Source organism: Heterocephalus glaber, unplaced genomic scaffold, assembly GCF_053883595.1.
Source record: "Heterocephalus glaber isolate CG9 unplaced genomic scaffold, H.glaber_assembly_v1.0 deba00000331, whole genome shotgun sequence".
NCBI classification, from domain to species: Eukaryota; Metazoa; Chordata; class Mammalia; order Rodentia; family Bathyergidae; genus Heterocephalus; species Heterocephalus glaber.
In genome coordinates, this window is record NW_028258142.1 from 30,683,972 (window position 1) to 30,804,042 (window position 120,071).

A 120,071-nucleotide genomic window follows, 5' to 3' on the forward strand; every position below is an offset into this window, starting at 1 on the left:
TAACAAATACTAGAGAGGCTGCAGGGGAAAAGGGACCCTTCTGCAGTGTTGGTGGGAGTGTAATACTAGTACAATCACTATGAAAATCAGTATAGAGATACCTCAAAAACTAAAACTAGAAATTCTATTCAACCAAGCTACACCTCTCCTGAATATCTTCCCATGAGAGAAAGACATCATTCCTACAATGATGCATGCACACCATGTTTATAACAGCACAACTCATAATAGCTAAATCTTGGAAGAGGCCTATATGTCCATCAACAAATGAAGAAAATTGTTATTTATACACAAGGGAGTACTATTCTACAATAAGAAGGATAAATTTGAGTCAGATTTTGGAAAATGGATGCACCTTGAGACCATAATGTTAAATAAATGAAATAAATCAGACACACAAACTTAAATGCATAACTTCTTTTACATGAGAAATCCAAAGTATAAATAATTTAGGGAGCAAAGGAACCAGGGAGATAGATCTTTTATAAATGGGAAGGGGATCTAGAGATGGGGGAGGGGGGTAGGAGGATAAAAAGAATTAAGATGTGTACATGTAACTACTCTCCGCAACGAATGTAACCCTTAAGTACTACAAACATATATGAATAAAAAAAATGTTTAAAGATGGTGTCAGTTTAATTTAAATATTTATTATAGTGAAAGGCACACTGCTATTAATCCCCCCACAGAATACTCCCCTTTCTTGGCACACACTTATGCCATCATTCTTGCCACTTTCTGAAGCAGTTCTGGAAGTCCTGTTTTGTGAGTGTCTTTAGTTGCACTGTAGTGCCTCAATGTCCTGAATTGATTCAAAATATTTACCTTTCATGGTCATCTTGACTTTGGGGAAGAGCTGGAAGTTACATGGTGACTGGTGAGTAAGGTAGAGGAAGACACACCTTTTCCATTAATGATATTGGTACCAGCATTCACTGTATTTCTGGTTACACCTTGTGAAGACACTCAAAAAGACTTCCTGAACTGCTTCAGAAAGTAGCAAGAATGATGGAATGAGTGCGATTGAAGTAAGGGGAAATATTATGAGGGAGATTAATATCCATGTGTCTTACTGTCATAAACTTTTTTAAAGTTTATGTATTCACCATATTTTGTGATCTCCCCTTGTATGTCTCTACCAAAAGGATAGAAATCATATCTAACCTGAAAGAGCTTCACATTTCAAGGAAAAAAGTTTTTTTTATACTGAGCTGTTTCTCACATTGGCTGACCAGGCACCAACCAGTTTGTCATTCTGGTCTAATTTTTTTCTGCTGCACCCCATGACAAACAAGAAGGGAGGTTACCCATCAGAGGAAACTGAGGCGCTAAGAAGCAGCTATCCACTGAATACCAGAAGCAGGCTCAAGTGCCGTACCAGAGACTGAGGAGTCATGAGGTCTAGGTCTCTCTTCCAGTTCTCTAACATCCCAGGCCCAAGTCATCCAGATTTGTTGGGCCAGGCCTGCAGGTGCTTCTGCCTCCAGGACAGGTAATGGACCTCAAGAGAGACACTCACCCCAGGGCTCCTCCAAAGTGTCACCTCCAAAACAGAAAGCAAAAGGACACAATTCAAACTAAACTGAGGAGGAACAGGACACATCCCAGAGAGCAGTGGGCTCCGGTGAAAAACATTCTGCTAGGCATTTTGGTACTTTCCCCTACCAGCCACCTCTGTACTTGACCCTGTGATAGCCTGAGGCCCCTGAGGCCAGTCCTGTCTCCAGAGAGTGTAGGGGGCCACAGCCAACTGCTCCTAGCTCTCAGAACAGGCCTGTGCTGTCAAGTGGGTCCGACATCCAGAACCCAGAAGCCCCTAGAGCCAGGAGCACTCCTCTTCTCCTTCACTGAAGGGCCTGCAGGAACGATATATATTCTCTCTCTCTCTCTTCTCTCCCTCTCTCCCTCTCCCTCTCTCCCTCTCCCTCTCCCTCTCCCTCCTGTCTTTGTAGTCCTAGAGATTGAACCCAGGGCTTTTGACACTGAGCTATATTCTCCCACTCCCTTTTTGCTGAGACAGGGTCTCACTAAGATACTAAATTGCTTCAGCCTCCCAGAGTTCTGAGACTACAGTCCTGTGCCACCATCCCAGCCTGCAAGCTCTTAATTGTCGGGAGACCCAAGGATGATCGGTTCTTGCATCGAAACAAGCAGGCAGGGGGCAACCCACTTTCCAGTCCCCCTTCTGTCTCTCTTAGGCAGAAGCTTTCTTTCTCCCTGCTGTGCCTTTGCTGTTGCCGGCCAGATTCTGAGTACATGGGGGCTTGACTTAGTGACTGTGCAAGACCGAGGCTCCTGTGGAAGTAAAATGACAGTGGTCAGAGGTTCCGAAACATATCGGTAGCTGCGCCCTTTGTAGGATCTGGATATTGGGAGCCGACGCGTGGGCTTTGCTTGGCACAGGGCCGACCTTTAGGGCACCACCTTGGGAAACTCAAAGAAGAGACAGGCACATCTTCTGGGTGCGCTGGGCCGTGTCTATCTACAGAGGAGGGGACCAAGGAGGAGCCTCAAAGGACGGAGTCTCCCACGCCCTTGGCAGAGCAATGGCGACACCCAGTGGTGGCCGCAGGAAAGTGGAGGAGGGGCCTTTGGAGCCCTGAGCTGCACGCTGAGCCGCGCCCTCTCCCGGGTCGCCCCAGCAAGCAAGGCGTCTGGCTCTCAGGCTCTCCTTCCGCGAGGACGGCGCTCTGACGTCCTTTCCTAGGTTGCCCTCAGCGCTGCCACCTAACGGGCAAATCACGTCCACAGTGGGGCTACCTGGTTCCTTCCCGGGCTCCTGGGGTCGGGAGTGGCAGAGCCTTAGGTGGCCCTGAAGTCCAAGACCTGCCACGCATCTTTGTCTCCAGTCTCATTCTGGGATACCTGTCCTCTGGTTACCTGTTATATGGCTTTTGCAGTCCTTTCTTTGGGCTCCTGGGAAAAGGGGTGCCCTGGGGACTGAGGTCACTTCTGCCAGGTGGGCCCAGAGGAGCTCCAAAGCCAGGGCCACACCTGAGATTGCAGGAGACCAGCAGTCCCCAACAGGACACATAAATAGCCTCATTGTGGTGTATAATCCAGCTCATCCGTTCAAAAGCAAGGGACATCCCGACACATTCGGCACTAGGCCCATTGTTAAGAAAGTTTCACCAAACCTCAGACGGTTAAGTGTTCCTGTGTTTTGCTGACAAAGAAAATGAGTTTTTAAGATGTTAAGTTGTCAGAGGTCAACAATGAGTCACACGACTGCGATGTGACCCTGGGCTGACAAGCACTGGGACCCTCTAACCAGGATTATACACTGCCAGGAGTCTTGCCAGTTACTGACTTATGAAAGGGCAATAAGGTGGCTGTGGTAGCAGTGTTTTCATCCCGGGTAGGGTAGTTTGCAACTTTGTGACACCTCTTGTCTGAGCAGTACTTTGATCCTCAGTGTGTCAAAAAAGGGCACCTCCAGGAGCCAAAGAAGTGAAAGGCAAAGTCCTTGTGCCCCAACTCTGCCCCGGGGTGTTTCAAAGACTTGCTCCGATCCTGCCCCATGTCCTTGGCCTTCCAGCTTGAGGAAGCTCTGTTCTCAATGCTTCCCCCCAAGAACCTTGCAGCGTGGCCTTATGCTAACTTCTTAGATGCCAACCTGCCACACTAACCATGTTTATGTCCTCATGTGTAGCAGCATTTCACTCAGCAGTCGCCTGAAGCCACCAGCATGGAGCCTGGCACAGCAGGCATATGCTATGTCTGAAGAATGAATGTTATTATTTGGGGCTGCCATAACAAGCTACCACAAACTGAGGTGGTTAAACAACGGAAATTTATTCTCTCACGATTATAGAGGCCAGAAATCTCAAGTCAGATGCGGGCCACAGCAGAGGCAGCTCCTTCCTTGCTCTTCCCTAGTGGAGGGTGGGGGTGGGGGTCTTTGGTGTTCCTTGGCTCAGCATTCCCAGCTGGACTCTATGTGGTCGGCTGTCTTTCTCCTTTTCGTGTAAGTTCATCAGTCATATTGTACAGGGACCATCCCAATGTCCTCATCTTGACTTGATTACATCTACAATTGACTCTATTCCCACATCGTATCACAGGCACCAGAGGTTAGGATGTTAACATATCTTTTGTAGGGACACAATTCAACCCGTATCAACCATGAAGGGCAGTTTGTGGTCTGAGAAGAAAGCTCTCTGAGCTTGGTTCTTCACAGGAAGGTCAGTAGCATTTACGGGGTGGTGTTGCTTTACACACTGCAGAGGTGGACTTGTTTCTCCTGTTACTTTTTTCCTTTTTTAGTTGGCCTATCAGTGATGCTTTGTGGTCACCATGACTGTGTTTACTCTGGGCTTAAGTGCCAGTGTTTCTTTCCTATCAGGTATAAAATGGAATATTAACTTGGAATATAGCTTCTCCCTCTTAGGCCGTGGCAAGAACATTCTACTGTCAAAGTCAGTCAAGCTGACCTTACATTTTTACGGGAAGCTCATACTCCTCTGCCTGTTCCTTATGCCTCATCACAGTCCAGCCCCAACTCCCCTTCCTGGCTGCTCCTCCATTCTCAAACTCCAGGGGCTCCACACAGTGGCGGTTTGCCCTTCCCTGAAATGGTCCTTGTACTTCTAGCCTGTGCCTTTGCTGTATCCTTTCTGGAAGCCTCTTCCCATATCCAGTCACTCTTTTCAAATTCTCTCCAATCATTACACCCAAGTTCAAAGGCCATCTCCCCCAGGAAGCCTTCCCTGATCCTTCAGCTTCTCCCTCAGAAGTATGGTGGCCCTGGTTGACCTTTGGTAAAGCACTACCCACAGGCTACTTTGGTCAGAAAGACATTTGTCTTTCTCACCTCCTTCCCCTCACTAAGCAAGAATGAAGTCTGGAGGCCCTCATAAAGATATAGCTGAGCAGGCTGGGCCTGCTTCCTTGGAAGAGATGACAGGGAGCCACATGCCCCAAACTTCTTTCAACTGCTAAGACTGTCAGACTACAAGCTCCTTATGGAAAACTACTCCTGGCTTCCTTTGGCAGTCTTTTATACACACACACACACACACACACACACACACACACACACAATGTGCACGTCTGTGCCTGGCACAGCCATGCTCAAATTCAATCTCTTATCTGATGTAAATGTCATCTCTTTTACCGGCAGAATTCTAAGATGGCCCCAGGGTTTCCTGTATCCAGGTGCATTCGCCCAGAACAATCCCAGGACTGTGAAAGGATCTTACCTCAATGACTAAGCTATGTTGTATGGCATATTGACTTGAAAATAGGGAAATGACCTGAGTGAGCCTGATCTAAGCCCAAGAACCCTCCATAAGCAACTGGCCCAGGAAAGGAAACTTGAGAACTTCAAAGTGACAGATTTGACAGAAGGATGGCCCAGTAGCTGAGACGGAGGGAGCCACATGGTAAGGATCTGAGAGTGGCCTTTAGGAGCTAAGAGCCGTCAGACCCTACCTAAGGAGCTAAGGGCAGCCAGCAAGACACAGAACTATTTCACAACCCTAAGGAAATGAATTCTCCCAACAGTTCAAGTGGATCTCTACCTGGTCAAGCCATCAGATGCAGATGCAGCTAGCTAGACTCCTGACCATGGGAATGGTGAGCCAGTCAGTGGAGGTTATTTTAATTTGCTCTGTATGTGAAAAGTATCCTACTAGTAATGCAGAAATGCAAACTAAAACAGCAGCAAAATATCACTCTTAACGCACGACTGGCAGAAATTCCTAAACTTGTAATATCCAATGTGGGAAATAATAAGGGAATATATGACCATTGGCAATACACATGCAATAACACTTCAAAATAAGGCTTTCTCATGAGATAATTAAAAAGTTTAAAAGGCTGGGCAAGAGAATCACAAGTTTGAGTCTAGCCTGGGCAACATTTTTTTTTTTATTCTTTTATTGGTAAATTGTAGGTATACAACACAATTACACTTCTCATTGGGAATTGTACCTTTACATAATGTATCTTGGATCTTATTTTTTCCCCATTCCTAGCCCTCCCTTCACGCCCTCCACCCTTCCGAATTAACAAAGACTTTATTTCCACTTTTTCCATTTCTCAGCATTTTTCCTTTCCCTTCTTTCCTTTACCCTGCCCCTCCCACTACCCCTACCCCTTTGGACCTTTTCTTCCTATTTTGCATTATCGATTATTCATTCTAATCATTGGTACATTTTAGGTATACAATATAATGACATTCATCATTGGAAATTTGCACCATTACATAGTCTCTCTTGGTTATCTTTCACCCTTGCCCAGCCCTCCCTTCAACCCCTCCATTCCTCCCTATTTACAAAGATTTTGTTCCTATTTTTCCATTTTCTCTTATCAATCCCATTCCCTTCTATCCTTTCCCCTTTCTCTCCCACTTCCTTCCCCTTTGCCCCTTTTCTTCCTATTTCACATTACCTATTATACATTTTAGTCCTTATTTACACTGTTTCTCACACCAGAGAAACTATTCAGTATTTATACGTGTGTCCTATTTATTTCACTTAAGAGTATGATCTCAATGTGCATCCACTTAGCTATAAATCTCTAATTTCTCATTTTTTATGGCTGAGTAGTACTCCATTTTATTAAAAAACCACATTTTCTTTATCCAGTCTCCAGTTGATGGGCATTTGGGCTGTTTCCAAGTTTTAGCTATTACAAACTGTGCTGCTATTAACATGGGTGCACATATATCACTGTGGTATGATTCTTTTAGTTCTTTGGGGAAGATCCCCAGCAGTGGAATAGCGGGGTCAAATGGGACTTCCAGCCCTAGTTCTTTGAGGTATCTCCATACTGATTTCCACAGTGCTTGCACCAGTCTACACTCCCACCAGCAGTGGAGCAGCTTTCCTCTTTCTCCACAGCCCCGCCAGCATTTGTTATTGGTTGATTTCATGATAGCAGCCATTCTTTCTGGAGTGAAGTGGAATCTCAGCGTTGTTTTCATTTGCATCTCTCGAATGACCAGTGATGTTGAACCTTTTTTCATGTATTTATTTGCTATTTCTACTTCTTTGTCTGAGAAATGTCTGTTCATTTCAGATGCCCATTTTTGGATTGGGTCTTTCAATTTGGGAGGTCTGATCTTTTTAAGTGCTTTATAGATTCGAGATAGTAGACCTTTGTCTGAGGAAGAGCAGTTGAAGATTTTTTCCCACATTGTGGGTTGTCTCTTCACAGTGCTGGTGGTTTCTCTTGCTATGCACAAGTCTTTTAATAAGAAGAGATCCCACTTGTTGATTGTTTGTGCTAGTTCACGGGCAACTGAGGTTTTGTTCATAAAATCTTTCCCTACACCGACGTCTTCAAGGGTTCTACCTAACCTCTGTTCCAACTGGTTCAGAGTTTCAATTTTAATATTTAGATCTTTAATCCATTTTGATTTTAGTTTAGTGCATGGCAAGAGATACAGGTCTAGTTTTACTCTTTGGCAAGTTGAAGCCCAATTTTTCCAGCACCATTTATTAAAGGGGCTATCTTTCTTCCAGTGAGGGTGTTCGGCTCCTTTGTCGAAGATGAGATGGCTGAGTGTGTCTGGCATTGTTTCTGCATCTTCTAATCTGTTCCACTGGCCCTGAGGTCTGTTTCTTTGCCAGTACCATGCTGTTTTTTTTTATCACAGTAGCTTTGTAGTAGAGTTGCAGGTTGGGGATTGTGATACCCCCTGCCATGTCTCTGTTACCTAGAATTGCTTTTGCTATTCTGGGTCTCTTCTTGTTCCAAATCAATTTTTGGATTGTTTTCTCGAGGTCTATGAAGTATGCTGCTGGGATCTCAACTGGAATTGCATTAAATCTATATAGCAGTTTTGGAAGTATGGCCATTTTCACTATATGAATTCTTCCTAGCCAGGAGCAGGGGATGTCTGTCCATTTTCTGATACCATCTTCAATCTCTCTTTTCAGAGTGCCATAGTTTTCAGAGAAGAGGTCTTTGATTTCTTTCATTAGGATGATTCCTAGGTATGTCAGTTTTTTGGATGCTATTGTGAAAGGAATTATTTGCCCTATTTCTCTCTCAGTGAGTCTGTCATTGGTGTAAAGGAAAGCTATTGATTTTTGTGTGTTGACCTTGTAACCAGTTACTTGACTGAATTTTGTTATTAAGTCTAGAAGACTTTTGGTGGAGTTCTTGGGGTCTTCTATATAGAGTATCATGTCATCTGCAAATAATGACAATTTGACTGCTTCATTTCCTATCTTTATTCCTTTTATTCCTTTCTCTTGTCTAACTGCTGTGGCTAATGTTTCCAGAACTATATTGAACAAGAGTGGTGATAGTGGACATCCTTGTCTTGTTCCTGATTTGAGTGTGAAGGATTTCAGTTTTTGACCATTTAGTATGATATTGGCTGTTGGTTTTGCATAGATGGCTTCTATCAGTTTGAGGTAGAGACCATCTATTCCAATTTTTTGTATGGTTTTTATCATAAATGCATGTTGGATTTTGTCAAATGCTTTTTCTGCGTCTATGGAGATAATCATATGGTTTTTGTCCTTGGCTCTATTGATATAGTGTATTACATTGATTTTCGTATACTGAACCATCCCTGCATCCCTGGGATAAATCCCACTTGATCAGGGTGTATGATCTTCTTGATGATCTTCTGCATTCTGTTTGGCAGTATCTTATTAAGGATTTTTGCATCTATGTTCATTAGTGAGATTGGCCTATAGTTCTCTTTTTCGGTTGGGTCTTTCTCTGCTTTGGGGATGAAGGTGATGCTTGCTTCCAGGAATGAATTTGGGAGTATTGCTTCCCTTTCAATTTCATTGAAGAGTTTGAACAGTAGTGACAGCAGTTTCTCTCTAAATGTCTTGTAGAATTCAGCAGTGAAGCCATCAGGGCCCAAGCTTTTCTTAGTTGATAAGTTTTTAATTACATTTTCAATTTCATTGGTTGATACTGGGTTGTTCAGAATTTTTTGGTCTTAGCCTGGGCAACTTAACATGACCTTGTCTCAAAATTTTAAAAAAAAAAAAAAATCTTCTAAAAAGGGCTAAGGATTTAGCTCAGTGTAAAGGCACTTGGTTCAATCCCCAGGGGAAAAATGGGGATCTCCTTCGATATAAATTTTCATTTCTAAATATCTATCCTAGAAAAATACTCAATTAGACATGTGAAAGGGATTTATTATAGCATCTTTATAGTATTCAGAAACAAGGTTGAGATACATCAATAAAAAGGTGGTCATATAAATTGTGGTATAACTATTCTGGGAATACTGCAGCTTTTGTTTTAGAAAGAGGCAGGTCTATGTAGACTAACATGAAAAGATCTCTTGCACATATTAGGTAAGAAAAATTATGTTGCAGGAACAATACTTATAAACTAGTTTGACCTGAGACACACTTTGTTGCCTTTCAACCTCTCCGAAAATCAGAAGGCCCTTAATCATCTTTTAAGTACTATTAGTCAGTGCTGTCAAAATGTAGTTATCTTACAAACATACAAAGACTTCTTACAATTTCAGTTAACAAATCATTTTAAAGACAATTTGAGGAAGGAATAGGAGTCCTGTCTATTGTCTGAAAACTGTTAACACCTCATAAGATCAAGAAAGTGCCCACATCAAAAATTGCAGAACGTGTGTTAGCAACTTGGAAGAAAATCCCTGAGACAGCAATAAAGAAATCTTGGAAGAAATGCTGCATTCAATGCTTCTAGGGGTGTGAAGACAAACTGTATGAAAACAGGGATGTGGGTAATTCTGGTCAGAAGTCACTTAAAAGTCTGATTCTGATTTTTATTTATATTTTCCATTTAATGTATAGACACTCACTATATGAGACACACAAAGTTATATGCAAATAAGATTACATAAACCCTTTCAATAAATGTAAAATAAAAATTATATGTGAAAAGACAGCATTGTCATAGTTTACCAGGCAGTATATTCTCTTCTTGGTAGTATGTGGGGCATACTACTATTGATGTTATCTTGTGTCTGATAATCTGATGTATTATGATTTCATTAGTGCTAGCAGAAAAAATTAAGTTTATATGTGTACAAATGTACTGATACTAAATCCATTAAGACTCAATAGAAGCATATAAATCATCTGTGAAGAGTTAACTTTGGGTTGAGAGATGAGCAGTAAAGAGGGCTTTAACACTACTCTGTTACTGAGTCTTTACAACAAGGTACAGTACTCTGAAATTTAAAATATATAACATATTAATATACTACTATATATCACCATGTTAAATAGTGCATAAATAGTGCATAAAGCTGTGAGAATATTACCTCGGGCTGGGGATTTAGCTCAGTGCTTCTGCCGCCTGCCTCGCAAGTGCAAGGTCCCAAGTTCGATCCCCGGTACCCAAAAAATAAAAAAATAAAAATAAAAATAAAAGAATATTACGCTATTTGGCAGACAGATCAATGGAACTGAACAGAAAGCTCAGAAGTAGCCCAAATATTAAGTAAGAATTTTAGAATTTTATACTATTTTACTTGTGCTACTGGGGATTGAGCCCAGGTCCCTGAGCTTGCTAGGCAAGCTCTACCACAGCACTACATCGCCAGCCCGTAATTTTGAGACAGGGTCTCATTAAGTTGACCAGGTTGAGCTCAAAAAAATACCCAACATCTACAACTTAATGGCGAACAGGCTTACCTTGACTCACTGTTTCAGTCCATGACTGCCTGGCTCTAAGGCAGAAACAGGATGGGAGAGAGGTATGGTGAAGGGAAAAGTGCTCAGGCCATGGCAGCCAGGAAGGTACCATCCACCTTCCACACGCACAAGAATTTGGGGGACACATTATTTTTTAAACTTTATTAGCACATATTTGCCATACATATGCATCACATTCATCATAGAGAATTTGTACCTGTACATTTCTTTCTTTCCTTCTTTCTTTTTCTTTCTTTCCTTTCTCTCTCTCTTTCCTTTCCTTCCTTCCTTCCTTCCCTTTCTTTCTCTCTCTCTCTTTCTTGGTACCGGAGATCGAACTCGGGACCTTACGCTTGTGAGGCAGGCAGTGGAACCACTGAGCTAAATCCCCCGCCCAACCTGTATATATCTTTTTTTCCCATTCCCCTCCACTCCCTTGAACCCTTCTTCCACTCTCCATTTACACAAGCTTTGTTTCCGTTTCTTTCATTTCTATTCTCTTTTCATTTTCCCTTCCTCTCCCCCCCCCTTCCTTGTTTCCCTTCCCATTTGAACTTGTTCTTCCTACTTTAATTTGGGGGACATTTTAGATCTAAACCATAACGATCACCATTTGGTAAAGCTTTCCTCCATTAGATCGCTTTTGTGTCTTTGTCAAAAAAAAGTCTGCTATGTACATATGTGGGTTCTCTGTTCTGTTCCACTGATCTGTATCTCTCTCTGCCAATACCAAGCCTTGATTATAGTAGTTATGTAGTATCTTAAAACCAGGTAGACTGATAACCCTGACTTTAGTGTTTTTCAAAACTGTCTTCGCTATTCTGGTTTATCTTTACACATAAAATTTTAGTATAACCTTGCCTGTATTCAAAATTCCTGCAGAGGCTTTGGTATGCACTGCATTAGGCCCGTTAATTTTCATAAAATTTAGGGGAACTGACATCGGTACTGTGTTGTGCTCCCGTTCATGAACATGGTATATTTCTTCATTTATCTAGATCTTCAGTTTACCTGCATTGTGTAGTTTTCAGCATGTAATTTCAATAGATATATAAGTGATTATAAATGGGATTATATTTTTGTGCCTGTGCGTTCAGTGCTAATAAACTGCAGTTAATTGTTATATGAAGAGTTTGTACCTTATGACTTTGCTGGACTCTTACTAGTTTGAGGGCTTTTCTATATAGACCATCATGTCATCTGCAAACAGGGACCATTTTATTTCTTTAAAATTTACATGCTTTTATTTCTTTTACTACAGTGTAGCCTTGCTACACTGGCTAGAACTTTCAGCACTTGAACTACAAGCACTAAAGCTTTCAGACTGGTCGAGATAGCGACCACTTGGTTCTGGAGCTTGATCTTGACTTGTTCGGGATCTTACATGGAAAGCATTCAAGTTTGCACCATTAAGAATAATATTATCTATAGGGTTTTTTAATAGGTGTTTTTTAATGAAGTTTAGGCAATTTTTCTCTATTCCTACTTTCATGAGTTTTTATCAAGAATGGGTGAATTTTGTCACATGCTTTCCTGTATATCAACTGATACTAAGTTTTTTTTAAACTCAATACTGTGTTGGATTAGGCTATTCTCAAATATTGAACCCGTCCAGCATTCCTAGAATAATCCCCATTTGGTCCTGGTATATCATTCTTTTTTTATACAGTGGTGAATTAAATTTGAAAATATTTTGATAAAGATTTTTTTCAAGAATATACATGACAGATATGGTCTATAGTTTATTTTTTCTGAGTGGTGCTTTGTATCAGGGTAATGCTAGGATCCTAAAATGAATTGTGATGCATCTTCTATTTTTGGAAAATACTACAGGACCGGTATTAATTATTTGGTAAGAATTCTCCAGTGGAACCATCTGGGCCTGCAGTTGTTTTGCTTTGGTTTTAGATTTAAAAATTAATCTAATTTCCTTACTAGCTACAGGCCTACTCAAAAATACATTTCATATTGGGTTTTCTCTTTTTTCAAGAAACTGCTCTTTCATGTAGGCTGTCAAATTTGTGTGTGTAGCTGTTTACAGTATTCCCTTAACATCCTTGTAGTATCTGCAATTTGTAGTGCTATCCCATTTCATTCACAAATTGTATCTTCTCTTTTCCCTTGGTCAATCTTGTTAGAAATTTGTCATTAACTTTCCAAACAACCAGCTCTTTATTGAGCTGACCTTCTCTATTATTTTTGTTTCAATTTTGCTGGTTTCTGCTCATGTCTTTATTTGCTTCTTTCTGCTGCTTTGGTTTATTTTGCCATTCCTTTCCTAGCTGCTGAAAGTGGTAGCACAGAATACTGATTTGAAACCATGTGTAGTAGTGCAAGCCTGTAAACCAAGCACTCTGGGAAGAAGAGACAGGAGGAACACAAGTTTCAACCCAGCCTGGCCAATTCAGTGATTCATCTAGACCCTGTGTCAAAATAAAAAAGGGCTGGGGACATAATTCGGTGCTAAAGAATTCAACCCCTAATACTACAAAGCTGATTTGAGATTTTCTAAAGTCTGCATTTACCACTACAAATTTCTTTTGGCACTGTTTTAACCATATCCCACAAACATCAGTGTATTTTATTTCCATTTTCATTCAGCTTCGTGTTTTGTTGTTACAACTTCCCTTGACTTCTAGAAGTGTGTTGTTTATTTTCAAGTGTTAGGAAATGTTGTTACCTTTTTCTTCCTGCTAGTTTGACTACAGTGTGGCCAGACAACACTTTGTATGATACTAATTATTTTAAACTCGAATTTTATTACCCATGATAATTTGTAATGCTATATGTTGTGTCTGCACTTGAAATATATAGTTTTACATTTTTAAATGATAGTCACTACAAATTTAGGGAGTACAGTATGACATTTCAATTCATATATACAGAGTATAAGGATCAGGGTAACTGGCATATATAGCACCTCAGAATCTTCTTTTTGTTAGGAACATTCAAAATCTTCTCTATTAGCTATTTTGAAATATTAGTTACCTACTGTGGTAATAAACAGTGTAAGTTATTTCTTCTATCCAACTGTACCATGGACTTGTTAACTATCATCTCTCTGTCCCCCAGAAAAACCATGTTTTGTTGTTGCTTGACTTATCCGACAAATGCCAGTTAGATCTTGTCAGCTGAAGGTGGTACTGAGTTCTTATACGTCTTTGATGATTTTGTTTCATTTCCTATCAGTGTATTGAAAGAGGGTATTACAGTCCCCAGGTACAGTCGTATTTACAACTGTATTTCTATATTCAGTGTTTTGGTTTGTTGTTGCTTCACATTATTTTGCAACTCAGTTGTCAATATATGCCATTTAGGATTACTGTCTTTTTCATGAACTTTTAAGACAAGGTCTTGCTACATTGACCAGGATGGTCTTGAACTCCTGGGCTCAAGTAATTCTCCCACCTGAGCCTCCTCAGTAGTTAGAACTACAGGTATATTTTAACACACCTAATCAAACTTACCTTTATACTCCTGTATAATTTTGCTATCTCTGGTATTTTTCTTTGTCCTAAAGCCTACTAATATTAATACAGTCCACAACTGCTTTCCCATTTTTCCCCCAAATGCTGAGGGTTGAACCCAGAGTCTCATACATGTCAGACAAGCATTCTATCACTGCATTACATTTAACATTTACTTTGTATATCCTTTCCACAGTTTTTTCTTTTACTTTTTATATATTGTTTGAAGTGAGTTTCTGGTAGACAGCGTACTGTTGGGCCACATTTCTTAATCCATTCTACCAATTTTTTTTAAATTGTTGATGTTAGCACAGAAGTCTACCATTTAAAATTTTTTTTGTTTCAATTTTTGTTTCTATTTTCTTCCTGCTCAGATATTCTGCGTTACTTGAACAATTTTTAAAATTTCATTTTGATTTAGCTAGTGTTTTGGGGTGTATCTCTTTATATAGCTTTTTCAGTAGATATACTAGGTATTACTTTATAATTACTGCAGTCTACTGTAATTTTATCACTGAGTGAAATAAGGAAAACACACTCATATGTGACCCTTTTATTCTTCTGTTTTCAACTTTTAAATATTTCCTATATATACATTTAAAACCATCTTAGGAAGTGTTGTAATCTTTACTTCAACTATTGGACATAATTTAGAAAATTCACAGTGAGAGATCTACCCATATTGTTACTGACCATGTTTTTTCTTTCTTCCTAATGTTCCACATTCTTTATGACTTCCTGTTCACAGTACTTTCTTCAGTCATTCTTTTAGGGTGGCTATCCTAGCAACAATTCTCTGGTTCCTTTGAACCTATCCTATCCATATGTCTGTGACTAAGGTGGCCCAGCAGAACTCCATCAAAATATAGAACTGGATGCCACCCTAAAAGTAGGGCCAGAACTGATAGAATTACTTTTAGGACATAAAGAGGTGAAGAGAAAAAGCATAGCAATTTATTAGTGAAGCAATGAGGATGAGAAAGGTTTGGAAAGTTGGAAATATCCCAACTTTTGAGATTGCTATTTGTGGGAGCTGTGATGATTGGGGAAACTGAATAAAGCACAAAGAATCAAAAATCAAGAGTAAAGTATAGAGATGAATATATACAACTTCCCTTTCTCCTGAACTGCTCCATAAAGAAATGTTTTCTCTCAGAAAGAATTACTAAATGGCAATCTACTATCTCCTTCAAGTTCTAACTTAAAATATCATAAACTTTGTTAGCACAGACATCTCTGAAATTCATGCCAGCAAGTTCAGAAAGAAAATGCTGATGTGGTCAATGCTATTTACAAGCCATTGCTACTGAATCACTTACCTGATAACACACCCCACTCAGTGATGCCTATTTCATTAAGGAGGCAGCTGGGAGCTTTCCTTAATCTTTAAGTGGGCAATGGAGGATCTCCAACTTTTAGTTCTTTCTTTTAGATATCCTAGTTTTCACAATCTTCCAGTGCCCACATCTTCTCCAATCAATATCATTCTACCCCCTCCTTTAGAGAAATGAGAAAAGAATAAAGACTGTTATTTCAGGGTCATCTCTGGAATGCTGTATTTCCCATTTCAATGGCCACAAAGCAATGAAGGAAAATGTTGACCTCAAGTCTGAGAATTCTTTAAGTGATGAAGAACTCTTTCCATATAGATCCAAAACATCCACAACTTAAGAAAAAGAATGAGCACATAATTATTTAGTTGGCCTTCTTTTAATCAAAAACATACTTTGTTACAGAGTTCTCAAGAAAGGTTCAACTATTTTTATAGCCGTAGACTTCAACCAAGAAAAAGTATACAGAAAGCCACAAAGGAACTAACTGGGGCTTCAGCTACCAGTTTTCCCAAAAGTGGAAGCTAAGAGTGGTTCTTTGAGTTTTGGCATAGCTGCATCCCTTAGACTTCAGGGGAGGAGACAGAGTTGGGAAACACCGACACCAAATCTGTCCCCAACCCCCCATTCTTCCAAACTGGGCTCCACAGCCCAACAGGTTTTAATCATCTATAAGCATTCATATGTTTCCCATAAATCACATATCCAATGCATTGAAGAGAGCCACATATTTGAAAGAAGTTTGACAACTCCATGTTTAGCCTTTTAACCAATCCAAGCCCATGAGTCCTTCTACCAATGACAAGCAGCCTTAGCAATAGCAGCTGGTTTCATCCCTTCCTCTCCAGCTACCACAGAGCTGGCCTCTACCAGGACTCCCCAAGCCCCTCACCCTCAACCCACCCCAAAGGAAGACTCCTCAGTCCTTGAAAAAGGAAAGTTCATTAATGATACTCATCTAAAGGTAGGTTGGAAAGAATTCTAAAAGGAATGATCCAGACAAAAGTCATCTCATCAAAATGGACCTAAAAAGAGCCAAAAATAAAGTGAATTATCATTCACTGATCCTTTGAGTCATATAAACCATTTTACTTGATGCAGTTCAGAGGAATTTCCCTATTTTAAAGCATAGAAGGGTTAAGAAACCAAAGACCCAAATTAATGGCCTCTAACATCATTGGGCATTAACAACAGGTTTTCAATCCATTTTAGTTGAAAAAAACTATCAGCACACAGCACTTAGGAGGATGGTGTCACACATATACCCACTTGAAAGTCAGAAGATCATGACTCAGAAACTTTGATGACAAAAATAAAATGCAGACACCCCGCCTGGCCCTGCCCCCCCGTTTTTGTTTGTGAAGTACTTTTATTGCATCCCTAAGGTGGTGCTAGGCCTTTGGTTAAAATTAAGTCTTAAGGACATAGTATATAACTTCTTGTCCATAGGAAGAACAATAATAAAATATCAAGCCCAGTCTCACTTTAATAACATGGAAATAAGTAAAAAGCCCCCTCAAACAGCAGACCAAAGGTAAGGAAGAAATCCAAAACCACTGCAAGGTAGGCAAGGTCACTTAGAATTCAGAGGTGGAATAAATAATCTAGTCTAACTCTCATTTTACAGATGAGACAACTGAGGCCCAGAGAAGGTAAATGACTTGCCCAAGGTCACACATCAAATTACTGCCAAAGCACAAACTAGAGTGTGCAACTGTCTGGCCTAAGCCAGAGCCACTTGTTTAGGGTTGAAAAAGAATATCAACTCTGGACTTACTGAAAAAGCATTTTAAATAAACTGTGAAAAATATCCACCTCAACAGAAGAAATGATTGTCTTCACCAGTTTTCTCCTCAGTCCTTCCTACATTAAAAAAAGAAAAAGAACCTTCATTCATTCAAGTGTGATGTTAAAATCCCTGAAAGTATCAGCCATTACTTTAGCTATTCCTTGGGGCAGGATATACCCTCAATTTTCATAAAGGCACCAATAGGTCAAAAGTATCTATGGAGAAGGAAGGCCAGAAGGTAGCGCTAAAAGGACACACACAAACACACACACACACACACACACACACACACAAAGGCCTTCTTGTTTTCCAAGATTTGTATATGTGTGTTGTTTGCTGGTGTCCTCCAAGTAAAAGTAATGCCTCTGGCTGTTGATGCTAATTTAGCAACCCTGTAACCCCAGTTTTTCTATGAGCACCACTTAAGTGAAAGCAATGAAACCTTCTAAAACATTAGTCTGAAGGGGAAAATATGAGTATGACTCATTTCTCTCCACTCAACCACCTAAAACTCAGCAAGAATCAGGGACCATTTTATGCAGTCAAACCAGTATCAAATGCCAGTGCACTGAAGTCCTTTTCTACACTTGCCGGGAAAGCATCATGGGTTCTGCCACACGATTTTTCTTTTGTTTTAAAGAAAATTCTAATTTCAGTTGTCTTGGTTTCCTTGCTTAAGCAGTTAGAAATAATGAATCAGAAAGGGAAGACTAAAATACTAAGGGGAGGCACACTACTAACCACATAAGAAGTGGCAGTTGTTGGAAATGAAAACCAGAAGAGGAAGGAAGGTTAAAAATACTAAAATTTCAAAACTGTAGTAATTTATGACCATTTAATAATGGTAAAAATCCTCTGTCTTAGAAGCCCCTGAAGCCCACAAAGACAAGCACAAAAAGAAATGTTTTATCCAGTATATTTTCTGAAATACGTATTAAATAACTCCATCAAAAAACAAAAAGACAGTTTTCTTACTTAGGCAAGTTTGTAGAAAATTCATTTCGCAGTGACACAGGATAAACAACCTAGCAGCACTGAGGCAAGAAATAGAGATAAGAATGGGCCAAGAATGCTGCTATGAATAAAACCACTAACTTTTTACATCTCTCGATATAACAGAAAAAATAATCTGGTTATCAGAAGGAAAAAATGGAAAGACTCACACAAGATTCTCACAGCTATTCTCTATCATCTTGCAAAGGATTTAAGGGATTATTTACAGATCACTAGCAGCAACAAAATGGGTTCTGCCTTTAGGGGGGAAAAGTATTTCTTCAAGCTGAGTATTACCTGCCCCACTGACAAGGGTTATTAATTAACTTTACAGGTAATTGCTTTCATATACTTACTTCGGTAACCTAAATTCACCAGTTTACTAATCTGCTATCAATAAATTAATAAAATGACAACAAAGACAGCAACTATAGAAACTACCAAAAAAAGCTCTGCCTTACTCAGAATAAAACTGCTCCTTCCAAAAGGCTTTCAAAAAAGGGTCTGAATTAATCTGATTTTGCATAAAACAGCTAGTAAGTGACTATTAACCAGTTACCAAGAGACTTGGAGCAGAAATATTTTACCTCCAGATACTTAGGGAGCATTATGGGAAAATGTAAAATTTCTTTTTCCAGACAGCTGCAGTCAAAAAGATAGCTGCCAACTCACCTTCCTACCATTAACCAAAACCTTTTAAAATAAGGTATTTATAATCTGGAAGACAGAACATTTTATTTTGCATTCAAATTTTCTATTACAAATCACACCATTTCCCATAAAAATGGATTTTTAACTCTGAAATACAACACAGCTAATACTGTGCTGTTATTTGGATGTTCCAGGTATAGTTATCCTTAAGTCAGACCATCCAATCTGTAAACCTATAGAGTTTGTAGAAGGAATGGGTAGGTGCCCTAGTTAGGGGTAAAGGCAAAAGAAATGAGACAATGTTTCTGGAAAACCAAGGTTATATGGCAGTGATTTATTATCATTACCACTGTATACTAGCAGTAGGAAACTGTAAAAAACAAAACAGATTCTTGCAAAAGAATGTACTCCCTGACAAATAAAGGCAATACCATTAAGGACTCCCTTTGATAATGCAAAGAAAGGCACAAGACAAATCCTAACGAGTCTCACACTAGAAGTACCTCGTTCATCTTTCATTCAGCTTTTACTGAAATTCAACATTCTGAGAGTCTTTGAGATATGAATTAAAGAAAACCACTCTAAATCATATCCACATAATAATCAGACTCTACAAACTACAGAAACTATCCTAAAATAGACAAAATTTTAAACTAGTGAGATTCTTCAGTCTTACTCATCAAAGATGACCACCTCTAAGAAACGGAAATACAGTTTAATAACCAAGCTATCAGGAATAATTGATAATATACTAGATGTTTTCCCAAAATCATGTGACAATCTAGTAAAAATATAAGCAATTAATAACTAAAAGTACTTTTATATTTTATGGCTCTTAATAGAAAGAAACCAAGATAGGTAGCTTGGCTCCAAAGAGATACTTCATAGCAAATATTTTCCACACACTTTCTGAAAATGACTAAACATGAAAATCTTTCCTAAAGTAGAAAAAGAAGCAACAGATTACACCATTGCATGGCTAATGTTCTAATCAAGTAATTTGGGTTAAAAACTCTTATTCTAAAATTCTCTCCTCTCCTATTCCTCTTGCAGAGTCAAACCTAAAGACAAAAATTTCTAGAGACAGTATCTGTCTATAATTCTGCCAATAAAACCTTAAAAACCACCAAACTCACACAGATTAAAATTAGGACTTTACCGTTAAGTATTCGTGAGTACTTAAGACTAGAAATGAATTGTTGGAGAGGCTATTTAAAAAACAAGATGTGTAGCATGGATTGAGGTCTGTATTTAAATCACAGCAGTAAGCACTGAGTGGTTTCCAGGACATCTTAATTAAGACCTTCTGAGTAAGGCCTTACTTGTTCATTTCAGTTCATATGAAGAGGACTAATACATCCTAGTGTTTCTAGAGTTCAAATGCATACCATATCTTAAAGAATCTTAGCTTACAGAAGCCCTCAAGCAAAAAGTAAAAGCATCTGAAAGATAATATTTGATTTTATTTCACTCTATCTATCCTGCAGACAATCTATTTGTCTTATAATCAGGCTAACTTCTGCTATAGTAGAATAAAAGTTTAAAAAATTAAGCAACTCTGTAAGTGATACACATGTCCATGGAAAAGTCCTGGTAGAGTGTGAGGGAAAAACCAAAGCTGCCCAATACAACTGGCTATTGCCTGTCATTTAGCAGAAGGTGTCTTGCCACTGAAATTGGACTCAAAAGTGCAAAAGAAAAAATTTTAAAAATCAAACCTAGAATCCAACTGTGTATGTTGAGATTCAGTTTTATTTATGCTACTAGCTAGATTAAAAGCATACATATTGTGTCTGTGGTACAGTCGATACATCTTCAACTTTTCTACCTAAATTTTCTATACAAAGTCACTGCCGACTGATATGATCATTGATGCCAAAGGGCTCAGAATAACCAAAAGATATAAAAAAGTTTGCAGTCTTGCCCCAAGATACAAAAACTGAATTTTAAACATGGTATAACATACATGATTTAAACAGTATATGAAAAAAAGTTACACATCAAATCAAGTACAAAAATATCCAACTACCTATTATGAACTGTAATGTTTCCATTATTCTGCACAGTATTTAACATAGAATTTAGCAGTTTCCAAAATACTCATTATTTAAGCATTGCCACCTTTGCAGAACAGTGAGATATTAGGTAGCGTGACACTGCTTTTAGTGTTTTTAAAAATACAAAACCTTTCCCTACAAATTACTGTAGGAAAAGAAATTCCTCTTCTAGGCTTCTTAGTAAGTCCAACCTTGTGCCCAGAAATACAGAAGAATACATCTACTGTTTAAAGGGGCAAAAGTATACTTATTGATAAATATTCATCCAATAGGTATAACAAATGCAATTTTAAATGACATTTCTTTGTCTGGCAATTTTAAGGAATTCTCAATATACACACAGATTAGTGTTTTGCCTTGGCAAAATTAAAACTGAGGTTGCAATACAATCTGAACTGAAATCATCCACTAGTTTAACTTGCAAAAAATATTTTGGACAAAAGGTTATAATACATTACTGTTTTTTAAAAACAGAGTAAAGTTTCTCCTAATATTAACTCACCCACATGGCACAATATCTTGGAATAAAGTATGTCTGACAATAACAATATGCACATAAAATAAAACAGGTGAATTAAACTGAGAACTTCTCTGTTTAAAATCAGCAATATTGAATTTATTCTGTAGAATACCACACACACTGATGTTCTGCATAAAAAAGGCTCTAAGACATTTAAAAGGGTTAAATTTCCCAGCACTGGACTGACTCATTCATACATAACTGGTGAAGCTTTAATAAGAATGTGTTCTTCCTGATCTTCAAGTTCTGAGCCATGCCTGAAAAGTTCTAAATAGAATAAAATAAAAATGGTTTTAATCCAGTTTCTGTCTGCTAGGAGCAAGGCAGCAAACACATTTCTCAACCCTTTATGAAAAGATAAAGCAGAACAAAACTGAAATAGATTTTCAGATTATAAACAGGATTATATTTTATAGTCCACCATCCTGATAATGGTAAGGGGCCCCACAGTGAGAGGCCTCAGTCTAAAGGTTGTGGATCTGCAATAGGCATGGTATGAAGTACTTCATCTAGAAGTTGGAGGGCCCGGTGTAAGTGAATCTCAATCCAGCAAGGCGTTTCTTTGATACTCTGTCTTGGGTAATCAGGTCCCCAGCCTTTCACAAAGCTCATCCTGAGTATGCATAAGCGACGAAGGTCATCTACACCAATGCCGGCAGCCGCTGACAGACCTACCAGAAAAGTTTGGAAGACATCAGAGGGACAGGATGATCTCTTCCCATCCTCCCTACATTCTGCTTTCTTTATATTCCTCAGCATATAACTTCTCTGTCAAAGTGCCAAGAAATAACTGTAGGTCTAAACCTTATCGATAAGAACTGAAAACTTTTGGTTACGGTAGTTTACATTCCTTTATCTACTAGCTACCACCAATTATAAATTACCACAATCTACCACCACCCCATCTATTTTTCTCTTTAGAAGTGGAGGTGAAGAGGTAAGAAACAACTTGTTTTTAAGAAGTAGCACACATCCACAGGTTGGTTCTAAGAACCTTACTTAACTAAACAGCCTACTTAAGAGCTAAGACATGACTAATAACAAGACAGTTAATATGTCTGGCTAAGACCTCTTGGATGACCCAGATGATGTCTGCCTCTCAACTTCACAGTGTAACAAAGATAATACACAATGAGGGAAGTAGATGAGCTTAAAAAACTTAATACTAGCTCTGAAGTCTTCATCAAAACTAGCAAATTAATGGTTTAGATGCCCAATTTTTTTAAAAAACTCTAATGAATATATCTACATCTAATTTGTAAACTCCTGAACTTAAGTTACAACAGACTCTGCATCTAATTTTCCAGTCCAAACACACAGTCATATAGGCAATCTGCATTAATCAATATTACCGTAAAACTAATGGGAGGAATTTGCATGTACTGTACAGAAACCTGCAGGGCCACTGCAGTTTTCTTAGCCAGTGTGATTTGCTTACCACACTGAAGAGGTTAAGAACAGGGGTTGAATGAATCACTAGTTATGCCTTCAGACGTGGAAGATGGGTGCCACGTGTTTCCATCAAAAAGTCTATAGTCAGGAGTTTAACTCTGCAGTAAAAAATTCCCCATCAGTGTGAAACCTGGCACATAGTTCAATTTTACCCTAAAATTAAAAAAAGTCTACAAGTTATCAAAATACCACCCTCACTTAGTTTTCTCTCCATGCTTAGCATTCTACTTTAAAAAAAAAAAAAAACAAAAACTGGAGAGGCATCCAACTCTAAAATTGAAATATGCTTCCTTAATAAAATCAAGCCAAGTACTTCACTGATTACAACCCACCCTGGCGGGGGGGTGGGACTTAAGTAAAAGGGGAGATGAACAATATAACATAATAATGGTCCCCTTTATCTCATACTCTTTTTTTTGGTACAAAAAGAAAGCAAACAGGGTCATATCTTAGGCAAAGGGCAACTATTACAGAAGACACATTTTTACAAACTCAAAAAGGTTATTATTTCCAGTAACAATTTTAATTTCTATTATTGCTTAAAGGAAGTAATCAACTGAGTGAATCAAGATAAAATGCCACTATTAGACTCTAAGAAAAAAATCAAAAGCATACTTACTAATAGCCGGAGCTATTCCACCTACTGATCCAGGACCAGGGATGTTTCCTGCCACGGCTGCTGCTTGGGCAGCTGCTGCAGCTTGCGCAGTAGCTGCCTGCTGCTGCATCTGTCGATGACACTGACGCAAGTCAAAGACCTTTTAAAAAAAAATGTACATTTAATGTTATGCATCCACTAGGAAAGACTACATACATCAAAAATCACTGTACAATTTACTGAAAACTTGCAACTTCATTTTATTTCTCATAAGAAGAGAATTAAAAATTTCAAATTTCTATGTAGATTGTAACTGGTATAAAACTAATCAAGAAAGGTGGCCTGGAACTAACCAAGAGGTGCATTTCACTATCAAGATGACTGGCTGCAACATGCCTCTACATCCTTTATGTAGTTCAGTGTGAGCCAGTTGTCACTGTACTTGTGAAAAACCACCCATCTGTGGCAAATGAACAGTTAAGAAATCACACCATCCTTTCATAACCAAACTGCTGAGTTTTCTTTAGGCTGGAGTTGATGACTTTGGTCACCTGACCATTATCTTTTCTTAACATTCTTTATCATTCCTGCTATTTGAAAGAGTATAAGAAAACATCCACATTTTTTAGTGATGTATACTTAAGCATCTAGTTACAGAATAACAAGATTACCAAGAGTTATCTTCAATACTCCAGAGAAAGCAGAGAAAAGGACATATCAAGCAAATATAAAATCTTAACTACTTCATCTAAGTGAAAGGTATACAGAATTTCACTAAACGAGTTTCTGACTACTTTTCTATATGTTTAAAATTAAAAGAAAAAAACTGGCTTTATCTCATCACTGACATCTGCTAATTATATGGGTTAAGTTTCTTAAACTCTCTGGAGCCTTAAATTTCTTATGTATAAAATGAGAATGCTAAGTATACATATTTTCTTAGGGTACTGTAAACTTAGCATAGTACACAGTAAGCTGTCTACAAGTGTTACTTATTTTGATTTTGGCCTCCTCAGTAGCCATTTTTCTTTCAAGCTATGTTGGTTAGTAATTTCAGTGTGTCCCCCTATACCAGGGATCGAACTCAGGACCTTGCACTTGCAAGGCAGGCACGGCACCACTGAGCTAAATCCCCAGCCCATAATTTTAGCGTTCTTTATCAAGCAAGCCAAGCACTGGAATAGTAAAGAAAGGGTGGATATCACTTCTACTTCTATCCCCATAAAAGTGGTAGAATGTTCTTTTAATAATCAACAAATGATGGATAACTACATTTTTTCCTGGGAAAAACCCATCTTCCTAAAATAATATATTTGCTTACATTTGCATTTTTTAAAAAGCACCAGAAGATTACACAAAAAAACAGCAGTCACCTGCAAAAACTGTAGGAAAAGAGGACAAGGAGAGTAGAAGTGTGACTGCTCAGTCAACTAGGGTGGGATCTTGAGAAGGCATTACCTAGCACAGCACAAAGCTGGGGCATTTGAAAGGCTAAACAACTCTATAAGCACTTTTTCTTAAAAGAAAGACAGTGATAAACTTTGCTTTTTAGGGTTTAAGGTTTGCAGCAAAGCTGAGCAGAAAGTATAGAGTGCCTGCCCTCACATAAACTTCTCCTCTAACTATCAACATCTCCACACCACTGTGGTACATGTGTCATAATCAATAAAGCTGCACTGACACATCACTATCACCTGAAGTCAACAGTTTACATTAGGACTTACTCTTTAATGTTATACATTCTATGTGTTTGCACAAATTTATAATGACTATATTTTCATGTAGTAAAAATCCTGTGTTCTTTCTATTCATTGCTCCCTCCGCACTAACCTCTAGTAAGCCACTAAGCTTCTGTCTCTACAGAGTTTTGACGTTTCCAAAAATATCATATAGTTGGGATCATATAGTATGCAGACTTTGCAGATCAGTTTCTTTCATCTAATAATATGCATTTAAGTTTCTCTTTACGTTTTTTCATGATAGCTCATTTCTTTTTATCATTGAAAAACATTCTATTGTCTGATGTACTAGTTTGTCCATTTACTTACTGAAGAATATTTTTGTTGCTTTCAAATTTTGGCAATTATGAATAAAACTGCTATAAACATCTGTGTGTGGGTTTCTGTATGGACCTAAGTTTTCAATTCATTTGGGTAAATGCCAAGGAATCTCATTGTAAGATCGTATGTAAGAGTATGTTTAGTTCTATAAGAAACTGTGAAACTATCTACCAAAATGGCTATAACATTTCCATTCTCACCAGCAATGAATGACCGCTCTACATTCTTGCCAGCATTTGTTATTATCAGTATTCTATTTTGGCTATTCTAAGGCAGGTGTGTAGTGGTGTTTCTTTCCCTTTTTTTGACTTGCAATTCCCTCATGACATATGTTGAACATATTTTCAGATGTTTTCCAGCTGTGTATATTTTTCACTGAAGTGTCTGTTCAGGTATTTTGCTGTTTTTAAATCAAGTTGTTTCCTTATTATTAAGTTTTAAGTCTTTGTATATTTTGGACAACCTCTGGGAAATATTTTCTTCCTGCTGTGGCTTGTCTTCTCATTCTCTTGACACGGTCTTTTACAGAATAGAAGTTAATTTTAATAAAGTCCAGTAAATTGTTTTTCTTGACTCATGCCTCTGGTGCCATATCTAAAAACGTCACCAATATGGTCATCTAGGTTTTCTCCTGTTAGCCTCTAATTTTACAGTGTTACATTTTACATTTAGATCTATACAAACCCTGATTTTTTTGTTTGTTTGTTTTTAACTATTGTTAACTATGTATGATACATATGTAATCTCATTATCTGGGAGTGGAGTATAAAATTATTTATAAATCTTCAAGGTTCAAATATAATTGTCACATATGTATACAACACAATTATCTTGTAAATGTCATTTTAGCAAGCATGTATGGTAACATCAACAATATATATTGCAGGTAACCAAAAATAAAGATGAAATTTGACTTTTATATGAAAATGCAGTAAAAATGATTTACTAGGCACCTCAGAAAACTTTCACAGATTATCTATGTTATTACAACACTCAGAAGATTTAAAATTACTCAAGCTCATCTATGCTGAGACCTGGGTTGCCTCATTTCACACTATAATTGATACATGATACATGACAGATTTCATCCCTTATTCTGGATGGTAAAATTAAGGCTATCACTGAAACAGTACCATCTTCCTTTCAGAATTTGACTAAGTTGTTGATAAAAGCAATTCAAAGTAACCAAAGGCTTCAAATATTCTTTTTGGCTCAGATCCAAAACACATTTCTGCCCACCACTCCTAAGCTATCAACAACCTGACTCTGCTTTCATTTATTTAACTATGTTTCCTGTAGCTACTCATATAAGTTTACTACAAACTTATTAAAGCAGGTGAGTGTCTTACAAAGATCACTGCCAACATCCTGAAGATATCATCTTTCAATAAGAAGTCAAATTTTAGCATTTTTCTTTCATAAGGCTTAATTACAAATACTGACCACCAGGAAATAGTAATTTGGAAGGAGTAACACATGGTGTGGCTAGTATATAAGCACCTGAAGATAAAAATGCTTGTCAAGTTACCTAACTTACAGTAAAAGAATAGTATGTGGCAACTGGAAATAAATTTAAGTGGGGCTCATAATACCCTTTTAACCTAGCCCACTATCTCCTCTTAGAAGTATCCACTGTCTCTTTCCCTTACCTGATATGTAGTTCTGAACCTAATCTGATTCAGTATCATCAGAGAAATGAAAATCACTACAATGAGATTCTTCACATCCATAGGATGGGTTTTAAAAAAATAAAAAAGAAGTTTGAAAATACAGAGAAATTTGAACCTGCTAGTGGGAATCTAAAAAATGATGTAGTTATTTTGGAAAATAGTCTAGCAGATCCTCAGAAAGTTATACATGGCACTACCTTGTGATCTGACAGCTGTACTATTATATACCTGAGAGAAATGAAAACACGTGATCACATAAATATTTGCACATGAATGTTCATGGCAAGATCATTCATAATATAGTGAGGAGCAGAAATCCATATCTCTATCAACCTATGGGATAAACAAAATGTGGACTGTGAAATATTATTCAGCCATAAAAAAAGGAATGGTGCACTAATCTATCTTACATGGATGAAGCTTGGGACATTACAAAAGAACCAAGTCACAAAAGACTACATTATATGAATTCATTTATATGACATGTACTATTCTGAACAGGCAAATACATGGACAGAAAGTAGATTAGTGGTTGTCTAGGACTTTGTGGAATGCAGCCATAGCTAAAGGGACTGGGATTCCTTTCTGCAATAATAAAATGTTTTAAAACTGCATGTAGAGATGGCTGTATGATTCTGATAACATATTTAAAAAATGAGTTTTACATTTTAAATGGTAATTTGGGGGCTCAGGATTTAGTTCAGTGTTTCTGGCCCCTGCCTCACAAGCGCAAGGTCCCGAGTTCGATCCCCGGTACCAAAAAAAAAAAGGGTAATTTGCATGGGATGTGAATTATCTCATTATATCAGTCAAGCTGTTAAAAATCAGAATTCTCAGTGAAGCAACACCAAATAAAACAGTGGAAAAGGAGGGAAAGTAGGGGACAGTGTAAAAATGATCAAGATTTAATATGTATATGTACCAATTCCCCCAAGGTGAATGCAATTACTATGTATTGCAAATATACACTACTTTTTTTTTTAATGACTTCACTTTTAAAAGTAAAAAAGCAAGCCACCTAAGGAAAAGTCAATCACTTGCTTCACTGCAAGCTTATAAAATGCCATTTCATTATATTAGATTTTTATGAATGTAAGATGACCATATCAAGGGTCAATATCTAAAATATCAATATCTAAAAAGGGGGAAAAAAACCCTTAATTTTAGCTTCTTGGCTTGTCTTCCTCATTTTAGTAAAAAGAGAAGTATGTGTGTGTGCGTCTGTATTCTCAACGTGTGGGCAGCACTCCTTCTAAAGGATCACATTACTTGTATACAATTCATCCCAGTACAGTATTATCCATGGTGAGAATCTGTCTAGTAAACTAAATAATTTACATATTCTTTAGTTATTGCTGCCTCCCTAAAATTAACAAATAAGGAGAATGCCAATGGTTAGATTTAAGGTATACTTATATTTGTCTCTTTCTGGCTAATAAGATTCTTCTGATCAATAGTACAGTTGGTGAAAAGAATTCTGTTTAAATCTCAGTTTTTATGAAAATATCAGATACTTTTAACTCCAAATATCTTGTCCCACAAGATATTTATCTACTATCCATGAAAAAGTATGAGATCACTATAAAATCTGTCCACGGCAGTGGTTTATCAAGTGATGACTTGCCTCATACCTTGGAGCTTTTCAACAGCCATCTGTACCAAAACAGAGATGCTATATTTATTTGACCATCCAAGAAATCAGTTATGCCAAGACTCCACATTATTTAAGGTCAACTGTTTTAAATACTACTCTATATTTCATACATACTACTTGGCACATAGTATATAGATAATTCTATATAGTACCCTATAACATTTACTTCAAATTACACAAGGACCCAACTTTGATCCCCGGTACCAAAAAAACCCAAAAAACCAAAAAACAAATTACACAAGTAATCCAGAGATATCGAATCAAAATACATGATTGGGTACAGTCATCTTCTCTCTCTACTCCGGACATATACAACAGAAAAATTTAAAAACAGATCCATTCCAGGTCAATCATGAAACTCAGCTCTAGTACAAGGGTACAAGGGAAAAGCCAAAATAATATTTAAAAAAGAACTAACATTTCCTTATTTCCAAACTTATTATGAATCTACAGTAATGAAGAAATGGTGCTCCAGGCATAAGAACAGCTATAAGGATCAATGAAATGGAATTGACGGTCCAGAAATAAACCTTTACACTTACAGCCTAGTAACTACAAACTGATTTTTCATTCATGACCATGGATTAGGATCTTAGGTAAGACACCAAAAGCAAACAAAGATATAACAGAAAAATTGCACTACATCAAAAATTTAAAACTCTGGTGCTGCAATTCATATTATTAAGAAAATAGGGCCAGGTATTTAGCTCTGTGGTTCCGCTGCCTGCCTCACAAGCACAAGGTCCCAAGTTTGATCCCCGGTACAAAAAAAAAGAAAAGAAAAGAAAAGAAAATGAAAGGATTTCTTCCTCCACTGCATTCTTGCCATCAATCAAGAGAAGAAGTAATTCTGGTAGGTGCTGCCTGATGATAAGCCTAGAACATCAATTTCAGGACTACAGACTTTGTTGAATTCCTGAGGACCTAGAGGCAAGATCTGTAAGACAGAAAAAGCATGGTCCTTCAGCCACAGCTTTCCAAATCACCCCTCACTCTCACCAATAGGGCTTTTATTTGCAGTTTGTGGTAAGAAGGTATTTTAGTTACTTTTGTCTCGTTTATTTGGCTTACAGTTTGTAGAGGTTTCAGTCCATAATCAGCTGGCTCCAAGGCTGGGATGGCAAACAAGCATCACAGAGGAGAAACAACATGGCACGCACATGGCAGCCACGGTAGCAAGAGAGCTTCACCGTGTCTTTCTGCCCCTTTTATCCCATCCAGACTACCAGGATTAGGGTGGTGCTAAACCACTCACTCATGTGTAGTGGTTTAGTAATCACATGTCCTTAATCCCAGCATCACACATTCCAGATTCAGCTACCTCTGACTGAATGAGGCTTTGGGGGAACGTCTAGACCCAAACCATAACAGAATGTGAGAGCACTGCATACTCAGAAGTATCAGTCTCAAAAGCTCCCTGCTGCAGCTGCAGTGATTTAGAATGTCCCCTGAACCTCCACTGGGGATTTAATATCAATGGAGAGAAAATGACAAGAACATGATAGAAGTGAACCTCCTTGTAGCTCTGAAATTAGTGGAACCATGCAACATGAGCAGAAGTAACATGTCACTCCCATTACAAGCCTCTAACAGCCAGTGATCAATTTGCCTTTTCTTATCTCCAGATTCAGTGATACTAGAGATTCCCTAAGAGATGACAATATGAGAAGAATTCTTAGCCAACCCATGATAGACATGCAATATGACTGATAAATAGAACTATGGTACTTTAAGTCATTATTATTTTACAGTTGTACTGCCTTATAACCTAAATTGACTATAATATCCTAACTCACTACAATGGAATATGATTTTGAAAACTTGGAGAAAGGTGAGCCTATCTTGCATGTGGAAAAAATGTGCATCATTAGGGATGAGAGGGTGAACTGTGGTAAAGAGCTAAAATGGATCCCAAAGAGTCCCATCTCCTGACATTCACACTTGAATGTTGGTTGGATCTACCAGTACTAGTGACTTGCTTCCAACAAAAAAAAAAAAAAAGAAAGAAAGAGAGGAGGAAGGAAAAAAGGAGGGAAAAAGAGGAAGGAAAAAACTGACAATAGCCTAAAGAATGGAAAGAAGCATTTGCAAATCATGTATCAAATGAGACTAATACTCAGTATTAAGAACTCTTACAGCTCAATAACAAAAAGAACCTTTTTTAAAACCAATGATCTAACCAAACACTTCAAAATTATACAAATAGCCAATAACACGTGAAGAAATGCTCAACATTATTTGACATTATTAAGGATATGTTAAACAAAACATGGGGCAAGGGATGTAGCTCAGTGGTATAGTGCCTGCCTGGCAAGCACAAGGCCCTGAGTTCGATTCCTGGTACCAAAAATAAATAAATAAAAACCAACAACAAGAAGGAGATACCACTTTATATCCCTTAGGATGGCTAAATCAAAAAGGCAGACAATAACAAGTGTTGAGGAGATGTAGGCAAACAGAAATCTTCATACATTGCTCGTGGCAAAGTAAAATGTCATGGCCATTTTGGAAAACAATTTGGCATTTCTTCCAAAAAATTAAATAGTTACTCTATAATAAAGGAATTCTACTCCTAGGAATATGTCCAAGAAAATGAAAACACACATTTACCCAAAAACCTATACACAAATGTTCATAGTAGTATTATTCAGAGTAGTCAAAAAGTAGAAACAACCCATATGTCTATCAATGGATGACTGAGACTAAAAAAAAATGATACTAGGACTGCCCAGATCAGAAACAGAGGATAAACGACAATAATTCAACTTTCTGAGGACAGCAAGTATCAACGGCTAAACTTTCTTTCCACAAGTAGGCACCTATTCTTGAATCAATTGCTGGTAATATACTTTGATAGCCAATTCAGAAATGCACCAAGGAAAAAAAATACTAGCCCATAACAGAGTTGAGTATCAGTGAAACTTACGCAATGAGATTTAGGCCCTAAGCATTCCCTGAGCATAACTCAAATTCCTCAAAAGACAAAGTCCCCCTACCTCCAAATTAGAAGATTTGGTTCTGAAAACTGGATCCAAGATGCCAGGAAAAATTGTGCAATAGGGAGAAGCAATGACAGAGAGGAAAAAACAGAAATGAAACTAATTCTTTCAAAATAAACTTGCTAATAAATAACAAAATGGGCTGCAAAACCTATGAGGAAAGCCAATGCCATTGAAAAAAATAATAAAACACAATAACTAAATATAAAAGTTTTTGTAGAAAAATTGGAAAATACAAATAATTCCTCTCAAAAGTAATTCTTAGTAAAACCTTCACATACCATTCTAGATTGATGTATATATAAACAATACCTATGACATTTAACAAAAATACAATCATTCTTAATATGTTAAGAACCAACTTTTCTATACCATTAGTATCTTACCAATAACTACAACTTAATATTTTATTGTTCTATTCTATCACACTAAAACTATAAATTATGCTCATTTGTTAAAAATTTTAACTGACAGGCAGGGGATTTAGCTCAGTGGTTTTGTCACCTGCTGTGCAAGCACAAGGACCCGAGTTCGATCCTGGTACAAAAAAAAAAAAATTTTTAACTGACAATTTTGTGAGGTGTAAACAGCATTGTGATTATGTTTCTCAAGTCTTTCTAGACCAGATATTCACACTGAAGTATTTTATGGGCAAACTAATACGTTGGAATTAATTTTAAATTACCATAGGAAAAAGAAGTATGGGGACCAACAAATTAAAGATAGATAAAATGCTTCTTGCTGAAATTGGATGACGAGTATAAGGGGTTTTTTTCCTATACTTGGTATGTTTGAAATTTTCATATAAAAAAATAAAACAATCACTTTTTAACTGAATTGTAACTGAAAATGGCACAGTGGGTGGGGTTGCCACTGTAAGGCAATAAAGCAGTTTCATCTTTATAGATACTATTTGGTTGTACTATTTGTATCTTAAGCAACCTCTTGGGAACAGGCAATTCTTAGGAATACAGTTCATTCCACTATTATAACAAGGAAGATGTTTAGGATGATTGAAAAACTATGAAATTAATAATTAATGAAAACTATCACAATCTTCTCAGGGTCTTAATTTGAAAAATTATTAAATTTAGAATCCCCTTCCATAAAATCCTAAACATTAGCTAAAATCAAATTTCCTAGTCTGATTCTTATCAATTTTATGTCAAATAAATACAAGTTTGGAGGTTTTACTCAGTATTCTCAAAGGTCTACATGTTAATTCAAAACAATTAAAAATCTGATAACAACAACACTAGGGCAAAAGGGCAACCACAAAACTAACTGATCATATCAGCAAATGCCCTGAGGAAATGTGTTTTATGCTCAAAACAAACACAATTTATTATTATATATTAACATAAGACATTTTTTTATTCCTCTCACCACCTCAATTCTTTAACAAAGGTTTCTAAGTCTAAACTATTTAAATAAAATTGCAACTAACCTTTATATACGCACTTGGGTAGATCTTATGAACAGCATCTCCAGGTGCACGTCCAGCTTCTCTGTCTAAGTAGTAACTCTGTACAAAGACTGCATGGTCACTAAGGCACCTGACCCAAACATCACCTTCACCTTTACATTCCAACTGCACACCTTTGCCTATGTGCAACCTTAGGAAGACAAACAGAATTACATTTCACCTTAGGTATTTACAAATAAATTTTAGTTCAAGTTATACTACAGGTTCAATATTAAAAATTAAAAAGAATAAAAACAGAACAATGTAACACCAAAACCCAAAGATGGCCATTGTTAACATTTTCTATTTCCTTCTTTTTTCTATTCATGTACAATAATGATAAACACACATATAGTGATTACTATGTGTTGGGAGCACTTAAGATGAATTCTCATTTAACCCTCACTACTCAGTCGGGTTAAGCACTATAATTTCTCTTATGAGAAAACTAAGGCTTACAAACACGACCAAATCAATCATCACTACAATATGTGGCTCCTTAAATTTTAAAATCAGTTATGCAATCACATGAGTCATATTTTAGGTGGTCAAAAGCTACATGCAGTTAATGGCTACTGAACTGAACAATGCAGATGTAAATCATTTCCTACTCACAGAAAATTCTACTAGTGAGCAGTGCCATAGAGAGTAATGTGCCAAAGCCACATAGCAAGTAAAGAACTAAAGCTTTATGCTTATATACACATGCATTATTAAACAATTGAGTTCATATATTAGCTAAAATGTTTTTCTGTAATATGTCATCTGGAGCATTTTCATTTTGTTACATAAACTTTTTATTAATGTTTTAATTATATAAAAATGAAATTTTACCACAATTTATTTAATTTCTCCTTTGCCAATTTTTCAACATCACAAATAATTTTCAAAAACATCTGTGCTCAATAGGACACATATGTGTAAATAACAAATAGTTTCTCTGGTGCAAGAGACTGAAAGTGTAAATAAGGATCAAAATGTATAATACATAATGTGAAATAGGAAGAAAAGGTCCAAAGGAGAAGGGGAAGGGGAAGTGGGAGGGGTAAGGGAAAGGAAAGAAGGGAAAGGAATAAATAAGAGAAAAGGAAAAAAGGGAAGCAAAATTTTTGTAATAGGGAGGGGTGGAGGGGTCGAAGGGAGGGCAGGGGAATGGGAAATAAAATAAGAACCAAGACATATCATGTAAAGGTACAAATTCCCAGTGATGAATGTCATTATATTATATACCTAAAATGTACCAATACTTAATGAATAAAAAAAAAACTGTGCTCACATTACATTATTTTCTCAATAGATCTGTAGAGATAATTCATTATCAGAGAAAATAAAACCTAATTTCCAACTGGATTCCAAAAGCTCTAGCTACTATTCAAAACATAGAAACCTCATTATTTTTTATCATTATACATTAAGCAAACATCTATATTCAAAATAGAATGCTTACAAATTTTGAATTTAAAATGATCTTTATTCCTTTTTATTTAAAAACTCATATAATACACATGGGAAAAATAGTCTGAAATAAAAGACAATGTACTAGTAGTGCTCAATTTTTTAAAAAACTAACTACATAATCAATACCTTGCTCTCTCAATGGCTTCTGTCCTGTGGACATTGGAGAGTTGACCCAAGCAAAAGCGATCTCCTCCAGAAGGATCCACGTATCCATCAACAGTTACAATAGGGCAGCTTGAAGGAACCTTAAATGTCTCTCCTACCTGAACATCCATTTCAAAGTAAGCAATGGAACACCAATACTCAGGAGCTATAAGAAATAAATGAAAAAGAATCACCACCCACGTGAGAAAGATATAAGATCTTCAACCTTCACTCCACAAGACAAAGTTTTTCCAAAAATAAAAGCATGACAGGAAGGGAAAGGTAAATGAAAAGCACTCAAAAGAACTGGACTAAAATAACAAATGTATTAAACAGCAGGGATTTCTGTCTTGTCTTTTCCAACTCAGAACTGAGGGCTGTTCAGCAATTTGGTTCTTACCTCAAAAAGACCAAATCAACTAAGAATTTAAAGAACACAAGCAAACAAGGCATGGTGGTGGAGGCCCGTAATCTTAGCATTCTAGAAGGCTGATAAAGAAGGATTGAGAGCCTGAACCCAGCCTGAGTATCTTAGCAAGACCCTGTCTCAAAATACAATTTTAAAAAGGGATTGGGGATGTAACTCCACGTGAAGGTAGTGGGTTCAATCCACAGTAACACCAAAATAAATAAATAAATAAATGTTTTCTGCTATGATGTTTTATTTGACTGCATATATTTTCTATGTTGTCCGAACTCTGATTTTTCAAAAGTACAGCAAACCCCAAGATGTATTCCAAGGAAGTGTTCTTGAAAAACATCTATCTGTAGTATATTTTTAAAGGTCCCTAATTGAAAGTACATAAGCAAGTCAGCCATCACCTGAATCAAGCTTAATTACACTCTATACATAGGGATTCTCTATTACCTCTTGAGTGAAAGGCCATGCCATTATCCACACATATACATACATACACACACACACACACACACACACACACACACACACACACACATATATCTCTCAAGGGATATTTTTAGTAAAGTCAATTCATGTTACTACTATAATTTTAACTTTGAAAACGTTTAGTGTATTTATTTGAACAGTAAGTGATTTAGAGTAATTTTTAATGACTGGGAAAAAGGAGGCAGTACTTAGTTTGGATGTCAAATATAGCCAATTACTTCTAAGATTACTTGAAAACACTGAGCCCATATCCAGAAAACTGTTTTAGCTCAGGCGGTGGAACCACTGAGCTAAATCCCTGGCCTCGTTTTCCTTTTTTAAGTTTATGTAACATATCTAGAGAGCATCTAGGTATCATCTAGATACTGCATTCACAGAAGTAAATAAAACAGATAAAGTTCCCATCAAGGATTTGTAGGGGCAGACAAATAAGCAAACAAATGAATAACTCAGGTAATGATAAATTCTGTGAAGAGTATTTTTAAAAAGAAGAAAGTAAATAGAACAAAAGACGCCTGGAAGAACATTTCAGCCTGACAAGTAGGGATTATCCTATCTGAAACATTAAAACCTAAAAACGGTGTATCTATATGAAGACTGTGGAAGGAACATTTTAGAGAAAAAAGCAAAAGCAAAAGCCACATAGCAAGGAAAAAAAGAAAAGAACAGAACACAAGCCAGCTAGCCAGCCAGCCCAGTGCCTGAAAGGGAAAATGACAGTTTATAGGTTTATCTGTACTTCAATGTATTTATTCTGAACTAGAATTTGAAACAATAAAATTTTCAACTATCTGAAAAGATATTTGAATGATTTTCAAAAATCATTTCAACATCTTCAAGAAATTTCTAAATAAACTATTACTGAAACTTAAATTTATTTTAATTATACTTTCTTCTTATAAAAGAAAGTCATAGTTTTCTGGTGTATGTTGTGTGTCAGGGCAAAGTTCTAAGTTCCCTTAGAAGTGGGGCACAATTCATTTTGGCCATGTGAGCTAGCCAATGCTGTATAACTAAATATTTCAATCCAATTTTTTAAAGAAGAGATAAAGTATTTTTAAATGGATTTCTTTCCACATAAATCTTTAAAAAACAACAATAAACATGAGTAGATCTAAGAAACTTCTGTATTAAAAAACAAAATACATATTCTAGATTAGTAGTCCTCTGAGGGAAAAGCTGGTAAAAAATTGTTTCCCATTTTGTAGGTTGTCTTTTGACTCTGTCGGTTGTTTCTTTTGCTGTGCAAAAGCTTTTTAATTTGATATGACCCTATTTGTTGATTTTCGATACTATTTCCTATGCAACCAAGGTTCTGTTCAGAAAGTCCTTGCTTACACTTACAACTTCAAGAGTTTTACATGTCTGGCCACTAGAGAAATGCAAATTAAAACAATACTGAGACTCCATCTTACCCCAGAAAGAATGATCATCATCAAAGAATCAAATAATAATAAATGCTGGGGAGGCTGCAGGGGAAAAAAGGAACCCTTCTCCATTGTCACTGGGAATGTAAACTAGTACAACTACTATAGAAATCAGTATGGAGATTCCTCAAAACACTAAAACTAGAAATTTCATTTAACTCGGTTATTCCCCTTGTACGTATCTTCTGGAAAGAGTTAAAGACATCATATTACAGTGATACATGCATATCCCATGTTTATAGCAGCACAATTCATAATAGCTAAATCTTGGAAGCAGCCTTTACGTCCATCAACAGATGAATGGATAAAGAAAATGTATTTATAGACATTGGAGTATTACTCTGCCAATAAAGAAAGATAAAAGAGTCACCTGTAGGAAAACAGATGTACCTGAGACCATAATGTTATGTAAAATAAATCCAACACATAAACTTAAATATCACAAGATTTCTTATATGAGAAACCCAAATTATTAAGAGAAAAATAAAAGATATACAAAATAGGGTGATTGCTCTTTCTTAAATGGGAAGGTGATCAACAGACGAAGGGAGGAGAAAAGGGGAGGAAAGGGGATGAAAAAGGAATTAAGATGTGTTATGTACATGTACCAACTCCATACAAGGAATGTAAACATTACATACTGTAAACATGTCCAAAAAAGATACAATGTATTGCTGAATATAATAAAGTGGAAAGGGTATTAGTGTTTCAAAAACTACAAACAGTGGAGTACTTAAAGGAAATTGTAAGGAGTACTAATACCTTAATGTTGTCCACAAATATGTATGTACAACTGAGGACACTAATAAAAAAAATTACTCCCCCAGATTTCTTTTCTATGTTTATTAAATTTTATCTATTGGCACAAGTTTGTTATAGATATTCAAAATTTTTTTTTTAAAAAGGGCCAGGGATTTAGCTCAGTGGTTTTGCTGCCTGCCTCAAAAGCTCAAGGTCCTGAGTTTGATCCCTAGTACCAAAAAAAAGAAAAAAAAAGAAATCCACAAAGGCTAGGTGCTTTTCAATATGTTGTTAAGCAGTAGAGTACCTTCCTTCTTCCCTTTATGGTTCATGTTTGAGATACTACTACATCCATCGTGGGGAATTGGTACATAGATATATTACATCTTGAAATAAAGTACTTTCCAACAGTTACTAAAACAAACCACATAAACAGTGGGTAATTCAAATAAAATTCAAGTGCTTTGCCATGTCAGTCTAGTCAATCCATTACAAATATAAAATTTCTCCAAATATATTTGATTGTTCAGAACACTAAAAACTAGAGATATACTTGTATTTTCTTAATAAGCCAGTTCTGAAGTATTTATGACTTTTTTTATTAAAAATTTCTTATTAACGACATCACATTATGCTATGGACAAGAAGCATCAGTAAACAGGTTACGCTGGCTGAAGCTAAAACTAAAAAGACTAAGGTAATTACCCAATGGTCTAGCAGCAACAAAAAATAACAATACTTAAAATAGGTCTTAACTAGTCTAAAAGATAAAATTCACTACAAAATGTCTATAAAAATAGAGCTCTATAAAAAATAAAGAGGTCCAACTACAATGCATTTCCCAGTTTCTACTGAAACTGAAAGAAGTGAAGTTTCATGGTAAGCAAATTTTTTTTCTGTGAGAAATCAATGGTGGGATGAGGGGGCTCATAGGTTTCACGTTTAAGAAAAATGTATATTTGTCACTATCTGCAATCATACTGCAACATTACTATTTATCAGTCACCAAAGGACTTTTCTGCCTAGTATTTCATACCATACAATAATGGTTATATAAAGCTGCATCTCTGAACAGGTTAAATATGAATTGACCTGCTAATACTGAGAAGAAGTTTTAAAGACACGAAAATTAAACAGATTGGCACTGGAGATGTACCATAGACTAGAGATGAGAAATGAAGGCCTAGGCAAGCAGGAAGAAGGGAGTTATTATTTGGGAAGACAAGAGGACTTAAATAATTCAACCGGGTCCTCTAAAATTTGGTGATACAGGGCTACAAAATACATGTGAAAAACTTTTCTCCCATTCTCAACTTGCTAAATGGTCAGAAAAACACATTTTTAAAAACAGAAGAAGGTTGGGGCCAGGGATTTAGCTCAGTGGCACTGCGCCTGCTTCACAAGCACAAGGTCCTGAGTTCAATACCCAGTACCAAAAAAACCCCCAGAAGAATGTAAAAAGAAACACTCAGCAAATCCTTCTGGGTCCTCTCTTCAGCCCTTTGCCCCAAGGATCAAATATCATACAAATGACAACCCTGCAGCTTCTCAAAATTAGCACAAACAAAAGGATATAATTAGTTCAGAGGGCTTTCTTAAATGACACAATTCATTTGAAAGGGAGTGTGATTATTATGTGCTAACTCTGATATTTTAATTTTTTGCTCGTAAATTATTGAAGTCAATCTCATGAAGCCTATGGGGGTTCATCACTGGCCAGAAAAAAGGAAATATTAGCTAAAAACTTTTAACAAGGAAATGTTTTATAAAGCATAGTTTTTAACAAGTTTTGTTCAATTGTAATAGAAACTGCATCTCTGAGGCTTTTTTTTGGTACCGGGGATCAAACTTGGGTCACTGCGCTTGCAAGGCAGGCAGTGGAACCACTGAGCTAAATCCCCAGCTCTCTGGGGCATTTTTAACTTCTGAAATATTTATTCAAGAAAAAATTTTAAATCTGGATAATTACCTAAAAGATTATGAATTATTCCTTTTATTAATCAGATCTGAATGAGATGCTCTGTGAGAATCATTTTCGAGCACATAAAGGTACTTTCTTGAATGGTAAATAGCTCCAAAGTACCAGAACACACTGAAGTTGGAAAGTTGTGAAAGTTCTCAAAGACACTGAAGAAATCTTTTGCTAACTAGAAATATTTGATGAAAATATCACAGCTTTAAGAAAAGCAAAAAAGTATATAAAAAAAGAAAGCAGTTAAGCTTTTTCAAATATATGTAACTTTTTTTTTCTGTCTGTTCACTAAACAAGGATAGCAGACATGTAAACTAGTAACTGGAATGTAGTATGATTCGGAAGTTCTAGGTATCAGGAGATAAATGATGAAGGCGGCTTCCCGATAGTAGTGTGCTTCAGCTACATTTAGAAGGGAAGGGATGCATGGTACCTATCATTCAACATGGCCCCCAATCATTCTTGCGTCTTGATGTTCATATGAATTTTCATGTAGTCCTCTTCCACATGACATACAATCTTACAAAAAAGATAGCATGATTTCTGAGACTAAGTATTAAAGGATGCTGAGAGTCTGCTTACTGTCTCCTGGTCACTCTAGCTGCCATGTTGTGAAGATAGACAAGCAGCTCTACAGGGAAGTCTATGAAGAGAACTAGTTTCCTGCCAATTAATTTTCCAGGTATGTTGGTAAATCACCCTGAAAGTAAATTTCTTGCCCTCATGATGGCAACCTCAACCAACAACTTTACTGCAACCTCCTGAGACCTCCAGCCAAAACTACCCAGCTAAGCCACTCACAGCTCCCTACTGCAGAAAGTTACACAACAAACTGTTGTTGCTGAAACTTGCCAAGTTTGGAGACAATTTTTTGCCCAGCAACATATAACTGTAAGAGTAAGATACATCAAACAAAGAACAGCAAATATAAAATTAACAGAGAAGGATAAATCTAGAAAGTTTAGGTAAATGGTACAAGGTAATTAAAGTATAAAATGATGACACTAGAGAAGTAAGCAGACCAGGACCAGAGAATATTTTCTGCCTAGCTAAGGAACTGGGATCTTCTTCTATGGCCAATGAGTAAGGGAATTAAAACAAGTTCTTGAGCAGAGAAATTACATAACTTGATTCAAATCTTAAAACAAACACAAAGAGTATTTCTCTGAGATTAATTGGTACGGAGAAGGGTACTAGGACCTGAAGCTCTCTTAACCAAGAGACAAGTTCAAATGTTCATGAAACAACAGAAGCAGAGAAATGAAGAGGAACAGTTAGGAGGTAAAATCCCTGGAGGCCTGTTATTTTAGACCTAAGTGATGAACAGGGGAGTCCTAATCTACTGACTTCATCAAAAGTGTAATTTCCTCCTGCAACCAGCTACAGAGAGACCTGTTCAGGATTATCCTCAACTAAGTTACTTCCTTACTCTACTGAAAGACAGAAGCATCAATGCAAATACAAGCTGCTACAGACAAATATCCTCATTTAGTTCTTGTTATTGCTTAAGCACTAGTGGCTGTTCAGCCTAAACATCAACTCTACCACAAGAATGAGGAAGTAAATCTGTAAGAGCCCAAAAGCAACTGGTGAGTTTGCAACCTAGAATGAATTAATAAATGCCACTACCTCTCCCACCACATCATTCAGACAGAGATTTTTCTTCACAACCTTGATTACTCTTTCATGAAGACGATCTCCCACTTGACTATCTGAAACACTTAAGTCCCCTAAGGTTCCAGAAGCCACTTAGTGATTCTCAATGATGCTGCCCTGGTGCCAGCAAAAATTCTCATACCTGAGACAGCGTATTTTTCCCTCATCACAATATAGTTATTCATTCACAAAAATCAAGACCCTGATAGAATGATTCTATTTACATAATTTGAAAAATATCCACATCTTCTTTATCCAGTCTCCAGCTGAGAATGATTCTATTTACATAATTTTAAAAATATCCACATCTTCTTTATCCAGTCTCCAGCTGATGGGCAATTGGGTTGTTGACAAGCTTTAGCTATTACAAATTTTGCTGCTATAAACATGGGTGCATATATATCACTATGGTATGATTCCTTTAATTCTTTGGGAAAGATACCCAGCAGGGGAATAGCTGGGTCAAATGAGTCCTCTAGTCCTAGTTCTTTGAGGTATCTCCACACTGATTTCCACAGTGGTTGCACCAGTCTGCACTCCCACCAACAATGGAGAAAGGTTCCTTTCTTCCCACACACACCCCAGCATTTGTTATTGGATGATTTCTTTATAACAGCCATTCTTTCTGGGGTGAGGTGGAATCTCAGTGTTGTTTTCATCTGCATCTCTCAAATGACCAGTGATGGTGAACATTTTTTCATACACTTATTTGCTTTTACTTGTCTGAGAAATGTCTGTTCATTTTAGATGCCCATTTTTGAATTGGGTCTTTGAATATGGGGGGGGTCTGATTTTTTTCAGTTCTTTATATATTGTAGATAGTAGCCCTCTGTCTAAGGTGCAGCTGCTGAAAATTTTTTTCCTAGATTGTATGTTGTCTCTTAGCTCTGTTGGTGGTTTCTCTTGCAAGGCAGAAGCTTTTTAATAAGATGAGATCCCAGTTGTTGATTCTTTGTGCTAGTTCCCGTGCCACTGAGGTTTTGTTCATAGTCTTTTCCTATGCCAATGACTTCAAGAGTTCTACCTAACTTATCTTCCAGGAAATTAGTGTTTCTGTCTTGATATTTAAATCTTTAATCCACTTCGATCTTAGTGTAGTGCATGGGGATAGGAATGGGTCTAGTTTTAATCTTTGGCAGGTTGAAATCGAGTTTTTCCAAGACCATTTATTAAATAGGCTATCTTTCCTCCAATGAGGATGGCTGGCTCCTTTGTCAAAGATGAGGTGGCTGAACATATCTTTAGTAGTTTCTGCATCTTCTAATCTATTCCAGTGATCCTCGGGTCTGTCTCTTTGCCAGTAACCATGCTGTTTTTATCACAGTAGCTTTGTAGTATAGTTTCAACTTGGGGATTGTAATATCCCCAGCCATATCTCTGTTGCCTAAAATTTCTTTTGCTATTCTAGGTCCCTTCTGGTTCCAAATGAATTTTTGGATTGTTTTCTCTAGTTCTGTGAAATATATTATTGGAATTTTCAATCGGGATTGCATTGAACCTATATAATAGTTTTGGAAGTATGGCCATTTTCACTATATTGGTTCTCCCTATCCAGGAACAAGGTATGTCTATTTTCTTATATCCTGCTCAATCTCCTTTTTCAGAGCGCTATAGTTTTCTGTGTAGAAGTCTTTTGCTTCCTTTGTTAGACTGACTCCTAAATATTTCATTGTTTTGGATGCTATTGTAAAAGGAATTGTTTCCCTAATTTCTCTCTCAGTGAGTCTATTATTTGTATATAAAAAGGATATTGTTTTTTGAGTGCTGACCTTATATCCAGCTACTCTACTGAATCTGTCAATTAGGTCTAGAAGTCTTTTGACAGAGTATTCTGGGTCTTCTATGTAAAGTATATCATCAGCAAATAATGACAATTTAACGTCTTCCTTTCCTATCTTTATTCCTTTTATTTCTTTCTCTTTTCTACTTGCTGTGGCTGTTTCAAGAACAATATTAAACAGGAGTAGTGATAGTGGGCAGCCGTCTTCTTCTTGATTTTAGCATGAAAGTTTTCAGTTTTTGACCATTTAATATGATGTGGGCTGTTGGTTTTTCATAGATAGCCTTAATCAACTTGAGATAAAGACCTTCTATTCCAATTTTCTGTACGGTTTTTATCATGAGTGTGTGCTGGATTTTGCTGAATGCTTTTTCTGCATCTATTGAGATGATCATATGGTTTCTGTCCTTAACTGTTAATATGGTGTATTACATTTATTGATTTACGAATGTTGAACCATCCTTGCATCCCTGGGATAAACCCAACTTGGTCAAGGTGTGATCTTCTTGATGACCCTCTGTATTCTGTTTGCCAGTATCCTGTTGAGGATTTGTGCATCTATGTTCATTAGGGAGACTGGCCTGTAGTTCTCTTTTTGGGTTGGGTCTTTCCCTGGTTTTGGAATCAAAGTAACACTTGCTTCCAGGAATGAATTTGGAAGTATTGCTTCCTTTTCAATTTCCTTGATGAGTTTAAAGAGTAATGGCATTAGTTCTTCTTTAAATGTCTTGTAAAATTCAGCAGTGAAGCCATCCGGACCTGGGCTTTTCTTTGTTGGTAAACAGTTAATTACATTTTCAATTTCACTCATTGTAATTGGAGTGTTTAGAATTCCTATATCTTCTTCACTTAACTTTGGCAATTCGTACGTATCTAGGAATCTGCCCATTTCTTATGTGTTTTCCATTTTATTGGAGTAGAGGTTCTTGAAGTAGGTATTGATGATCCTTTGGATTTATGTTGGATTTGTTGTGACTTCACCTTTTTCATTCTTAATTGCATGTATTTGTGCCTTTTCTTGATAAGGATGGCTAAAGGTTTATCAGTTTTACTTATTCTTTACAAAAGACAACTCTTTGATTCATTAAATTTTTGTATCATTCTTAGTCTTGATTGCAATGATTTCTGCTCTGATCTTTATAATTTCCTCTCTTGTATGAGGTTTGGGTTTGTTATGCTCTTCTTTTTCTAGGAGCTTGAGGTTCTCCATTAGGTTATTTATTTGAGACAAATATTATTTGTCTCTTGAATCAGCAAACACTTAAACAATTACATCTACTGCGACTGACAGGGTAAAACTGGTTCCCATATTCTTGATGTTGACACTGTAAAGCAATTTGGCCTTCTGATCCAGAGATTTTGTCAATCTCTTAAACAGAAATAGGAGAAAAGTTAAAAGTGCAAAGGTCTTCCCTTCCGTTATTTTTAAGCAAGTACAAAAAAAATAGAATCAACATAATCAACACTATTATTATTATTATTTACACAAAATTAGGTAAATTATGTAAAACTATCTGGAACTTTAAGTTACCCTTTAAATTAATCGTTACGGTCACTGTAGCTATATTTCTTTAAAAAATCTTTTTAGAAATATATATAGTTGTCCATCAGTATTACTCACAGGGCACAGGTTCCAGGACCCTTTCTAGATATCAAAATCTGCTGATGCTCAATGCCTTTTTATAAAATACATGTAACTTATCCACATCTTCTAATGTACATTTATTTTTGATTTTTTTTTATTAAATACTTTTATTGGTACATTGTAGGTATACAACACAATTACATTTCTCATTGGGAATTGTACCTTTACATAATGCATCTTGATTCTTATTTTTTCCCCATTCCTAGCCGTCCCTTCACACCCTCCACCCTTCCCTATTTACAAAGACTTTATTTCCATTTTTTCCATTTCTCAGCATTTTTCCTTTCCCTTCTTTCCTTTAGCCTGCCCCTCCCACTACCCCTACCCCTTTCGACCTTTTCTTCCTATTTTACATTTTCGATTATTTATTCTAATCATTGGTACATTTTAGGTATACAGTATAATGACATTCATCATTGGAAATTTGCACCTTTACATAGTCTCTCTTGGTTCTTATTTTTCACCCTTGCCCAGCCCTCCCTTCAACCCCTCCAGTCCTCCCTATTTACAAAGATTTTGGTCCTATTTTTCCATTTTCACATATTAATCCCATTCCCTTCTATCCTTTCCTCTAGCCCTCCCATTTCCCTCCCCTTTGCACCTTTTCTTCCTATTTCACATTACCTATTATACATTTAGTCCTTATTTACACTTTCAGTCTCTAACACCAGAGAAACTATTCAGAATTTATTCATGTGTGTCCTATTTATTCCACTTAAGAGTACTGCCTCAATGTGCATCCACTTAGCTGTAAAGGTCTCTAATTTCTCATTTTTTATGGCTGAGTAGTACTCCATTTTATTAAAAAACCACATTTTCTTTATCCAGTCTCCAGTTGATGGGCATTTGGGCTGTTTCCAAGTTTTAGCTATTACAAACTGCGCTGCTATGAACATGGGTGCACACATATCACTGTGGTATGATTCTTTTAATTCTTTGGGGAAGATCATCAGCAGTGGAATAGTGGAGTCAAATGGGGCATCCAGTCCTAGTTCTTTGAGGTATCTCCATACTGATTTCCACAGTGGTTGTACCAGTCTGCACTCCCACCAGCAGTGGAGCAGGGTTCCTCTTTCCCCACAGCCCCACCAGCATTTGTTATTGCTTGATTTCATGATAGCAGCCATTTTTTCTGGAGTGAAGTGGAATCTCAGCGTTGTTTTCATTTGCATCGCTCGAATGACCAGTAATGTTGAACATTTTTTCATGTATTTATTTGCTAGTTCTACTTCTTTGTCTGAGAAATGTCTGTTCATTTCAGATGCCCATTTTTGGATTGGGTCTTTCAATTTGGGAGGTCTGATCTTTTTAAGTGCTTTATAGATTCGAGATAGTAGACCTTTGTCTGAGGAAGAGCAGGTGAAGATTTTTTCCCACACTGTGGGTTGTCTCTTCACACTGCTGGTGGTTTCTCTTGCTGTGCACAAGCCTTTGAATAAGAAGAAATCCCACTTGTTGACGGTTTGTGCTAGTTCACGGGCAACTGAGGTTTTGTTCATAAAATCTTTTCCTACACTGATGTCTTCAAGGGTTCTACCTAACCTCTGTTCCAACTGGTTCAGAGTTTCAATTTTAATATTTAGATCTTTAATCCATTTTGATTTTAGTTTAGTGCATGGGGAGAGATATGGGGCTAGTTTTTACTCTTTGGCAAGTTGAAGCCCAATTTTTCCAGCACCATTTATTAAAGAGGCTATCTTTCCTCCAGTGAGGGTGTTTGGCTCCTTTATCAAAGATGAGATGGCTGATTGTGTCTGGCATTGTTTCTGCATCTTCTAATCTGTTCCACTGGCCCTGAGGTCTGTTTCTTTGCCAGTACCATGCTGTTTTTATCACAGTAGCTTTGTAGTAGAGTTGCAGGTTGGGGATTGTGATACCCCCTGCCATGTCTCTGTTACCTAGAATTGCTTTTGCTATTCTGGGTCTCTTCTTGCTCCAAATCAATTTTTGGATTGTTTTTGCAAGGTCTATGAAATATACTGCTGGGATTTCAATTGGAATTGCATTAAATCTATACAGCAGTTTTGGAAGTATGTACATTTTCACTATATTAATACTTCCTACCCAGGAGCAGGGGATGTCTCTCCATTTTCTGATGCCATCTTCAATCTCTCTTTTCAGAGTGTCACAGTTTTCAAAGAAGAAGTCTTTGATTTCTTTCATTAGGATGATTCCTAGGTATTTCAGTTTTTTGGATGCTATTGTGAAAGGAATCATTTGCTCTATTTCTCTCTCAGTGAGTCTGTCATTGGTGTAGAGGAAAGCTATTGATTTTTGTGTGTTAACCTTGGAACCAGCTACTTGACTGAATTTCGTTATTAAGTCTAGAAGACTTTTGGTGGATTCTTGGGGTCTTCTATGTACAGTATCATGTCGTCTGCAAATAATGACAATTTGACTTCTTCATTACCTATCTTTATTCCTTTTATTTCTTTCACTTGTCTAATTGCCATGGCTAATGTTTCCAGAACTATATTGAACAAGAGTGGTGACAGTGGACATCCTTGTCTTGTTCCTGATTTGAGTGTGAAGGATTTCAGTTTTTGACCATTTAGTATGATATTGGCTGTTGGTTTTTCATAGATGGCTTCTATCAGTTTGAGGTAGAGACCATCTATTCCAATTTTTTGTAGGGTTTTTATCATAAATGCATGTTGGATTTTGTCAAATGCTTTTTCTGCATCTATGGAGATAATCATATGGTTTTTGTCCTTGGCTCTATTGATACAGTGTATTACATTGATTGATTTTCGTATACTGAACCATCCCTGCATCCCTGGGATGAATCCCACCTGATCAGGGTATATGATCGTCTTGATGATCTTCTGCATTCTGTTTGCCATTATCTTATTAAAGATTTTTGCATCTATGTTCATTAGTAAGATTGGCCTATAGTTCTCTTTTTCGGTTGGGTCTTTCTCTGCTTTGGGGATCAAGGTGATGCTTGCTTTCAGGAATGAATTTGGGAGTATTGCTTCCCTTTCAATTTCATTGAAGAGTTTAAACAGTAGTGGCACCAGTTCCTCTCTAAATGTCTTGTAGAATTCAGCAGTGAAGCCATCAGGGCCCAGGCTTTTCTTAGTTGATAAGTTTTTAATTACATTTTCAACTTCATTGGTTGATATTGGGTTGTTCAGAGTTTTTAGGTCTTCTTCATTCAACCTTGGTAATTCATATGTATCTAGGAATCTGTCCATTTCTTCTGTGTTGTCCATCTTACTGGCGTATAGGTTCTGGAAGTATGTACTGATGATTGATGATTGAAATCCTCTGGATTTCTGCTGGGTCAGTTGTCATTTCACCCTTTTCATTCCTAATTGCAAGGATTTGGGCCTTTTCTTTCCTTTTTCTGATAAGGTTGGCATTGAGAAGTCCGCTGTGATTCTGATGGGCTTTCCTGTCTATGTGATTTGTTTCTTTTCTCTCACTGCTTGTAGAATTTTGTTCTTCTGTTGGATTTCTGGAATCCTAACTATTATATGCCTATGTGCAGATTCTTTTTGATTAAGGCTAGCTGGAGTCCTATATGCCTCACTTATCTGTATGTCAAGTTCTTTTCCCCTGCTTGAGAAGTTTTCTGCCATCACTTCTGTGAAGAGTTTTTTTAGGTCATCTGTACTCTCTCCTCTTTCTTCATTGACTCCAATCAGTCTTATGTTATTCTTCTTTGCATCGTCTAGCAGCTGCTGGATTGATTTCTCTTGTTCCCTTACAATTTTAAAGCAATTTTTCTTTTCCTAATTGCAATCTTATCTTCTATATGTGAAATTCTATCCTCATATTGGTTCATTCTGCTGTGCAGACTTTCGATGGAGTTTTTAATCTCTTGGAAATCTGTTTGTATCTGTTCTATGGATTCCATTTGTTTCCTATGCTGGGATTCCATCATGTTCCTCAGATCCTCTATATTTTTATCTGTGTCCTCTCTAGATTTATTAATCCTGTCTTGAACCATGAGCAAAATCTTTGCTGTTATCTGAGTAATTATTTCTGATTTCATTTTTCCCAGATCCTCTTTTGTTGCCAGTTCAGAGAGTCCAGGTGGTTGAGTATCAGATTGTTCCATCTCGCTTCCCTTTGGGGTTGCTGTAGGTGATACAGAAGTCTGTTTTCGAGACTTGTTTACATGTCTTCTCATTTCCACGGGAAGGGGTGCTTCTGGAGCCCACGTGGCTCACCTTCTCTGCCCTAGGAGCTTGGGATGGCAGCAGGGAGCTTCCTTTCAGGTGCTGGGACCGGCTCAGCTTCTCTGCCCTAGGAGCCTGGGATGGAGGCGGGGAGCTTCCTTCTGGGTGCCGGGACCAGCTGAGCTTCTCTGCCCTAGGAGCCTGGGATGGAGGCGGGGAGCTTCCTTCCAGATTCTAGGACCGACTGAGCTTCTCTGCCCTAGAAGCCTGGGATGGAGGTGGGGAGCTTCCTTCTGGGTGCTGCGACCAGCTGAGCTTCTCTGTCCTAGAAGCCTATGTGCCATTTATATAAGGAAATTGACCATATGCAAATTTTGGTGAGGGGCTTCCTGGAACCCACCCCCTGAAGATACCAAGGAACAGCTATATTTGCATCTTTTTAAGCAAAGAAAAACAGTATGTAGGGAGAGAGAAAAAAAATTCAAAATCCTATGTGTTACAGAGAATCTTTATTTTTTTTAATTTTTAAAGCTTTTCTGCTTTATTACTTCTATGGTTTTAAAGTTATATATAATCTTTTGGTACAGGGGATCGAACTCAGGACCTTGCACTTGTGAGGCAGGTGGTGGAACCACTGAGCTAAATCTCTGGCCCTCAAAGTTATATATAATCTTATAGTTGAGGAAAACCATTTAGCTATTTACTCTTCTGAACCTAATTTAATCAAATAGTTAATAAATTCCAGTTAACCAAAGTCCTGAATCTTTCTTCTAAGATACAGCAAACTTTCTTTTCAGCATCTACTTAAGATTATTCCTTGGCTGTTTAAACTGTAGTTTACAGCTGTTCTATTTTGAAACCTAATTTTATTCTGGCACATATTTATGTATTCAATGTTAAAACCAGCACTTCTATAGTTTATATTTGATTGAAAACATCATTGTCTTTTCTTTCAGAGACAATTAAAATGAATCAAATACAGTTTGTGTATGACTATGTGTGTGTTTACGTATGTATATATATGTATATATTTAATTTGGGGGGGCAGTACTAGGAATTTAACCCAAGGCCCCTGCACTGAGCTACATCTCCAGACTTTTTAATTTTTTTTGAGAGAGGATCTCACTAACTCTTTAAAAGTTTCCCAAGCTAGGCTTAAACTTGTCATCCTCCTACCTCTCAGAGTGCTGGATATACAGGTATGCAGCACCATCCCTGGCTATATCCCCCACTCTTAAAGTGTTGATTAACTCACATTATAATAATTAAGTATTGTACATGTATGAGAAGTTGCTACCCTGCAATTATATTAAAATGTGCATGTGAATTCCAATTACCATAATGAAAATCTAAATACAAGAAATCAATTTTCAAATACACTTACCAGGATGATTGGAAATGGGAGGCTGGAATGCAAGCTCATTGTGAACTGGCCCTAAAGAAAAGACAATAAAAAATCCCATTTTTATTTATTAAAAGTTTTCCAATGTTAAGCTTTTAATATACCTTACTTAAATATAACTATCACACCTACAACTTATTTAGATCAAGCTTATGCAAAGTCTAAGAACTTAAAAGCTTAGTTTAGATTAAGTATTACTTTATAAGTAAGCATATACTCTTGAATTTTATGGCTATCTAATAGCTAACATTTTAGTACTACCAGCCAAGGGCTATTAAGCAATTTACAAATCATTTCCATACAATATTTAATGCAAGTTATAAATGATTTATAATATAACATGTAATACAGTATAATTTATAATACAATATATAAAAGTAATTTAAATTATTAGGACTATTCTGTTTATTAAAGGATATTTATGTAACAGAACATTACCTAAAATACTTAAAAGTTTATGTGTTAAGACACAGTGCTAAAAATCACAAATTAATTATTACATTCAAACTTATTACAAGACAATATATATACTGGTAGCATGATTCCCCCCCTTGGAGTTTGTATATACCCACTTATATAACTAGAAGAAAAATAACAAAGTATTAAAAATGACTATCTCTGGATGTTAGGATTCCAGGTACTATTATTTCTGCTTTTCAGTATTTTCTAAGTTTTCTTGATAATATTAATCTTCAAATGAGAGGAAAGGTATTTTACCTATATGGAAGATTTATACTCCTTTTACAAGCCAAATGAATAATGTTCCTATTCTGCCTGAAACTACAAGCTATGTGTAAGGTAGCACTTTCAGTTATGCCTGCAGAGAGCACTGTTAGATTCAACATCCAAGTATCTATGGCACTAAATATTATGGTAAGGGAAATCTTGAGATCACAGCAGTCAATGGGTTTCAATCCTCTATGAGTGGATATAAAAGATACACATGAGATCTAAGAACATATACAAAAACAAATGAATGGAAATCAATGTGATGTTTATGAAACATCAGCAACAGAGAAATAAATGTATTTAGTAAACACTCTAAAATAAAGGTATAATAAGTATAAATAAAAGTTTACCAAAAATAGTGAATAAAACAGTGAATATTTAATGAATATTTAATGAAACTAAACTGTAGGATGAATAAAAATAGAAAAATAAGTCTTTTAAAAGAAAAGACCTTACAACAAAAAAAAGAGCTTACAGTAATGTCCAGGATGGGGCGGCATAGGCGGGTGGTGCTGAAGATGGCCGTTTTGGTGGTGAGGCAAATTAGGTGTGTATGGTGCAGTTCTACTTCCAGTCCAGGTGGTAGTGCTGTCTAAAAATTAAGGCCCACATGGATTAATTTGCTTTTATAAAGGCTGCCTATTTTTCTCAACTCTGTAAAAGGTTTTAAAAAGCATGTACATACTATGATGGTAAGTAGCTGGCTGACCAGTAAATCCATTCTGCTGCTGTCCTGGCTGAGGCCCTGAAGCTATCTGCAACAGTCCTTCACTATGGCTGCCTGCCAGAATACTGGCAGGCTGACCTAGAGAAACAAGAAGACATTAACATAGTACATTATAGATGCAATCCCATCATTTCTTACAGTAGGTGAAGGACCAATTATATCTGATAATACGTAACTACCATACAAAGATGAGGCAAAAGTGGAACTCACCCACTGCCTATCAAGAAACTAATGGCATATTATGAGCCAACCCTTAACTTGAAACTAAGTAAATGTGCCTAGTTTTGGTGGCCTTTTTCTTTTACAAATATTTTCTTCAAATGCCAGCAAAATTCCATACATATCTAGCTAATCAAAACAAATTAGAAGCACATCAGTTCACCCCTGGCCACCTTACACAGCTCTCCGAACTTTTCTTACTAAAATAAAACCCCCCAAAAACACAGGCTCAAGAAAAAGTTGAAAACTAAAAAAGTTAATTATTATCAGCAAATGCTAGGGTTTGATAAAAGCAAAGCAGACAAACACATTAAATAGGAGGTAATAGGTAAGATGAGAAAATTTAAAAGATTCAGCTCCACTGTGCAATCATCATAGCATTTGTTTTTTTTAAACCTATCAATCTACTTTGAAATTTTTTCATATACATATAAAAACCTAGAATGATGTCTTTTCAAAAACATCATATTCCCAAATTTATGTAAAATCACTTGCCATCTCTTCATGTAATAGATCAAGAAGACTAAGATTCCTCTGGCTTTTACCTTACTCAAAAAACCATTCTATAAAAAAAAAAAAAAAACAAAAAAACCATTCTATGATATTTCTTACTGTCTCGCATTTTTCAGGCTATTTTTAACTGGAAAAGGATTTTTTCTTAAAGCATTAAGTTAACTTGTTTATCCCATTTAGAAAGCCCTGAGATACCATAATTGTTATCTGTCACTGGCATCACCTAATTTTTTTCTCACCTAAGTAGGAGTGTAATCAAATGGAAGAGTAAATGTCACCATTGCTCAGAGTACCAGATAAAAGAACATTTCTTTCCTCTCTATATCTCACATTTCTTTAAAGCTAAGAGCTGTAAAAAAGTTAAAGAAAATACTTCAGCATCCCCTAAGTTAATTATTTATAAGATGCTTTTATTTATTTTATTTTTTTGGTACCGGGGATCAAACTCAGGTGCTTGTGCTTGCGCAGCAGGCGGCGAAACCATATAAGATGCTTTTAGCAACTTCCCTTCCTACTCATCCAAAAAAATTCTACAAATTATCTTTAAAGGTTAACTACATTTTTGTTCGTTTTTAACACCTGTACATTCTATATATACTTAACTAATTTACAGAGACTATCACTACACAGCAGAAATTAAATGATTTGCATTTACACACACAGTATTTATAAAGGACCCCCAAAGACATTTTGTGCAAAGACATTTGTACCAAAATATGAATAATTTATAAAGTGACCCACTGCAATTATCTGTATTGAATAGTTCCATTACATAATTCCAAGACAGTTAATATGAAATCAGCTCATGTAAAATAACCTTCTAACTCCTCTAATTTAGTCCAATTTCTTTTCTTGCTTTTATATATAGATTTTGAAAACTAAGGGAATACTTTACCACTAGAGTTCTAAAACATACACTATTTATTATTCAATTATAGAGATCTATCCCAAAAAATAACAAGACAAAATTAAATACATTTCATTCATACTACTTCATCTGGTCTAGGATTCAGCCCACCCATGAGAACAAAACAGTCAAAATGAAGTCACTTTAGTAAGCATTAACAAAAACACAAAAATTGAATCTCCAGGTAACAAACAGAGGTAGATGGCTGTGTTCTAGCACTAATCTATGCTCAAGTAGCTGTCATCTTTCTTTTTTAATGGTCCATTAGTACTCATTCTGTTTATCAACTATAGTCTCAAAATACAGACAGATTACAAAAACACACATAACAAAAGCACCAAGTGGTTAAGGATTCTAAAGTAAATCTATATGAGCCACTTGAAAATACTCTATGCACAGTGAAATTGTCACTTCTCATGAAGCAAATCAGAAAGGTATCGGACAGTGAAGCTGTGATATGCTTGAGCTGAAAACTTACAGAAATCAATCTATTTATTCCAAAGATCAAAACATCAATGTTGAAACTGACCTGATATTAAAGTAAATAGAATAATAGTTCCTCTGGTAGCAACTACCAAAGAATCAGTCCAGATCAGTAATCTACTGCTGATACAGGCTTAAGTACAATCTTTTTATCAACCAGGTACAATTAATGCCATACACATACCAAAACAATGCTATACGATTCATTTAAAACAAAACACTACTCTACTTGCCAAGCACCAAGCTGTTCAACCTTTGGTGACTGAAAATAAAAAGTAATACAATGACAAACAGGTCATACTGTCTTAAGCCCCAAGAAAATGTGAACCTGGACCCAGAATGTAACTCAGTGGTAGGGTGCTTACCTAGCAACCTAGCCATGTAAAAGCCCTGGGTTCAATCCCAGCACCAAAAAAAAAAAAAACCCTGAATCTAAGAGCTCTCTGTTAACTCTTCTACTATGGGAAGAACTTTTTTAAAACAGACTTCTCATTTAAAAAAGAAAGAGGTTAAAAAATGAGAGAAAAATGTAAATTTTTGTTTTAAATAGTATCTAATTTGGGGGGGTTCATGTAATAAACAAGTTTGTCAAGATCCCTTTGTTCCTAAATTTGCACAATGGGAAATTGAGATGACTATTATAAAGTAATATTCTCTCAGATAAACCAAAATAAGAATACTGGACTAAAATAAAGACTGCAATCCTATTAACACCAATCCTTACAAACCTGATTTAAAACTACTTGTTCATTATTTAAATATTTCTCTACAGTCTACCTGGAAAACTTAAGATACTTCTTTCTTCTGCATGTACTAGTAAATAAAACACAAATTAATCATTAAACCAATATTATAATCAAAGTCATTACTTAAGTCCAAGTGATTGTACATCAATATAAGAACCTTTAAATAAATCATAAACACTATTTTCTCCAGGACCAACTCTAACACCTATGTCATGGTTTTTTTGGCTACCTCTAGAGCAGTGGTAGTGAACCTATGACACACGTGCTGCAGTGAGCTACTGAAAACTCTAAAAGGTGTCCCATCACTGCTCTAGAGGCTGGGGACATGTGGGCCCAGTGGTAAAGCACTTGGCTGGCAAGCACCAGGCCCTCTGGGTTTGAATCCCCAGCAAACATACACACACACACACACACACACACACACGCGCGCGCGCAGAGGGAAAGAGGGGGGAAGGGAGGAGATCAGAGGGGAGGGAAGGGGAGGAGGAGGGGGAAGGAAGAAAAGGAGAGAGATGTAAGCAAATTTATTTTTTACCTATGAAAGATATCACAGTACTTTCAATTTTTACTTACTTGGAGTTTCTACCAAGTGACTACCTATAAATATTCACTGATTAGGAAAAGGCAATTTGCTAATTATATTTGAATACATAACTCACTTGTAGAAGCCACAGGAATGTTGGGAAAGTTTGTGGTGCTGGTAGCATTAGACTCAGATGGGGCCAACAGAGCTGGAGTGCTGTATGTCTCTGCTGATGCACGATTACTTGGTGGATGCTGGATGGTTTGAATTGAATGTCCTTCAGTGGATAACGATGGCTGTCCCTCAAAGTCATGAACATATTCATCCTTCACCAACATACTTGGTGGAGCTATGCAGGAAATGAAACATATTTTAAAACTTTATAAGCTTCTATTCCCAGAAAAGAAATCTTACATGCAAGTAATATGACAACATCTAACATCAACCATATTTGAAAGCATATTACTTTATCAGAAAAAATTACTTAGCGACAATAGCATCCGATATATTTTATCAATGTGACTGAATGAAATTTGAAACTGGACTATATTCCAGTACCGTCCAGAAAAAGTCCTAAAGAGGTATTTATCATAGTACTTTCATAAGCCTACAAGTATTATCTAAGTTCATAAGATGAAGTGGGCAAAAATCAAATGTCTGGCAAAATATTTTATTGAAAAGACCAAACAGACAAAACTAAAACTGAATATATAGTTTATTTGAATTTCACACTATGGAGATATGAGTGGGATCTGACAACTATCCATTTCCAGGATCTAGAATTATTAACCTAATATATTCTTTGAAACTTAACTATATTAAATGTCCCCTACAGGTTTAGAACCAAACAAAAATCCTAAAAAGGTCAAACTGAAATTTTCTTCTAGAAATCTAATCCAAATAAGGATGCTCGATAAATATATGAAAAAACTCAATAATCAGTATCTTTCACATACATGCTTACAGTTTAATAAGCACAGCTAAACTTTAGCTGATAAAGCATAGTATCACTGCATTAACAAGTTAGAGAATAGTTTGCTTCGTTGAAAAAAAAGGAAACTGAACTCCATTCATAATGTTAGTTTTCTGCCTAGGACTTCCCCAGTTGTTTGAGTGCTATTGTTTTAGGGTTTGCTTTTTACCTTTAGCAAAAAAATCCTTTATTCTTTCTGAACACTACTCCAGAATTTTACAACCTACTGGATTCCGGTATTAGAGTCCACAAAGACATTCATTCCCCTTTCCATTAAGAACCAGCACATCAGCTGGGTGACATTGTGCATGTCTATAATCCCTGTACTGAGAGGCTGAAGCAGGAGGATCACAAGTTCAAGCTCAGGATCAGCAACTTAGTGAGAACCTGTCTCAAAAAATTTTAAAAGGCCTGGGTATATAGTTCAGTGCAAAAGCCCTGGGTTCAATCCCAGTATCAAAAGAAAAAGGGGAGGGGGAAGGAGGGAGGGGAAAAGAAGAGAGAAATAGTATCACTTCCCTTATTTTTCTCTATGTAGATCTTTGGAGAAAAAAGCCCTCACACATAATTATCAATTAGTTACATGGCTATTTTTTACTAAATTGAGACAACTCCAAAGCAGCGAGAATAATCCACTAAGTTTCTATGCAACCTTCTAAAATTTTTCTCATGCATCAAATTCTACTCCAAAGTTTGTCTTCAGAAAATTCTAAAGAAACAAATAGATCATCAAAAGGATGCTTAACAAATCATTATATACTGGCAAGAAATTAGTCCTAACCATTCATCATTAGCATTAACTAAATTATAAAAATAATTTTAAAAAAAGGTTATTTCAGGCATAAAGTGAGTATGTCTGCATTTAATGTTTTTTATTATAACCTTCAACAAAGTTCTGAGATTTTCTTCATTATAAATCCTGACACCTCTATTTAATTCCAGGACATTTTAGGGTTTTTGTTATAGTGACTGAGAACTTTTTACCAATATATTGGTGATGCTAGTGTAAGGATAAAGCTACTGGTTTGAGAATATAACTAGCCAACTAGATACTTACTGCTTCTGCCTTTCAGTTGACTCTGAAAGGGCTTAAAAGGCAGTCACAGCTTGTCCAAGTAACAACTGTTTCCTACTTTAAATAGCCTTAGAAATTTTCATTGCTTTAATATGTTGGCTAAATTTCCCCAAATGGAAGGTTGGAACCTCTACCAGTCTATGGATCTTTTTAATAAAATAATCTGAAGGTATCAACAAGGATAGAGGTCTACAACATATTCTTGCCAAGAGAATGAAGCAAGTTACAAAATATTACTATATACTGTGGTCATATGCATGCTTAAAAAAATCACATATTGTAAAACCTCAAGGTCCAGAACAGTGTGCACAGTATGCATTTTGTGTAAGAAAGGAGGGAAATAATACATGTATCTTTTGCATAGAGAAACCCTGGAAGGAAACACCAGAAACTAATAAAAGTGATTACCTGAGGTAGGGGGAAATGGGGGCAGGGGTGGGAGCACTTCTTTTCACTGTATACCTTTTTATAGTATTTTGATTTATGGACCATGTATTGCCTATTCAAAAAAATAAAATTAAAAAAACATATAGTATATATTTTTTAAAGTCTAAAAAAAAAACAGACACCAAACTGTTAAGTATTTCTCTTATGGGCTAGCATTCAACAAATTCATTCATTTAAAAAAATATTTATTGAGCACCTATGTTCCAGGTACTGTTCTAGCGCTTGGGATTTATATCAATAACAAAACAAGTATGTCTGACCTCATGGAATGTAAGTCTTTTGTAATTTTTCCCTGTTCTTTAAATATTTAACAGCAAATACATTATTCCAACTCCTCCCAGCTATCCTAATGTTGGGCAAGTTCCTTAACCTCTCCATATCAGTCTCTTCATCTGGTGAAGTGTGAATAATCCCACCTACTATGTAGAAGCCTTGTGAGAATGTTGACACCATACTCATAAATCATCTAGCTTAGTACTTGACACATAATGAGTTGTCAGTAAAGTGTTAGCCTTTATTATTTAAACATTTTTAGAACAGTCATACATATACAGTGACTGTAAATGTTCTATGAAGGGTAAAGAATGTATGCTCCACAGTTGACAAAAAAGCTGAAGGCACTGGGCTTACCCTCAGTCTATGTTATCACTACTAGCAGTCAGGCCACAGCACTTGTGTGATGGTGCTATTGCTTTCTTACTTTTCCTTCTCCCGTCAGATTACAAACTCTGAATGGACAAAACATCCCTTATTTATCTTGGTATCACTAGAACCTAACAAAGTACCAGAAGATACATGCTCATTAAATATTTGTAAAATAAATACACAGGTCAATGTGGTCATGGAAAGTTTCATGGAAAAGGTGAGATAGGCTGGAAATGATTACTACAAAACTCCAACTCTCCAAGTGAAAGAACCATTCCATTTTCTTAATTTTTAGTTACCTGGCCTTGTCCAAATCTGAAAGGATCTGTGAGAAATACCTGTTTTCTAAGGAAATAACCCATTCAAGACTGCCTTTATATAACTACCACTAAGGGGGCCCAAAAGGCTGAATATATAGCCTTAGAGCTCCTAAAGACAGGTTATCAAACCCATCAGTAACAAGTACTTTGAACAGCAATAATTTTAGAATAGGGAAAAGTACAAGGAGCCTTCAGAATTTGGACCTCTCTCACAAATACCCCTATAAGGTATTAATACAGTACTTTTTTTAACCCCTAATACCCCCTAAGCTAAATGCTTTATTTCTCCCAAAATAGGGATGGAGAATGAATGAACATCAGAAGAATGTTTACTTTCAAAGAAGTGACAAGATATCAATGTCTGTTTGGCAAAGAGGCAGGCTTCAAGCAACTTTAAAGCTTCCATTCCCAGACCACCATAGCTCCCATTACCAATGTGCATTTCTCAGAAATCTATGTTATCATTAACAATGATGTGCCCAAGGCACTACAGTCTTCCTCTATTATGGGAAGATGGAAGAAAAATGGAGACTAAAAATGTAGGTTTGCATGGTATTCTTAAGGTCACAAGGTATTTGTGGTCCACCTCTAAAATTCTCCGAAGAGATGCCAAGCCACGAATTTACCACCAGAACAGCATACCTTCCTATAGTAAGATGATTCTGATTATCAGAGCTTCCTGAAAATTAATTAGTTCTAAGATTTAATTTCATTAACAAGCTCTAAGAAACAGAGCTAAAGATTTAATAGAACTCCATTTTCACATATTACACTAAAAAATAAAAACACACTCCAGTGGTTTTCTCATTTCAAAACATTTTTTTCTTAAAGTTATGTTTTGTTTTGTTTTGTTTTTTTGGTACCGGAGATCGAACTCAGGACCTTGCACTTGCCAGGCAGGCACCAGAACCACTGAGCTAAATCCCCGGCCCTTTTCTCTTAAATTTAGATCAGCTGTGATAAGCATGTACTTTAAAATAGCCATGTTTTATTTACTTGAAATATAACAAAATTGGAAAAATACTAATACTTTTAATTTTAAAACATTCTCAACATTATCATTAATAAAAGTAAGCCAGGGGCTGGGTATGTAGTTCAGTAATAAGAGGCTTGCCTAGCATGTACAAGGCCATTGTTCAATCCCAAACCCCCAACACCACCACCCCCCACAAAAGGTAAGGGTTAAATGAAGAAAAAACAGAATATTCACATTTTTCAAGGACATGTTACCACACATTGCAGGTACTTACACCCATTTAAATTGGCTCTGTAAGATTTTCTTCCAAAATAGTTTCTATCAATATTTAAAATATTAAAATGAATATCATGGTAGTGGTTTTGGTGCCTACCATATTTTTTAGAAATCTTTAGTTAATAAATGGAAATTCAAATCCAAACAGCCAATAGCCAATTTAAGTAGTTTTAAATGCTGATGAATACTCCCAAAATAATCTACATCTTCAAAGTAATTTTTCTTGTTAACGTTACCTATACCTATTTTTACGTAATACTTCTATGTGAATATACACACACAAAATTAGATGGGTCAGGATAAAAGAAAATAGAGAGTTACAAGAAACATTTTACCTACCATTACTCTGCAGTGTTAATCCTGAGAGATCTTAATTTTTTAAAAGAGGGGGAGAAAAAAGAAACATGAATCATTACCATGAACATATCTTCCATTACATTTTAAATTACAGAATATAAATTCAAGCCAGAGATTATAAAACTTCATGAACCATTTCACTTCAGGAGAAGTAGCATAATTTTCATCTAACATATGTAAACTAAGTGTTAATATCTATAATGTTTTGCATCTTATCCTTCAGAAACAATGGTGCCAAATGGGCAAAATATCAATTATATGTACTTAATTTTAGCAGTCAAAATACAAGTTTGTTTCCAAGTTCAGATTTAAATGCTTATATTTAATTAAAAATGTCTGATTCTTTAACATTATTTGAAGTCCCAGGTAACGTCCAAATATATAATTAAATTTAGAAAAATTAAAACACAACTGGGGTCTTTTCCCTTTATGTGTCTAAGGATAAATGCAAACTCTACTTACCAATTCCAGGTGATACAACTCGTTCATAGTGATATGGATTCACACAGACACTATCACATTTTAAATCAAATGCATACTGACAATATTTAACGTGCTTCAGTTCATTTTTGTGAAGATCAGGCCACCTCCACAGTCGGGCATAGATCACATGAGGAAATCCTTTCCGACCAGCCACCTGGGAAAAATAAACAGCCATTTATTAAGCAACAATGGTGTGTCAGACATTATGTATGTTCTCAATCCTACAAAGTCAGTTTTTGTGATACTGTGAAATACCCATTTGATTTTGTCCTCATTTCCTGGCATAGAACTCCTAAAATCTTGATTCTACAAAGCTACATACTAATGAGTTCACTGATGACTGACAGCCCCTAGGAAGATTCAGGAGGGGGGAGTAGTCATAGGAAAGACCAACACAAGATCACTCCTCAACCTCCAGGAAGAAGAACAAGGCTCACACAGAGCTGATGACCACTGGACAATGATTTTATCAACCATGTCTACCTAAGGGAGCCTCCATGAAAACGCAAATGAGCACAGCTGGGAAATCCCCAGGAGATCTGAACAAGTGGCAGTTCCTGGGGGGTGGCATGCCTGGAGAGAGGCTTGGAAGTTTACTTCACCCTGAACATCTCCATTTCTATCCTTTGTGATATCTTTCATAATAAAATGGTAAACATGTTTCTGTGAGCAGCAAGAGCAAATTAATCAAACTCAAGGAGTGGGCAGAACTGAATTTATACCTGGTGTTTAATAATATGGGGGACAGTCTTGGGGAGTAAGCCCTCAATCTGTGAGATCCAACACTATCTCTAGGTAGACAGTGTCAGAGCTGAATTGAAGTGAGGACACCTACCTAGTGTCCCCTGCACAATTCCTTGCTTGGTTATGGGTATGAAGAAATGTTCACATCTTTGGGGTCACAGAAGTGATATGTGTCGTAAGCATATACCAGGAAAAACTGAGTTTTAAGGGCTTTTCCCCCTCCATTCAGAGTACTATAATCTCTATTCTACAAACAAGAAAATTAAAGCTCAAAATAACTAACTTGGCTATCATCATATTAGCAGAACTACAATTTGAACCTAGGTATAATTTTAAGGCCTGTACTGTGACTCAGGTTCTTAAAATGCAAAAGGTATAAATCTGTTATAGAAACTATGCCTGAAATCTAGAAATTAAATTTTTAAATCTATAACACAAGATCTCTAAGTTTCTTCAAACACAAATGTATTACATAGTTCTACATGAAAAATGTGACCAGTGAAATATTTGGTATCAATGAAATATTATTATCAGATCTCTAAATCATAAAAGGAGCAAGTATAAACCAGTTTTTTAAATGCATATACAATACCCTCCCCCCAAAAAAGAAAACAGGCTACAAGGATGAAAGTGCTGAAGGTTGCTCTATCAGAGTATGGAGTTTCTTATGTCTTTTATTATTTTCCAAATTTCTTCACTGAACTATTTTTGAGTCAGAATATCAAAAACTTCGGAGATAGATCTTTTGTATGTTTGTCCATGTATTCCCATAATGCACACTGGTACAGAATGTACCGTATCTAGAGGCAGAGCCTGCATTAAATTATCCTATAGTAACTAAAGGAGAAACTTAACATTTTTTAATCTGCCACCACAGAACACATAAAAAAGTCTACTGTAACACTAATTTAAAGGGCTAGGGATATACTCAGTGGTACAGCACATCCCTAATTTGTATGAGTTCCTGAGTTCAATCCCTAGTACTCAAAACAAAACAACAAACAAAACAAAAACACTCACCTGAAGCCTTCCATCCAATGTTCTCTGTATGGTAACACATTTGCTAGGATGAGCTCCATTTGTAGTTATAGCTGTTATTAAAGAATCCAATTCATCTTTTTTCTCCTTCAGCTTCTTTACTAAACTTTCAATTGCTCTTTTTGCAAATGTTTCACTTTCTCCACCCTGTCTATGGCACATCAAACTATGTACAATGCTCAGGCAAGCATCATTACTTGTTGGTGTATTCGTAATAGACATATTGTCCATTTGTTCAAGTTTTTTCTTTTAAATCAATTGTGTCACCAATCTCCAGAGTAAGTCTGATCTTTTTGAAGGCAGTAAAAAACAACAGCTAATGTTGGAAGAAAAATTGTTAGACATCTGGTATTCAGGATAACCTAAAAGAGAAAGAGGGAGAGAGAGACACATATATAATGAGAATACATTTCACAAAGAAGATTCATTTGTGAGAAGATAAAACTGCTATAGTCAAGTGACTCAATGCACATAGTTAAAAACTGATGCTTAAGAGTTTAAAAAGACTGAATTAAAATGGTGCTGTTCTTGACATCCCAGAAACATTAAAGTTAGGCCTTCTCATTTAGTACAAAGGCACACTCAATCAAGTCTTAACAACTGTACTATTCATGCTAAAGTACAATCCTTACCTTGGTTATTTCTGTCTCAACCTTTCTGTTCTCCCTGCCACTGTTAGTTCTGAGCCTTCTTAGAACATATATCAGCCTCCTGGTATTTAACACTTATTTTCCACTAACATGATCTCTTAAATCCTGTTTCCTCAACTAATGATAAGCCTCACAGAGAGGAGCAATTTCTCCTATGTCTTTCAATATTTATTACATGCCCACATTCAATAACTGTATGTGGAAGGCACACTTCACAAATAATCAAAGGGTTTGGAGTCAGAGATGGAGATTAGAATTTCAGCTTTTACAGTAAGAAGTTAGCCAAATAGTTACTGAAACGCTGAATCTGGAGTAAATAGAGGATATGCAGACCTCCCCAAAAGAGAAAATATAAAATGCATTGCACACAGTTTTCAGTAAAGTACTGTCTAAATACTAAGATATTGAAATTGTTTTTAAAAGATTATCCTAGGACTGGGGATTTAGCTCAGCAGCACAGCACCTGCCTGGCAAGCATGAGGTCCTGAGTTGATCCCTGGTACCAAAAAAAAAGAAAAGATTATCCTAAAACATGGATTTTTCTACATTTTATCTTATTTAAATTTATCTAAGAAAATGTAAGAAGGCAGTGACAGAACTACTGATTCAGGACTTAAAACTCACAGGCATACAAGAGGCAGGTAATTATACAAATAAAATGTGCCAGGTGTATTGAGAAACACAAATGTATGCCCTTCTAAAGTGGATAGCTACTACTCACTTTCAGAAGTAGCATCTGAATATGCTAGCCCACTCACTGCTAATACTTCTTCAATTCAAAGGCAGCAAGCAACTAACGAATGATCATAGACATGTGCTATTTCACTTTTAAATATTGGTGATTTATTTGTGGAGAAAAGAAAGAGGGAGAGGAAGCAAAAGTACTACAAATAAGAAAGAAAAACCACTGTGCATGTCAAACAAAACACAAGTTTAACTCGAATCTGACCCCCTCCCTCAAATTTAAAACACATCTCCCTTATAGTTTAGCACATTACTTGATTAAGTATTTGTTTCACAAATCTCAAAGTTGAAGAAAACAGCAAAAAAATCCAAACGTTCAAAACGAAAACAGCAATTCAAATCTAGAAGTTCATTAAAGCAGCAACATCCTCATCACAGAAATTCCCAGCATCAGAGTTCCTGACATATACCAGAAGAGTGATTTTTTTAAATCAGTACTGAGGATGGACCACAGGGCCCTGTGCATGTAGACAAATTGTCCACCACTGAACTCCATCTCCAGCCCCACAAATACTATCATTAAACTAACACTTTCTGATATTATATTCCAAAAGATCTGTACTAATTTATAACAGAGTTAGAGTGTTTGAGTACATCTATTTCACCAGAAACTGAACTGTCACCATCTCTAAAATTTATGCTGGGCGGGGGCTCTATTATCTCAAAGGCTGTTTAACCCCAAATTTCTCTGAACACAAATAAAAGTGACATTGCTTTATTGAACACAGCTTACTGGTAGTTGTAGTCCTATGACCATTAGTACTTGAAACATAATTTACGGTTCCCTATATTAAAAAAAAATACCAACAGGGATATAACAGACATTCCTATATTAATATAGCTCTGGATTACAGAAAGATGGTAGTCATAGGCATGCTATAAATAAAATTGTATGTTCCAATTAGAGCTCTAGATGCATGACTGGAACCTGTTAACATCTCTCTCAATTGTCTCATGTATAAAATGGGACAAGTATCTGCTTTATACGCTTAGTGTATTAATCAGATACAACAGTGTACACAAAAGTAATCTGGAAACCATACATTGACTAACTCAACAAACACTGTATCTATCATGTGCAAAATACTACAGATGTAAGCATACAATCGGAAAGTGGTACTCAATCTTATCAGACCAACATCCCTTTTCATAACAAATAAACCATCTCCTTAGCTATCCTGAAACAAAATCCTAACTTACACATTTTTAAAATTTAACAGTATCCTAACTGTAAGATCAAGGACGTAAAGTTTAATGTATCATAAAATGTAAATTTTAATATATAAATGACCAAGCCATACTAACTAACTTAGAATGCATAATAAAGAAGTCAGGGGAAATTAGGAATGGTGGTGCATGCCTGTAATCTTAGTACTTGGGAGGCTGAGGCAGGAGGATCACTATGAATTCAAGGTCAGCCTGAACTACATAGTGAGACCTTGTCTCAGTAAAACCAAGAAGAGGCCAGGGATTTAGCTCAATGGTTCCAACACCTGTCCCACGAGCACAAGGTCCTGAGTTCAATCCCTGGTACAAAAAATAAAATAAAATAAAACCAAGAAAAGAAAAGAAGTCAGGAGTTAGCGATATAGCTCAGTGGTAGAGTACCTGCTCAGCATTTGTGAGGCTCTAGCTTCAATACTCACCACCAAAGAAAAAAGTTTGATGCTTACATTTTTATGTAGAATTATAAATACAAATTCAGATCTACAACTACAAATTTGTTGCCTTGGCAATTCCAACAGCACAAAGGCATGTTAGTGACATGGATTTTCTCAAATGGTGAACTCTTAATAAAGTTCCAAGTAAAATAACCAATTAAACTGAATTAAGTGAAATTAATTTCTAGAAAACTAAAGAAGATAAATAGGAAGGAAGAAAGAAAGAAGGAATTGGATTCTAGGCTAATTATATATTTCCTTCCTTCATAAATTTCTGGAGTATTTTAAAGTCTTGTGGGATGCAAGGAGATTCTGCTGTCTCTTGCAGAAAGGCATCCCTGGCCCCAACCCCAAAGTTCTTCTCACAAACTTCTGCGACACCCTTTAAAGTACAGTTCTTTCTCCATTAAGAATTCCTGATCCTAGCTGGGTATGGTGATGCACACCTATAGTCCCAGCTACTCTGGAGGCTGAGGAGGGAGAATCACTTCAGTCCTGGAGTTAAAGACCAGCCTGGAAGACACAGCAAGATCTCATCTTTAAAAAAAAAAAAAGAAAAACTCATCTAGAAAATCCAAACATATTATCACACTAAGTAGTAAATGTTAAAAGATGCAGGTAGTGAAGTGATTTAAAGTGATTTGGGATTACAAAGGAAGGTGCACATGAAGTCCATAGGTGAGGTAAGTCTTGGCACAATGTATCAGTCAGGGCAGGGTCAAGCTTTTAGAGCTTTCAATAATATAAACAGTCCACTGCAGCACGTGTGCCATAGGTCCACCACCACTGGTGTAGGCTATGTTGCAGTTACAATCAACCCTCAAATTTTCAACAGCTTAAAACAAAGGTTTATTTTCTGGTTAAGCTATTTGTTCATCACAAATCAACTGGTGACACTATTCACTGTCATCTCTTAGGGACTGGGCTGTCAGAGGCTTCATGTCTACATATGTTCTTAAACAGCAAGGGGAAGGGATAGGACAGCTCAAACACTAGCAACGTCTAGACATTTTTGATAGTCATAACTGGAAAGGCAAGGAGGGAAACTGAGTACTAGTGGGCATCTGGAAGGTACAGACCAGTGCCACGGCTAAACATCCTGCAATAAACAGGACAATCTTTCAACACAAAAAATTGCCTGGCCCAAAATGTCAGTAGTGCCAATGTTCAGTAATTCTGGGCCATGCCTCGTTTCAAGGGTATGTGGAGGTGAGGGAGACAAAGAAATGCCAGAGGAGCCACTAAACACTGGTAGAACAAAACTAATGACTACCATATGTGAATAACAATTTGCTGAACTGAAGGAAATCCACAGGGGGGTGGGAATCAGAGAGGATTAAAAGTCAAAGATTCTGCCTAGAGTAGGTTCATGTTAAGAAAGACAGGAGAGGGCCAGGGATTTAGCTCAATGGTTCCGCTGCCTCCTCGTTGCCAGGTTCCGAGTTCGATCCCCAGTACCAAAAAAAAAAAAAAAAAAAAAGACAGGAGAAATAATAGCATTAGATTTGTAGTAGAAGCTTCAGTGAGCACATGAGAATTTTGGGAAAAACAAAAAAACAGAACAAGATAAGACAATGAGAAAAGTGGTAAAGGCCTACTTCATCACTTTACCATATTAAGGACAGCAGCAGGGGAGAATCGATGAGATAGTTACAGGTAGAACAAACTGAATTCTATAATCAAATAAATAAGGGGTGAAAAAGGAAAGTCAAAAGATGACCAATTTCCTAAAAAGGTTAACTGAATGATGAAGAAAAAATAAAGGTTTTTTAAAGGCGGTTATGTAACAAATTCAGTCTTATTTAAGCTGAGTTTGAAGAACTTAGAGAAGTTAGACCTATTTGAAAGTCATCTACATAATACAGGTATTAGACAAAGTCATGATAAGGATTAACAGGAGGTCAAGTCAGCAAATGAGACAAAGGTTTGTTCTTACATCTTGCTATTGTATTTTTCCTTTAGCTTTGCTATTAATCATAAGCTGTCACTTCTTGTAAGCCATAGGTATAACAACAGATCTATGGACTACAAAGTCAGATAAGCAAAGTCATTAAAATATTCCCTAAATTAAACAGGATGAGCATGAGTCTGAGAAGCTCTTGTGTAAATTCATAAATTTTAATGAATGTTGACATTTATCAGATGTTAGTTCACTTTTGAACTATTAAAGCTCTCCCCAATTCTCAACCTAACTACCCAGAGCCAACCCCTAGCTACATTATTATCCTACAGATGGAAAAGAATCCAAGGCAGGCCAATGATACAGCTCCAAAAAATCTGATGGGATTACAGGAGCAGCCTAGAAATTATCTGACTAAAACAGAAAGCAAAGCAAAAACACAGTCTTGATGATACTGGCTGAGAATCTGGATACAGCATCTGAGGGGCCAGCTCTATCTCCATATCTGGCCAATGAATTCCTCATGTTACTTAAGTTTGATTGCTATGTATTCCATAATATACAATAACAGAACAAAATATGAATTACTACCATTCTCAGAAATAGCATGAATGCAAATTACATGTGGAACCAATTATTTAGTCCAGCGGTGGTGAACCTATGGCACACATGCCGCAGTGGGCTGTTAATATCACTGAAAGCTCTAAAAGGTTCTTCATCACTGATCTAGTCAATAGTACAGAACTAGCCATCTTAAAATAGTAGTTATCAAACTCTCTGGTTCAAGATCTCTTTATTTAAATTCTTAATTAAGAAGCTCAGTTTTTATGTGGGTTATACTAGCATCTGTTTTATTAAAATTAAAACTAATAAAGTTTTAGATATTTTCTTAATTCATTTAAAATAATAAATCCACTACATTAATACAAATAAATTTTATGAAAAACAATCTTTTCCAAAACAAACACAAAATCTTTAAAAAGTTCTTCAATGTCCAGCTTAATTGAAGACAGCTGGATTTTCCTATCAGCTCCAGCATTCAATCTGCTGTTACTTTGGTTGAAAATGTGCCTCACATATATATGTAAGTGAGAAACAGGAGTATTTTAATAACCTTCTTAGATAGTAATGGATATTCATCTTTTATTCAACACCAAAATTCAACAAGTGGCAATTCTTTAAGTTGTAATATGGAATATGAACTCAAAATTTAATGGATTTTTGGGCTTGTTGTCTAAGAATCCACTTGTCGGTCTTTTACTTTGAATGGATATCCTACCCGTGTATGATTTTGTATCATGAACTAGTCATCTGAGAAAATAGTTTTAATGAGTTATACAGATTTTCCAAATGTTGACACATTTTTTTTACACAATACATTTTTAAAATCACATTACAAACCTCATATTTTATCATATTACCATCAATCCCTTTAGAAAAGTCTTTAAGCATTAGGAAACTGGTAATTTCACAGCAATAGATATATGTATCCCAAAAACCTAACTTTCACTTGAAAGATCAGATTTTATCTTTGGCAACAAATAGTTGTTTTACTTTAAGAGGTAGATTCATTTCATTTATTTTCAAGGAAATACCCACCAAATATCTAGGTGTAAATAGTTACGGTCTATTAGTTATTCTCAAGTAAAAATAAAAATGGTGTTCCAAGGGCCAGGGATTTAGCTCAGTCGCACTGTGCCTGCCTCGCAAGCACAAGGGCCTGAGTTTGATCCCTAGAAAGAAAGGAATAGAATATGAGAAAAAGAAAAACTGGAAACAAAGTCTTTGTAGATAGGGCGGGGTGGAGAGGTTGAAGGGAGAGCAGGGCAATGAGGAAAAAGTAAGAACCAAGATGGATTATGTAAAGGTGCAAATTTCCAATGATGAATGTCATTACACTGTATACTTTAAATATACTGATAAAATTAATTTTTTAAAAAATGGTGTTCTGTTTAAAAAGCAGGTAGGTCTGTTTGCACCTCAGTCACACAACTGGACTTCAATATGAAGAAATGTTTTAAGCACACTACCTAATCATACTAAATATTAAAGACATGCAGTGCAGGGCAGAGATTTTTAAAAGTAACAATTTTTACTGCTTTACCAAAGCCATTCCTAATGAAACTGGCATTTTTTTCAAATGCTTTAACATGTGTTTGGATGTAAAGAACACAGTAAGAACTCATTCAATTTGGATGCAACTACCTTGATTCATGGTAGGGTGTCTGCAGTTTACCCACCATTGTTCCTTCACCTTCAAGGCAAATGTCAACACAGGGAAAGGCCAAATAACATCTCAGTTATGCTTTTATACACATAAGGTTGATTTCATGAATGTCTCTAAAGGGTTCTACGGATCCCAGGAGTCCATGGATCACACTCTGGGACCTACCGTTTTAAAGACTGGAAATTAAGCTGAATTCTAATAACTGAAACATACATTTCATAAAACTTTTGTCCATCAAGTCAATCTAGCTTATTCTTTGAAAAGGAGCTGTATTACAATCCCATGCAGGTTAACCCAGCTCTACTTAATAGCTATCAAGGGGAGGGCCCCAGTTTTAAAAAGCACTCTAGAAGTCAGAATTGCCATCAGTGTTACAAACCTCTGATGTTGTCTACAAACTTCACTTTACCAAAAAAGAGTGAAACAAATTCAATGTCAAGAATATGCAACTAATTTAAAAGACTAATTAAAAAGGAATGATGTCACTTTCCTTTACAATTAGCTGCTTCACTTATATCTACATAAAATTCTTCCTGCAGCTAATTTTAGTAGAGATAGCTATGACACAGATGCGTTTACTGTGTTTAAATACAATGATTCTTGGCTTAGTTTTTCTAATTAAGTCCTACGTCCATCACCTTTTCAGTAATGATTCAATTGTTAAAATGGCTGGTCACGTATTGGTAACAAATACTCCAGAATTCACTAGTGAACATCACTGATAAAAAATCCTTAACTCAGTTTTACACTTTGAAATACATTTTGACTTGAAAAGACCTGAGGTGCCCACATTTATCCAATGTGAGACACAACAATCATACTTTACTAAAAACAAGTATTTAGTAGCATCCTTTTGTTTGGTCCTAAGATTTGCATTCAAAACACGTAAACTGAAGTTCAATAGATTTCAAATAAATTACTCCAGTGTATCAATGATGGAAAGGTAAAGTCTGTACTATATTAACACAAATAAAGCAATAAGGATACACTGTAAATAATCAAAAGCCTTTAAAGTCAAGAGGGGCTTTTTATAATACAGATTCCCATGCTTCCTCCATTCCATTTGCATCCTGAATCAGTGTATGTGCTGGGATTGGGTGGCAAAAATTACTTTTAGGACTTTTAGAAGTTTATTTAAATAACTTCTAGAAACAGAGACGCAACTACAGCTCTAGGAAACTACTTCAGGTGATGTAAATGGAGAATTGAACATGCTCCTGGATAATCTCAAGAACTGCCAGCTAGTTGGGCTAGCTGAGCAACTTTCTCACAGTGTATAAATTAAGATCTGACAGCAAAAGCTAAATGAGTGCCACTTGCCTCTCAGGAACCCTAACTTAATGAGTCTTCTGAAAGTACTGGCACTTTTTGTTTGCTTATTGTGATAGCCTTCACACTGAGCTACATTTACGGGCCTGGCTATAAAATTTTTTATTTTTAGGCAGGGTCTTGCCAAGGTCACTAAATTGCCTGGGCTGGACTCAAACTTGGAATCCTCTGGCTTTAGCTTCAAAAAGTGCTGGGATTACAGGTGTGCACCACCACACTGCAGCTGCCACATGTACTTTGTTTTACTGCCTCCCCCCCTCTCTCACCCTCCCTCCCTCCTTCCCTCCCTCTTCTCCACCTCATCCTCTATCCCTTTTCTCGGCTTCATTTACTTTTCAATTCATTCTGTCTGGTAGCAAATTTTAGGAAGCTATATTTCCCATGATGAAAAGTTGGTATATCATTATTTTAAACAGGAAGCTGGTTTTCTAAAACACTGTACTCTAAAATGTTTACTTGTGCCTCATTTAGGGGAGCAGAAAAATTGGTACTGGTAGCTCAAAAATTTGCAGTTTAAATGCTAATTTAGGGACTTGAGGTAGTTTCTTTTTGTCATCCCTCTGTGGTGGTCTGACCTGGATGCACCCTACTCCAACCAAATTAAAATATCTGGGGTCAGGACCCAGCCATTAATGTCTTGTAAAGCCTTCCAAGAACTCTCAAGGTATAGATAGCCAAGATTGAAAACTACTGCCCAGGTGAGAATGTTGGTGTGTTCCTGTAATCCCAGCTACCTGGGAGGCTAAGACAGGAGGATCACCAAGTTTGAGGCCATTCTGGTCAACTTACCAAGACCTCATCTCAAAATTTTAAAAAGTAAATAAAAAGGACTGGAGATGTAGCTCAGTGTTCCCTGGGTTTCATTCCCAGTTTGGGGGGGGGGGCGCAGTTATATAGCGATATAAAGGCTAGGAGTATAACTGAGTGGTAAATGGTTGCCTAGCATGTGTACATAAGGTCCTGGGTTTGATCCCTAGCACCACAAAGCGGGGAGGGGGAATAAAAAGATTCCCGTACTACAAAAAAAAGTCTTCCATTTAAAATGTTTTTTTAAAAAAACATAAATAGCAAGATACAGCTGAAAGGTTATTTATAACCATCACCAACTTTAAATTAAGACATAACAAACCCTCTTTACAGTCTCTGTTGTTATCTAGCCAAGTTACCAAGACTTAAACTGTAAGAACTTTACAGATAAAAATCTGACCACTTACCATCTTAGTTTTACTTATGTAAATACTACCCCAGTTTTCACTCACTTTCATGTTTAAAAATGTACTGGTTGCCAATTACAGCATGAACAGCATCAAAGTGACACAACCTAAAACACCTTGTTGCTGAGAAACTGGAATTCAGCCAAATTTCCCATCACCAAAATTACACATTTTTAAATGACAAATCTACAAATTCTAAATGTGACTCATCATATGTTTGAAATATGATACACACAGTATCATACTGAAAGTAGCTCAAATGATGTCCATACTTAGATGTCAATGGTTTGAATGTCTCATTTTATTCATTTATTTATTTTCCAGTACCAGGATGAATGTCTCATTTTAAATAACTGAGTCTTCACCAATTTTTGGGCAAAAAGCCTAAAATTTGATAAACCTGTACTGCTGAACACTGTGTTATGCTAGTCTAACTCATTCAACTTTCCTTTAGCATGGAAAATAATGAAATCAATAAAACTTTCAGTTTTATACATCATTAAAAGTCACCTCAAAATCACCATTCTTCCTAGCTTTAAGGAAAAAAATTCTGCCTAACTACACAATCTTGGTGGGGGGGGGAGTCTAAACATATACAATGAGCACTGAAATGGCTAATGTAAGATGCTTAAAGGACCATTCACTCTAAAAATCACAGAATGAGAAATGAAACAGCACGAACTAACGGGGGGGGAGGCAAAATACAACTGAAATAAGTCTGAATATCAGAAAAATAACGTATGTTCTCATCAGAATAGCCAAAAAATTAGATAAGACTATGCATTTTTTAAAAAGTGTATCAATTTTCTTCCCCTACTTTATTATTACTATTTTTTTTAATCTTTTGACATAGGGTCTCACTAGCCATGAACTCACTATGTAACCCAGACTGGCCTCAAACTTATGGCAATCCTCCTGCCTCAGCCTTCCAAGTGCTGGGATTACAGGTGTGTGCCACCATGCCCGGCTAAATATGCATTTTAAATGTAACGAACTCTGCAGATTCTGTAGAGTTAAGTGCTCTACTACAGGCCCCAGCAATTCACAGCTCAATTAGATCAGTGTCTAACCATGTTACTATAACACTGGCTCCATCAGGGGGAAAAAAATGCTTCTAAATGGGAGAGCTTGAGTATGACTGGGATGAATTAATTATTTTAATGCTTGCTCCTTCGTTGGGGGAGGGGTGTGCAGAAAAAGAACACACACCCAGAGAAATAGCTCAACTAAAATATAACTTAAGTAAAGCACTAGTTTTCAAAAATAATATATACTGCATCCTAGTATCCTTTGTTTCAACACCAAAGCCATCATAAAAGGTCAATGGTCCATACAAAACTTACTCCAAAATATTTCAAAGTGACTTTCTCAGTACACATTTTCATTTATTCTAAAACAGATTAAGTTTTTCTTTTTTCCCTAACCTCAAGGTTTACATTGAAGATATTTTGCTAAACAAAGAAATAGGGATCCCACTTCGAAAATAAAATAAAAATTAAGATGCAATACTACTTTAAAGCAAATTCCATAAACCTGGAAAGCAAACAAAATGTCACTTCTATTAACAGATTCACAAAATGTTATGTCAGTCTTCTCTAGAAAGGCTTTTAGTTTTAATTCTAATAACTTCAATGTACATAGTTCACCACTTTTAGACCTAAAGCTATTCCAAATCATAAATTTTTGGTGTGCCTCTATTTCATTAGTTCTGTGACAATCCCATTTGAGAAAACAAAACTGTGAAAGCATTATGGAAGAGACATTAAAGAGAAACCATATTTTAAAATGTTAACTATATCATTCATTTACACTTTGGAATATCATGTGCTAGTCATATCAAAAACTTCCAATACAGAGTAAGTCTTTAGCACTTTAGAATTTCCCAAGCTACATTTCAAGTCAAGTATATTTAGTCTTGATACCGCAAGGCAAAGGTAAATTATGAAATCTACAATAAAAATTATTTAAATGCAATGTCTAAATCTAATTACTTTGAGAATTTAGAGATTTCTATATTTTCGATCAAAACATGATTTCTGCCAACAAAAAGTACTGAACCTACTTGTTAAAAGACTCAAAGCTGCTAATGAAATAAAAAGGATGCTAAATCTGGCAAAAATCAAAGGCTGTTAAACCTTTCAAATTAACTAAACACACCCATGTCTTCGAAAATCTAGCCTGAGAAATCCTAACAGCAGTTTATGGCATGTGATGATGCCAACGCCCTCCATCCTACACCAATTTCACGCACCGTACTTGTAGTCCTAACAATAAGATAAACTAAGTCTTTTATTAGGAGACACATTTTATTAGGGAAGGGAGGAGTTTCAGTTAGGTGCTTCAATGTTTCCTGCATGCCGCCATCACTCACAATACCAAAAAAGTAAACAAATCAAAGCCAGAAACGTAAAGTGGAAGGACACAATCATGAGGAGAAAGTAAAGGACAAAAAAAACCCAAAAATCTGCTTAAGAAATTAGACAAACCATTTACTACTTTCTCTTGGACCTAAAGGCAACAAACACACTCCAGTAGACTCAACGCGCTCCGCCCGGACGAAACTACTCAGAACAACAAAGCGGAGAGGCGACTGAGGCAGAAGTACCCGTCCGAGTCTAACTGTATAGTCCGACGAACTGCGACCGAAGTTCGGGGCTGCGGAATCGACCCAGCAGTACAAGGGGCTCGGGCGCGGCGGTACGGCCGGCCCGCCCTGCCCAGCGCGGTGGCCCCCGCCCGCCCAGGCCCGGCCCTCCTGGCGGCGGTGCTCACACGCTAGGCGAACCCGCCGGCCTCCCGTGAGCTCCCCGCCGCCGCAGGGAGCCCGCCCCGGAGAGGAGAAGCCGCGGGCGGGGCGCGCGGGCCCGGCGGGGGAAGGGGAGGGGACATGGCGCGTTTACCTGGGCTCGGGCGCTGGGGAAGAGAGTCCGCTCTCCCGCCGCTGCTCGTCCGTGGACTAGTCGCGCCCGTCGCTTCCTCCGGCGGCCCGGAGAGCTCCTCGGCCCCACCCCGAGGTGTCCGAGCCAGGCCGCCCCTCCTCGGCCACACCGCTGCCCGCGCGGGCCGGGCCGCCTCGGGCTCCCGGGCCGCCCCGCGGTGGGGGGACCTCTCGCGCGGGGCGTCCGGCTCCCCTCACCCACTCTCGCCCAGTGGGCAGCCACGGAAACAAGAGGAGAGTGAGAAGGGCCTCCCGAGGAGAGCAGACGCACGAACGCAGGCTCCGCCACCCGAGCCGCTCCGTTACCGCAGCGGCGACGACGACCAGGGCCGTGTTGTTGCTGCCAACTTGTCGAAAGGACACTGAGCATGCGCGCGCGGAGACCACATCCGGGTAATTTCAGGGTTTGGCCCTCCCCCCCCGCAGCTCTTCTTTCTCCCGGGTGCCCCCGCCTCCTGCCCCAAGAGAGGGGAGGATCGTTCTGCGCAGGCGTCCGCGGCAGCGCCAGAGGACGAGCTACTGGGAGCCCCAGCCTGGGGCTGACCTAGCGGATCGCGCGGTGCAGCCTCCGAGACAGAGGCCGCTTCCGGGGGTGGTCTTTAGCGAGAAAGGCATCCTTTTGCAAGAGTTCCCAGGTAGGGCGGGAGAACTCCGTGTCCAGTACGAACTTATGATGAGCGCTCATCCGCACCTTTTTTATTTTTGTTTTGTTTTGTTTTGAGGACTTGCGTGGACACAAGGGTCTAACAGCCAAGCACTAACTCCTGGTGTTTGTGGAGGCTTACTTTGGGAAAAAACGCTGCACCTTCCTTTCCTTCCCTCCAGCCCCAAATCACGAACTCTAGTGTTTAAACTCCGGAAACACACTGGACAGGCAAGGAATCACATTCAGAAGCCTTGCCAGATGTCACGAAATGTGAGAAGTTCGTGTTGCAAGGGACTTGGGCAGAATCTCCGAGTTGGAAGCCACCGTAGAGATCTGTCACACTCTTATTAAGTAGGTTGCCCGTTGGGTAGGAAAAGGCATAAACTCTACTTTTGACTCCTGCCAACTTTATAAGATGCATGCATTTCTTTCTGGCTGAGCGTGTAGCTCAGCGATAGAGCCCATGCCTAGTGTGCAGAAGGCCCTGGGCTGCCACCCCAGTAACGCAAAAAAGTGATAATACGTAATAGTAGTAATAAATTGTTTCACAAAACAAGTCAATTATATGAGTATTTTTCACCAACCAAGAAATACTTCGTTGTGGACTCTCCAAGACTAAGTATTAGATAGTTCTAAGTCATTTCTTAGGTCGTGTTGCCCAGACACTTTATACGCTCTGCCTACCATTCAAGTAGTGTCCAGTTCTGTCCTCCTTGCCATCACATGCTAGGCTCTTGCTTCTTCTACCAGAAAGCCTCTAAAACTGTTGTATTCAAACTGGTGTTCCCTTAGCTCTAAGGTTAATAAAGACTTAAAAAGACTAGTTTTAAGGAAATTCATTTCCAGATCTTCCCTATATGTACTATTTTCTAAAATTGTCCAGCTTGAGATGACAGATGACACAGCATCTCCTTACAAAACTGTCCTCACATCATATAAAAGAAAGTCAAAATTGTCACCCACTACTAAAGTGACCCAAGAGGTCAAAACCTCCCAGGCAGTCCAGAGGCACAACTCAAAAATTGGTGTCTGTGCCAAGAAAGTAAATGGCCTTAAAGAGTAGATATTAAAATGTTTTGCAAATCAAGTGGTTTCCAATTCTTTGCTGTCAACAAAATTAAAGGAAGATCTGTCAGCTGGCAGATGATTAAAAATGACTTGGTAATAGACAAATATGTGATTCTGCAGTATTATACCTCAGGAGTTTTAAACATGAAGCAACATTACTATCACTAAACTTCTTCCCTTCCATCTGTATTCATTATGTATTACTGTATAACAATATTACCAGAAAGTTAGAATCTCAAAATAGCACACATTATTAACTTATAGTCTCTGTGGGGTCCAGGCATGGCTTTGCTGGGTCCTCTTCCAAGTAATGTTCTACTAGGACAAAGGATCCATTTTGGAGCTTGCATAGTTGTTGGTAGTTTTCAGTCCCTTACTGGCTGTTGCCTACAGGACCCCTCAGTTCCTTGCCATGTGGTCTTCTCCATAGGAAAACTCAGAATATGCAGCTTGCTTTTTCAAAGCTAGGAAAAGAGAGAGCCTCATCAAGACACTGGTTATGTTTTTTGTTTGCTTATTTGTTTGTTTAAGAAATAGTGTTTCTGTGTTGCCCACAGTAGCCCTGAACTCCAGAGCTCAAGTGACCCTTCTACTTCCAGTGTCCTGAGTTGCTGGGACTGCAGGTACTGTACATGCTACCATGCCAGCTTGGTTACAGTCTTATGTAACATAATCATAAACCCTAACCTAAAGTAAATCACAGGTCTTGTCCACTCTCTAGAGGAAGGGACTACGTAAGGGTGTGAACACCAAGAGATGGGAATCCTCTGGGTCTACATAATAATATGGTCCACCATACCATCCATTTATTTATGTAAATAGCATTCTCTATAAGCTCAATCTCTTCTGTGAATTTCCCTTCAGGTTTCCTTCACCTTTTTGCTTAAGGGAAACCTGACACTTCCCTGGGACACTGCTTCCCCTTCCACCTCTCAATAGTGGCACCTGTGTTTTCAGCCCTAAGAGTCTTAGACATAAGAGGTGAGGTAGATACCTTGGAGGTGTGGTAGGTGTCCTCTCTCCTCAACAGTGCTTCCAGACCATCTGCCTCCTCCTCCCTACAAACCAGCAACTTTATTCCTATGTAGTACTGCCATCCTTGCTCTCTTCCCTTTCCTTTTTCCACTATCTGCTGCTGTCTGTCACTCCAGTGCCATTTCTGTCCAATCCCATAGTAGTTAATATCCTTAGATGATCTTGTCCTCCACCCTAACTCAGCCATTGGTCACTCCATTGGTCATAATCACAGAAGCCTTGTCAAACTGCAGCTTCTTCATAATCACAATTTTAAACACCTTCCATTGTGATCATCACCTCCTATTTCATTTTCTGTAGTACTTTAACTGTAACAACTCTTTAACCCTTGCCTCTGCTCCTTCCCATTCTTACTAAGCTTAAACCCCTGCCCAGTCATAGTCACTCTTGCATATACTCAGAGTTCCCTAGTCTTTTTCCCCCTTTTCCTACTTGCTTGACAAAACCACAGTCCTCATTCAAGCCAGCTGTCCACCTACTCCACACCAGCACTCATGCTACGGATAAAAACACAGTCACACTAATTTAACCACCTTCAGATTGACCTTTAGTACTACACAGACCTACTTTCCTCCTCCATTCTTTACAGATTTCATACTTTCTCTGTAACCTATACATCCTCCCTTCTATCCTCATTCTCATAAGTACATGTATCTTGCTTCTTGATTGAGGAAATTGAAGCAAAGAGACAAAAACTTCCACAGAATCCAACCATCACATTTGCCCATACCCAATACTGTCCTTTCCCTTCCCCTCCATTACATATTTGAATTTCCATGCTCCTGGCTAAAGCCAGTCCTTCTGCTACGTCAATGGATCCCAATCCCCTCTTGCCTAATCAAGATCATGACCTTTACCACAGCAGTTATTCCCCCTTCTACAGCATCAATATTTTCCTCTATTGGTTCATTCCAATAAGCTTAGAAATACCTGTTATTTCTTCAGTTGCACAAGTTCTTCTCTTTGACCCATTTCCGCTGTCAGCTACTACCCATTTCTTTGCTTCCTTTGCAACAAAATTTCCAAGGAGTTTTCTATACTACACTTTGTCCCTAGTTCTTCTCCTCCTACTCTGTAGCAGTATACATACAATATGATGCCGTTTAGATAAAGGTCAATAACATGTCAAACACTATTTGTATGTGGAGATCACACATGTATAGAATAGAATCAACACATACAGTGTTACACATATAGCAGGTTGCCAGCTGAAGTTGTAGGTTTCCCACCCTGTATTCAGTCCTCTTCATCATGATTTCATCCTTCCCATTCTATCAAAATTAGTCCTATCACAGTCAATAATGAACTTCAAATAGGCTAAATCCAATGATTTAGTCCAGTGATGGTGAGCCTTTCAGAGCTTTCAGTGACACAAGCAGCCTGCTGTGACACACATGCCACAGGTTCACACCACTGATCTAGTCTTCATTCTCATCTTGATTGACTTATCTATAACAACTGACACAACTAATCACTTGACTCACTTTCCCCACCCTGGTTCTTCTCCTTTATCCCTGGTCCCTCCTTCCCTGTCTTCTTTGCTGGTTTCATCTCTTTTCTCAAACCTCGAAGTGAGTGACCCAGGGATTTTTATATTCGTTTCCTTAATCATCTCATCTGGTCTCCTTTCAGTACCATCTGAGATACATGATAACTGATCTCATTTTAATATGATCTAAGGTATATGATATCTAAGATATTTGATATCATCATATATGATGACAACTCCCAAATTTATATCTCCAGCTCAGACCTTTTAGCTGAACTCCACATTCTGATATCAATCAGTGTACAGTACATCTTAAACTTAATGTGTCACAAACTGAACAATATTCTCCCTCAAACCTAACCCACTAGCTTTCCTGTCTCAGTTGATAAAAACTGCATCCTTCAAGAAGCTTGGACCAAAAACTCTTGAGTCATGCTGGCATTCTTTCTTTCTCACACCCTGTATCTTGTCCCAAGTCAGAGCATCCCTTATCACCTCCCTGCGACCCCCTTGGTGAGCTACCATCATCTCATACTTGGATCAGTCTTTTCAGAGCTCTCCTGTTCTTGTACTAGCCCCTTCTCAACACATTAGCTAGAGCACGGATGGCGAACCTTTCAGAGCTTTCAATGATAACAGCCCGCTGTGGCACATGCACCATAAATTCACCATCACTGAGCTAGAGTGATCCTCTTAAAACATAAGTCATCTCTGTATTAAATGTTCCTTTTTTCATTCAGAGTGAGTCTACATCCTTACAACACCCTATAGGTTTCTCTAAGACTAGCCCCACCACCCCACCTCCAATCATTCCCTCCCTGATCTCATTTATGCTTCACCTTCTGTCACTCTACTCTAGCCTTCCTTGACTTCTTTTTTAACCCTAGAAGATGCCAGCCCTGTTCCCATGTTAACACCCCTGCAAGGGCTGTGCTCTCTGCATGGTGGGCATTTCCCCCAGAGACCCTCGTTGCTAAGTCCTTACCTCCTTTGAAAAGTCACCATCTCCATAAGACCCACCACGACCTTTTAAAAATAAAAACCTTTCTTTTTGTGTGTGTGATCACTGAAAGAAATTGTACATTATTATCAGATTATCAGAATCACTATTTTGTTGGCACTGATATTGGTATTTTTGTTATATACTTTACAGTTATTAAGTCCTTGCAGTTTTTGAGTAAACTAAATGGAACATGTATTACATGGAAACTTCTGTACCTCCATACCACTCTTCCATGGAAGAGCGAGCTTTTTGAAGTAACCTAAAAGGAGCCGTCAAGGAGATCACGTTTACAACATGGTGGGAGCACCCAGATAATGAGTCTACTTGACAAGGTGTCAATCAAGAGTCACCAAGTCCTACTGATTGCCCAACACCTATTCAGTTTCCTCTTCAGGTTGAAACTAGAAAGTAATCTAAAGATGCCCGTGATGTCTTTGTTATACAAACACATTCCCATTTCAGGAAAGAGGATGCCTAGGGTCAACTTACTGAAGGATCTGGTTAATTATTCAAATAAATACAGTACTTACATAAAGAATACAGTTACTAGCTTTCTTCATATTCTCACATTTTAAAAAGAACTACAGAAGTTTTGTTCATGTTTTAAGCAGTTGAGTTAGTAAAAATCCTTTCTCCATTTCAGAGAATTACATTCCATTACTCCTCAATGCCAAATTTAAAGGTTATTCCATTGTTTCAAAGTACTGGTTGGGCTAGCACCTGTTATGGTACCTAAATAAATGGAGTTCACCAAACATACTCAACCACCTCCTCTTTGACAAAGGAGCCAACCACCCTCACTGGAGGAAAGATAGCCTGTTTAATAAATGGTGCTGGGAAAACTGGATTTCAACATGCCAAAGATTAAAACTAGACCCATACCTATCACCATGCAGTAAACTAAGATCGAAGTGGATTAAAGATCTAAATATTAAAACAGAAACACTAAACTTGCTGGAAGATAAGTTAGGTAGAACTCTTGAAGACATTGGCATAGGAAAAGACTTTATGAACAAAACAGTAGCAAGGGAACTAGCACAAAGAATCAACAACTGGGATCTCATCTTACTAAAAAGCTTCTGCACTGCAAGAGAAACCACCAACAGAGCTAACAGACAACCTACAATGTGGGAAAAAAATTTTAGCAGCTGTACCTCAGACAAAGAACTATTATCTAGAATATATAAAGAACTTTAAAAAAATCAAACCCCCCAAATTCAAAGAACCAATTCAAAAATAGGCATCTGAAATGAACAGACATTTCTCAGATAAAGAAGTAAAAGCAGCAAATAAATATATGAAAAACTGTTCAACATCACTGGAGAGATGCAGATGAAAACAATGCTGAGATTCCACCTCACCCCAGGAAGAATGGCTGCTATCAAGAAATCAACCAATAACAAATGCTGCTGGGGGTGTGGGGAGAAAGGAACCCTTCTCCATTGTTGGTGGGAATGCAGACTCATGCAACCACTGTGGAAATCAGTATGGAGATATCTCAAAGAACCAGGACTAGAGGTCCCATTTGACCCAGCTATTCCCCTGCTGGGTATCTTCCCAAAAGTATTAAAAGAATCATACCACAGAGATATATGTGTACCCATGTTTATAGTGGCACAATTTGTAATAGCTAAGGCTTGGAAACAGCCCAAGTGCCCATCAACTGGAAACTGGATAAAGAAGATGTGTTTTTTTTTATAAAATGGAGTACTAATCCAGCCATAAAGAACAAGAAACTAGAGACATTTATAGCTAAATGGATGCATATTGAGGCTATATTCTAAAGTGAAATAAATAGGACACACGTGTAAATACGGAATAGTTTCTCTGTTGTGAGAAACTGAAAGTGTAAATAAGGATTAAAATGATTAAAACAAATAATTTATAATTTGAAATAGGAAGAAAAGGTCCAAAGGGGTAGGGGAAGGGGAAAGGAAAGAAGAGAAAGGAAAAATTATGAGAAAAGGAAAAATGGAAACTAAGTCCTTGTAAATAGGGAAGGGTGGAGGTGGTGAAGGGAGGACAGGGAATAGGGAAAAAATAAGAACCAAGATACATCATGTACAGGCACAAGTACCCAATGATAAATGTAAACGTATTGCATACTTAAAATGTACCGATAAAAGAATTTAAGCTAAATAAAAAATAAATAAATAAATAAATGGAGTTCAATATAACACCTACCAGTACCTTCTGCTTCACTTTTAAATCCTTTTTTGGTGTTTGTGTGTGTAACTCACAAGAGTGATGGACACACTCTTTCACCCAGCCCTTGTTCTGCTACTCCACAATATAGCAGATCACCTGGTCATTTCTCCTCTAGGAGCTGCTGGATAGTCTCTTGATTGGCTATGGCCTTGCCTTTCAGTCTGTACCATACAAAAGCCACCTACATCCCAAAAAGCTTCTAGGAACCCTACCCCTGGAACTGCCAACTGTGGCACTTCTAGACGAATGTAGTACCAAAATCACAACCATTCTTAACTCTGACTCTATATTACAAATCCCCTTTTTTCTCCTCTATTTTCCCCATAGCACTTATCTTGTTTATTGCCTATCACCCCTCCATACTAGAATGTAAGCTGCACGAGGGCAGGATTTTTATCTGAACCATTTGCTAATATATTCCAAGTGCCTAGAATAAGTACTCAATATTTATAAAATGAATGGACAAAATATTCATGCTTCTATCTGTAAAATGAAAATTAAGAGTAAAGTTGATTCTGAATACTATTTCATTCCAGAAAAAAATTCTATGCATTAATTTTAACAATATACAAAAATGTATAATGTTGTATACTGTTTAGATCAATTAGGTATTAACATTGTATTATTTATACTATCAATATGAGTTTTGTTTTAGTTTTTGTTTTGTAGTACTGAGGATTGAATCCAAGGCCTTCACACTGAGCTCCATCTCCAGTCTTTTTTTATTTTTATTTTGAGACAGGGTCTCACTAAATCACTAAGTTACCCAGCGTGGGCTCAAACTTGTGATCCTCCTGCCTCAGCCTCTCAGCATGCTGGGACTACAGGCCTATGTCACCATGCCTAGCTGATACACAGTTTAATTTTTTTATTTGTAGAGAAATATGATAGGCTAATCAATTATACAAAAAGCTTCCGGCCTAAAATATACTAAAATGCTCAGGGACAAATGTAATGGAAATATAAGAAAAGGATAAATGAGTGATATAAAATTTTATTTAAAGAAAATCTTTTTCATGCGATTTTTAAGTGGATGATAGATGCATTAGGATATTTAGGTTCCCTTGGATACACTTAAGAATGATGTCACAATCTTCTTTTAAAATGTCAATACTTAGGATAGAAATAACAAAGCTTGCCATTATTTAAACTTAACAACGAAACATTTTTAGATACGACCTTTAAAAGTATAAGAAGAAACACAGTTTTTCTAGTTTTCTTTACGTAAACAAGCAAGAAATTTTGCAGACCACAATCCTAAAGCATTCCAAGGGAGCTATGCTACCACCTTGGCTGGGGCTTTTCCTGGTAAAACATCTGAATTTGCACAGCATGCTTTCTGACCTAGATAGACAGACCCACACTTGAAAGCTTTCTTTTCATCTTGTATTTTTTTTTTTTTTAGGGGAGATTTTTTTTTGGTTTTTTGAGCCAGGATCTCACCAAGCTGTCCAGGCTTGCCTGGAAGTGAAGATCCTCTTGCCTCCGCCTCTTCCTGAGTGCTGGGACTACAGGTATTGCTTCCGTTCTTTAGCAGCTCCACCTCCTAGCATTAGGAACTTTCTTTGGGTGAGAAGAGTATAGAGCTTGAACCTCTTCATTCCAGGGGTAGAGACAGAGCTCCCACCTGTAGCACTGCCCACCTAGAAGTGACTATAATGAAATATATCATGAAAACAACCTAACATTGACAGCTTCCAGCATAGTTAGCATCATATTTTAGTGTTAACCAAATACACATAGTTAAAAGTAATCCAAGTTGCTTCTGAAAAAAATCACTTTAGGGCGGGGGATTTAGCTCAGTGGTTCCCCCACCTGCCTCGAAAATGCAAGGTCCCAAGTTCGATCCCTGATACCAAAAAACAAAACAAAACAACAACAAAAAATTCACTTTACATTGATCAACCTAAGCACTACAAGTGTTTTCCATATTTCTAAAGGTAACTTAGTAAACTCTGTCATCTCCTTGGGCTTAACATGTTTGAAAATGATTTTGATGTGCATTTGACTATCAGCCACTTGTCCTTTTAGCTTTAGAGGAGGCCAAAGACTTGACAAGGAAGAGAAAACAGAGCAGAGCCAGGGCTCCATCTTTGTTTTTCTTTCGCTTTAAAAAGCTGTCACAGGGCCGGGGATTTAGCTCAGTGGTTCCACTGCCTGCCTCATAAGTGCAAGGACCCAAATTCAATCCCCGGTACCAAAAAAAAAAGCTGTCATACCTGCTGTCCATACTAGACCGAGCATAGGCCACAAGGGCAGCTATGGACAGAATCCCGGGGGGGGGGGGGGGGGCGCAAAGCAGGAAGAAGGAATTAGGAGGGAGGGGAGGGAAAGCCACAGTGTACCCTCAGCAGCAGTCCTCAGTATTCAGAGGCTTGGAGACCTCCAACCAGGAGGGACACAGCAGTGCCACACCCCTCCATGGGCCTCAGACTTCCCAGTCATGCAGTGAAGGTTTCCTTCAGTTCCTGCCATGCGCTAAGTGCGGTACTGAGGGGTCCAGAGAGAAATCTAGCACAGCACATGTCTTGAGTAGCTGCCAGTCTAGAGTGGACTCTTAATGGCCAATTTGGAACATGTGGGAGGAACACTGAGAGAAAAATGAAAGAATCCTGCCCAAGGGAGTTCAAAAGTCTTCCCAAAAAGTGACATTTCAGTGAGGGGAAGTATAGGTTGACCAGCAGAAAAGGATGGAGTGAGAAAAGGATGAATGACTTTCAAAGGAAAAGAAACAGCCTAGAGATGAAAGGAGTTGGTGTATCTGGAATAGTTAGAAAAAAATTCAATATATAGCCGAGGATATACTTGGATCGTATATAAAACAAAACATGGTTACACATTGCATTATTTGCTATAGCAAATAGAAACAAATGTTTATCAAGAAGGGACTAGTTAGCCCATTGTGGTGCCATATGCCTGTAATCCCAGGTACTGTGGAGGCTGAGGCAGAAAGATCCCAAGTTTGAGGCCAGCCTTGCAATTTATCAAGAACCTGTCTGAAAATCTGAAAAAAGGGCTAAGGATGTATCTCAGTTGTAAACCACTTGCCTAGCATGCATGAGACCTTGGGTTCAATCTTGAGTACCGCAAAATAAATAAATAAAAAGGGGAGGGGACCAGTTGAACAAATTATGACATAGCTATATAAGAAAACACTACGTAATTGTAAGAGTAAAAATGTTCACTGGCCTTATATTGAAACATCTAAAAGAGTTACTGCCAAATGGAAGAGAAAGTTCTAGAATAGTGTGGCTATTATGCTATCTTTTGTGTTTAAGAGGAGGAGAAATAATATCTAACAATATGGTTGTATGAGATGGGGTAGGGATGGGGAGATGGAGAGGTGGGAAGGAAGGGAATTTTTCACTGTACAATTTCTTTTTTAAACCATGTAAATGTATTACCTATTCAGGAAAACAGAAACTTGATTCAGCCACTTGAAATTCCAAGACACTGAAACCTAGGCTGTCTGGGATGCATATTCGTATTCCTCTCCTTCAGGACTCAGTGAGGCTCCAACAACATTTGTTAGAGTCAGGGGCTTTCTTCCTGCTCTGACTAGGCCATGAGTTTCCTGATGACAGAAGTTCTTTTTCCCCAGGTTCTCTGGATCCTAACACTAGGCTCACACACAGCAAGTGTCAGAAAATATTTGTTGAATGAATGCATGGAGAAGAGAGACTGGGATAAGACTGGAAGATAGACGAGGGGCTAGACTATGAAGGACAACGTGCTGAGGTACTGAACTCCACTTGGAGCCATGTATGTTGGGCTTGTTTTTATTCTCTTATTGAGGTATAATTTACATATTAAAACCTCCCTTCAGCTGGATGTGGTGGCCCATAACTGTAATCCTAGCACTCTGGGAGCCCAAGGCAGGACTGCAATTTTGAGCCCAGCCTGGGCAATTTTGAGACACCCTGTCTCAAAATAAAAAGAGACGGGGATGGAGATCAGTAATAAGGCTCTGAGTTCAGTCCCCAGTACCACCACCAAAAAAATAAAAACTAACAAATAAGCAAAAAACCACTTTTCAATAGACAGTTTGATGCATTCAGTAAATGTCTATACAGTATCACACAACCACCACCACAATCAAGTTCTAGAACACTTTGTCCTTCAAAAAAGTCAATGCCCCATTGCAGTCAGTCCTCACCCCAACTCTTGGGCCCTGCTCCTTATTACAAAGATTTGGGTTCTTCTAGAATTCCACATAAATGGAATCATATGGAATTCAGTCTTTAATATCTACATTCTTTCACTCGCCATGTTGTTCTAAGATCCAAAATGTAACTGTGTATCAGTCTTTAGTTCCTTTTTGTCACTCTGTAATACAGGATAGGGTCTCTTTTTGGGGAGTGATAGAAATATTCTGGAATGAGGTAGTACTGAAGGTCATATAACATTGTGACTACACTAAAAGACCCCTAATTGTATACTTGAATTGGTAAATTCTCTGTTAAATAAATTTTATCTTTTAAAATATTACATTTTAGCCAGGCCTGGTGGTGCATGCCTGTATACCCAGCTATTTGTGAGGCTGAGGCAAGAAGATCACAAATTCAAGGCCAGTTTGGGCAATTTAACAAGACGCTGTCTCAGAATGAAAAATAAAAATGGTTGGGGGTATAGTGCAGTGGTAGCGGTCCCCTAAATTGAATTCTCAGTACTATACCATAATTATATTTTAGTAAGGATTGCAAGCATGGTTACTAAGTAAATAGTCTTTGGAGGCAAACCTGGTTCAGGTGTGCACTTCACTCTTCACTTAACATAAGAAGTTGGATAAATGGTTGTAAGTCTCAATTTCTTCATCCAAGAAATGTTAGTAAAATAGAGCTCCTCTCAGTGTGAAAACTGAATAAGGGAATGCACATAAAGCACTCCTCATGGTATGCCAGGTGCCTCATCAGTGTTGGCTACTCGTTAATCTACCTTGACTTGCTATATGTCACATCCATTGCAGGTATTGCTTGACTTAACACAAAGCAGGAACTTGTCTCAATCAACAGGTGGTAAAACTGAACCAGTAAGGGGTTAAAAAGTAACCTGTTGCCTACCATATGTAGGTACCACAAAAAAAAAAAAAAAAAAAGACAAAGACTGAGGAACTGTTCCAGATTAAAAGCACCAAATAGAAAGACAATGCATTGATCCAGCATTGGGTCTGGGAGAATTTTTTTTTTTCTGTATAGGACATTATTAATTGACAAAATTGGAAAATAGAGAATAGATTAAATAATACTATAGTAAGAAATTGATGTAGGGTTTTTGTTTTTGTTTTTGTTTTGTTTTGTTTCTCGTTTTTTGTTTTGTTTTTTTTGTTGTGTGTGTGTGTTTTTGTTGTTGTTTTTTGTTTTTGTTTTTGTTTTTTGACACAGGTCTCACTATGCTGCCTGTGTTGCCCAGACTGGCCTTGAACTTCTAATTCTCCTGCCTCAGCCTTCAGAGTTGCTGGGACTATAGGTGAGCACCACTATACCCACCCTAGTGGGGTTTTTTTTTGCAGGAGGGCACAGTACTGGGCATTGAATCCAGGACCTTCACACAGAGCTACATCCCTAGCTGTTTTTTGTTTGTTTGTTTTTGATGTTTGAGACATGGTGTTGCTAAATTGCTAAGTTCCCTAAGCTGAGCTCAAACTTGTGATCCTCCTGTGTCAGCCCCCCAGAATGCTGGGATTACAAGTGTGCACCAGCACACCCTGTTCTTGCTCTAAATTTCTTGATTTCGATAACTATAACGTGCAGGATGAGGACTGGGGTGGGGCAAGAAAGGCTCCTTGGTTGCAAAACTAAAGGAAGCCCTCTTGAGAGGCCTTGCTTGCCTTCCTCTTGTGCTAGCCTGGTGTTGTGGCTGCCCAAGAGAATATCCTGTTCTTAGGAAGTGCACACTGAGGTGTTAAGGGTAAAGGCATACCAGTGTGTAAAACTTAACGCTCCACTAGTTTGGGAATAATAATATAGGGTGGAGGGAGAGAATGTTAAAGGATATGTTGCAAAACATTAGTAACTGGTGAATCTGGGTAATTGGTATATGGACATTCTTTATATTATCCTTGCAAATTGTCTTTAAATCTGAATTGGTTTTAAACATTTAAGTCATTTATTCATATGATGAAGTTCCTTTAGCAGCAGAACTGGATTGGGTATGAGTGGTGGGGGCGGGGTGCTGAAGACTGAACCCAGGGCTTCACCAGTGCTAAGTGCATGCTCCATCACTTAGCTACACTCCCAGCCCCAGAGCTTGGATTTGAACTGTTTACAGCTCCAGCCTTCTACACAGTGTGTGGTGTGGTGCTACACTGCACCTAAACAGTTGTAGCCTGAAGACAAGGCCTCAAGGGGTCCTCCTGACTGGTGCCTCAAAGCAGTGTTTGTTCTTCAGCTTCACTACGCACACAAGTCACTTGGGGATCCTGTTAAGATTCAGATTCTGATGCGGTGGATGTGCTGAAGAGTCTACAGTCCTAATAGGCTCCTAGCCAGTGCTTCTGCTAGTCCATGGACCAGAGGTGCCAGAGGCATAGCCCCAGACTCTAGGGCCCAGACATGTAGGCCTTAAAATACAAAATTTATTGGAGGGGGGAATGGAAAGAAACACTAAATTATTTAGGGAAAGTGCACAGTAAAGATTCTACCCATTTGGAATGGTTTGCAAGCTGGATGTGGTGGTGCATACTTGTAATTGGCTCAAGCAGCACTTAGCTCACCACAAATTTGAGCTCAACCTGGGAAACTTAGTATGATCCCGTCTCAAAATAAAAAATTTTAAAAGGGCCAGGATATCTCTCAGTATTAAGGCCTTGGCTTCAATCCTCAGTACTATAATAAACAAACAGGCTAATAAGATGGTTCTTGATAAATTAAGCTTTTTTACTTTTCAAATATCCTTTCATTCAACAAACATGCCGAGTGAGCCTACTGGGTACCGTATTTTAGAATTCAGAACTGGATGGTGATGAAAATTAGCTGAACCAGGTCAAATTTAGCCAATATTTCCCTTCCTCCAGCAGACTCCAAATCAGCATTCAATCCAAGGAGTTTTAGTCCAACAAGTGAACTTGGCATCTAACAGTTTCACTCAGTGTCACAGGCACAAGAGAGAACATTACAAGCAGGGAGTGCTGGAAATGACAAGTTCATCAACAGCAAAAAAAAAAAAAAAAAGTTGGCAGTTGTGTTGTTGGCATCATTTTAGTGATAAAACACTCTTCTAATGAATATTTGTGTTGTATTTTTTAGCTTTCAACTTTGAGGGGGAAACTACCCTAGCTAAACAATGCCAAATTTTTTTCATACTTTATAAAACATTATTCTTGGGAGACAACTTGGAGGAAAATAATTAACTTTACCCAGGTCCAAAATCACAGTGCCTCTTTTCTTTGAAAGACTCAGGGATAATCCAGCAGCACAGTTCTGAGGTAGAAATTAGGCCCAGCAGACAAGTACCGAAGAGACAGCAGGAGGCTAAGAACATTTGAGTAGGCCACACACACACACACACAAACACACACAGGAAGAGCTGTATGAAGGGGAGGGACACACAAGGGTGGTCTCAGGCCTAACACAAGAGGGGTAGTTCTCACCTCTCTGAGGCTCCTGGAACAGACCCTTCTGTCTCTTTCTCCCTGCAGCTGCTGCCTGTCTGCATTTGCTTCTTCCTCTTCTTTCTTGGCTAACTTTCATTTCCCTGGCATTTCTGACCAGCTTCACCCTGTTGCTTCATTTGAGCTGTCCCCACACTTCCTTCCCTCTGTGCTGCCAACATCTGCATCATCCTAAGGAGCCAGTTCCTAAGGCATACTGGGCCAAAGAAGCCTCTGGGGTTGGGGTTCCTGGGCCTTCAAGGGCCTCATTTTTTGTTTGTTGGGTTTGTTTTGTTTTTGAGACAGGGCCTCACTATGTAGTTCAGGTTCACTTTGAAATCATTATGTAGCCCAGACTGGCCTCAGACTCACAGCAATCCTCCTGCCTCAGCCTCCTGAGTACCGGGATTACAGGCATGCACCACCACACCTGTCTCTCTTTAATCAGGAAAGAAATGACCACCAGACACCCCTAACCCTCATGCCTACCCCAAGACCACTGGTTGTATCTATTTCCCTTTCTCCTTTTCAGAGAGGTTGGGTACCAGGTCACTTCCCAGTGGGTTCAGCAATAACACTGATACTCTTTAAGAAAGATGTGCTGCATTGAGGCGATATTCTTAAGTGAAATAAATAGGACACACATGTATAAATGCCAAATAGTTTTTCTGGTGTAAGAAACTGAAAGTGTAAATAAAGACTAAAATGTATAATAGGTAATGTGAAATAGGAAGAAAAGGGGCAAAGGGGAAGGAAGTGGGAGGGCTAGGGGAAAGGATAGAAGGGAATGGGATTAATATGAGAAAATGGAAAAATAGGAACAAAATCTTTGCAAATAGGAATGGAGGGGTTGAAGGGAGGGCTGGGCAAGGGTGAAAAATAAGAACCAAAAGATTATGTAAAGGTGCAAATTTCCAATGATGAAAGTCATTATATTGTATACCTAAAATGTACCAATGATTAGAATGAATAATCCATAAGGCAAAATAGGAAGAAAAGGTCGAAAGGGGTAGGGGTAGTGGGAGGGGCAGGGGAAAGGAAAGAAGGGAAAAGAAAAATGATGAGAAATGGAAAAAATGGAAATAAAGTCTTTGTAAATAGGGAAAGGTGGAGGGGGTGAAGGGAGGGCTAGGAATGGGGAAAAAATAAGAACCAAGATGCATCATATAAAGGTACAATTCCTAATGAGAAATGTGATTGTGTTGTATACCTAAAATGTACCAATAAAATAATTTAACAAAAAAAAAGAAAAAAGAAAGAAAGATGTGCTGGCCAAAAGTCCCTCTCCGGCCTGGGCTGTCTTGCTCATAATAGAGATACGCAGTGTGATAAAAAAATACGGTGGATGTTAAAAAAAAATTTAAATAACATTACAGTAAAAGACACATTGCCATTAAACCTCTTCAAAATACTCTTTCTCACATACACAAATAAGTGGTTATTCTTGCCAATTCCTGAAGCAGTTCTGGAAGTCCTTTTTCATGAGTGTCATTATTTATGCTGTAATGGCTGCCCTTGTATCCTGAACTGACTCAGAATGTTTACCTTTCGTGATCATTTTGACTGTAGGGAAAAGCCAGAAGTCACCTGGTGCCAGACAAAGCCTGCCTTTCTGTTCGATGGTACTCAACAGTAACATTCACCATATTTTTTATCATAACTCCTAAAAACACTCATTAAAGAGGAATTCCAGAACCGCTTCAGAAAGTGGTAAGAATGATGGGATAAGTCTGTTAGAGGCGAGAAGGTTAATGGCAATACCTGTATGTCTTTTAGTGTAACAACTCTTTAATTTAAACATTCACTGTATATGTTGATCATACCTCATAATTAGGATAGCCACTGAGTTGTGAAGTTGGTCTGAACTTGCCCAGGCTACACCATTAGTTAGAATTCAGGTCCAGACTCTGGTCCTAAGCATAGTCTACAAAAGCTCCTTGGAAAATGTTCTTTGTTGAAAGGTTTGACACAAAGGTGTAGGAATGTGGACTTGTGAGTCCTGACCCTGCAGCCTGCTCTGCATCCTCACCTCTTCTAAGGGGAAAATCCAGACTGGATTCCTCAGCCAAAGCCACCCCAGAGTGAACACAGGCCCAAGCCTCTCCTCCCCTCTTCTCCCCCTCCTCTGTCTTTGCCAGTCTGATTCTTCCTGAGGTCCCCCTCTCCTCCTCCTGAGGACTCCACTCCACTGATCTCCTCCAAACAACCACAAGCCACTCCTCAGGCACCTGATTTTGTTCTGTCTTGTGTGTTTATATTCTACTTCATTAGAAGTCAGTAGCATAGAGACTTCACTATAGATGAACTTTGAGGTTAAGCAGAGAAACCATTCAAATCCTAACTCTAGCCAGGAGTGGTGGTGCATGGCTGTAGTCCCTGGGAAGCTGAGACAGGAGGTTCACAAGTTCAAGCCCAGCCTGGTCAGCTTAGTGATATAGCAAGACCCTGTCTCAAAATAACAAATAAAAAGGGCTGGGATGTAGCTCAGTGTAAAGACCCCAGGTTCAATCCCTAATACTGTAAAGAAAAAAAGTAATAATACATAATCAATCAATCCTATCAGCATATGCTCCTGGGCAAATTACTGAACCCATCTCAACTTCAGTTACTTCCTATACATAAGTAGGTATCATAACACTTGTTTAATTTTTCCCCTAAGGGTTTTTTTAGGAGGTCCCTCAAAGGTAAATGAAAATTCTTAACCAACAAAAATTTATTGAGTGTCTACCATTTGCTCAGTGCTGCCTTAGATAGGAAAATAGTGGTATGTGAGGTAAATTCCTTGCCATTTATTTTTATTTTTATTTTTTTGTTTTTTGGTTTTTTTCCCTTGCCATTTAAAGAGCTTACATTCTAGTGAGTAATACATATGATGAACATGTAACCAATATGGAAAATGTAACTAAATTATCCATATTGGATATATAATAGATACAGATAATATAAATAGCTGATCTAACTAAATTGGATAATTTAATCAAATAGTGGGCAATATAATTAAATTGCAGCCATTGTTATTTTTTTAAAGACCATTGAGAGTGATTAGGTTTGGAGAAGGAGTAGGATACTATTTTGAATAGGGCAATCAGAGGAGGTTCTCTGAGGAAGTGACATTTGAGCAGGGACCTAAATGATGTAAAGGAGAGAGATTTGCACTAACCTGGGAAGAGCAGATGTAAAGATTCTGAAACAGAAATAATTTCAGTGTACTCACAAGACAGGACATCACAAGAGACAAAGAAAACTTTATGTGTAGTGTAGGTTGAGAAGCTATACAGGGCTGGGAATATAGCTCAGTGGTAGAGTGATTGCCTAGTACATGCAAGGCCCTGGGTTCAGTCTCCAGTACTGAAAAAAGAAAGAGAAGGAGAACAGACTGAAATCCTTTGAGAAGCATCAATAAATTTAAAAACCCATAGGGCTAGCCTGCCTGCCTCTGCCCCTTTTGAGTGACTGGGGCTCCAGGCCCTGCCCAAAAGACCATCCACATCCAAGCTTTACATCCAGATGCTATACTGCCAGTGTTGACATTGGGACAGAGTGCTGCTGTTTCAGTCACCACAAACATTAAATCCAGGAAGGACACAAATCAAGGAGGGAAGAGAAGATCTGCCCCTCTGTGGGTTGGCGATTTCTTACACAATGTGAGGACTCCCCAGCCTTCCAAACTTGGTCTGGACCCCATCCTATTGGCCAACACATGGTAGATTCCCCTGCCTCAGCCCTAAGCTCTTACTGCTCTGTTGTCCAACAGAGATGGTGCCACCAGTATTAGCTTGCTGATTTATCTTTACATTTATGATTCTGTTTATAGGTGAGATATGTTTTAGCTGTTTTCTCTGGAACCCGTGCTTTTATCAAAACTAAATGTTGTATCTATATCCCTGATGCCAGTGTTAATATATCTAGTCTTATGCCACACGTGAAAGCCCAAATTAATACCTCTTCTGATCCTGTCCTTTCTAGAGGAGATATACTAACCCATTGATTTGGTTCCTTAGGCTCTTAGTGGGAAAAACTGATTGTTGTTTTCATTTGGATGGCTAATCTTTGTTTCTTTTTTACTCATGCACCCATTCCGCTGCTATACACTGTGTACAAGCCAAACAAATGGCCTCATGGCATACCATTTACACAGTGCCAAACCCCTCACAGCACATTACAGGAGAAGGAACTGAGTGAGACTGTAAGAGTCAGTTATGAGGATGAAAAATAGCAATTCAGCTTGACTTGACTGTGGCCATCTTGAGCAACAACTGCTCTTGAGTAATCTTTGTCTGTTTTCCCCAGTTTCCTAACATACTATAAGTAAACTAAACTATGAGAGTAGTATGTAAAGCTTTATTTCTGGATCCTGGTGCCATCAGTGCCAAGAATGTGCCTGACATCTTTGGTATAAACTTGAGATAAACCCAGTACATTCCAGATTGGATGTACTTTTATACTGACCCCTCCTTCTGATCAAAGCATGGTGGTCTTTTTTTTTTAAATTAAATTCTTTCATTGCTACATTGTAGGTATACAACACAATTACATTTCTCATTGAGAATTGTACCTTTACATAATGCATCTTGGTTCTTATTTTTTCCCCATTCCTAGCCCTCCCTTCACCCCCTCCACCTTTCCCTATTTATAAAGACTTTATTTCCATTTTTTCCATTTCTCATCATTTTTCTTTTCCCTTCTTTCCTTTCCCCTGCCCCTCCCACTACCCCTACCCCTTTCGACCTTTTCTTCCTATTTTGCCTTATGGATTATTCATTCTAATCATTGGTACATTTTAGGTATACAATATAATGACTTTCATCATTGGAAATTTGCACCTTTACATAGTCTCTCTTGGTTCTTATTTTTCACCCTTGCCCAGCCCTCCCTTCAACCCCTCCATTCCTCCCTATTTACAAAGATTTTATTCCTATTTTCCCATTTTCTCATATTAATCCCATTCCCTTCTATCCTTTCCCCTAGCCCTCCCACTTCCCTCCCCTTTGCCCCTTTTCTTCCTATTTCACATTACCTATTACACATTTAGTCCTTATTTACACTTTCAGTTTCTCACACCAGAGAAATTATTCGGAATTTATACATGTGTGTCCTATTTATTTCACTTAAGAGTATCGCCTCAATGTGCATCCACTTAGCTATAAATGTCTCTAATTTCTCATTTTTTATGGCTGAGTAGTACTCCATTTTATTAAAAAACCACATTTTCTTTATCCAGTCTCCAGTTGATGGGCATTTGGGCTGTTTCCAAGTTTTAGCTATTACAAACTGTGCTGCTATGAACATGGGCGCACATATATCACTGTGGTATGATTCTTTTAATTCTTTGGGGAAGATTCCCAGCAGTGAAATAGCGGGGTCAAATGGGACTTCCAGTCCTAGTTCTTTGAGGTATCTCCGTACTGATTTCCACAGTGGTTGCACCAGTCTACACTCCCACCAGCAGTGGAGCAGGGTTCCTCTTTCCCCACAGCCCCGCCAGCATTTGTTATTGGTTGATTTCATGACAGCAGCCATTCTTTCTGGAGTGAGGTGGAATCTCAGCGTTATTTTCATTTGTATCTCTTGAATGACCAGTGATGTTGAACCTTTTTTCATGTATTTATTTGCTATTTCTACTTCTTTGTCTGAGAAATGTCTGTTCATTTCAGATGCCCATTTTTGGATTGGGTCTTTCAATTTGGGAGGTCTGATCTTTTTAAGTTCTTTATAGATTCGAGATAGTAGACCTTTGTCTGAGGAAAAGCAGGTGAAGATATTTTCCCACATTGTGGGTTGTCTTTTCACACTGCTGGTGGTTTCTCTTGCTGTGCAGAAGCTTTTTAATAAGAAGTGATCCCATTTGTTGATTGTTTGTGCTAGTTCACTAGGCAACTGAGGTTTTGTTCATAAAATTTTTTCCTACACCGATGTCTTCAAGAGTTCTACCTAAGCTCTGTTCCAAACGGGTTCAGAGTTTCTATTTTAATATTTAGATCTTTAATCCATTTTGATTTTAGTTTAGTGCATGGCAAGAGATACAGGTCTAGTTTTAATCTTTGGCAAGTTGAAGCCCAATTTTTCCAGCACCATTTATTAAAGAGGCTATCTTTCCTCCAGTGAGGGTGTTTGGCTCCTTTGTCGAAGATGAGATGGCTGAGTGTGTCTGGCATTGTTTCTGCATCTTCTAATCTGTTCCACTGGCCCTGAGGTCTGTTTCTTTGCCAGTACCATGCTGTTTTTATCACAGTAGCTTTGTAGTAGAGTTGCAGGTTGGGGATTGTGATACCCCCTGCCATGTCTCTGTTACCTAGAATTGCTTTTGCTATTCTGGGTCTCTTCTTGTTCCAAATCAATTTTTGGATTGTTTTCTCAAAGTCCGTGAAGTATGCTGCTGGGATCTCAATTGGAATTGCATTAAATCTATATAGCAGTTTTGGAAGTATGGCCATTTTCACTATATGAATTCTTCCTAGCCAGGAGCAGGGGATGTCTGTCCATTTTCTGATATCATCTTCAATCTCTCTTTTCAGAGTGCCATAGTTTTCAGAGAAGAGGTCTTTGATTTCCTTCATTAGGTTGATTCCTAGGTATTTCAGTTTTTTGGATGCTATTGTGAAAGGAATTGTTTGCCCTATTTCTCTCTCAGTGAGTCTGTCATTCGTGTAGAGGAAAGCTATTGATTTTTGTGTGTTGACCTTGTAACCAGCTACTTGACTGAATTTGGTTATTAAGTCTAGAAGACTTTTGGTGGAGTTCTTGGCGTCTTCTATATAGAGTATCATATCATCTGCAAATAATGACAATTTGACTTCTTCATTACCTATCTTTATTCCTTTTATTTCTTTCACTTGTCTAATTGCCGTGGCTAATGTTTCCAGAACTATATTGAACAAGAGTGGTGATAGTGGACATCCTTGTCTTGTTCCTGATTTTAGTGTGAAGGATTTCAGTTTTTGACCATTTAGTATGATATTGGCTGTTGGTTTTTCATAGATGGCTTCTATCAGTTTGAGGTAGAGACCATCTATTCCAATTTTTTGTATGGTTTTTATCATAAATGCATGTTGGATTTTGTCAAATGCTTTTTCTTCGTCTATGGAGAAAATCATATGGTTTTTGTCCTTGGCTCTATTGATATAGTGTATTACATTGATTGATTTTTGTATATTGAACCATTCCTGCATCCCTGGGATGAATCCCACCTGATCAGGGTGTATGATCTTCTTGATGATCTTCTGCATTCTATTTGCCAGTATCTTTTTAAGGATTTTTGCATCTATGTTCATTAGTGAGATTGGCCTATAGTTCTCTTTTTCGGTTGAGTCTTTCCCTGCTTTGGGGATCAAGGTGATGCTTGCTTCCAGGAATGAATTCGGGAGTATTGCTTCCCTTTCAATTTCACTGAAGAGTTTAAACAGTAGTGGCAGCAGTTCCTCTCTAAATGTCTTGTAGAATTCTGCAGTGAAGCCATCAGGGCCCAGGCTTTTCTTAGTTGATAAGTTTTTAATTACATTTTCAATTTCATTGGTTGATATTGGGTTGTTCAGAATTTTTAGGTCTTCTTCATTCAACTTTGGTAATTCATATGTATCTAGGAATCTGTCCATTTCTTCTGTGTTGTCCATCTTATTGGCGTATAGGTTCTGGAAGTAGGTATTGATGATCCTCTGGATTTCTGCTGGGTCTGCTGTCATTTCACCCTTTTCATTCCTAATTGCATGGATTTGGGCCTTTTCTTTCCTCTTTCTGAAAAGGTTGGCTAAGGGTTTGTTAATTTTGTTGATTCTTTCAAAGAACCAACCCCTGGCTTCATTGATTTTTTGTATTGTTCTCTTAGTTTCGATTGCATTGATTTCTCCTCTGATCTTTATAATTTCCTCCCTTGTATGAGCTCTGGGGTTGTCCTGCTCTTCTTTTTCTAGAAGCTTGAGGAGCAGCACAGGTTGTTTAATTGGGCTCATTCTGTTTTCCTAATATGCATATTCACTGCTATGAATTTCCCTTGTAAAACTGCTTTCATTGTGTCCCATAGATTCCGATATGTTGTATTGTCATTGTCATTTAATTGAAGGAACTGTCTGATTTCTTCTTTAATTTCCTCTGTGACCCATTGGTTATTCAGAAGTGTGTTGTTCAATTTCCAAGTGTTTATGAAACTTTTCCAGTTTCTTTTGCTATGATCTCCAATTTCATCACGCTATGGTCTGATAATATACAGGGGATAACTTCAATTCCTTTGCACTTACTTAAACATGTTCTATGTGTGAGTATGTGGTCTATTTTTGAGAATGATCCATGTGCAGCTGAGAAGAATGTGTATTCTGACTTTGTGGGGTGGAAGACTCTGTAAACATCTGTTAAGTTCATTTGTTCAAGAGTTCGATTGAGTTCTAGCATTTCATTACTTATTTTTTGTCTAGTTGATCTATCTATTTGTGACAGTGGGGTGTTGAGGTCCCCCACTACAATTATGCATATAGGACTTTTCATGTCCGTTAGTATTTGTTTTATATAGTTGGGTGCACTAGTGTTTGGTGCATAGATATTTATGATTGTCATCTCTTCCTCTTGGATTCTTCCCTTTATAAGGATGTAGTGTCCTTCTTCATCTCTCTTAATCAGTGTTGGTTTGAAATCTACTTAATCTGCAAAGAGGATAGCTACTCCTGCTTTTTTTCAGGTTCCTGTCACATGGAGTATTGTTTTCCACCCTTTAACTTTCAGTCTATGAGTTTCCTTTTGAATTAAGTGTGTTTCTTGTATGCAGCATATTGTTGGATTTTGCTTCTTGACCCATTCTGCCCATCTATTTCTTTGGATTGGTGAATTGAGACCATTAACATTGATGGTTATAACTGAAACGTATTGACTTGTCATTGCCATGACATTTTCTTTTTGTTGGGTTCTCCCCCTTTACATTTAATTTCTTGTCATGCCAGATGGGTTCATTCTGCTTTGCTTCCTGGGGTTGTGATCCTCAATGTCTGTTCCTAGGATATTGTGTCAAATTCTTTGGAGTGCTGGTTTGGTATTCACGAATTTCCTAAGGTGCTCTTTGTCATGAAGGTATCTTATTTCTCCATCAATTTTGAAAGCTCGTTTTGCAGGGTACATCAATCTGGGTTGGAGGCTGTTTTCTTTTAGGGCTTGGAATATGTCACTCCAAGCTCTTCTTGCCATGATGGTTTGTGTTGAGAAGTCTGCTGTGATTCTCATGGGCTTTCCTTTGTATGTGATTTGTTTCTTTTCTCTGACTGCTTGGAGAACTTTGTTCTTCTGTTGTGTTTCTGGAATCTTAACAATTATATGCCTATGTGTAGATTTTTTTTGATCAAGGCTATTTGGAGTCCTATATGCCTCGCTTATCTGTATGTCAAGCTCTTTTCCCCTGCTTAGGAAGTTTTCTGCCATTATTTCTGTGAAGAGATTTTTTATGTCATCTGCACTCTCTCCTGTTTCTTCATTGACTCTGATCAGTCTTATGTTATTCTTCTTTGCATCATCTAGCAGCTGCTGGATTGATTTCTCATGTTCCCTTATAATTTTGAAGCAATTTTTCTTTTCCTGGTCCCTAATTGCAATCTTATCTTCTATATCTGAAATTCTGTCCTCACATTGGCTCATTCTGCTGTGTAGACTTTCAATGGGAGTTTTTCATGCCCTGGAAATCTATTTGCATCTGTTTTATGGATTCCATTTGTTTCTTATGTTGGGATTCCATCATGTTCCTCAGCTCCTCTCTAGATTTATTAATCATGTCTTGCACTAGGGGCACAATTTCTCCTGTTATCTGAGAAATTATTTCTGATTTCATTTTTTCCAGATCCCCTTTTGTTGCCAGTTCAGTGGGTCCAGGTGGTTGACCATCAGAGTGTTCCATCTCATTTCCCTTTGGGGTTGCTGTAGGTGATCTGGAAGTCTGGTTTTTAGACTTATTTACGTGTTTTCTCATTCCGACTGGGGCGGGGGCAGGGGCTGTTTGCGCCTGCACAGATTACCTCCTCTGAGCTGGGAGAGGTGGGAAAGGGGCCAGGAGCATCGGTAGGGATGGTGACCCAAAAGCCCTTTCTTGTGGGCTGGGAGCAGCAGGGGGGATGGTGGCCGGGAAGCCCCTTCCTCTGGACCAGGAGCAGTGGGATGGTGGCTCAGAAGCCCCTACCTTTGGGCCGGGTGCGGTGGGAGGGCTGGTGGCCCGGAAGCCCCTTCCTCTGGGCCAGGAGTGGAGGGACAGAAGGTGGCCCAAAAGCCCTTTCCTCTGGGCTGGGAGCAGCGGGAGGGATGGTGACCAGGAAGCCCCTTCCTCTGGACCAGGAGCAGTGGGACGGTGGCTCAGAAGCCCCTACTTCTGGGCCAGGAGCAGCGGGACTCAGTACCTTGGTCTGGTGGTCTGATGTCCTCTGCGTCTTTATAGTATGGAACCAGGTGGCTGCCTGTCTGCAGCGGGGTGATTCGGCGTCTTCCGTGTGACTGGGGACCTCGGTAGGGTGTGGGCAGACCTGCCTGTCTGCAGCAGGGTGATTCGGCATCTTCTGCGCGACCAAAGCATGGTGGCGTGTTCCGTGCGACCAAAGCATGGTGGTCTTGCTGCCACCCGGGACCATACTTCTGTCAGGAAGACCTGCACTGTGCACAGTCCTGGATCTGTCTACCCTTTCTTTGTCCTCATGGCACCTTGCAATCAGTTCTTATACACTGGGATGGGTAATTCTGGAATGGTTCTTTGAAAGAAGACCCAGAAGGAGTCAGTCAAAGAAGAACATGATAAAATGGTGGAAGCAGAGACTGATGTGACATACTTTGAATATAGAGGAAGGGGCCAAAAAACCCAAAGAATACAGGCGCCACTAGAGGTTGAACAAGACAAAGAAATGGATTCTTCTCTAGAGAAGAAACCAGTCCTGTCAACACCTCTCCTTTAGCCCTTTGAAACTACTTTTGGATTCTGATCTCCAGAATGATAAGATAATGAATTCATACTGCTTTAAACTGCTATGTTTGTGGTAATTTATGACAGTGGCAACAGGAAATGAATACATATGGGGTATAGATTCTGATTCTGTAAGTCTGAGTTGGGAGCCCAATAGTATGTTTTTTCCTCCGGCCAAATATCTCACCACCACTTTTCTGACAACACACTCCATCTTTTTTGACTACAAGTGTGAACATACGATCAAGGGTTAACAAATCATGGCACTTTATTGGCCCAGAGCTTGAGCCTGGTCCATAGGTGAATGTATGGCCCACATTGGGAGATCACAGTCCTTCTCTAGAAATTTACACATGGAAGCCAGAATGCATTGTGCTGGAATGTGGTTGAAGATTCAAAGATGTCACATTAGGAGAGAACATCAATTTGCTGTGGCTGGCAGTCATCTTCTCTGACTAGATAAAGAAAGCACATATACAGTAGGAAACAAGGTAATAAACAGAAGGAAGAAGAGTTGAATGTTGGAAGAAGAGTTGAATATTAGAAGAAGAAAGAAAGTCCTACTCCTTTGAATCCTTGGATCCAGTTATATGTGATGCTGCTGCCATCCCTGTTCTTTTGACATGTGAGAAATTAATAAATCTCATTACAGTATTGTTCATGCTAATTGAATTGGTCTTCAGTCCCTTGAAATAGAAAGCCTTTTAACTGTCATACTGAGGTGTTATCTGCAATAGCTGCATGAATCCCTTACATAGTCTTTCTCCTTAACCATTTCTATGTCCAATATCAACATTTTCATAATTGTTTATGTAATTTTACCCTAGATGGATCAGAATTTAAATACAAATTACTTAGAGACTTAATCTTTTTGTGTTTATCATTTGCACTAACTACTTTAGAATAAACATTTCTACGTATAAACCACTTTCTGTCTCAACCACATAGTCAGTCCCCAGCCACTAACTGCATGTTCAGGCTGATTCTCTTTTGATCCCTGCTCTCTTCCATCTATTCAATAACAAGAAATTCTCAAGTGATGGCTCTTTTCCAATGAAAACAAGTGCTGCAAAACCCATATGATTGCTTTTGTTCAAAGTAATGTCTACAAAATACCTTCTGCTCTACAGTATGTGGGGTTTTATAGGCATCTTTAGCTACAAGTGAACAGTGAAGAGGTTGAGTATTCACTAGAAGATTCTCCCTCATTATTCCAGTACTTCAACAATGATTCTTTTTTTAAGACATGGTTTCACTATGTATTCCAGGCTTGAACCCACTATGTAGCCTCAACTGGCCTTGAATTCACAGTGATCCTCTTGTCTTGTATTAGCCTCAAAAATGATCCTTACTTGCCTTCGAATTTCAAAGTTTCTCAGCTCTACAATATACTATTACAAGATACAAGAATGCTATTATCTAAAACATTTTCCTGGTGTAAATCCCCATTGCAGGGGGATGGGCCTATAGCATTTACCAGGTAGGATTAGCTATAGAGTTTGCTAATATCTCCTAACAGGTTATTACTGGCAAGTACTCCCAAGTCTTTCCTAGAGTTGGGCTGTAAAACTTAGTGGAAGAAAATAGGAATTCCTATAATTTCTCTCTGTCAAAAAAGAAAAAAAGGAAAAATCACTTGCTAGCAATCAAGAAACCTGAGTATAGTTACTTGGCTCTCTTACCATTTAGTAATCTTAGTCAAGTCAGTTAACATCTCTTAGTTGTAATTTCTTCATCTGTAAAATGGAATTTGCAATACTCCCCTGCCTTTTTAACTAGGTGGTCATAAGAGATAAACTATACAAATTTAAGGTATTGTTATATACTATATAAATGAAAGATAAAATTATGATATCCTAGTACTAGACATCTTCATTCAAACCTAGGACTGTGAAATTGTGACTATTCTATTTACCAAGATTGAAAAAGTGAATTGCAGCCACATATGGTAGTGCAGGCCTGTAATCCCAGCACCTGGGAAGTTCAGGCAGGAGGATCCCAAGTTTGAGGCCAATCTGGACTATATAGAAAGATCTGGTTTAAAAAAGATCTTGTTATAAAAAGAAAAGAAAAAAATTAAAAAGGAGCAAAATGAAACAAAAAAGAAAATGAATTGCTTTTTAGAAACCAATTTCTTTAATATCCATACGTTATGAATAAGGAATTATGCAAACCCATGTATAAAGTAGTCATCAAATTTGGAACATCATTTAGATAATGCTATGTGCAAATGGTTGAAGATTCAAAGTATGGATGTACATAATAATCTAGATAGATGCTACAGATCTTTACAAAACATGCCTAAAATTGGTCTTCAGCAGATGATTCCAAACTCTGAATTATAGCTTTTGAACAAAACAAAAAACCCAATGGATGTGGACTAGAGATCTTTAAAACCTTCTCCACCCCCACAACTGTCTTTACTTAGTACTAAATTTAGAGCAGATGGAGAAATCAGCAAGCAAGACAATGACTGCATCTGCTAATAAATTAATACTGCTGAGCCAAGCACGGAGAAAAATTTCACGTGGTCTGTACATGTTAGCTGAGCTCCAAATAATGCAAGAGTTTCTGCTTTTGAGGAATTTATAATTTATATAATTTAGACATAGTGTTTACTAACACTTATTGAGGACTTTCTATGTGTTGGGTAATTTTCTAAATGCTTTAATTATATCAACTTATTCCCCAAGCCCTGTAAAATAGATAGCTTTATATTATCTAGTTTATAGAGAAGAACATTAAGTCTCACAGAGATGAAATAATTTTGCCCAAGATCACATGGTTAGTAACAGGGTTGGGACCCTATAGCCCATCCTTCTAACCACAATGCTAAATTGCTCTTCTAGAAAGACACAGATAGGAAAGGATAGAATGTCCTATGACCTCATTTTATACTCATGATATGATCTTTATTATATTTAGAAGTTCAACATACCTCAGTTAGTATGCTCTATAGTTTTGTATCTCAGCACTTATGGTGTACCTTGTACATGGTAGGTGCTGAGTATTTATTTGATCATGGACAACGTTAATTTGTATACTTAGTTTGCTGCAAATGCAAAATCATCACAAGAATGAGATGACCAAAGTCATGAGATATGTGCCAGACCTCTAAATTCTTGCAAATCCCATGCCTGTGACTTGTGTTCATATTGCATTACAATTGTCATTTTCCCTCTTTGAGGGCAAGGATATGTCCCAGCCACATGTGCATCCTCAGCAACCAGCCCAGCCCCTGATACATCATACTAATAAGGAGTTTTCATTGTGAGTGACAGAAACTCAACTGGCCATTGTTAGTGTAGAAAGGAAGAACGCTGGAGAGCTCATGGAAATTGGACCCGGGGTTCCGTGCTACTGGGACTCCTGCTCTTTCAGCTCATCTTTCTTTGCCTGGGAAGAGCAGAGGCCCACCTCATCTGCTAAAGGCCTTAATTCACACCCTTCTTGATGAATGATGTGATACAAGTCAAGGGGCTTCTTCCCTTCCCCCAGCTCCAGCGAGAATATTCCTAAGGAAGTTGTGGATTGGCCAAGGAGAGGTCAAGCGCTCATCTCTGACCAAGCATTCTAATTCCAGTTGGCTATGCCTAAAGGATGCGTTTATCCCTAGGGGCTGGGAGTCACCTATCAGGTGGGACTAAGAGAAAGGAGGACATGGAAGAGTGCCAGGTGGCCACAAACATAGCTGTCACCTACCAAGTAACCCCTTAGTGATGATGATTAAGCATATGGAGTAGGAGTGTGAAGTGAATTATTTCCTTGAAGAACTGATTCCATACTGAAAAATAATAGGGCTCCCTGTCATTCATTCATTATACATTATATATTATATAATTATATTCATTCATTGATTCAACTAGCAGTTTCTGAGTGTTAATCAAGGGGCAGGCCTTATTCTAGATGCTGAGTATGCTTACCAGAAACAAAACAAATCCCTGTCCTCCCGAGTTTTACCTCTAAAGAAGGGAGATCAATGATCAACACACAGATGTGTAAATGCATGATATGTCAGCTGGTGGCGAATGTAATGGAGATAATTAAGGCTAAAGAGAGTAGGAAAAAGGAGGGACTGCAGGGGGAGTGTACTGCTTTTTATAGGGAGATTGGGCCAGGCTGGTCTGATGATGAGCCTTTTGAGCAGAGATTTGTAGAAGAGAGGGTAAGCTCTGCAGCTACATGGGGAGGGAACATTCCAAGACTAGGAAAAAGCAAATGGGAAAGCCTTAAGGAGGGCTCCTCAGTGCTACTGCACTGAGGACAAAGAGGCAGAGAAAGTAGGGAGGCTGCGGTGCAGCTCGGTGGTAAAGCACACGCATGAGGCCCTGTTCAAGCTACAGCACCAACAAGAGGGCGTGGGTGGGGAGATAGGCAGTGAGTTTGAGCAGAGAGGAATCTTACAGTGAAATTTATGCAAAGGCAAAGGAGTTTCTGGGGCTCCCTCAGCCTGGGCCTACGTTTTTGAGGACAATGCTGAGGTTGTGGAGAGTTCTAGGTGGGTAGGGGAACCAGGCTGCAATCTGGAAGCATTTCCTCATAAATGTATCTGGTAAATTGCCTAAAGAGATATCAGAAGAAAGGGACTTGACTTTCAAAGAGTCCAGGAAATTGTTGTAATTTATTTTCTCATTCTAAATATGTATTCAGGCATTTGCCTAATTATATATTTGTAACCTGTACTCTTCTTAGCAAGAACCCCTATCATTTCCTCATGATTTTATCAAAATCTGTGTCTGACCATGAGTGAAGAGATTGGGTGTAGATTGTGGGAGCACGAGAAGGACGGCACAGGATGTGGTGGGCTTGGTGAGGATTTTGACTTACCAGTATGTGTACCATGTGCCTGGAAGTTTTTGAGCAGAGCAATAACAGGTTGTGAACTGTATCTTCCAAGGACCCCTCTGACTGCTGGCATTGAGAGAGACTGTCTAAAGCAGTGCTATCCAGTTCAAATACAATGGGAGCCCAAATATAATTGTAAATTCTCCAGTAGCTATATTAAAAACTGTAAAAAGATAGATAAAATGAATTTTAATAATATATTTCTACTTAGCCTAATATTCTGAAATATCATTGCAACACATAATCAACATAAAAAGATCATTAAACTATCTTACATTCATATTTTCATACTGTCTTTGAAATCTGGAAACTATTCTCCACTCAGCACATCTTGCTTTAGACTACCCATATTTCTTTCTTTTGCTTTTTCTTTGCCAGTACTGGGAACTGAACCTAGGGGTACTCTACCACTGAGCTACATTCCTGGCCCTTTTAAAATAATTTTTTTTGGCTGGGGATTTAGCTCAGTGGTGCAGCCACCTGCCTCGCAAGTGGAAGGTCCTGAATTTGATCCCTGGTACAAAAAAAAAACACAAAAAACTTTAAAAACTAAAACATTTTCTTTTGAGACAGAGTCTTACTAAATTGTCCAGGCTGGCTTGAAACTCCTGATCCTCCTGCTTCAGCCTCCTGAGTAGCTGTACACCACACAAGCCTGGCTTGGATTTTTTAAAAGATTTTTTAATCACAAATTTAATTTAATAAAACACCTGAATACTTCAAAAATTTTCTTGCATCAGTTCTGACAAAATATGCTTTTGTTTTGTTTTGTTTTTTGTTTTGAGATGGGGGGTTCTCACCATGTTGTCCAAGCTGGCCTTGAACTCCTGGACTCAAGACATCCTCCTGCCTGGGACTACAGGCATGCACTGCTGTGACTGGCAAAATTGGGGGTTTGTTTTGTTTTGTTTGTTGTTTTTTTGTTTTGTTTTGTTTTGTTTTTGTTTTTGAGACAGGGTCTTGCTACGTAGTTCAGGCTGGCCTTAAACTCACTATGTAGCCCAAGTTGGCCTTGAACTTGCAGTGGTCCTTCTGCCTCAATCTCCCCAAGTGCTAGAATTGCAGGCGTGGTTTTAAATTGCTTTTAAAGAAAGTTGTTTTAGTAATTTTATTTTAAATTATTTATAGTGTTATCTTTTACCTTATAGGTATTTTGTACAAAATATTTTTTAACAATCTATCATTGGATCAACTGATGAATGGATAAATAAAATACAGTGCATCCAAACAATGAAATATTTCAGGTCATAAAAGGAAATAAAGTGCTCATACTACATGGATAACTCTTAAAAATATTACACTAAGTGAAAGAAGCCAGTCAAAAAGGACCACATGCTATGGAGCATTTCCATTATTATGAAATGTCCAGAATAGGCAATTCTATAGAGGTAAACAACAGATTAGAAGTGGTTATGATTGTACAACTTTATGAATGTATGAAAAACTATTGAATAGTCTGGCTTTTCTCTTTTGTTTTTTGAGACAGGATCTTGATAAATTGCTGAATTGCTTAGGCTGGGCTTGAACTTGCAGTCTTCCTGCCTCAGTCTTCCAGAGTGCTGAGATTACAGCCATGTTCCCACATGTCCTACTTTAATAAAGTTGTTTAAAAAATGTGTCATTATGGGTTTAATCACCAGCACTAAAAAAGTTTTAAAAAATCTTATCACTGGACAGATTATGTCCTCTCTCAGTTTTATTCAAAACAACAAATTTGAAACTACTTAACTTGCAAAAAAATTGTTACATAATCATTCCATTTTTTTTTTTTCAACCTCAATACTAGATACTAATATTTCAATTATCACTTTCTTTGCTTTCCTGGAGGGTTTTCATTCTGGACATTGATCACAGTAGTACTAGCAAGACACTTGACTACACAGGTTCTCAGGAAGATCAGTTTTAGGAAACACTTTATATGAAAGTATGCCTGTATGCACTTAGAAAAGTCTTTGCATATCTCGAGAAGTACAAATACGTTACCGTGAAGGCCACTGTCCCAGGCTGTACAACCTCTCAGGAGAGGCACCCAGGGGGAGGAAATGGATGGTGCTGTCTCTGTTGGCTTGTTCCATGGCAAGACCCTTAGTAAGGCAGTTAGAATGAACACTGGGGCTGCTGACCCAGACCTGGGTACTTCTACAAGGTCAGCTCCTGTCCAGAATGTGTGATGGAGATAGGGTCAGAAAAACCTATCATCTCTGAAAGCCACAACAATGTAGAAAACAACCTACACAAGATAACCTTGATTATCTGAACTAAATGTTGTTTGGCTGTGCCTGAGGCTGCCTGAACAGTTTCTGGCAGTTAAAGGGAGATTTATGTAGCTAGAAAACTTGATTCCTTGACTTTCCTCTTTTACTTTTTTGTGGGTGAATTTAATCTTTGTACCTGCCATGTCTGCTGAGTGTATAATTAGCATGCTGACATCTGAGCAGCAATGTTTCTCAGCTAGCTTTATTTAGGGGTGGAAATATTTTTTATTTTGGATAAACTTAGGCACCCTCCAACTTCCTTATTATCCTGAATATGATAGCTTTTTAACCTTTCAAATATATAGAAGACACAGAAATATCTGTATCGATGTCAATTGTAGTTACCCTGTCCTTTAGGATATACATGAAATCGGCTCAGTCTCTCCTCATCGGTCCATAGGTTATGTGAAGGTCAATGCCCTCTTCTCAATATTCTGAACATTTCTGGGAAATAGAGGGTCTGTGAACACCTCTGACTCCAGCTCCTTTGAATTATACTCCCTTTGGAATTGACCACTCTCTCCCTCCTGCTCTTTTACTCCCAACCCAGTTATGGAATTTGTCTTTGTCTGGTGATGTGGAGGCTCTGGATCCCCAAATCAGGTGCCTGGAAGACTTCAAAGAAAGTTTGGGGAACAGGGATATACCTCTGAGAAACAGGACCAGCATAAAATCTATTTGGTGAAGGCTTTCCCACCATTCTCTACCCTACATGGGGTTCTGGACTCCTGCCTTGGGCTCTGCCCTCTCCTTTTCTGATTTCTTACTTTTGTTCTAATATCCCTATATACAGCAAAAGCCAACAGCCACTTCTTAGGCAGAAAGAAATATATATATTTTACAACATTTTCCCTGGCTCTGGGTTTCTGTCTACATATCTTAGGACACCAAGCTGAAGTTTTAAAACTAGTACTTACAAGGATTTGCCCTTGTAAAGTCACTAGCCACCTCTCTCCTCAATTTTATCTCAGATAACAGGGATATAGATTTTGTTTGTAAAATGAATCAGAAAAAAATGCAAGGACAACAAAGTACAGTACATTAATAGAATAAAACAATGACAAGAATATTTGAGCCAGGTGATGCTATTTATTGTCTGCTATATTCCAGGCACAGAGCTAGGCACAAAGGGAAACAAAATCAGACATAGTTATGCCTTTGTGTAGCTTATAGAGCTATTGGCAAAAAGAAACAACAGTCAAATACAAAAGTAAAATGAAGCTATGAGTGACAAGCACCAGGAAAGTGCAGTGCAAGTGCTGTGAGCGTAATATGCTACCTAGTAGGGGGCCAGGCAAGCTATCCATGAGGTTATGACAACAGACCTGTGATCTGAAGGTCCAGGGTTGGTGAACCTGGAAAGAAGCAAAAGAGCACGCCAGGCTGAGGGAGCAGGCTGTGCGGAGGCTTTGTAATAATGGAAATCCCTGACAAAGGACTGAAAGAAGGCCCACATGGCTGGGGCTGCAAACCTAGGTAGCACTGATGGTTAAGAGTAGGTTGAAAAGGTAGGTAAGGCAAAAGCATTGAACAGTTTCAAGCTGGGGAATGCAAGACAGCTCCAATTTACATTTGGGAAAAAAATCACTCTGGCTGCAGTATAGAGAATGGAATGGAATGTTACAAAGACTTGAAAAGGAACTGTCAACTAACTGGAAAGCCCATGTGGAAACAAGCAGTGATTACTGATATGATTATTCAGAGCAGCTTATCTGTGTGTTTTAATTTTTATAGTAAATGAATATACACATACAAATCATTCAAAGCAGCAAACAGTATTACAGTATAAGGTTTATAAAAAAAAATGGCAGCCCTCCAAAACAAAACAACCCAGTAGTATCCCAACCATCCCTCCCCAATCCCTTTGCTCCTTCTAAGGACCCCTTCTTCCACTCCTAACTATTCACCTAGTATTTCCTCCCCCTTCTTGTTTTTTTTTGGAGGGGCAGGGTCTACTGCTGTGCTACATTCCCAGCCCTTCCCTTTGCTTTTTAAAATATTCATTTAAAGTGCTATTTGCTTTTCAGTTTTGTACACTGTTATTTCCTACTAGGGAAGAAAAAATTTTCACACTATTATTCCACGACCTCCCCTAACTCTGTTCTTACTCTGCTAAGAAGGAACATTCAAATCCATGACCAACACTTCCTTTTCAGTATTCCCATATAAGAAAAATACTGATATTCATTACCAGAAAAAAAGCATGAATTTGTAAGAACAGATACAATATATTTTACTGTAAATATATACCTCTGTGAGGATAAAAATACTTTCATGTGCATTTGTCATGGACATATTTGAAGCAGTAAAGATTTTTATCCCTTTAATAAAGTAAAAACTACCCAAATTTTAAGTTGGCACAAGAACATTCAACAAAATCACAGTTGCATTGTATGTCCTAGTTGAAAGACATAATAAAGTTATTTGTACTAGAAGCCAAAAATAATTTTTATTGTAAGACTAATGTCTTAGGGAAGAACTGCTAGAAAGGTTATAAATCAATGACTGTCCATACCATTTATACATAAGAGTCACGAAACAGGCCACTCCTACATAGAGTATGAACAAGCATGAAAACAAGCGGCTGATTCCTACCTTGAGCCTAAAAACATAAGTCAGATATTTTGACCCTCAGATGAATCAATTCCAAGGAAGGATATAACTCAGAGATATTTAGTATGAGAATACTCATGTAGAATTATGTATAACGGAAAACAATCTAAATGTTCCAGATAGAAAAATTGTCAAATGATATCATATCTATAGAATGCAATGATAGAAAATCATGAAGTTCATCATTTCAGAGGATATTTAATGCTGTGGGAAAATGCTCATGAGAAAAAAAGTTGAGGGAGGTCATTCTAATGTAAAAATAATCATATGATAAAATAAATAAATAAAAATAAGCATGTGTACATGTGTATAATATATATACAGATACAAACATACGTAAGCATATACAAAATACCTATACACATGCCAATTTAAGTTCACAAAAAAAGTTCAAGCTTTATTTCCTCTGGGCTGGTCTATCACCCATACATTTCAGAATCGCTGGCGGGAGAATTAAAATGCAAATTCTCAAGTTCTATCCTGGGAGACACTGGAAACAGAGCTCAAGGCTCTATCACTTATACATCCCTGACTCCTAACAGAGTTTGATTCAAAATTTATTAATACTACATTAATGAGGGATGAGTGGTCTATCTGGGCAAGTCAGAACAACTTTTGAGAACAGGAAAGTGTTTATTTTTAAAATCTAAAAAATAAAGTTATCTATGAATTCCTGAAAATTGTTTAGGCCAAAGTGCTACACTAAGTTCAAATATGGAAATCGTTACCTCAATAAACTGTTCGAGTAAAATATAATAATTTTTTCCCCAGTACCAGGGGTTGAACTCAGGATCTTGTTTGCGAGGCAGGCACATAGAGCCACAGAGCTAAATCCCTCGCCCCTAAAGTATAATAATTTTAGAAGTAAAAGGAATAGCATTTCTCAATGTTCCAAGATTTTTTTTTTTTGGTACCGGGGATCAAACTCGGGTCCTTGCACCTGCAAGGCAGGCGGTGAAACCACTGAGCTAAATCCGTGGCCTCCAAGATGTTTCTTGGCAAAAATAGGCTTCAGTGATCAAATAAGCTTGGAACAGAGTATACATATACTACCCTCTCCCCTTTAAGGTCATACAATCATAAGTAGATTATAGGTTCTGAGGAGTTTTAAGCTTTCTTCTTAATCCTAGCTCCTCGGTGTATTAGAATTCTCCTGTCATTAAAAACAAATTCTAGCCGGGGATTTAGCTCAGTGGTTCCACCACCTGCCTTGCAAGTGCAAGGACCCGAGTTCGATCCCTGGTATCAAAAAAATAAATAAATAAATTCTAGCAGGGGATTTAGCTTATTGGCACCGTGCCTGCATTGCAAGCACAAGGTCCTGAGTTCTATCCCCAGTACTGAAAAAAAAAAAAAAATCTAGGCCAGAAGAGGGTCTAGAAAGAATTCTCATCACGGACTGAATACTACACTTGACCTCACATCTCAGTTCTTTTCCATTGTCTTTGAGGGCTTATCATAGCTCAAGTCAGCTACCAAATAATGTTCAAGAGCAGCAAAACTGAGTGTCAGGCTACAAGCTTAAAACACCTAAAGGAAGTTTTACTTATCTATTTCTACCACTAGATTGTTAGCTCATAAAAACATATCTCTTGTCTATCCATTTATGTGAATATTCATTATGTATGTTGGGTATCCAACACAATAAATTCTGTCACTTATGTGGTACTCAGTAAGGGGACACTGCCAACCAGGTAATTAAAATTTTTTTTATAAGTAATGAAATTAATTAGCCATATAAGTTTTCTTATAATGTGCACAATCATAATATCAAGACTTCATCTCACTCAAAAATAATTTCTGAGTGCTTGCTATACATGGGCATTTCTAAGAATGTAGAGGGACCAAGACATAGTCTCTTCCCTTAAGAGCTCTAAGCAGTAGAGCTACTAGCCTAACTATTCTGTCTTATACATTTTACGAATATAGTAGATTTCTAATTAATGCTCATTTAAATTGAGTTTGGAAACCAAGATACATTTTTAGGTTTGGTCAAATTTGAGCAATTTAGAGGAAAAGAGACTAGAGTCAGAATCTGACCATTCTGGGATGCCTGAGAACTCAAGTAAACAGAGGTATCTTGGTCATCACTACTACAATGCAGACTCTACAACCAGCCAGGAATCAAAACCTTTGAGCAAAGAAACCTTAGAACCCAAAGGAATGTAAGAGTACACAGCTTGACAATGTTTCTAAATGTGTGTACTGCAAAATTCCCTAGGTTTTTGTGATATTAACATACAGAAAGGGGTTCTGTAGAGTTGACCGGTCTCTGTACTGCGGGACTTTTCACAATATGCTGCACGGGCCTTTGGCAATGTGCTGCATTCCTTATATGCATTACCTTGTATATTTTTCACAACAGCCTATGAATTAGGTTTTGTTCTTTTTTCCATTTTGGAGATAAGCAAGTTGAAGAAGCTATGAGAGACTAAGCACCTGCTCCAGACCACACAGGTGCCACTATAAGGTGGGACTCTAAAAGCAAGGCTTTCTGGTACAAAACTGGGTTTATGATCATTCCAAACAATACTTTGTGTAATATGTTGATGGGCATTAGCCCAGAAGACCACATAGTATATATAAAGTGTTTCCCAAACTGACTTGATTAGGGAGCCCTTCTGAGTGAATCCACCAGTCTTCATTTATTTTCCATAGAATGTATTTTGAGAAATACTGTGAAGCAAGTGAGTCAGCAAACCCATGGCAGCCAGAAAGGAGATGCAAGTTAGCTCTGAAGGAAAAGCTACTCTAGAACCACACCACCACCACCCCGCCCTCTCTCCCCTCTCTTCTTCCTCTCTCCCTACCCTTTGGAATGTAGGACCTTACCACTGAGCTACATCCCCAGCTCTTTTTTATTCTGAGACAGGCTCACTAAATTACTAAATTGCCCAGAGCAAGTGGTCCTCCTACCTCAGCCTCCCCAGTGCTGGGATTAAAGGGCTGTGCCAACATGCCTGGCAGAATATATTTTAAAATTGTGCTCAAAGAATTATTAATGGGGACATGTAAATTAAACCTTGGTTTAATAGATGCCATTTTTACCTCTAGATTCATAAGCTTAGCTTAATGAGTCATTTTCTTCAAATAATATTTGATATGGAATTTCAACTCCAGCATATTAGGATCTTTTGTAGAATCTGACTTACACAGTAATTCAACCCACTACATCACTAGGTGTGGTAAAGCATATTCACTTTGGGAGTATAAGTTTTAGCTTGTTGTTGATCTCATAAGGCCTGAAATTTGCATTTTGGGGTAAGATTTTTTCTTTTTGGTGGTACTAGGGATTGAACCCAGGGTCTCATGCATGCTAGGCAAGAGTTCTACCAGTGACATACATCCCTGTTGCCTTCTTATTTGACATTTGAGACAGGGACTCACTACATTATATAGGCTGGCTTCAATCCTTCTACCTCAGCCTCTTTGAGTAGTTGGGACTGCAGGTATGCAACACCATGCCCAGGTGGAGTGAGAGAATTCTTTATTGTATGGGACTAACCCAAACTTTGTAGGACATCTGGCATCCCTGACCCCTGCTGACTAAATACCAGTACTACCACCACCACCCCTCAGTCCTATGACGAGAATGCATCCCCACAATTTCTTAATTCCTAGGGGAGCACCCAGTTAAGAAACATAGGTTAAGTGCAAATCAGAAAGTTCAATAAAATACTACGACAAACTCCCAGCCCAATCGTGCGTTCAATATTCTAACAAAGCCATTATCATGCTATTGTTGATACCGCATATACATCTCTCTGTATTCTGTGAGTAACATGAATAGATTCAATGCAAATGCCAAAAAACCATTTTTAGCCAAGAGACTAAGTCCTGTGCACTTTGCCAATAACAGCAATAAAGATGGGCAAAACTAGGCCCAAGATTGCGTGGAATATTGGCTTGCATCTGTGGTAGTAGCCACAAAATGAGAAGTATATTTGAAAAATCTATCATTTTTCAAATTTGCACTTCAAGAAGGATGCTGGGTGTTTTTCATTTTTAAAAATGATTTATCGGGCCAGGGATTTAGCTCAGTGGTTCTGCTACCTGTCTTGCAGGCGCGTGGTCCCAAGTTCGATCGCTGGTACCAAAAAAAACAAAAAAAGATTATCAAATGCAAGGTCCTGAGTTTGATCCCCAGTACCAAAAAAAACCAAAGATTCATTATCAAAAAGTTTGCTCTTTCTTACTGTGGAGTCAGTTCAGCAATGCAGCTCCAATCCTTCCAGGATTATTAGGGCCAAAATAATTTCAAACAAAAAACAGAACACAAAAATCTGGACTGTAGGTTTGGCAACATATTCATAGACACGTCAATATATACTCAGGAACACTGGTTTCATTTCTTGATTGGAATGCCAATCACCATAAAATCTTCTGCTAGAGTCACTTCTTGGAGATCTAACACTGATTCTGCTTGCTTTTTCAGATCTGCAATGCCATCTGCTTCTCCTTCCCTGGCCAAGGCAACTGGTTTGTACCTCTGACTGAAGTGAGTCAGAACCAGCCTCTTTGCATGGCACAACTTTGCAAATGTTGCTGCCATCTGTGGTGTGCTGTGGCCATGCTCCTTTGCTTTATCCATCTGGGCATCGTCCAAGGTCGCCTCATGGATCAACAGGTCCGCATCAAAGCACAGCTTCATTCCTCCGTCACCCACAACTCCAGAGCAATCACCCAATATGCAGATTTTTCTTCCAACAATAGGCTTTTTTAAGACATCCTGGGGAGAAATTGTAATCCCATTTTCCAGAACAACAGAAATTCCATTTTTCAGCTTTCCATAGGCAGGACCTGGCGGAACACCTAACGATGAAGGCAGATAACATTACATCATGGATATGGAATTTATGACCTTTTAAAAGGGTACTTTAAAGCATAGAAAATAGCAAATGGGAAAGACATCCAATTCTTTTCATAATTGTTCTTTTACTACTTGTGGAAAACTAGAATATTTATACATTTTAAAAGTTCAGTGTTGGCTATTGATATTAACAATGTTTTTGTTCTTAAAACATTTCCTATGTATATTTGTCAGGCAACTTTTAAACTGCCAGATCCCACTAAGACCTTATTTCAGTCAAGATACAGCTTTGATTCTCTGCTGTGCGTTGAAATAACAGTTTTAAAAAGTGTTTTATTCAATAAGCTCACTTTTGGGTAGAATTAAAGAGTATAATTAAATAATAACATAATCAGTGTCTAGTCAAGATAGGTACCTACAAGTTAATTTAACAGAAAAATCATTAGAGGACTGTTTGGATCATAAGGGCATTTCGAGCACTCAAACATGATCAATCTTCTTGGTAGATGGGACAATTCCACACTTACCAATGTAGGCTTACATCTTACATTAATCTAGAGTAACATCTGATCATCACTCTGGACAATACTTAAAAACAAGTATAATCACCAAATCTAATAAAGATCATGTTTAAAGTTTCCAAATATCATACTACTTCCACAGGCTTTGAGATAATAAAACTAACTTTGGCCTAAGTCACATTTCCGCATTATCTAGCATCTTATTTTAGTAGGGGAAGAGATTCTATGCATAAAGAAACATAAAAAAAATGAGATGCCAAGGAGGGTGGTGAAGCTGGGGGTGAAAAGGACCTGGCCTCTCTTTCACAATAGGGGATGAGGACCCTTCAGTGAAACCTAAGTCTATCTTTGCATGCTTCCTTCCCACCACGATGAGCCCTAGAATATAAAACTGATTAAGGTGCAGTGTGGGTTTTTTTGTTTTGTTTTGGTGGTACTGGGATTGAACCCAGAGCCTTTACACTGAGGTATATCCCCAGTCCTTTAAAATTTTAGATATAAATATTATATTTATTTTTATATATTATTATATATTTTATATAAATATGTATATTTATATACTATTATATATTGATTGATTCATTGAAGAGGGTCTTCCTAAGTTACCCAGGCTAGGCTCAAAATTGCAGTCCTCCTGCTTTAGCCTCCCAGAGTGCTGGGATTACAGGCATGTAGCTAGGTGCAGTGTTCTGAAAACCAAATTAATTTAGTCAAGTTTGAATGAGTAGGCAAAATAGATACAGAAGGAACCCTGGAAAGTAGTCATTTACAGCTTTAAAGTTAAGAACATGGCAAAACTTCTCAGACCAAAGATGTCATTGAAAATATACTTCAGCCAGGAATGGTGATGCATGCCTGTAATTCCAACACTGGGAGGCTAAGATAGGAGAATTGCCTCGAGTTTGAGGCCAGCCTGGGCTACATATTGAGTTTAAGTTCAGCCTGGAAAACAGAGAGAAAGCCTGTCTCAAAACAAACAAATAAAAAGAAAATATACTCCAATAGGAAGATATGATGGCTGAGAGTATAGCTCAGTGATACAGTATTTGCCTAGCATGTGGGAGACCTTGGGTTCAACCCCCAGCACCACCCCCCCCCAAACAACTTTACCAAACAGACAGTATAAAGTGAAGATAAGACAGATTAAGAACATGAATCCGGGAATCTGAAGAGAGAAGGATTAAAAAATTACTGCATATTTGCCTTTTGTTCTGAATGGCATCTTTTGGCCCCAAAGATTTTCTTTAATAAGTAAACTTTGGGCAAAGACAGTGGAGAAAATGTTATTTTTAGGCCTGAAATACAGGAAAGGCAGGTTACTATGACACTTCTAATGGCTAAAAAGCTCAATTTCTGAGAAGGAAATGCACTCTCACACACACACACACACACACACACACACACACACACTTACCAAGATCTTTTAGCTTCTGTGCATTGAGTTTACCTGGGCGTTTCTTTTCCACAACTGAAAACCCAAAGGAGGGAATTCGGTGAAAGAGGCGAAATGCTTTTACAACAAACTGTTCATCATCAACCAGAAGGTATGAATTCTCTTCTGAGTCTAACAGGATAGTTCTTCCTTGTCCCTCTTTAGGAGTGCTGTCTGCTTTATCCACATGTGAAAACTCTTTTAGCTCTTCTGTGGGACACTGATCTGCTGTAGGCACCAACTCGTGGACCACATAAGGAAAGACCAACTCTGTATGAGAGAGCTCCATGGTTCGCCAGATAAAGTCCCGAAGTCCTACAGGGCCATAGATTTCAATAGGCTGTTTGGTGACAACAGAGCCACTCTGCAGGCTGATTGTGCATAGGAGGCCAGGAAGGCCAAAGAAATGGTCTCCATGAAGATGTGTGATGAAGATCTTGGTAATTCTCCCTTTTTATTGAGACAAGGAAATACATTTGGAAATTTTTCAAAAATAAAAACTCAAAGCTATTTGAACAAACCTAACACATTGCACTAAAAGTATTAAATTGAATTTACAAGTTTTATATACCATCATAGACTTATTCCTTTACTTTACTACATGGTTCCATAAGCAAGAATGGCTTTATTTCATTGGATGGTTTTAAATGATATGTTTTTTCATAAAACATTTTAAAATTACATAGTTTTGCATTTTTCAAGGTATTTTCCTATATATTCTCTCACTTTAAAAAAGTGAAATATAAAATTGAACCAAAATAATTCACTGAACTAGGTGGGACTTACGTGTCAAAAGCACCTGGCAGTTACACTGCCCCCTACTGCCTCCTCTGAGAACAGCAAACATGTACTGCATTTGGCAGCAAAACTGTTTCACTGATGCCAGCACCTACAGGACAGGGTTTTACCAACCAAGACAGAGCCTGCCTGTCCTGGTGAGGTTGTAGGGGAAGGAGAAAAGGGATGAGGGTGAAGAAAGGAGAGGAAAGGGAGGAGTGAGAAGAAAGGTGGTATGAAAGGAACCTGATAAGAAATAGGGAGGAGGTGGGCAACAGACACCAGAATGACTGGGGGACAGATCCCAACGATACTATGTGAAGGCACTTGGGCCCATCTCCTGCTTTCAATCCGAACTAACACAACAGCTTTTTTAGTGTTCACTGGCTTAGGTTATGACTCAATTTAGCCAATGGTGAACTGAATTTACTGCTGGTATGTGGCAGGATGCCACATCAGCATTTTCTGAGATGTACCACAGACATTTTGAAAGTAACAATCACAACTAGCACATTTCCAGTATAACAGGCTTCTGGGCCTTGCTCAAGGGCCACCTATTTTAAACATCTGATTCCATAAAAGTACAGGAGCAGTTTATTGATACCATAAAAGAACAGGAACCATTTATTGTAATGTGATTCCTGCTGACAGCAAATGTTCTCCCTGCAAGTCTGCCTAGAATGACTACACCCAGCCCAGGGGCAGAGCACAATGGATTGGACAAAGGCTGATTTTAGACTCTGAGAATCCCCAGGAGGAGGAGGCATTTTCCCACTTTAGAAGATTCTTTAATATGCTCCCTTTTCTTTTCCTTCTTTTCTTTGTCCTTATTTTTGCTGCTTTTTTACTTTGAAAGTCCTTTACTTTTCCCCTTTCCCCTTGCCCAGGCTGCTAAGCTATCTCCAAGTGTGACCTGAAGACTCATCAGACAAAAAGACTACAATGGCTGCTGAGTTCAGATTGTATGTAGGTCTCAAAACTGGCAACATCAGCCTTTCTGGGTCCTTTCCTATCTACTCCAAAACAAAATTAAAGCTGAACACCAAAACAGCCTGGGAACCCAAAGCAAGGGAGGCAAATTAAATAAGTGGAAAATTGCTTCCCACAGTTATCACAGTTTCAAGAGGGACAAACATTTCATTTTTCAAGAAATTTGATTTCAGAGAGAGAAGAAATGGCAATCACAGTTATCAAAGGTATGAGGAAGTTATCAAACGAAAACAGAAAAATGCATGTATTCTCTGTCACATGAGAACAAGGAAAAATCAGGAAATACTGCACACAGAGGAATGGAATGCTGAGCATCCTCTGAAAATGATGGTAAAGTATACTTTCTGCCATAGGAAAAGGTCTGTAATACCATATATATATGGTTTCAGTGAAAAAGCAGGTTATGCCAGTATAGTGTGATTCCATTTATGCAAAACTATACCTACATAACATGCCATACACACAAATA

The 120,071-nt window shown here is 37.9% G+C and overlaps 2 protein-coding genes across 5 annotated transcripts in view; both read right to left on the minus strand.

The window, feature by feature from the left end:
* Positions 1-15,759: 15,759 nt before the first annotated feature.
* Positions 15,760-75,510, minus strand: Smad4 (SMAD family member 4). 3 transcript variants are annotated; one of them, XR_205686.4, is made up of 13 exons: positions 75,373-75,510; positions 62,730-63,109; positions 60,945-61,119; positions 60,465-60,494; positions 55,550-55,762; positions 51,981-52,100; positions 51,771-51,887; positions 50,549-50,599; positions 34,892-35,075; positions 33,290-33,458; positions 23,481-23,619; positions 22,848-22,959; positions 21,898-22,080 (listed from the first exon to the last, which is right to left on the minus strand). XR_205686.4 is itself a non-coding variant. In XM_004855168.4 (12 exons), exons 2-12 carry the CDS (start codon positions 62,976-62,978, stop codon positions 21,869-21,871), a joined length of 1,659 nt encoding a protein of 552 aa, XP_004855225.1. In that variant the 5' UTR covers positions 62,979-63,109; positions 75,373-75,510; the 3' UTR covers positions 15,760-21,868. The 3 variants fall into 3 exon arrangements, 2 of the variants coding, with proteins under 2 accessions (XP_004855225.1, XP_087048711.1); XM_004855168.4 differs by lacking the exon at positions 22,848-22,959 and having other exon boundaries at positions 15,760-22,080; XM_087192585.1 differs by lacking the exons at positions 21,898-22,080; positions 22,848-22,959; positions 23,481-23,619; positions 33,290-33,458 and having other exon boundaries at positions 34,885-35,075.
* Positions 75,511-109,528: 34,018 nt separating this feature from the next.
* Elac1 (elaC ribonuclease Z 1) overlaps positions 109,529-120,071 on the minus strand; it is an 18,493-nt gene continuing 7,950 nt past the window's right edge. Inside the window, exons 3-4 of one of the 2 annotated variants that reach the window (XM_021236631.2) lie at positions 117,851-118,285; positions 109,529-115,884 (exon numbers count right to left, since the gene is read on the minus strand). In XM_021236631.2, the coding sequence (XP_021092290.1) occupies positions 115,418-115,884; positions 117,851-118,285 (902 nt within the window). In that variant the 3' untranslated portion in view covers positions 109,529-115,417. Of the gene's footprint in view, positions 115,885-117,817; positions 118,286-120,071 lie in introns of both variants that reach the window. The other variant, XM_004855167.3, reaches the window with a different exon arrangement.

What these genes read in the sequence shown, in the direction of transcription:
- Smad4 (XM_004855168.4), bottom strand. Translation starts at nt 62,978, where the DNA reads ATGGACAATATGTCTATTACGAATACACCAACAAGTAATGATGCTTGC. An exon ending in CATTGGATGGAAGGCTTCAG is followed by an intron (nt 61,120 to 62,729) that starts GTGAGTGTTTTT and finishes TATTTTTCCCAG; the next exon opens with GTGGCTGGTCGGAAAGGATT. An exon ending in ATTAACACTGCAGAGTAATG is followed by an intron (nt 55,763 to 60,464) that starts GTAGGTAAAATG and finishes TTTCCTGCATAG; the next exon opens with CTCCACCAAGTATGTTGGTG.